Raw genomic sequence first — 142,030 nt, forward strand, 5'->3', positions numbered from 1 at the left:
TCACCTGGTTCAGAAATAACACTGAGTTGTTACTCTGCATGAGTGTGTGGATGTTTCAGAGCAGCAGTTGGTTCCTTTGGGCAGGAGCCATGGGGAGGAGCAGTTTGTCCCCAGCACAGTGTGCTGACAGCTGCTTCCCAAACAGCTCTGGCTGGAGCAGGGTTCTGTTTGAGCCTCTCCCAGCTTTTGATCAAGTTCTCAGTGGATGTTTGAGGTCCTGTCACGAGAGGAATATTGCTGCTGGGCTGAATTTTTTGAGGGAGTCCTTAGGGAAAAGGTGCTTGTGTTTGATTGTGGAAGGCAGAGGACAGAGCACCCCTGGTGTCCCTGCTCCCAGGGCAGTGTCTGTTGTGCCTGTGGCTTGTAACCTGCCTGGGAACCTGTGGGGCTTCGTGGTGTGTTGGGGCAGCTGAAAGCTCCCGTGGGAGCAGCTGCTCCCAAGATGCCTGTGACTAAAGGTCTGTTCAGTGCACTCAGTTCCCTGTCCCCTCTCTCTCCCTGAAGACATCCCGTGGGATTGATGCAGACAAAGTGAACCTGGTTGTCAACCTGGATGTCCCTGCAGACTGGGAGACCTACATGCACCGCGTGGGCCGAGCTGGGCGCTTTGGTAGGAGCATTCCTGGGGAGTTCTGGAGCATGCCCTGCCCCCCTGGCACAGGGGAGGTCATGGCACTGCCCCTTGTGTGTCACAGGGACCTTGGGCCTGTCCGTGACCTACTGCTGCCGTGGAGAGGAGGAGAACACCATGAGGAACATTGCTCAGAGGTGCAACCTTCAGCTGCTCCCTCTGCCAGGTGTGCTCTGTCCTGTCAATGCAACTGGGGTTTTGTGGGTTGGTTTCTGTTTTGTCAAAGCTTCAGGCAGGGAACTGACATGTGTCTTTTCTGCTGAAGCTGCCTGGATTTTGGGACAGGTTTGTCATGCTCTGCTCTAGTGACCAGTTGTGTAAGTGCTGCAGTTGTGCAAGTGCTGCAGTTGTGCAAAGCAGCAGAAAGTGACCTTAGTGCCCATGGGCAGGGAGAGGAGCTCAGCACCCAGCTGCTGCTCGATGGCAGCCACCAGGAGTCTGGTGTGAAGTCTTTCTTAGGCTGGAAGATACAGCAGGAAAAGGAAGGAATCTGTTAACCCTTGCTTTGCCAGAAGCTCTGCTAGAAATGAAGCATTTGCCACCTGGCACACATGCTAATTTTTCATCTGGTTAAGCAGGACTTGAAAAAGAGGTGACAAGTAATGCAGTGGTGTTTGTCTTGGTCAGTTTCTTGATGCCTTCCATGAAGAAAACATTCTGGCTATTTGAGCCCTTTCAGGAATGGAGGGGGTTGGTTTGTAGCCCTGACTGAACAGGCCTGAGCACCTTTGCTGTGCTTTGTGCAAAGCTTTGCTTGGGTACTGGTGGGGGTTCTGGAGAGAGGGATGTGCTTAACTGGGTGCCTGCTTGTTTCCCCTTGTGCAGAGCCCATTCCTCGTGGGATGATGGTTCAGTTTGAAGATGGAGAGGTGGAAGTCAAACCTGTTGTACCCACAGATGCTTCAGTCCCTTCTGACCCTGTGTGTGTTAGACCAGAAGAACCAGCACTGCAGCCTGCCCAAAAGAATCTTTCAGAGGCACCTCAGCCTCTTCCTAGCCTCCCAAGTGATGATTTTTCTGTGGAAAGGCCAAAAAAACCTCTGAAGGTAAAGCAGGTCAAGAAGTGCACAAGTTCTGCAAATACCGAGAAAGGCAGAAACCCTCAGACATCCCATTGCCCCCCAGCACAGAGGAGTCAAGTCAGAACTGTCTCCAGAACAGGTGGACAACCTGACACTCAGTCTCCAGAGGAGGAGGCCTTAAAAAAAAATCTTCCCAGAATTCCATGCTTGTCTTCTTTCAAAAACCACCGGAACAATCCCTGGAGCTTCTCAGAGTTGGTTGAAGACTACGAGTATTTCATCACAGAAGGCTTGGAGAGGGAGGTTGAGGTTGTCAGAAGCTGCTCAGGGCCAGGAGAGCAGGGCAGAAGTGGGGCTGTGGAGTGGGAGGAGGAGGGACATGACACAGGCAGGGTGGCAAACGGTGTCATGTCTGGTGACAGTGATGGGTCCTACAGCTCCAGGGCTTCCTCCAAGAGTAGGGAAAATAACTCTTGCTTGGAAGCATTTTCAGACACAGAGGAGACGGATGCTGTTCCTCCAGAGGGCCTGGGCCAGGGAGGCTTCTGTCCTACACCAGAGCAGCCCCAGGAGCTCCCACCAGTCCCAAAGCAAAATCAAGTGAAAAAGAAGGTTCTGAAACAAAACGCCAAACAAAAGAAAAAGCATAACCAGCAGTTCCCTGGTGCTGCCACGAGACAGCCTGCAGCTGGCTGCTCCTGCAGCTCTGGGGATGATGCTTCCTGTGAGGCCTGGAGTTACAAGAACTACTGGCAGTGGTACTACCAGGCATGGCAGGACTACTGCACTGCAGTGTCTCACTACAGGAGCAGCTACAGGCAGCTCAGCTGGCTGAACACCTACCATGCCAACTCTGTCTACCTGCGGGAGCTGCTGAAAGGTGGGGACTGAGGCAGTGACACTGCTGGGTGGTTCTGTGGGTGGGTCAGCTGGGAAAACAGCTGCTGCTCTAGGAGAGCACTGACAGATTTGTGTAGGATTGAAGGACATTTCTAAGGGGGCTGTGTCCAGGGACATATTTTATATGCATTCCAGTGATGGTGTCACCAATTGTTAATAAAAGGAAGTGAAAGACAGCTGGGTGGTCACTTGTAATCTGTACAATCCCAAGTGAACAAAGGAGGATAAAAGGCAGCCACTTCAGTGTGAGGTGTCTCAGGAGAAAATACAAAACATCCCTGGGTTTGTGCTTGATTTGCATTGTCTGTGTGACTTTGGGTGAAGATGAAGTCACTGTGACACCACCTGTAGTCTGTCCAGAGTTGGAAATCATTCTGTTTTCTGTAATTCTCATTAAACACCAGGCACTGATGATATACCAGTTAAGTGGCAGGGTGAAGACTGTATCTTTCTGCCTGTATTGCTAATTTAAATGCAGTTAATTAACATTGTATAAATAACACCTCTCTAGCTAGGTGTATGGCAAGCTGTGAAGTAGAGGCTGGTTTAATTATGTAACAAGTGTGCAGCAATCATAATTGATCTGTCCCTCTGGGTGCAGCAATATCAGACTTGCCACACTTACAGGGAAGCTTTAATTAGAAATGAAATTACCTGTTGGTACTAAAACTAATTGGTATTTCCTGTTTGGGTTGCACTGTGCTGCATGTAGGTGTCCAGGAGCAGAACAAGAGGAGAGCTCTGCCTGGCTCAGGGCACTGACCCTGCCTTGGCTGGGATAGTTTTGAAGCTTCATCTTCTAGCTCTAGTGTGGTTGGGATCATAGAGATGGATTTTTTTCAGCTAGTTTGTTTGATTTCTCAAGGTTCATCAGAGCAGGCACCATCTGGGGTTTTGTTTGTTTGCTTTACCCTGGAGCAGGGGGAGGCTGGATTTCCTTTGCACAAGCACTGCTCCCTGCCTGCTGGGAGCTGCACTTCCAAGGACACTTGCTGCTTTCACTTGGGAATCTGGGTGTCTGCAGGGATGCTGGGTTGCTCCCTTCAGACAACTTCCAAATTCATTCTGAGACCCACAACGTGTGTCCTCTCAGCTCTTGTGACTCCCTGGGCATTCCAGACTTTCTTGCAAATCCTGTGGGGTCCCTGGCAGCACTTGGGACCTCTTTGTGCATTGATAGGGCTGAACTTTACCCTGCAGAATTCAGACTCTTCACCGTGCAGGGAACTGCAGGACTGATTTGGCTCCTGAGAGGCACAAGGTGGCTCTGGCTGGGCAGGGTGCTGTCCTGCCAGGGGTTGTGGGTTCCCCACTTGTCCCTGTGGGAATCAGCCTAAATTTACTGCAGGGGAGGAAACTGCCCTGTGGGCTCCTCTGCTCGGTGCTGACTCAGTGGTGGTTAAGGTCACCCGGTGAGGGATTTTAACTTCTGCCTAATGATTTTTGGAAATTTTCAAGAACGCCTCCAAGTGGCAGGTGCTGGTTGGGCTGAGGTGAGACCAGCTCTGCTGGGTTTGTGGCCAAAACAAGCTGACCCCACCTGCAATGCAGGAGGCAAAGGGGAGTGCCAGGGTGAGACTGGCTTTCAGAAGAAAGGCACAAGATGTGCTCCTTCATGGCAATAAACATCTTGTTGGAGGAAGTAGTTTTTTCTTCCTGTCCTTTTTTTCCTTCTTTATTCCCTTTGGGAGGAGACTCGTCTGGATTCTGGCTGCACAGTGTGAACAGGCCCAGAGGATGTGATTTAGTTTCAAAGATGAATTTTGTTGCAATTCTGGGCATTCAAAAGGAGGACAGGGTAGGAGATGCTCTGCAGTGTCTGCATTACTGCTCTCCTCTAACATCTCTCATCTTGCTGTTTTCATTAAGGTTTTTTTAAGTAAGAATTCTCAATATTTAAATACAACTTGAGAGGCTTAGGCCAACACCCAAAGTTCTCCAAAAGAACCTCCTAGGATTTTATTTTTATTTAGAAGAAATCTACAGCATCATCTGGGTATTTGTGGCACATACTCTGTTTAATCCAGATTGGATACATCAGGTACAGCAGTGGCACAAGACTCAATACTGTAAATGATATACAAGTTTCAACATATGCACTACAATTCCAAAAGAAGACAACAGGAAACTTGGTTCTTCTAGAAAGTTGTTCTCCAATGAAGCTACCTGCAGCTGTATGCAGTACATCTTGTATCTGTCCTCTGGTGTCTGTAAGCAAAGCCCACTTAGAGTATGAAAATAGAAAATAATAAGGTCGAGAGCTTCTCGTAACATAGAACTCTGAAGGAAAACACGGTTGCTTTGGAATCCTGCACTGAGTTATCCAAAATAGACCATCACACACCTGTTGTGAGAGACTTCATTGGTCCCAGGAGCCCGGGGGAGCTCCCAGTCCTGGCTGCACCAGAGCAAGGGGAACCTGGGGGGCTGCTCCCCCCGACTGCTGGACTAGCATGAGCCCGAAGGAAAAGAAACACGTGCACACACAAACACACAAAGTAACAGAATATTGCCTGGGAGCTAAGAAGGAATTTTCACAAGCTCTTTGTCACCTGGTCTTTTGGCTGATCCACCTGGAGTTTTTCTGGCACAGTTCCTGGGTCTGAAGGTGAGTAGCAGTGCTGGCACCTTCTGCAGAGCTCTCTGGGGTTTTGTGGGTGTTCATCAATGGAGCTGCACTTATTGAAAGGGGGGGAGGGGTTAAATTCTCTACAGCTTGTGTAACTGGCAAAGAGGTGGAACGATTTGTTCCAGGTCACTTAGTGATTCACCAAGACACTCAGGGGTAGAACACAGGTTCCTGATGCTCCCTCTCCCAGCTCTGAGTAATTTGCTCTCTGCCTTCTTGCTTTGGGAGGGATGAAACAGTTATGGAGAGTTTTATGGTACCATTGAGTGGGAAAAACCTGAGCTCTCAAATCTGTATCTAGTGCACTTGCTTAAGGTGTTGAAGGATGGTAAATTATTGTTTGTTTGCTTGGTTTTTTTAAAAATCAAGATATATTTGATTGGTAAATTATGTGGAAAAGGAGTTTTATTCACCTAATTTTCAAAGCAGAACAAAGTCTTTGTTTCAAAGCTGCTGATGCTCACAGGCCATCTGTGGGTGCTGCCTTTGTAACTGCCATAGTCTGGCACAGAAAAAATATTACAGGATCCAAGGGATGTTTGCAGCCCATAAATTAGATGTGATTTTTAATGCACTGAATTTGCTCTATAATATGTGTAAGATACAACATGTTTTACAAGCTCTTTACTTAAAAAAGCAAAACATTTGAAGCAACTTTGCTTCTTGAGCTGGCATCGAGCTGATTCTCATGCTCACCCCTGGAGCTGCCCAAGCTAGAGGGACAAATGCTGCTTTGCAGCACTTGTGTTGTATCCCCTGCTTCAGATTCAACAAGCAGCTTTGATTCACACCTAGTATTTCTGGCTACTCTCCAGAAATGTGTGTTTTGAATTACCTGTTAACTTTAGTCCACACTAAAGCCTTGTGTGTTACTGAGCTGAAGTTTTCCCAGGTTCACTGCTAGCAAGGATAATTATTTGACAGACAGAAGTTGTCTCTGGCATAAGAATTTGCTGTAGGTTTTCTGCTCCTCGGGGCTGGCAGGCAGGCCTGGCAGTGTGGGAAGCAGAATCATTTCCTGTGGTGCAAGGGACTAGAACAGCAAGAGAGGAGAAGTCAAGGGAAGCATCATGGCTCAACAGCAGGGGAAAATCCTTGACACAGAGATCTATTAGCCTGGAATAAGGTCCCCAGGGACACGGTGGGAATCCTTTCCTTGGAGAATTTGGAATCTAACCTAGAGAAAACAATGCAGTCTGTTGCAGGGGAGGATATTGTGCTAGTGGAGGATGGATTGAATTTTTGGATTATTTGATTTTTATGCACCAAGATGTGTTCTCTCCAGCCCCTTCTTTATGGGTGCCCTTAAGATTTTTAAGGAAAAGAAAAAGAAAAAGGTGGATTTTAAAGTAGATGGAAGTCAAAGCCTCGGTGTGAAAGGCATTTCTCACCATTCCTTGCCAGCTGGGTGTGATTCCTTCTATTAGCAGCCCAGTGCCAGGTGAGAGGAGAGCACATCTATTAATAGGATCTGCTTAAAACCTGTGAAAATATTTTTCCCTCTGAAAAGGCTCCAGAAAGGAAACAAAATGTTCAGAAAAAGGTGTTGCTCCTTTGGGATTTTTAATATTGCTTTACAAAAGACTGAAAAAAATAATCCCCTTCCTTTTGCTTCTTTGTAAAAACAATCTGGTTTTATCTTTTTTTCTAAAGCTATAAAAAGTCACAAGGAATTAGTGGGAGGGGGGGAAGGCTTTTGGAATGAACTGCCCACATCCTACGGACACTCTGTTGGAGACTCTTGCTGATCAGGCTGGTTTGCACCCCCTGCCTTTCAGAGAGGTGTTGGCACTGGAACCCACCCGTGTTTCTGGGTATTTTTCCTCCTGGAGGCAGCCCACACCTGGAGAAGCCTCTTTCCATCAGGAATGACTGGGATTGCAGGGGTATGTGCTGGTTTTTCCTCAGTGTAGGTGTGTGGCAGTGGGGAGGGAGGGGGTGCTGGTAAGACAGGGCAGTGCTGGGGACCACTGGGCTGAGTGGTCCAAATCCTGTTCTGGCTGAGGAATTTTCAGGATTGACTTGCCCTTATCTCAGCAATGGTTTGTAAGTTGCTTTTTAAAGGTTATAAAGAGCCTTGCAGTTTAGTACTGTAGGAATAAGTGTCTATAGTGCAGTTCCTGTGTTCCTCTGTGCCAGTCATAGGATCATGGAATGGCTTGGGTTGGAAGGGACCTCAAAGATCATCTATTTCCAACCTTCCTGCACGGGCCGGGACACCTCCCACTAGCCCAGGTTGCTCAGGGCCCCCATCCAGCCTGGCCAACCAATCCTTCCCTCCTTCCCTGCATTCATCTGGTGCCATGTTGTGCCCCACCAGCCCCTGCCCTGATGTTTGTGCTGTTCCAGGGACCTCAGGCCCCCATCACGGGGATGGAGCTGGGTTGGGCAGCCCAGGCAGGTTTTGTGCATGCACAGAGTCAAGTGCTTTTGGAAGCATTACTCAATCTGCTTCAGATCAGTGAATAAAGGGAGCTAATGCCCCCGTGAAGAATATTTTCAGCCCTGTTGTTCTCGGCTCAGACTTGCTTAGTTTTGTCTTTGTCCACTGCCAGCCCGTGCTGAGGTGCTGGCTGGATGGGGCAGCACCTGCCAAGGTGAGGCAGGAGAGGCAAGGATCTGTTCTTGAGCAAGGATAGCAAGGATTCCTCTTCTGTGGAGAGAACAAAGGCTGTGGCTGCCCTGACAATCTGAGCTCAAGCACCCAGCCAGACACCCCAAGGACTGGCTTTTCTCTTTACTAGTTTTTGCCTCTTAAAAATGTATTTTGTTGGGTTTTTTTTTCCCAAGAAGCATTTTGACTGACAGCAACTGAACACCAATAGTGCTTTTAGCCACAGGCTGCCAGGATTGCTATTCACAGAGAACTGGGTGCAGAGAGATGAAGTGGTTTGTTTACCACTCCACAGTAAATCAGGAACAAGAAAGGCAGCACCCAGAACCCACGGAGAGTCCCTGACTCTTGGTCACCCTTTCCTTGTCAGCAGGGCAGCGTGTGGCCCTCCTGGGGGGCTGCAGGGTGCAAAGTGGTGGGGAGCAAGGCCTCTGGTCTAGGAGTGTGAGGGTGTTCAGATGGGGAGCAGATGATGACAAATAATGAAGTGAAAACAAAGAATTCACACATCAAGAAAAACTCAGTAATGGTAAGATCAACTGCAGTACAACCTCCTACAGGAAGCAGCAAAGGCAGAGCTTTTCAATAATTTAAAACAGGACTAAACATAGTTTTTGGGTAAGGGGTTGCAGCACTGGAGTAATTGACTATAAGCTGGTGCCACTACTGAAGGCTGAGCCCTAATATTCCTAGAGCCTTGGAGGTGTCTAAGGAAGCTGCTGAGTTAATGCCTCAGCCCTCTGAGTCCACGCTGTAACTAGCAGGTTAGGAGGCTAACAAAGCAGATTGCTAGCTAATACATTTCAGTCAGCATGTAGGTCTATTTATCTATCTGTACATGTATGTGTCTATTATTTTTATGTGTGTATATGTGTATATAAATAGTACATCAGGATAGACTGTGACAGATGTTAAAAAAAAAAAAAAGAAGTCATCCATTTGCTGAATCAGCCTCAAACATGCTTAGAGCAGCTCTGAACTCTGGTGTTGGTGAACTCCCTGTCCAGGAACAGGATTCCTGAGGTGTCCTTGTTCTCTACCAGCTGCTGGGGACTGGGAGCATCACCCTTCCAGGGTGTGTTCAGGGCCTCCAGGCTTTTGTGCAGGACTGCAGCAATTAGCCAGAGGATGACAAGTGAAGAGGTGGGTGACATTGCTCCTCACTTTGCCCTTCATGGAGCACACCTGGTCTGAAAAGGGGGCTTGAGAAAGGCAGAATGGAAGAAAAAAGTTAGTCTTCTTAGGGAGAAAAAAAAAATACATCAGTCATGTTTCAGGGCCACTTATTTCCTTAAATAATTCCTAGAAAGAGGTGCTAGGACTGACCACAGCTTGGTCAGAAGTATCAGCTTCTTGGTAGTACCACAGTGTTAGTTCAGGTTTTGGTTGACTAGAAGGGTGTGACTTTTCCCAAACTGGGGGTAGAACTGCAAAAAGAAACTGCTGTCTGTGCCAGACTTGATCAAATGTTTTCCAAACTGCAGAACTGCTCCCCCTTCCCAGGTGGATGCACGTTGGAGATCCTGGGCTGGGGCTGGAAAGGAACTTGCTAACCTGTTCTGCCCCTGAAATCAGTGCAACCCAGAAGCCATTGATGAGACAAGGACTGGGAAAAGGCCAAATACCCCTCTGTCCATGCAAGATATTTGGCTCTGGGGTTAGTTATTATCAAGTATAGATCCAGACGTTACTGGGCTACTATTTACAGTGGGTTGTATGTCCAGTGCTAGCAAAGAGATTTGTATCTAGAAAACAAAACTAAAAAAGCATGGGCATACGTTGGAGAAACCTCTGTTAGACTTTGAACACCTGATGCAGTCAAGTTCAGTGCTTTCTCATTCTTTGCCATTTGTGTGCACAGTATTAAAAAAAGAGTCCTACCTTTTTTGTTCTTTTTAAAAATACAGGACTGGTGGTCTAGTCACACTCTTACAGGTAAGTGATAACAAAAGTAGAAAGCAGATACCCAGGTGGGACTAAAACTCTACTATAGCCTGTCTTTTTTTTTTTTTTTCCACAAATATGTTTTCACAGACAATAATTAGCAGACAAACACACTGTTTGCAATTGCACTGTATTGACTTAAAAGGCGGATACAAAATTGTCTAAGTTAAGAATGCCATCCAGGGTGAAACAGTGTGTGTGTGTGTGTGTGTGCACATCTGTGTGCTGACACGTGCTTGTGTGTCCCAGCTGTGCCCCCAGGGCTGGCAGCAGGCTCTGCTGCCTGGCAGGCAGTGCTGCTGTGCCCTGGCTGCTGCGCACACACACACACAGGGCTGGGAAGGGGGATCTGTCACAGGTGGCTTCTTGTCTAAATCTTTTCCTATAAAAGAAAAACAAACAAACAAACAACAAAACAAACAAAGTGAAATTTTGGTTGGTCTAAAGGTTCTGCTCCATGAAGAAAAAAAATTCACAAAATCCATTGTTTTTCACCTGTTCAGTCATTTCCTCATGAATAAATATTATCCATTAAAAACCTTGCCACAGGTGCTGCGATACACAGTGTTACATCTCCGCTTCTGCAGGGACTCTCTTCTTGCCATGATGCTTCTTTCCCTCTGGCCTCCACGGGTGACTTTTTGCCCTCTACCCTGGCACAACACACTCTCCGTGCAGGTTTTTCCTTTAACCAGCCTCGTCCTTCCTTCCCCAACCCTTCCTCAGTCCACAGCTGGGATGTGAGCCCGAAGAAAAGCTGCCCCGTCGGGTCCGTCGCTGAGCGATGGCGAAACGTCAGGTTGGTCCATCCAGGCACAATTTGCAGCAAGAAAGGAGCATGGAGGTGTGGAGGGAGAGGGGGGCACTGGTCTGCCAGCCTCCTTCTGTGCATGAGACGTCTTACAAGGCAGAGACCTTGACGATGTTGCTCGTGGTGGTGGGAATGTTCGTGGAGTGGCCGGGGCTGGGGGGCGGGCGGCTCTCGCCCTCGGGGGTGAGCGCGGGGGGCGTGGGGATGCTGATGATGGCTGTTGTTATCTGGGCAGCTTTGCAGTTCGGTCTCAGCCCGTCATCTGATTTCATGTTGAGACTGGAACGACTAGAAAACAAGTTTAGTGTTTGGCTTCTTTTTTTTTTTTTTTTTTTTTTCCTTAAAAAGAAAGCAAAACAAGCAGCAGGGAGGAGCAGGAGCTGCGCGTGGTCAGTGTCTTCTTCCTCTCAGCTAAGGGCACTGAAATATTCAGAAGACTCCACCTCAGTGTTCCCCCCAGTTTCTGCAAGGCATCATTGATTTCTCCCCAGATTGCACGAATTAGGGAACAGCTTTTCACAGGGCAAATTGTTCTAACGTTTCCATTTCGTTTGTGCATAATTCTAGTTTAATTAAGGGAGCATCTTAATGTACCGTCCTGTGCAGTGAGTGCATCTTTCAGAGCACAGGTAGTTCTTCCTGAGAAAGAGACGTTGTCTTCCTTGCATTTCAAATGCATCTTTCAAATTCACTGTCCCTTGATCTTTTCTATTTTTTTCCACCTCTCTGCAGCAGTTTCAGGGCTCTGGCAGCTGGGAGCATTCCTAACAGATCTGCACCAACTGCATCCTATATTTAATTACAGAGGGAAAATGACAGGTTGGTTTCTGTGCATCTGCACAGCTACAGGACTCTGCTATTACCAGCCCAACGTGTTCATTTTAAACACAAGGCCTGTCTTTTGGAAACTTAAAGCTCCCAGTTGGAAACGTATTGCTGCTGTTCTCCTAGTGACTCACCCAGAGGATGTTTCTTGGTCGCTCAAGCTTCCCAAGGACACTTTATGAGGCAGAACCTGTTCTGCTCCCCCTTGCCTCAGCCAGGAGCTGAGAGGGGGGCAGTCTGAGGGACTGGGTGGTTCTGCCAGTGGTAACCAGTACACCCAGTTAGTTGTGTTCCACATGAAAAACAACTTAAAAGCTTTTTTTACTCCATTCTTACACAGTTTGGAAAGCGAGTGAAGTAACAAACTGTTGACGTTTAAAATATCACTGGCATCTGATGTAGCACCCACTGAAATAGGCAGAATAGTTGACATTCCCCTGAAGTACTGCTTCAGGTGCTGCTTTATACTCTTGTCATCTTGAAATTGCAATAGTCAAGAGACTGGTTTTGTGCTTATCTATTAATAATTCCTCCTCTGAAAGGCCCTTCTGACTTCCCTCTGGCCCACAGAGGTAGCTGCTGTGCTTTGTTTCATTTCTAGATCCCTTTGATAGGGACAGGGAGAAGAATGGGAAGTTCAGGAGCAGCCCAGTGCACAAGAAGCTTAGTGGGCTGAGGGGGATTTAGAGAATAATTGGATGTTTACAAGAAGTATATGGTGGAGAAATTATTTTTTCAGCAAGTTATGAGTAAAATGAAAGTTTTGAGATTTTGCAGTGAGACTCTGTCTGTGTCACTGATGCCTTTTGAGGTGAGAGCTACTCAGACATCATGGTAACATTCCTCCTCCTTTGTTTCCCAGTGGTGCTTGATGCTCACAGCTGCAATTTAGACTTTAGGACAATGAAAATCAGTGACGTGAGTGTCCCTGGTGGGCCGTGCCTGTGCAGCTCTCCAACAGCTCCTGCTCTCAGACACTGATTTGCTGCTTGCTTTTGCCTTCTCCCAGGAAGGGCTCTGAAGCCCTGGGCTCTCTGGGAGGTGAGCTGTGCCAGCTTTGGTGAGTGGCTCACAGCTGGGAACTGCTGGCTCCTGCCTGTGTGATTAGCACTTCAGAGGCAGGTTTCAGCTGGAATTCATTCTGCTCTGTCCAGATTGGCCAGAGAAGAGCTGCACTAGAAGGCAACTCTGACCTGGTTCTTCCTGGAGCAGCTAGGAGACACCCCTTGGGCTGTCCTTAGAAGGAAGGAAACCAAGATACTCCCAGCACTAGATCCCCCCTCCCTGGCTGGAGACCCGGCCTGCAGGAGCATCCAGTGGGACAGCACACTCCAGAGGCTGGCATGCAGCAGCTTGGCAGCAAGAGCCTACTCACTGTACCTTGTGGTGAGGGAGGGCTGCTCGCTGCAGGGGATGTGGATGGTGCTGAGCTCCTGCATGCTGCGCAGGCGGGTGGCGGGCACGCTGGAGTTGGGCAGGTGGGTGCTCTTCTTGCTGCGGCGGGAGCAGCAGGAGCTGGTCAGGCCGTGGTGGCTGGACAGGGAGGGGCTCCGAGAGGAAGGGTAGTTCTGCATCGAGCTCTCCATGCAGTTCTGCTCGAAGAGCTGCTCGTCTATGAACTCGTGGTTCTGGCAGGGGACAGAACAGGCGTTACTGGCAGCACCAGCAGCAGTTGGTTCCCAGCGGCACCTTTTGGCCAGGCTGGTGGGACGTGTCAGCTCCTTGTCTGTGTGAGGTGATCTCTGCCTGAGAATATTTGCACCAGGCAGATCTTCAAATGACTCTGCCCTTCCACTCACTGCAACCAAGAGAAGACTCTGCTCTCCTGCATCAGGAGGGGCACAGGGAGGCGGCTGCAGTGAGAGAGGCAGGACAGCCCCTCAGTGCTGCCCTGCTTCTGTACTCTGAGATGGTTCATACCTTGTGTTTGAACTTCCTTTCATTTGTGTGTCTGGATTCCAGAAGTGGCTTCAAAATGTCTGCAATACCACCTGATTATGAAACCCAAGAGGAGATCTGGGGACCTTTTTCTTTGTCACTGTCTGGACGTGCAGCTGAACTGCAGGGCGCTTGTGTCGGCCCTGGGGTGCAAAGCAAACCTGCAGTTCACTGGGTGCTGTTGGCTGAGTGGAAATCAAGGGGGCAGGTGAGAGCTGGAAGTGCAGAGGGAAAGGAAATTCAGCAAGCTGCATTTGTGAAGAGTTTCTGTGCTAAGGAATAAGAAATCCTGAAAGAAAGAGCTCTAGTGTGTGTGTATGAACTTCATACATGGCTAGAAACACACTTTATCCAGCCCCTATCAGCATCAGAAAGGATGGGAAACAAAAGCAGCCAGGGTGAAGGTAGCCACCAGTTGCCACTGGAACAACCAACAACCTCACAGGAAACAAGAGCACTGCACAGCCAGAAAGAGCCACGTGCACAAGCTCCCGCAGACAAGACCAGGAACAGGAAAGGAAGCAACAGGGTCCAGACACGGCACAGAGACCAGAGAGAGAACAGATTGAATTAAAAAGGAAATACCTTGATGGTGGAAGTTCGTACAGATAACAGGGGATCATCCACAAGATAGGACAATCCCTACGGGACAACATGGCAACAAAAGATAAAAACACAGTTGATTGTCCATCCTGGCATTCAGAAGATCAGTCCCAGCACTGCATCCCTTGCCTCAGCATTCCAGCTGGCTGGCTCAGGTTTGAATGGGCAACTGGACCTTCTCTTCACCAAACCTTGTCTGAATCAGACTCCTTTGTTCCTTCCTTCTCACACTTAAGCTTTTTGATGTTATGACCTTGGAAACGGAACAAATCTGGTAACTTTATTACTCTGAGCTTTTGAGAGCTAAAGGCAAAGGAAAACAAAGTTCCAGCTGCTGATTCAGAAGCAATAGTTGGAATTGCATGGCCACTGGCTCACCACTGGAGCTGGGGTCTGACCATGTTCTGTGGGAACACAGGAGAAAGGTTTGGGTTGAAGGACTGGATTGATGCACTCAGCACCAGGAGAAAACATGGCATGTGAACGTCCATCCTCCCCTGGGGAGTTGGAAGGAGCGAAAAAAAACTCCTTTGGTTTGAACAAACTCCATCTGTTGTGTTAATGTGACAAAGCAACCTCTGTTGTGGCAGCTACAGGTACTTGAGGGTCACTTTGTCATCTGACACCAGATCTGTGAGCCAAGCCCCCCAGCTGCAAGGCTGTGTGCTAGTGACAACCACAGATACCGTGTCAATAAATGTACTTTTAGACTCCTCCTGCCTGTCTTCAGGAAGGGTGAATTGCCCATTGAAACAAGTTTGTAACCACAGTACATTCCTCATTCCATTCCTGCAACTTGGTCACAGAATGACCCTTGAGTATTTAAAAATTCTTTCACTGAGATTTACATTTTTGGGAGAACTGTTGCACGGTGTTTAAATAGATTGTGTGAACTACAGAAGTTCCACACAAACTGATTGAACTATTTGGATTGATAATTTGAGACCAGAATCCAAACTTGCTCCATGATTCAATGCCACATCATGGTGATAAGTGGCTGAAAAACATGGGGGGAGACACATTAAATGTTGTGCAGATTCTCTCTCTAGGTTTTAATAAAAACTCAAAGTATCATCCTTGGTGCTGTTCTTTGCCATAAGGAAGGGGCAGGGTTTTCAGCCAGAAGAGTCACTGAGACTCACAGTCTGGGCAGGCTGGTGTGCTGGAGGCAGCCTGGCTCTGCTGCTGTGGGATAGCAGTGCAGCCACAACTGGGACAGGCTTTGACCACGTTCATTCCAGCAGCCCAAGGAGCCCTGGGGCAGCCCAGGCAGCTCCCAGAGGTGCCCACCTGCCCTGGGCAGCAGTCAAGATTTCTATGAGCCTTTACAAAGTCAGGGCCTGCCAAGACAGCCCCAGGCTGGGCTGCCAGCTCAGCTTTGCTCCAGTTTCCAATGCAAAGGTTTCTTCAGAAATACATGTTGTTGTAGTGAAACTTAAGCATCAAGTTCTGAACTGAAGAGTCAGATTGTGAAATACCTGCTTGTTATGGAACATCCCAAACTGCTAGAAACAAAGGCAAGATGAATCTTGTAAAATAAATGTGGCAGTCACTGATACAGGAAGAATCCATTTGGTGACCTCGACAGCTCCTTGTGGTAAAGCAGCTGGACTCAGCAGGTCACCACTTAACCAGTCATCTTCTCCCAGTGTTTTGCTGAGGCCTAAGTGCTGTTATTCCAGCATAAGCCAAACTAGGGAAGTGGGGGTGATTTATCTAAAAGAAAGCTCTTGCAAATCAGAAATCAAAAGTACATTTGAAGATGGATGCAGATAGAAAAAGGCATGAATATTTCAAGTGTTAAACCCTCTCCATTCTTTCCAGAATGATTCATATTTTAGATAACTGTGTTCCTTTACTGCAGAACCTTTTATGTAAACCTGGAAGTAAAACATGTGTCTCAAATAAGTATCTGAAGTGTTGCTAGAGGCTTCTGCATGCAGAACCACTTCATGAGAGAGAAAATTCTCACTCCAGCACCTGGCATGGCACGGACAGAAAAGCCACGTTTCAGAAACTGCTTGGCTGGCTTTGAGATAAATTGCCTGCTCTTGTCACCACAACTGGAGTGAGCAGGTGTGTGTGCAGCCTTCCTACATGTTCAGAGAGCTCATCTGCCCTGCGCCAAACAAAGGGCTAAAGGTCTTTTGTTTTCCTGGAGACCTGACCCCAGCTGGGACAGGCTGACAGCAGCTTCCTGCTCTAAGGCAGCAGAACTCTGCTTTCGCACTAACTAGCCCCAGCAGGGAGTGTGGGGGTGCCTGGCAGCACCAGCCCCTGCCCTGCCCTGCCCGGCCCGGGCACCGACCCCCGCCGGGCGGAGGTTTGTGCTGCTACTTACGGTTGTTTTTTCCAGGCAGTGCAGCAGGTGGTGATGTTGGCTTTCGATTAAGGAGGTGCCTTTAGTCGTGTGCTGTTCATCTTCAGTGGATCCCTACAGAACCAGAAAGGGGGAGAGAACAAAACAAAACCAGGTGTAAAGCCGTGACAAGAAGCGGAGCTCCCGGCACCGGCTCCCGCAGGGGCACAGACAACCTGGCCAGAGCTGGCAGCTCTCAGCTGTTCCTCATGACTCTCATTAGGTTACCTCGTTTTTTCCCTTAATGATTAGGCTTGTGAACTCAGGTGAGAAGCACAGATTTGATACAAAACCTGGCTCTTTCCAGCCATTTTGTAGCTGTGGAGGGAACATGAGAAACGCTATTGAAGGGTGATCTCCAGATACCTGAGCCAGAAGGTAAGAAAGAAAAGAAGTGTGCTGGCTTATTTTCCAAAAACAGGTTAAGAGTTTTAAGCTTGATATGACCTTTGGGTGCCAACAGATGCACCCTGCAGTTGTTTCCTGTTCTTTGCTCTTGTGGTGCATCAAGAGGGGGCTGCTCCTCTGGTCCCTGTGGATGGTTGTTGGTGGGGAGATGATAGCAGGTCCTAGGGACTGGGTTTGGTGCAAACTGAAGGTCTGTAACTCCTCCTGAGGCAAAGCCCTCTTGGAAAGGCAGGGACAGAAGGGAGGAACAGGCAGGCACTATTTCTGTGAAAATTCTTATACATGAATTATCCTGTTCAAGCACGTGGCAAATGAAGCAGCAGGGGCAGAGGGTCTATGTTCCTGTGACACGTGGCAGCAGTTCCCTAGGAGAAGGAAGGTCCTATCTTCAGTAGTTTCTTTTGGCTTGTGGCTTTCCCCCAGCAGGATGGCTTGCTGGGATGTGTGTGTTGGGAACACGGTGCCCAACAGCCCTGGGTGCATCATCCAGCACAAACCCAGAGCAAGGCAAGCTGCTTGCAGAGCCCCCACCATGCAGATACTTGGCTTGTAGTACAGCAAAACCTGTACAGCTGGGTTCTTAAGGATGTTCTCTTCCTACTACTTAAGCTTCTGGTCTTGAAATTCACTGTGATTTCATGACACATTAATCTGTGTGTGTCTTTGATGACAAGCCTTAAAATGGCAATTTGGTGTTGTGAAATGTTTCCCTGTGCTCCCTCAGGAAGAAGTGCCTGGTGTCTGCTGCAGTGCCTAGATCTCAGAGTTATAAATTGACGTGTGTGGCTTGAGTCTCCACTTGGCTGTGAAACAGCAGTTTCTAACTGCTCAAGAGAGAAAAGAGGTGGCTGGGAGCTGCAGCAGAGGGTCTTGGCAGAAGCACCAAGATACTGCCTGTTGCTCTCAAGGGGGTTAAATTCAACTATGCTTAAAGCCTTGCTTTTAAATACCCTCATGTGTCCCAGTGATTCACTGCAAATGTGTGCTCTGGATGCCTTTCCCAGGATGGTTCTGTGAGCCTTAAGTGAGGGATTAGCTCTGTCTCTGATGCCAGAACAGAGCTGAGCTGGTACGTTAAGGAAGCTGACTTAGTTTCCCATAGGAATCTATTAATTCTATGTACAGTATCTTAGGCAGGTTGTGCATTATTTTGTTGCTGTTGTTTTCAAGATGGAGCATTCCCAGAAGTATTTTTAGAAATGGTCTAAAAAAAAAAGAATCAGTTCCATTTTTCTTATTAACAATCCTCCTGGTGAGCTTACACATCCAGCAGGTCCTGGTCGTAGCCTGCTGAGATTACTGACTCTGCTGAAGTCTGTGTTGGAATAGTTCCCGTGGAGGTCCTTGCAAGCCCTAAAGCAAATATGATGATGCACTAAAACAGTGCAGCACTAAAACCACTCAAACTCCTGGAAAATGAGAGAGAAAGAGCATGTATAGCAAACAATATAATTTTTAGAAGGATTTGTTTGAGAACAGATCTAAGTGGAATCTGAAAGTAAAGATAGAGCTTCCAGACCTCTGGCAGAAGAACTCGGCCAGTGTTAATTTTGGCAGCAAAACTTAGTCTCTCCCTCTGCTTTCCATCCAGGGCTAGGCTGGCCACTGATGGGAATGAATCTGACTAGGATTCACCACCAGTGAGCAGGACTTGCACCTTGTCTTCAGCCAGCTCATTGTTTCCAGAAACAAAGAGTATGAAACCACTGAGAACACCCTAGTGTGGGAATGGAGAATGAGATCTGGAGGAGCTGCTGCCCTGGGACACTGGGAGTGCCAACATCACACAGTGTTGGGCACTTTGATAGTGCTGTTGAGGAATGGATACCTATAAAGGAGGAGAGTTTGTTTTTGGAGCTGGGATGCCATTTTTGCAAGGATTTGATGCCAGCTTCCATTCAGTTTGTTCTTGGAAGACATTCACTGAGCTGCTGGTTGCTTGGAGGGAGACTGAAACTCACTGCAGTGTCAGTCCTGAAATCCAAAATACTTCCACTTTACCTCTTGTACTTAGTGCCTCAGCAGGCAAAGCTGGAGGCTGGTGAATGGAGGTGAAGTGGCTCAGGGTTGGATTGTCCCTCCCCAGGAGAGCAGCTGCAATACTTTGCTGTGGCTAAGCAGCTTCTGCTTGTGAAAAGGCACAAGAGCCTCCCAGCCTGCTGTTCCCAGGATATACACCTCCCAGCATTTTAGCTAAAAGGGAATTTCAGCTGGCTGTACAAAGAGATTAACACTAAGAGGATACATAGGCTGCTGCCATGGCAGGAAGCTCACCATCCCCTCAGCACTTCTGACATAAAACCCACTAAAAATCTCTAAATGAGAAGAAAAAAGGTCTGAGTACTTCATGTCTAATGGCAAATTGAAACTGCCACAAATCCATGTGTTTCTGAAGCAAGAGTCTGTATCCTTGCTAGGAGCAGAACTCCTTCCTGCTGCTGTCCTTGGATAAATCCTCCTCTTTGATTCAGGCTCCAGGCTGGAGACAAGCTGTTCCCTTGAAAGATGGTGTCAGTGTATTCATGCTGGTGCTAATGCAAGAACCCTCTGGCACATGTTCTGAAATCCTGAACTGTCCTTATTTCTCAGTGTGTTAGTTTGGGTGCAAAGCCAGGGCCAGGATGGGTTCTGGGGCAGTGTTTTTCCTTCGGTAACCCCCCGGGGTGTCAGACTGCAGGGAGATAAAACAGTGTAGAGTGATCCCAGTGCTGGGTGACTGCTAATGGTGGAGGTGATGAGGGAGGGGATGATGTCTGGCTGTGGCTGTACAGTAATTGCAGTTGGGATTGCTGCTGGGTGACAAACTAACCCGAGGGCAAGCTGGCCACGTGAAGTCAACTAAAAGTTAATGTGAGTCCTGGGCAAGGTACCAAGGGGTGTACCTGACCAGTGGAGCTGTTTGACACTCATTTGACTAACAGACACGCACAGTAGGTAGTTAATATTTTGGTGCCTAATATAGTAACTACAGAAGTCACATTCCTTCATATTTTTGCAGCTTTAAAAAACTGGCTGCCTGGACTCTGCTGTCAGTCACTTTGTATAATCTAAGCAATAGTTTGTTCTCCTGCCAGAAAAGGAAAGGACATAAATGTTGCCTGGCCATGTTCATCTTTACAACAAAGGATGTTTTGCAGTTCTGTAATTAATTAATGCCACTACCTGTGGATGGAGAGACATGTCTCAGCTCTTGAGGCACATCCTGGGGTGGTGCAGATGTCAGACGTGGCTTGGGCAGGGTCCTTGTTTCACTAAATTTTATTCCTGTATGTCACAGGTGGATGGAAGTTTGTCCTTCCCTATTCCCAGTACTTTTGACCATTTCAGCAGCAAATTCCTTAGGGTGGGGGTATTTTCTTACAAAGTACCAACATAACTGTGCACAATGTTCAGTGCTTTTCATAGTGGGTTTTGTGGATCTTACTGGGCTGTGGGGGAGTCATGTTGGCATTTAGAGCTGTAAGCCCACCAAGAAGCAGGTTTCATCCAGAAAACTTTGGGAAGACCTGCCCCAGGTGCTACTATATGTCTAAATCTAGTTATTAATGGGTAAAAAAAAAAGAAGAATCTGGAACCTCTTTAGAATGTTTTTGTTTTCCTTTCTGTGCCTACAGTAGGTTCATAGCCAACAAAATTACTCTTCTTCCACTTCTTTTTGGGCAAGTTCCATAAAATTAATCCATTCAGCCAAATATTTCTTACAACCTCATGCGTTTTGGACCTAAGCATTGGTGTGTCAGCTGCTCTTCTGTGAGTGGTCTTGGCAGGGAGTCTTAGTTGACAAGAGAAGTGAGGAGATTCTTGTTGGGATGACAGGCTGGAAGATCAAGTGCAAAAGGAGTGTCCCTGCTAAGATCTTCTGGCATTTTTAAAAATTGGAAATCAAAAGCTGAAAAAAGGAAGTTTTAAATCTGCAGCCAGATTTTTGCATGTTCCTGGATAATGAAATAGTAGAATATCTGCTGAGCTCCAGCCCAGTCCTGCACCTTCCCTTTACAGGGCTAAGGGTCTGGACTAGGTGAGACAAGTTTTCCTGGTCTCTCATGTTCCTACTAAAGAAGCTTTTCACAAGCTGCTCATCAGCAACATATGGTTCAAGAAACAGATTTTCTGGGAGTCGTTGCCATATGCAGAGCAGGAGACCATGTTAGAGGAGTAGTCAGAAGGATCAAACCTATTTTGGAGGGGGAAACAAACTGTTCTGGGCATCCTACCTTCCAGATCCGTGCTTGGTGCGAGGGGCTTTTGTGGAGTCAGTTTAAAAGCTCTTCAGTTGTAAAGGGCCAGATTCCTCTCTCTGTGCACCGAGCAGCATCCTACTTGCAAAACAAGGTGCTGCACAACTTCCCTCTGTGTTGTACCCCCTGAACCTGGGTGGCAGTGGCTCAGGTCCCAGGGAGCAGCTTTCACCAGGAGCTGAAAAGGTTTTTCAGCTTGGATTTTACAAATACAGAAATCTGTGCAGGGAGAGCAGTAGATGTTTAAAGGATTAGGGCCCAAGCCAGGAACCATGAACAAGTGCCAGGCTGCTCTGGTGACTCCATTAAGCATTCTTCATCTTGCACTTTGCTCCCCATCTGCATGAAAGGCTGATTTATTTGAAATCAAATCCTTGAAATGTGCTAATACCTGCTCTGGTGTTGATCAGGCTTAATGTAATAACCTTTTCTTGCTTTCCCTGATTCTGCTGAGCAATCTGACGCACTTAGAACTTTCCTTCTCCTGAATAGCTGGAATTGGCCTCCAGAGGCCTTTCTGTTAAAAATAGCACCCCCCAAAACTGCCTGAAACAGGAGCTAGGGAATATTTTCCAGTCCTGCTGGGCATGATCAGACAGTCCATGGTGGAGGGAGACTCTTGAAAATAACAAACTGCATGTTGAAAGAGAGTGGGTATTTATAGTCCGAGCAGAGCCTGGGTGCTATAAATCAGCTCAGCTCCATCACACAGAGCTTTGAGGGGACCTGGTCATTGCTGGAAGGTCACATCAGCTCAAGGAAGCTTTTTCCTGCCCTTCAGTCCTGCAGCTGTGTCCCAGCTGTCCCTCCACGGGGCACACCCAGTACCTGGGGTAACATCATTCCAGGGAGGCTACTGGGCTGGAGAGCGAGGACTCGAGTGGCAATAGGGAGAGAAAGGGAGGGAGCCCGGGGAGAGGAGTGGGAGCAGGGAGCTGCTTCAACTCTGAGGAAGGAGATGTGGTCTCTGCACTCACCGTCAGCTCCAGGGCTTCGTTCAGGAGGCCGTTGCGCTTGCTGTGCAGGTAGGCATTGGAGCTGCCCGTCTTGGCCACGCGGATCCTGGCCAGCCTGGCTTTCTGTGGAGAGGGCAGAGGAGCTGGAGTTACACCCGGGCACACCAAGTGGTCAGTCCTGTGCTGGCAAGACCAGCAGGAGGGAATAGTGGGTTCTCCTTCTACCTGAAAAAGCCTGTGGGTGCAATACAAGGAGTGTGGAGAACACCCAGCAGAGGTCTGTGCAGGGTGGGATGGGTGTGTCTGAGGAACATCATCTGCCAAGGAGCACCAAGAGCCTTTCCAGGGATAAGGAATGGGGTCCTGTAGATCTGTTTATCATTTTTAAAGTTAATGTTGATTTTTGGGAGCAAGATGCACAGCAACTAGAGACACTCCTCTCAGCCATGCCCCTGGTGCAGGAGCACAAAGGGCCACGAGTGGCCTGGCCTGTGTACGAGCTCTGCAGGTGTGCTGCTGTCATGGCTCACCTCCTCTCTAAGGGCTTGGCTGTTGGCTCCCTTTATCTTTCAGCTCTGTCCTTTGACATGTGTTGTCACTTGCTCTGCTTGTGCTGCAGCTGGGGTGGTGGGCAAGTGGCTGCTGATGGGCTTGCAGAGGGAGATCTGAGAGGCAGGCTGGGGAGCTTGCTCCACTTACCAGCCAAGTGGGATAGGTTCTTCATTTCATATTGGGAAATACTGACCAAAAAGTCTGTGTTCCTCCTCATCCTGCAGTAGGAAAAGGCACCAGTTTTGCTCCTCTGCAGCAGTGTGAGATTGACTCTGGTGATACAAGACTGTCCAAAATACACTTCTCTTGGCAAACTGGCAGAAGTCCCTCTGCACCAACAGGAGGTTCAACTCTTCTAACTCTTATTTATCCCTGACCTCCTTCACCTCCAGGTGGACAAGTTAAATGATAAAAACCAGTCCAGAATAAAGCAAGCAAGCAAGACCAGTAAGAGCCTCTTCATCATTAATGACACAGTTCCTAGTGTTTCAGTTTTTCTTTTCAATTGTTGCCTGCTCCTCTGTCAAGTGCTGATTTGCCTTTTTCTTTTCTACTGTTAATTTGTGACTCAAACACCATTAAAAGTAAATACATGAAATAGCTGCAGCTATTAAAAAATAATTACATTGTGCTGTATTTTAAAATGCTGCATAATCTTTTAAATAACATGGAACTCGTGATTTTCCTTTCTAATTAGAGGTTCTAATGGGTACACACTGTAGGAAGGGTAAAGCCAAGAGGCAGGTATCTGCAGTGGGGCCAGGAGTGTATTAACTCCAGGAGCTCTATTAATTCCAGCCACTGTGCACGTGTGACTGACTTTGGCCCCCAATATTTGAGAGATTTGTTAAACCTTAAGAGCTGCTGCCTAAGCAGACACTTTCTCAGGCAAAGACATGTGGAGAATACTAGTTTGCAGTTTAATTAGGTGATGCAGGCTATGACCAGTCTGAAAAATAGGTGGCCTTTTGATACCCCAAAATGGGGACACCCAAAATTGACCTTTTTTCTGTACCCCTCCTAGATTTCATTGTCCCATTTTGATGTTGAGACTCTGGGTTGATATGAGAGTGCAACCTCTGCTGGAACTTACCCTGTAGCAGGGCTGAGGTGTCCTACCTGCTCACCCTGTGAAAGGGGCACGAGTTCTACTTGCACAGTGTAGACTGAGGATACACCAAGAAAATGGAATTGGATCTTCAGGTTTTCTGAAGACTTTCCCAAAGTGCTGTGTTGCTCTGGGACCTGAATAAGACTGACCTGAGACTACAATCTGGGACCAGAAATGCAGGAATTCTGTGTGTCCCAACTTACCCACCTCACCTCTAGCAGGAAAGGTTTCATCCTCATCTTCAGCCAATTGTTGAAGTGGATTCAGTCTTGGTCTCTTGTAATGAACATTATTCCCTTTGCCTCCAGGCTAGCGAGGATCAAATATTAATAGCTGTACTCCACATGGGCTGGGCATGGCTTTTTTTCTGAGGTCTGTTCTCTTTTCTTCTTTGAAACAGGGCCACTAGCTATCTAAATAATGAAGGCCCCTTGGCTTTTGTAGTTTAGAACAGACTTTGTTATTTTAAAAAGTGTCAGTGGGACAGGACAAACGTTAATCCTACACAAAAGGCTGTCTAGGATAGTCACATTGCCTGACTCTGTGCCCCCATCATGATTACATTTGGTAGATATCTTGATTACCTCGTCTAGAAAAGTTAATTAAAATTGGTGCCTAAAATTGCTTTGGCCCTCCAGACAGTTTCCCACGTTGGACTGGAAACGGCTCTAAAACGACAGCTTGTGTCTTTATGTAAAAGCCTGTGTGTAAAAGTGCATTATTTAGCAAGTGGCCCCAGCTCTACGTGGCGTTTGGGTGCAGGTCCCGTGTCCGCCTGGGCTGCAGCGCTGGGGCCGTGCCTGGCAGTCAGCAGCTCTGCAGTGGTGTTCTGCAGGAGCTCTGCTCTGAACTGCCACGGGTTTTGCTGTCAGAAACCCAGACAGTTTGGCTGATGGTGTCTTCCACATTCTGCCAGTTTTCAACAGGTGTGGATCTGCTTTTGTCCTCCCCTGCCCTGCAGGGCTTGGTGCTTCTGGTCTGCGGGACAAGTGGAGGACCGTGTTTCTCTGGCCCTGTTGCACACGTTGTGGGGCAGGTTGCTGTCCCTGCACCTTATCCCACAACTGGGGCAGACTGCAGGTCATTAGGGCCAGGCCTGAGATCACTGTTACTGAATATAAGCCCTGCACAGAGAGGCTAAAAAAGGAAAAGCAAGCGGTACAGTGTGTCTGCCTGTGGAGTGGTGAGAGGGGTTGCTAGGAAACCACAGGATCTCAAAATGCATATGACCTAATCTGAAAGATAATTTATATGGTGAAAATAATAATACTAGTGACAGCCACTTACAGGTTAGAAGGATGGATCTGGTTATCTCGGAGCCCATGTGCTCTGGGACCAGGATGGCTGCAGGTCTTGGTCACTTCTGGCTCCTTCCTGCCATGTAAGAAACTGGGGGCTTGGAACCAGCAGGAAGGGCAGAGAAGCCCCATCCATGCCAGGTGCTGGGGGGTGGTGGAAGTGGCTGTTGGCATCCTGGGAATCTACATTTCCCAAAGGGACTGGCAAAGATGAAAGACTTGCCTATCTTCATCCTTTAGCTGCCGGGGAGATGTGCAGGGGGCAGGAGCTGCTGGCTTAGGGGAAAAAGCTCACCAGATGGCAGGCCCAGGAAGCAGCTAATTATTATTTATTGATGATTTTCATCTAGCTCTTATGGAGATAATGTTCATTCTTGATTTATGTGATATAATAAACTATTAAGTTACAACCTATGACATAATTTTATATTTGCCAGACATCTTCAGCTCTCCAGATCTTCCCTGCTTTGAGCAAGGAGATGACCAGAGCACATGGATGTCAGGCAGTACCTGTGCAGGTCCTGTGTCCACCCCTGCTCCCTCTTTGGGTGGGACCTCTTCTTAGCATTGTCCTTCACAGAACAGCTGAGGGTGGAAGGGACCTCCAGAGGTCCCCAACCTAAGCCCCGTTGCCCAGGGCTGTGTCCAGATGGCTTTTGGGTATCTCCAAGGATGGAAACTCCCCAGCCTCCCTGGGCAATGTGAGAAGATGTTTCCCGAGGTTTGGATGGAACCTCCTGAGTGTCCATCTGTGCCCATCACCTCTGGTCCCATCACTGGGCGTGGCTGAGGAGAGCCTGGCTCTGTCCTCTCTCCCTGCAGGTATTTCTACACATTAATAAGATCCCTCTGGGCCTTCTCTGCTTCAGGCTCAACAGTTCCAGCTCTCACAGCCTTTCCTCTCAGGAAGCTGCTCCAGCCCAGATCCTGGGTAACTTGAGCTGCTGCAGCCACACTAAGAGCCCTCCTGGCAGAAAGTGCAGCTACACCAGCTCATTAGCAGCACTTGATGGTTTTCCCCCTAAACAGTTAAGAGCTTGAATATGAGTAGAACGACTGCAAACTGCAGCAGCCAGTCCCTGGTGCAGGGGGTGGCACCTCTGGTCTCTTAAGGCTGAAATGAAGTTATTCTCAGAAATAATCAACAGAATATATTGGTCTAATTTTTATTTCCAAGGTGAACAATCTCAGCCACACAAAGTGCTGGATTTTCTTGCATTTGTCTGCACCTGTTGCTAGTTGGGGTCTGGACTTAAATTCTGAATGGAAAGAACGTGGTTGATTTTAGACTACAGAAAAGATAAGCAGGTTGTACATTTTAAACAGGAGTTTCTGTGGACTTAACAACAAGGCTTAGAGTGTGGAATGACAAAGTATTTTCTTGTAGTTATGTTCTCAGCTTCCTAAAATGGTCTAAATTTTTGTCTGTGATACCTTTGGCTAAATTTAGCATAAAATTCAGAAAGGAACTCAGCAAAGCCTTCAATTTGTACCTCTGAGTGGGAACTCTGTGCACAGATGTGACTTGGAAAGGGAATGGCTGTCACCTTCCTCTGGTGGAACACACTTGGCTCCCCAGCCTCCTGGGGTGGGTTTTCCTTGCCAAGCAGAAAAAGGAAAATTCTTCATTTTGAAAAAGCATTAAAAAAAAAATAATAATAATAGTGGGCAAGAAATTAATCCACTGTCTGGAGTGCTTTCCTCAATAGAAATGGGCAGCACTGCTCATCTGTCCTGCTCATGGCTCTGGGAAGCTGCTGTGCCACCCTTAACAAAGCCTGGAAACAGGCTGGACTGCCAAACTAGGACTCGGGGTTATTTCATGTGTTTGGAAGCTGAGTGAAATCGTGGCCATTCAAAAAGCAAACGGCCCATCTCATAAGCAGTAGCTGCTGTTCTGCTGGCCATGGTGCCATCTGGCTGGTGTGGGCAGGCAGCTGAGTGCAGCAGAGCTGGAAAAATTTTCTGCAGGTCATCTTTCTGTCACTGTGACCTTTTTTCCCCCTGAGAAGCAGAGTCTGCACATTTGTGCTTTTCTTCCTCTCAAATCTTTACGTTAAACACCTTTCAGCCAAGTTTAAGTATTCTGTCATTTTGCTTTGGGGGGGATGTTGTAGAGCTGCACATGGAAATCAGGTGGTGTAGAGCTCATTATATTCCTATGTCATTTGAAAGAACCCGTTACAGTCAGACCTTGATCTTATTCTGGGCCTTTTCATTACTTTCCAGAGATGAACGATTCCCCTCCCCTCCTTTTAGTCCTACCTTACCCTTGGCACCATCAAAGCATCAGAGCATCATTTCAAATGCTCTCTATTGTTTCATCTTTCCAACGCAGAGGAACATGATGTTCAATCTATTTATAGAACAATGCACAGAATATGGGGTTTAATGGATCTCAGCTTCTCTTCTCATCGTGGATACCCTGGCTGATTAAACACAGAACTTTGAAAAAAAGAGGCATAATATGCAAGAGTTGCTGAGAGGAATGCAGGGCAGTGGGAAGCCCTGGAGGGCTGAGGCCAGTCCCCTCCTGTTGCAAACTCCCTCTTCTACATTTTCATCTTGAACTTGAGCTCTGGCTTAAGCTTAGTGAAGCTTTTGCTCCTACTGGGCTTTTATTTTAGAATTTCATTCTTCCATTTAGAAAATTCCTTCTGGTTTCCAGCCTGTGTATGTTTGTTGCCAATTTTACTTGGGTGTCATTGTATTGACATTCTCTTTTTAAATAGACCATCCCTCCCTTCTTGTTTGCTGCATTCAACAGGAGAGAACAGACTAAACTTCTGACTTTGTAGAGTCTGACAAATCTCACTTTACTCCTTTGCTTTACATTTAAGAAATGAGATGGTGTTGTTTGTTTGTTTGTTTGTTTTTAAGCCATTTCATATTTTTGCCCTCTGTAGATGCCCTGTTTGTTTCTAAAGCCTTTTTGGTTCTCCACCTCTCCATCCAGCCAGTGAGGGTTATGGTCAGACCTTGATCTCTGGGTGATTTGACCTTATGGACAGTTTTTCCTTGACTGAAATGTATCTTACACAGTTACTGCCTCTTGGCTGAAACTCCAAGCTGCCTCTGTGCTGAGGTTCCCACGCTACTTGTCCAGGTGAGGGACAAAAGTGGCTCTTGTCACTTCCTGAGTCTCCTCAAAAAAGAAATCCTTACACACACTTTTTGTATTCTTGATGCTGTAACAGATTTCAGAGCTTGGGTCAAAATGGCTCCAGGGTGGAAGAGGAGCTGTATCAATTGTAGTGGGAATCTGGTGTAACTTGTTGAAGTATTTGGGGTGTAAATTAGGGTGTCAGAATTTGTCTAGGAATGTATTCCTTAAGAAACATTGCCTCAAGAAAAGAGCCTCATGTTTTTCTGCATCATCAACAGAGGTTGCTGCTCTCCGTTATTCTAACAGAAGGTTCTGTGTTTCACTGACAGCTGAGTGTGATGAGCTGCTCTGCCCGTGGTTCAGCTGCCTGTGTGCCCAGGCTGCACTTGTGCAGCCCCTTTCACACGGCTCACAGCCCCCGTTCATAGCTGTAAAGTATTCAGAGGATGGAGAAATTAACAGAACTTCGTCTAGTGTCACATGCTGACTTTCCAGACCTGCTCTGTGAACACCAGCTCGCGCTGTGGAGGCCTGTGCTTGGTGCAGAACAGGACGGGAACAGCCTCGTGGTGCTGCTCACACCGTCCCCGCAGCGCCGGGGCCGGGGGTTGGTTTCGGGAACTGCCCCTGGGGCCTCGGGGTCAAACCTTTCGCATCAGGCATCCAGGGAGAAGCTCCCTGGCGCTCCAGGGAGGGCTCTGGGCAGGGTCGGTGTGTCTCGGGGCCGTCCCGAGCCTGCGGGGTGTCTGTCCCGGGCAGGTGCGGGGGGAGCCAGCCCGGCGGGATGCGGGGCTGTCCCGGGGCTGTCCCGCTCCTGCCCCGCGGGCCCCGGAGAGTCCTGGCCCTGCTCCTCCCGGGCGGGCAGGACCGCGCTCCGGATCCCGGAGCTGGGGGGACGTGCGGGCTCCGGGTGCGGGCAGCGCTGCCCGGGGTGCGGGGCTGTGCCCGCAGGGAGCGGCTCCCGCCCGGGACGCGCTTTGTCCGCGGCTTGGATCCCGCAGGCTGGGATCTCCCCAGGCAGATCCTGATCCTGCAGATCAGCCGTCGGTTGGATGCGGGCTCTGGGTTCCCCCGCCTGCCCGTGAACCCCCTGGGCCGGGCTGTGCTGCTGGGCAGGCAGCAGGTCCCGCGGCTGCTGAGCCAGCAGGAGTGGCTGGGGCAGGACTCGGGTGAATTTAAAACCCCGGGTGTGAGCGCTGATACCTGGCTTCACTTCGTCACCTTTACGTGAAGAAGCTCTGCAAGAATCCACCGAGGCAGGAAAAGAGGTGAATTTATCCCAGTTTTGTGTGTGAAAAACACCTGAGTCCCAGAGAGGGCGGTGTGGAAGGGTGATGCTGCAGCATCCCTGCTGCCTGAGACAGTGAGACTGGCTGGAGTGGGGGGACAAGAGGCTGCGGGCTCTGGGGGACCCGCCCTCTGGGGGGTTAGAGCCTGATATGGTGCTAGAGTTGCCAGCAGTTACTGTTTGATGGGATTTTCGTGACCTTCAAACAACAAAGGCTTGTTCTGAGTCAGACTTTGCAGAGCAGAGCTGCTGGGTGGAGTGGGAGGAGTGATGAGATTCCAGGGCTCCTCAAGCTGGGCTGTGTGAGACACCTGGCAGTGTGTGAGCAGGGAAGTTATGGGGTGGCCCTTGAGGGACGTGCTGGTTGGCTCCATCCATCCCACACCTGTGGGCAGAGGACGGGGGACCTGGAGTGCCCCCCAGCACCACATGTGTCAGCAACAGATGTTGCTCTTTATCTGCTTATCACTGTCACAGTGCAAATTAGTGACTGCAATCAGCTTTACTACCACTTACACTTACTTTCAGTGATCTGTTTTCCTGACCCAGTGGGTATCTCCATACCCATTAGTCGAGCCATCACCACAGATTGCTGCAGGCACAGGGGAGCTCCAGCTGGATTCAGAAGGTGGGCTGGGACCTGTGAGGGAGCCAAGGGGCACCCAGCCCACCCCATGCTGCCTTGCTTATGCAGAGCAGTAAAACAACTAGTGTATAAAGGCAACAGCAAAGAATTTGGTCACTACAGCCCAGCTCCAAACAGGATAGGGCTTCCCATCAGTTTCTGGCTGAACACTTTCCATGCAGGTCTCCTTGACAAGGCGATTTCATCCTGCATTTATTTAGATGCCTGGGATGAAGTGGGCAACACCAGCCATGACAGATCCCACCAGCTGTGCTCCATAATGGACCATCTGGCCAGAGGCTGCCACGTGCAGCCAGCACTGCCAGCTGGTGGGGACAGGGTCACCCTGGTGCTCAGATCTCCAAGGTGAGGCCTCCAGGATGGGTCAGCCAGGTTGTTGTGCATTGCAGGCTGTGACCTGGTTATGACTGAGACATGATGGGGAAGGGTCTCAAGGCATGGAAGCAGCACAGAGTGGCTTCTGGATGTGTGTGGAAATAATTTCATCTGGGCCTTGGGCCACTGGTGACCAGAGGCTTCATAGCTGGATGGGCTGGTTTGGGGGGCTGAGCCTGCAAGCTCCAGCTCACTGAGCTCAGCTTCCTTTCAGAGAAGGCATCCAGGTGCCCTATGCAATTTGGGACCCTGGGAATTTGAACTAGCTGAACTGATAGAAAATGCTGTTTTGCTTTCCTAGATGATACAAAAGAAAAGAGGAAGGATTCCTGGTTGGTTTGTTTGCTTTTGTTTTTTTGTTTTGTTTTGTTTTTTCCTCCTAACCTGTTTGAGGGAAGGTGACAAACACCAAACAGAGGAGGAGGAGACAGAGGTACCTACCCCAGCTAAAATTAAGTATCTTTTTAAAAAAAAAAATTAAAAAGCTTTTTCCCTGACAAAAACTGTTAGACACCAGCAATAACAAAAACACATTCCACACACGTTCACTGTGGTTGAAAAAACCCATGTTTTTTAAACATCAGCCAGCTCTAGTTTTAACCTTATTATTTCTCTCTCCTCAAGTTCCCACCCCATCCCCTGCTGGGAACTGAGTCATGCTCTGGTGCTGAGCTCTCCTCACACAGCTCACAGCTTTTTCTGGGCATTCTGTTCCCCACTCTGAAGTTCACTAACCCACCTCCAAAATTTAGGGCATCAGCTGAAAACCAGCACATTTCAAAGCTGACTCCCCTGCTCTGTAGCAAAACAATTATTATAATGGCCTCGTTATTGACAGGCGTGTGGGCTGTCTCCCTCACGGGTACGATGATGACACAGTCTAGTATTAAGCAACCTTTTCATCACCATCTTCCCTCTTCCTCGGCTCTGCTGCCTCTGGGAGCCATGGCTGGGGCTGGAACAGTCTGTTTCTGACGTGCCTCTTATGGAACAATCAGAAAGACATTTGTGTCCTTACTCTTCCTTCCTTTTGGCTTAAGTCCCTCTCAAGCATCTCCATAGTTACCTCTCCATCAGTCTGCAGAGTCCTGGCTGCCTGTGTGTAACCATCTCAGCAGCAGCTCTCACTGCCTAGAACAACCTCCCTCCATCCACTTCCTGCCATCTCCTTCCATCTGAAAAGATCCAGCTGCTCCCTTGTCTCCTCATTCCTTTCTTATACTGGCTCTGTGATTGAATGTTGTAATTCATCCACCAATGTGTCCACTTCTCTGCTTCACCTAATTTATTCCATCTATTCCTTGATGGCCTGCATTAGTTTTCAGTTCTGTATTACAGTTTTATGTGAGAGTGGCTCTGCAAAATTATTTTGTTCTGGGTAATCCTTCCATTACCTAAAAGTGTATGTTTGGTTCTTTCCTGGAAACTTGCAGCCTAGAGGATTAAATGAGAAGTCTAATTCAAGGCTTTTGCAGTACATTTCTGGTTCTCATAGAGTCAAAGGCCACTGGATAATAAATGAAATGAATCAAACCGACTCAGAAGCTGCAGTCCTCAAAAGCATATTTACTGCAGACCTAAAACCAAATACTGTGATTACTGAAGTTTTATATTCATAGATGACAGCTTCAGTTTAGCCCCTGTGAAATGCACCACTAAACCCATGCTAATCCCTCTGAGCTTATCAGCTATTTCAGTATCTCAGCTCATTTAGCAAATCTAACCATTAAATGATAAGTGCACTTTAAACAGGGTGGTTGTTGTTTTGTTGTTTGTTCGGTGTTTTGCACAACATCTGAGCATTTAGATTCCTCCCTCTGTTGTGCAAATGTGAGGAGGCACATGGTGCAAGGGGACCCTTTCTGAACATGTTTTTTCCCCAAACTGAGAAGACCAAGAGCAACTCAGCTGGCTGAATTTTACCCCTGAGGGGCAGCTCTAGAGATCAGTTTGCTTTAGGCTGTTGTTGCTATTTCCAAACTTTTCAGCTGCCACTCTCCTTCCACGAGCCTCCTGAGGCTGTTCAAAACGGCTTTAAATAGGCCTTGGAGGACTCAGTGTCTTCTTCACACAGGCAGGGAGCCGGGACTAACCCCCCAGCCTGTGATGCTGCAGAGCCCTTGGCTCGGTGCTTGTTTCTGTCTTGCCATTTTTTCTTATCCAAAAGCTGCCAGTGCCCCTGGGCATTTGCCAGTCATTCTCCTACCTAAGCAGTCTCCCATTTCTGAGAGCTCCTGTGCAGTTCCTTGCCAGCTAGAGGTTCACAGCATTCCTGGAATCCTTGGGAGAGCAACTTGCACAGCTGGAATTGTGACTGCAGCCAGCCTGAAGGCCACATCTCTTCTGTTCTCTCCTGTACTACCTGGCAGCCTTCCAGCCACGCTTTTCTGCCCTGCTCTGGTGGGAATAACGTGGCTTGGGGCTGTGTTCACTCAGTCTCTGACTTCTAAACAATGAACTGTTTCACTTTTTCTACTGCTGCTAAAGGAGCAGCATTTCAGTAACAGTTAGTAGCTGCCTCTGCTTTCACTTTCTAGGGTTGAAAAGTGGGAGGTGTAGTCCTCAAACCAGCACCAAATACTGCTGCTCGACATTGCATTTATGCAGCAAACAGAACACAGCAAGAGAGAAACTCCAGCATTATCTGAATTACAAAGTCATTCCATTGTCAAGGCTTTTAAGTGTCAAATTCTTTTTTAAAACCAAAGGCTGTGACATTCACTAAAGAACAGCATCATTTCAAAGTCAGGAGGGTCTATTCTTAGCACATCAGTCAAAAGGAGGAAAAAAACCCAAGAGTCTTTGGGGGGAAAAAAACCCACCCTAAACAATTTTACCAAAATGAACCTTGTCAGAAATGATCCATTTCTCTTCCATTCAGACTGACCTGGTCCTTGCAACAAGCCAGAGGACAAAATTTGATGACACAGCACCATAGATTAGGATTGCTGGATCTCCTTGCAATTAATTTGTCTTGCAGTGCCATTTTGGCAAAGAATAATTCATCTTCAAGGTGATTAAATCACTGATAGTTTGGTTTGGGAATTTTTTTTCCTTTTGAAGGAACATTTCTCCTCAGTTAGTTGAAGAATAGATGCTGATGAGTAACAGCCGCCTCCCGGGATCTTATTCATGCTATTTGAATACCTCTTCCTGCTAGACCAGTGCCTCCTCAACAGCTAAGAAGAGACAAAGTTAAGACTGAGCACATCAGAACCCAGAGGGACACCAGGGCTGTGCTGCCTTGTCCTGTTTTCTGGAATGCAGCCCCTCAGAACCCCCCTCGGGGAGGAGAAACCAGGTCTGCTCACACCCCGACTGCCAACTCTGAATATCCCATCTGTGGCTTTCCTGAAGAAGCTGAGCAAATGTCTTTGTGTTTAAATTGGATGGGGACAGAGTTTCAACTATTACTAAAACTTCCCAATTCTGAAGAAGTGATTCAATTCACTGTAGGATGGTGCTGGGACAAACGTGCTATCAAAGCAGGCTCTTAACGTCCTGACCATCTCCAGAGAGACTGTCATTAATGTGCTTCTGTCTCTTTCTTCTCCTTGGTATTCATGCAGTGATGATCATGTGAAAATTACTCACACTTCTGACTCGAGAAAACTTTCTTAGCCCAGAAATTCATCCAATATCAAGGGAATTAGAAATTCAAATCGGGGAAATTATACACTGTGTGTGTCAATACAGCAAACCTCACACAAGCTGCAATCAGCCACCCTGGCACCAAAGGTGCTGGTGCATGTTCTTGTCACCAAGTGGATCATAGTCCAACAAATAAAGGAAAAGGTGGATAAGAACAAAAACTTTGGGTTTGCTGCCTCATCTGAGAGCACAGACCCAGAATCAGTTCTGGAGCTTCTTTTTCTGTGGACCCTGGTTATGCCCAGATCTTGTTTGCTTGTTTGCCTTGCCTGGTGACCTGCAGCCCAGGCTCTGGCCCTCACTGTGGTTTTGGGCCATTTCAGGAGAACAAGGGCTTTTTCTCTAAGTCTTTGGTTATTTCTGTGGGGTTTTGTACCCTGTCCCATAAAAACCCTGCACTAGCCCTGCATGGACACCTGGCACCTCCCTCCTGCAAGTTCTTTCCAGACGCCTCCAGCCTGGGGGCAGCCTCACATGAGGCAACCCCCTCTGCAAGTCATCTGAATTCATTAAAGGAATTTAATGATCCGTCCTGCTTTCCTGCTGCCTGGCTGCTGACTGAAGGGTGGGTGGTGCCCAGTGCACTGCCATTATGGTATCTTTAGCTTTTTTAGTCTATATTAAGTTGTATGACTTGTCAGATAAACAGCTCTCCCTCAAAAACACCTGCTGAAATGATTGCAGCTGGGAGTTGCACATGTACAATGCTAAACCTGATGCAGGGGTGTGTACAGCCCAGCAGTGAGTTACAGAGACTGCAGCTCATTCTGACATGATTCTGTCTCTCTGCTACTCTCCTTATGTGTTTTGACTGCCAAATTTTGTGGTTTTGTAGGTCTTGTAATCTCAGCTCTCTGCTGTCAGCTCCCTGAGACGCAAGAAGCAGGCACAGCTCAGATGCTTGCCTGAAGCAGAAATAGCACATCTTTCTACTACTCTTCTCCATCAGGCCTCTTGAGTCTTGAATTTCTGGCAGACAATGTTCTACAGGGGGAAAAAAAAACCCAGACCCTTAGCCTGCAGTTGTTGTGAAAACCTGGTTCTGGTTTTGGTGTAGTTGAGCAGACTGAAATAGAGATGTAATAAATCTGTTACACTTCAACAGTGAATCAGTGCACTTGTCATGGTAGGAACTGTCCAGAGTTTGGAATGATCAGTAATCCCCTGGCTTTTTCAGAGGCTTGAGTGTATCCCCAGTGTTTTGTGTCTGGTACAGCTGGGAGGGGGTGTGTGTACCCACCGGCGAGGGGATGTTTCAGGAGGGATGTGGCAAAGGGAGGACAGCAGCCAGAAAGATCAAGAGATCCTGTTAATGACTCAAGGCTTTATGTGTATATATGTCCTTCTGCCTGGTGTGCAGCAGAGGTGAGCAGCACCAGCCCCAGGGCAGTGGGCAGCCTGGGCCATGCGGGTGGTTTTAGAGCTGCTGGTGGGTGGAGAGGGGTGGGCAGGTGCCTTCTGCAGTGCTCAGGATTGTCCCTGGTGTCCCAGCAGCTCCCTGGCAGTGCTGAGCTGGGTGAGGAGGTGGCTGTGGCCCCACTTACCTTCTGAGCCCTCCGCTTGTCAGCCCGCTGGTTCTGGTGGTAGATGCGGCTGAAGTTGGAAACAATGACTGGAACGGGCAGAGCAATGACCAGCACCCCGCTCAGGGAGCAAATGGAGCCAAATATCTTCCCAGCAATTGTCTTGGGCACCATGTCACCATAACTAGAGGGGGGAAAAAAACACAGAAGGGAAGCCCCTCCTTCAGACAAGTGCAATGGCTCAAAAAGCCTTTTCCCGTTCCCCCAGTGCCCAGGTCAGCAACGCCCAGAGGTGGCAGGACAGGGTCCTGGGGTGCTGTCACCCCAGAGGGGACAGCTGACACCATGCTTGAGCAGAGAATTAAGCTAAAGCAAGGAAAGGTACTTCTGTTGCAGAGAGAGGAGCCTGTGCAGGCACCTGTGGAGCGTGTGCAGCTCCCGGCCCTGCTCCCTCCCTGCAGAGGAGCTCAAACCCACCTGCAGCTGAACGGCTGCTCAGCAGCAGCTTCGTGTCTTTTCGTTCCCTTGTATCCAGCTGCAAACAAGGACTGATTTATTCTTCCCCATCCAACCCCAGCAGTTTCAATGCCATCTTTTCAGTCAGAAATTTGGGGTATATTCCAACCAGAGGTGAATTCCCAGGAACATGAGACCAGCTGAAAAAGGTTTGCTTGTGTGTGACACAATCTCTGTGTTGCACCCCAAGTGATTGGACCTCTCAATTCTGACCAACCGTTGCCCGTGATTCCCCATCCCACAGCTCAGCTACTGTCCCAGGGCACTGCCTGGGCTGTTCTCTTTGCCCTCTAGAAGTGACTTCTGTGCTTTTTGCTGCAAAGGGCTGATGGGCAAACAAAAACCCATCCAGGAAGCTGGATGTGCATTGTGGGGTGTTGAGGTTGTGCAACAAAAAGCTCCCTGCAGTAGGTAGAAACAGGATTAGCTCAGCCACTGACTGAGTTTACAAGCCTCGTTTCAGTGAGCCATTTATTACATGCTTGTGTGCAAATGTATATTAATATCAATATTCACTGAAGTAACTTTCATCCGGAGGAAAGAGAAAAGCAGGCGGCCAAATAACAGATTTAAAACCAAATCTCTGATCTGGCAATGGCTTTGTGCAAAGCACTGGGGCAGGGGAGTTCCCAAAGCACCTCTGGGACTCGGGAGGACACCTTGGACTCTGTGAAATCCCACCACAAACAGGTTTATGTGACCTGGCTACACCCTGGGGTAGAAGAGAGGTCCTAGGCACTGCAGCCTGCTGAAGTTTTCACCGGACAGGGAAAGGATGCTAAAATCAACACCTGGGCCTAAGGAAGACATCCCATGTTTCAGGGTGCTTGCAATGTGGAGAGTCCCTGAGCTGCTCTCAGAGGGTGTTTGGGATTTCTGTTCTCTTCCTTGGCAAGTTCTGGTGTTTGATGCAGCAAATACTGAAAAGCAAAACTGTTTACCCTTGAGGCTTTATTTTTACCACTGATGTCTGCATGTGATATCATATAATGTCTGCTGGGCTATCACACTTGCTTAGTCTCATGCTCAGTGACAGCTTTTCTTCAGCATTTTCAGGCTTTTGGGTTTGTTTTGGTGTAAATGCTTCAGGCTTCACTAGCTAAGGCTTAATTATCCTGAGCAGAATCCTCCTTCTGCCTTCACCTGCATTAAAACCCCCCAGAATATCTCAAATCAATAAAATACTATTTATGCTTGTTAGCTTCTTAGCCTCTGCTTTATGCAGAGGTAGTTTAAAACCTCTCACTAAGTGACAAGGTCTTCTGCCTCATTTAACACTGTTCTAAAAAATATAAAATCTTTCTTTCTTTTCTCCCGCTGCGTCTTAATAAAATAAGGCTGAAGATTAATCATATGCCTCAAACGTGATCTCAGTGACCTGGAGCACTGAGAGAAAGCCCTTCAGTGTGTTGTGGGAAGTACAGTAATAAGTGTCTGGCTCAGTCTGTCTTGGAGAGTTTTATTCTTGCACACAGGCTGAGAGAGTTACCTCATTACTTGAGACTTCAGAGAAGGTGCTTTAAAACACCCTCAGGGAGGATCAAAGTGTCTTGGAGCATGGAGGGTTTTGCAGGGCAATTGTAGAGACCTTAATTTGCAGAACTGTTATGAGAGATACTGTGACGAGACGTTTTGCCCTGGCTGGATCAGCCTGCACATGAGCAAGACCAAAGCCTCGTACCCGTGGCTTCTGGGTCCGCCAGTTGCCCGTGGGCACAGCGCCCTGGAGCCGTCCCCCTGGCACATCGTGCCCTTGCAGCCCTGTTCTCTGCCTTTGCTGGGCTGACCCGTGGTGTGAGTGGTGCTGATGTGTGGAAGTGTCCTACCTGTTGCATCAGAGCTAAAACCCAGCTGGGATCTAGAGCTGCTGGCACTGAAGGAGAGGCCTCCCTGGGCCTTTGTCCGTGAGGGGGTTTGGAACGAGCCTGCAAAGCTGCAGCCGTTCTGCTCTGCTGTTGGCACCTGCAGCTGCTGCAAGTTTAATTGCTGGAGTGACTGTGTTTCTCTGGAGGTACTAATGACCACATGGCATATTTATAACAGACACAATGCCAAATAATCTCAAATATTGGATTTCAGTTAGTGCTAATTGGGCATTTGAAACCCAAAACTCTTTTCCCCAGACTGGAATGAAAGAACTCAACTTTCCCATTAATGTTTAGTAAAAGGCAACTTGTCACCTAAAAAATTTCTTCTACAGAAAGTGCATTTTAAGTAATTTATCAGTAATCTCATTAGAGCAGCAAGAAGATAGAAGAGTTAGGTAATGATTAACATTCAGAGGGTCTAATGGGATCTTTGAGCCTGTAATAAAACAACAGGAGGCTATGAATTCCTTAGACTTTGAATGTGACCTCTAGTAAAATCCTTCCAGCTTTCTGAACCTCAGCTCCCCATTTCTGAAATGGCAATTGGTAGCTTTTCCTTTGCCTCTTGGGGTAAGGAGGTGCTGGGCTCCTCAGAGCAGGGGCTGTCACAGCTGCTAAATGCACCCAACACCCAGCAGGGACCCCAGCAATGCTGGGCCACCAGCACGACTAGTGCCAAGTGGTTGTGTGGAAACCTGGAGTCAGTGCAGCCTGTGGTGTCCAGTTCAATTAAATCCTTGAACAGACAAACCATGAAAAAAAAAAAAAATCAAAATAGAAAACTACTTTAAAGTGGTTACTCTTCAGACTGGAGAAGACTGAGTGCAGGATTTCAATGTTGTTCTTTTTTTTTTTTAATTTGTATTGTGATTTCTGTGTTCTTTAAATGCAAATGGGGTCATAAGTCACTCACCCTAATTAGCAGCTATTAGCCTTGACAGCATAATGTGCTGTTGTTTTTCTGTCTGTCAGGACAGAAATTGTGATCAAGTAGAGGTCGCTGCTTCTGAGGTCTGGTTCTAGTAGCAGAAGTGTCTGGACACTGCTTAGCTCCCAGCTGGAGACAGCAATAAATAAGGTGCTGAACAGCTCATCAAGTGACTTGCTCTAAAAATAGACTCTGAGCAGCATCTCTGAGGATCCTGTCTCCCTGTGCAGCACTCACAGCCCTAGGAACAGGGAATTGCAGCCAAAAAGCTGGAAGGTCCTGTGGTACAGGACAAGGGAAGGTGCTCAGCAGTAACACCTCTCTGGGGACAGGGAAGCAGCTTTTCAGAGGACACTTCTTTTCCAGCAGCCTTTTTAAGTGCCAGCTTTCCAGCCAGTGTAAGGCAGGCACCTGGGGAGGGGCTCGTGGTCCGTAAATTGCCATCATTGCACAGCTCTTGTCTCCATGGGCTTCTCTAGATGCAGGGGAGGTAAGAGTGCAACTGAAAAATGGTAAACCCGTGGCCCAGCACCTTCCCTCTCAGCAGCAGCTGATCTGTCCTTGGACAGAGCATCAGGCCATGCCTAGTGGTGCAAAACCTTGTGGTTTTCACACACAGCCTATGAAAGCTGAAATATCTCATGCAGGGTGGGAGCAGAAGCAGTGCTGCTCCACATGGTTCAGCATTTCTGGCTCAAACTGGCCCTGGCAGCTCTTTGAGAACTTCTTTATCTCTCTAACCTTTTGCACAGCACAGTCAAAAGAAGATTTCACTCCAGCCTGTAAGCTTCTGCTTTTTGGGACAATAAGGACAGAATAATAACATGATGTAGCCTACAATAGAATATGATTTTGAAAGCCTTTTGCATGAAAGAGAGAGAATTAGGCATGGAATTAGCATGTAGCTTTCCAGGTGCAAGAGATCCTCTTTTGTACTGTAAGGAAATCACTATGCAAAGGTCTCATTTGCACAGAGGAGAAAAAAAGGTCTCAAATTCAGCTGGAATGTTTCAGTTGCATTGCCAGACTGTGTGTGTTGCATCTGACAGCTCAGAGGAGCTCCTGTCCCTCCATGTAATAGGTGCAAGTCCAATGTAATCATGCTAATGCTGCTTTGAACCTCAGTGAAATAATGAGTGTGTCACTTCCAATGAAACGATGAAAACAAAAGCGAGTGTTACTCATTCTGTCTTGGTTTTGCACATGACTAAGGAACAGGGAATTAACAGCTATGCTAAGGGGGCTGGGGACGCTCAGAGCTTTTGGTTTGGGTGTAATTCATGGTTCCTCTGCCCCAGGAGCTGTTTATCCACCCTGCTGGAATTACCCCAGGAAAAGCCACAGCTCCCTGGGGCAGCACGAGCTGCTGCTCCCCGGTGCCTTTTCCTGCCCTCTTGGGCTTTATCCTGCCGAGTGTTTGTACCCCCAGGCATGCAAAGATGCTGTTGCCTTTTCCAGCAGAGATGTTCTGCAAACACAGGCCCAGTAACCCCTCTCCAAAAGGACAGTCTGGTATGTTCATCTCAAATTTTTAAATATCCTGATGCTGTGAAGAGCAGGATGCTGATGAGTGCCTTGAGGAGCCTGACACATGAGGAGGCTTGTGGTGCCTCCTGGAAGAGTGTGTCACCAGAGCCATGGTGGCTTTAGAGCAGGAGGCCTTGAGCAGCAAACCAGCTGTGTCCAGGAGAGCACTAGCCTATTTCATGCTAGGATTCTTTTACATTAATATACCTATTTTCTGCCTTGTTTTGAGCTGGGCAGCTCCCCAGCTGTGCATTCAACTTCTGCAATATTCAGCGTGGTTTTACTCTACCCTTTTCTTTTTCCCTGGCTTATTTTTTTGGTTAATGTGTTCATGGCTGTGCTCACCCTCCCCAGATATTCTGCTGAAATTGCCTCCATCAGCCAAGCTGCAGGGATGAGAGCTGGAGATGCATATCAGGGCCAGCAGCTCCTTATCTTCAGTACTTGGATTAGTTTTGATTTTTTTTGTAAAGCTCTGGTCAGCAGATACTTAGTGGGGATTTTCTGGTAATGTTGCCTTTTGATTTTATTTTGCTTCACATATTACTGAGTTTTGTGTGATAAAAGGACTGAGAGATGTATCTGAAGCATGGTTTGATGCTGTTAGGCCCTTTTCTCATGCTGACAGAAGTGAATACGCAATGAAATGGGAAGGTAGGATGTATAACAGAGGGATTTCTGTACAGTGCAGGAATTATCTCACTGGAGCTCACTGGTTCATGTGGGGAATTTGCTAGAGCCCTGACAGGGCTGGTCAGGTGCTTTTAACACCGAGACCATGTGGTTATATCACCCGGGGTGAGAAGGTATCACTGAGGAGGTGCAACTCCTGCTGCTTCTCTACAAGTGAGAACTGGAAGGAGAGGCAGATTATTCCCTAAGGATTTGCACAGGAGGGGTCTGTGCTCCCGGGGAGCCCCTCCCAACCCTCACCAAGGCCAGGTTAAGGGATTAGATGGACTTGAGGTCACTTGTTCATTCCTGTACTTGTACAAGGAAGGTGGCCTGGCTGAAGGTCTCTGGGAGCAACTGGTATCATCAATATTCCTGCACCAAGAGCAGCACTGCCCAAAGAAATGGGAATGTTTGTGTAGACTTGGGAATAACCTGAGTAGGTTATTTAATACACTGAGGGGTGAGAATACTTAATATGTGCACACACTGGTTCCATTTATGCTCCCTAGCTTGGATCAGCTTCCCAGCCTGTAGGCAGTTAAAACAGATGGTCTGAATTTGGGTAACATTCAGACCTTGAGTTGAAGCTAAAAATGGAATTTCATTGGGAAGGAAAGTAGGTCAGAAAGCTAAAGCCCCTAGTCCTAAAATGATGAAAGGCTTCTAATCAAGTGTTTTCTATTACCATTCATTAAAAGGAGCACCAAAAAAGATATTATTAGAGGCCTTTGGAAAAGGGATTGCAATGGGAGTGAGGGCACCCCCTTTCCTGCAGGGACACCCCCTTTCCTGCAGGGACACCCCCTTTCCTGCAGGGACACCCCTGTGTCTGCAAACCTGCTTTCTCTGAGCGGTGGGGCCACCATGAGTGTCCCTTCCTGAAGCCCTGGGGGCTGGAGGGGATGCCAGCAGGATGGGAGAGTTTTTCCTCACGGGAACATAAGCAACTTTAACTTCTGCTTCAGTCCCAGGAGTGCTGAGAGGAGCCTCTTTCCACATCCTCTGTTAATACCCCTCCCACTATTAATCCTTCCCCGCTGCCACCCCCCTGGCTCGGGTCTGACATTTCGTCACCTCTGCAAATTGTGGTTCTCCCCATATCTGAGACCTTCAGCTGGTGCTTTCTCTGCTCTTCATCATTTCCAAATCTGTGCCAACTGCTGGAAACCTTCCTGCAGCACAGCCAACGGGAATTACTCAAAGTAAATGGGAAACCTGTTCAGACAGAGGCCCCAGCTCTGCACGTTGTTTCAGCCCTTGCTTAATATTGAGCACAAAATTGATTCCTGTTCACTGAGAAGATAATGTGCTTGCTCAAATATTTTCTGAAATGGTACTAAGATGAATGTTTGTGCTTTACATTTGACAAACCCAAGCTAACACACTGTCATCACTGCTCTCTCTTTGCCCCCAAACCCCTGCTAGAAATCCCATTTCTCAGGATGGAGCTTTGCTTGTGTCTCAGCTCTGCCAGCGGATGAGTTTGGAGGCAGTGTCAGAGCTCCTGTTTGCTGCCCCTGCATGGCAGATGTGAACCTGCTGCCCTGGTCCTTGGCTGTCACTGTGACAGCAGCAGGTATCAGAAGTGTAGGGACTGAAACTGGGAACATCCAGTTGGTTTGTGTATCTCAGAAATAACATGCAGGGTAATTCTCTGCTGCTTTACAGAAACAGCCCTTTACTGTCACATGCATCTCACTGAAGAAAAATAGATGTCATAAAAAAAGAAACATCTCAGGTTTCTCCATGATCACTTAATAAAGCATTAGCTAGTTTTTCACCAAAAAAAAAAAAAAGACAATTTAAACTGATGATTTACGAGTTATTCTGAGAAAGGGAGGAATTTACTTCAATGTAGAATCAATACAAGAAAAGCTGAATTTCACTTTGCAGAAAATACCTCCAGTCTTATCCCCACACCTCACTGTCTTTTATTCCCAATGTCTACTCGTTCAGCTTTTCAGGAGAAGCTCTTTTCCTTTTAGTTCTTGCAAAGCTGATCTATCTAGCAAAACCTGTTCTCAGTTTTCTCTTGCTTCATGCATCACTCAGCAGCCAGGCTGTCATCTCAGGTCTGGATCCTCAAGTCTGTCTCAGTCATGATAGATGTGGCAGAAAAAGCTTTATTAGATATATTTTTTAAAAATTTCTTTTTATTGGTTAGCCTGCTCAACGTTTTTGCTTAGACAGATCTTTCTCCAATTGACAGAATTACTTCTGATTTGAAACTTATTGAGAAGACTTAGCAGGAAACACCAAAGTTGTTGCTGAACATCCTTCTGAGTAGAAAACGACTGTAAAGAGGAAGCTTCTCAATGGACTCCAGGAGCAGGGGGTAGGGGTGGTATTTTCATGCCATTTTCTGGAGTTCTCCACACTAGAGAATTTCAAGTGAAGAGCAACTGCTTCATGTTGATGCCCCTCAACCCCCCCCCAGCAACACTGATCCCTGGAGGGCTTTGTGATCAGTTTGGTTTGAGTTGTTAAGGTGTCCCTGGAACGTCAGTCACTCTCATCTGTCTGTAGGAGCAGAGGGTGCAGCTCATCCAGAGCACACCCTGCTGGGGCTGGACAGCTGCTCTGCAGCCCCCAGCTCAGCCAGCCCCTCACCCTGGCTTTCCTCCTGCTCACCCACACTCATGATTTTAACCTCCCTGTGTTCTGCAGCAAATCAAGCACCAACAATACTCAGGAAATACTAGGAAAAAGTCCTGAGTCGTGTTGTGCCTCTGCCCATCACTGGATCCAGGCGTCTGGCGTGTGAGCAGCTGAGCTGCTCAGTATCACACACTCTTAAAAAAGTGTTGGTTTTAATGGAAAAGAAAATGTCCCAGATTAAGACATTATTTATTTCTGGCTGCATACGCTGAAGGCCTTTTAAATGATTTCATTCATTATTAATTCAAGAAGAATCCTCATATTACTTGGAGTGAAAGCTTTACACAATTACCTGCTAGTAGAATCAATTTTTTTAGCACCTTAGAGCTCTCTGTAAAATAAATCTTTTCAGAAAACACAGGCTGGAGAGGGCAGTCAGTGCATTAAGCAATTAGACTTTTCACCTAATAGCAGGGTTGAAGGCTCCCTGCCCTGTCTGAAATTCTTAACTGTGGTGTCAGCTTAAAGGAAATGCTGGGGTTTTGCTTTCATTTTATCCTCATCTGTTTCTTTTCTGTCTTTTTAAGCAGCTTGAGGGTCCATGCTGAGCCATGTCACATTCAAAATTATACACATACTGTGCATTTTAATGAGCTGCTAACACTGATTATACAAAAAGCCATCTCAGAAATATTTACTGAGTAAAAAAAAAAAAAAGCCTATGGGAATTAATTAGCTTTTTAAAAATTGGCTTTTTGAAAGCCTTCAGATTCTGGAAAAGCTGAACTTGGAATTGGACGCAGTTTCAAAAGAGCTGAAGAAGTTTGCAGGGGAAAAAGTAGCAAGTTGTAGTGGAGTATTGCACATCCCAGGCAGCATCCCTTCCCACCACAGCTGCTTGGACACCTCCTCACTGCCCCTCCTGGCTGTCCAACCTCACCTGGAGTGCAGGAGGTCAGGCTCTAGGATCCATCTTTATCTGTATTTTAGATTACCTTGGCCGTTTGTTCCTCTAATCATGTGTTAATATTAATAACACATAGATAATTTTTCTGAGTAAGAAATCAAATTCACCTACATGCTGCCAGATCTACGCCTCCAGGGAAGTGTTCTGACTCTGGAGCTGGTTGAATAATTCTGTTCTATTTCAGACTCCTCTTTCTTCAAAGACAGCCTGAAGGAGCATGCTCACCAGTATCAGTTTCTCTGGAAATGTTTGGGATTTTTGCTAGGGGAAAAAACCAAACAGGAAACTTTTAAGTGAAAGCTACAAAAGCCAATTGAAAACATGGGCTTGTTTGTGCATAGTTCAATTTCCTTTGTCTGGATTTGATTACAAATGCTGCAGATTGAACACGATCTTTCTTCTAAATTGAAAGAAAAAGAAGAATAGCCCAGCGTGAAACTCCTTGTTATTTTCTTCACCAGTGGAGTGTTTTATCATTCTGAGCAAAAATTAACTGGAGTTGTTGAAGTTTGCCAGTGATTGAGAGTGTCACCTGAAATGGTACTAGTCAAAACTTGTTTTCTCCATTTTCACTCCTCCAGAATTTGGGAAGGCAGTTTGCCAAAGTGCTTCCCGGGAGCCTGGCAGGGCTCTGCCTGTCCCACCACTGTCCTGGGACAGGGACTGGGATTGTCTCCTGTAGTGTCTGCTCAGCTGTCCATGCATCACGCCAGGAATCTCTCCTCCTCTCCCTGTGGTGTGGGGCAGGCAGGTTCTGATGGTACCACTCGTGACAGTGTCTTGTGTGCTTCATGTAAGGCCTGAACCATCTGATCTGGTTGAGCTTCAGCCTTCAGAGTCGTGTTCTAATGGGTTTGCTGCAAGATTCCATGATGTGCACAATATTCTCCTCTAGTTACACTTGGAAAGTTGATTTTGAACTTGTGACCTTGGAAATGTGTCTCTCTCAAACAACAGAGCAGACAGGTTGAGATGGAAATTAACTTGCTAATAAGAATAACTAGTACACCAAAGGGACAATCACCAAAATCACACCCTGCTTGTTTCCTTAAGTGTGTTTAAGTATTGCATGAATAGCAACAGGTTATAAGAATAAATCATTGGTGCTCTGCACCTTGGGATGTAGCTGGAAGATGGTTCTTGTCTCTCTGGGTCCTTCTCCTTATGTACACTCCTAAGTATTTCAGGAAAAACAAAAGATTGGGTTGCCTGGTCCATTTTCTGTCATCACTTCTACTACTCAGTGAAATTACAATTTTGCGGTTTCTACCAGTAAATCTTTTGTCTAGTCCTAAATCCTCTGTCTAGCCCTTCCCATCCCTTGCAGAGTTGGTGAATTCACAGCTTCCCTGTCAGCAGGTTCTATTTTCTAATTTCTGTCTTGGAAGGTTTTTCTCCATTGGTTGCACAATCTGAGATGCAAAGCATCACCTGTCACTTCGTACCCTCATCTGCTGTGAAGAAGCCTCCTTCCTTTCCAGCCGAGTACAGGTAGTTACAGCACATTGTGTTTTCCCCTCTCTTTATTTTCCCTAAGACGTTACAGGGAGATGCCTGGAGAGAACTGAGCATTTCTGAATTTGTTACTTGTGATATCTTTTTCCTCCCAAAAGCTGAGCTTTTCCCTGTAGATACGACACTTGGAACACTGAGTCTGAGTTGATGCCTTCATACAAACACTTGACTAGGAATTCATTTTCTTGCAATTACTGATTCACCCTCCTTCCTCCAGGTACAGCCACTGCAGTAACATTGGGGGAATTTGTCTGTGGGAGTGACACGCAGCAGGCTCATTTCCCAAGGTGATTTTGGAACAAACAAGCAAACAAAACTAAGCCAAAACAAAACGTAAACCCCCCAAACTAAACAAGCAGGACCCCAGATCTGCAGCGTGTGTTTTTATACTTGTCTTTCCCACAGAAACAGGAGAGATGTCAGGACTCAACTGTCTCTCAGAGTTCTGCAGAGCCGTGCAGGATGCCATTTGGACCTGTCACTTTTCATATTGTGACTGGCAAGGAAGCTGCTGAACCTTTCCCTGCAGCTTGGCACGACAGCTGTAAGAGCCACACGCAGGGAGTCAGTTACAAACAGTTCTTACCAGCTTGGCCGGGGAATCAGGTGGGGAAAACAACACAGTGCAGGTTTGTGCCTTTGGATGGGTTTTTTTGGTAGATCTTTCATTAATGGGAGACCAACCAGATTTTTAACTCATCCTGGTTTAAGAAAATCTGTGTCTGACCTTTAAGCCAACTGGACTCAGCACACGGATTTCCTTTGGCTTCTGCACATTTTAAGCTACATTTTGCTCCTTTTGTATTCACAGGGCAGTTAAACCCCTGTAAATATAAACCAGCAGCAGTGAGATTTCAGCCCTCTTCTATCCAGTGCTGGATCAAAAATATCTTCTAAAAATATCTCACAGTTGCACATTTCTTAGGGGTATAAACCTTTGTTTTCTATTGAGGGAGACAGGCTGGAGGGATGGAAGGCATCCCCAGACTGCTGAGCTGCTCCAGTTCAGGAGAGCTGTACCACAGCTAATGTGTTTTTAGAGTTACTTCAAATCCAGCAAAGCAAACTGAGAAGCTACACAATTAAAGTAGGGCTGGACAAGTGTGGCTGAGTATGGAGATGTGGGTATGATAAGCCTAATTAGTAAATCTGGGTGTAAATCTGGGTGTCATGTGAACGAAGCCGTGTTTCGGTTTCGCCGTGTGCTGCTGTGGACCTTTCACCACAGCAAAAATGAATTCATTCACTGAACCCACAGCACTTTGTTTTCATCCTGTAGAGGTATCCAGGGAGCAGTTCTCCTTCCAGAGCTGCCCCATTCGGGACAGCCTGTGGGTTGGCTCCTGCCTGCCCCGTACTCATCCCTTGCACTGCCAGGACCCCAGCGGTGCAGCCCGGCTGCGGGAGGTTGTGTTGGCAGGGAACTTCTGTTGCTGTTTTTCTTTTTAAAATGAAATAATTTCACTGTTAAATGGGTGGGTTTAGATTTCAGTGAAACCAGAATTTTCCCACTAAAAAAAAGCCTGATTCCCACAGTTACACTTAGAAATTGTCCCTCCCACAGTAACATTGTCCCCTGAAAACTTCCCTGCCCTTCGGTGCGGGTGTGAAAGGTTTCATGTTACCTCAGGAAAGTGATGTTAGAACCCTAAATGACTTCACAGAGCTCACATACATCCTGATAGGGATGAGGCTGCTTGGTTCAGAACCTCCTTGTTTGGATTTATGTTCATGAGCTGGTCAGGTTTTGCAATATTAATTTTATTTATTTGGTAAAATTGTTGTGCTTTGAACAGGAAAACTCCTGGTCCTCATCTTCTCTCTGTGCTGCCCCCATCACATCTGTAATACCAGAACAGCCAAAGTTCCTTACCTCCCTAATGAAACAGGCTGCTTAAGCACTAAGCCCTGGTAATCCAGTTTGTGTTTTCGTAACAGTAAATATAATAGGAAGATGTGCACAGCTTGTGCTTGATGTAAGCAGTGAGATCACTGCAGTGCTCCAAAATCCTTTTATTTTAAGATTTATTTAGTTGATAAACTTCACATGTTTGTCCTCCATTTATCATTTCTAGCATGGGCTTTAACCCCAAGCCACCTCCCCATACCTCCTACACACCAGTTCAAGCCTCCGTTTGCCTGGAGATTTGCTGGCACAGGAGGCACAGAGATGTCCCCTGCAGAGTGCTGAAGCAATGGGCAGGTGCTCTCAGGGATGTGACTTTTGGCTCTTTCTGTGGCCTTGGGCAGCCTAAGCAAGCCCTTTTCTCCCCAGTTACCCTTGCCTAAAAGAGAGAGTTATTCTTTCCTTCCCCCTAATCCCTAGTGTTTTCATTTGGCCTTTATATCAGGGACTTTGCTCTTTGCACTGATGTCCAGTATGTATTTTCATAATCATTATTTACAGTTTGATTAAGTGTTCTTATTATTCAGTAGATGACATTAATAATATCAACATGCCATTTTATACACTATTTAAGATAAGAATTTCCAATTGGACATCAATGAGAACATCTTCCTAAAAATCAATGACCCAAATGTCCGTTCTCATGTAGGGAGCATCTTTACTTCTCAGTGCTGACATGAGATGCTGAGGTGATCTGTCTGTCCATGGCCTGTGCAGAGCTCTGTGGTGCTCTGCTCAGCTGTTGGGAGGGGATGACTCCTGTCTGCACCAGGATGGTTTAGGTGTAAAACACAAGTCTGGAGGTGGAAGGCTCCATCTCCCCTGAACAGACCCCTCCTGAGGGTGTCTGTGTCCTGCCTCTGCAGCCCTTACCCAAGGCACTGCATCACTTAGAAAGGGTTGCTCCTTCTCAAGGTGACTGAGCAATTCCCTGCTGGAGTGGGTCTGTTCAGAATGTACCATTATCTGTTAGCCAGAGCTGGGTCAGGGAGAGAGCCTGGATTCTATTCCTGGTCTCGTGGTGACTTACCCTGCTGGAAACTGCACCGCAGGTTGTCCTGGCAAGGTGAGAGCCAGTGCACCCAGTGCTGGGTGCCAGGGAAAACACAGGTCTGAGTGCTGATCTCCTTGGTCTGTAATAAAGCTGTGTGCATTGCACATGATATGGAACATTTGCACTTTTAAATTGCAGAGGAATTTAGGGCTCTGTTTGGTGAGTTTAAAATGTTGTGTTGATCTTGGAAGTTTTTATGCATATATATACATGGATATATCTCCTGTATCTAATGTAGCCTGGGGTATAATCAGTGAAAAATTGCAGGGTAACCCACCACCTGAAAGCATTCTAGTGGGAAAATAGGCAGCACCTGCAGGAATTCAGATTAAAGATGTTAAAAATATATCCTTTCATCAGTGCTTTCTTCCTCATTAAATGTGGGGTTTGCTCTTAAGTATTCACCAAATAAAAAGGGAGAAATAGGTAAAAGTTAACACTATACAGTTAAGCTCCCTTGGATTTCCCCAGAAGTTTCACCTTAGCTTAATTTAATATCCCCTCAATTCTCCCAAGCCATCTGTTTGGCTGAGATGCAGAACAAGTGTGAGCAGTTGGAGGTATTTATCACACCAGCCTCAGAGTGACAAGAGCTCCCAGGAAGCAGGTTTGCTCACTGACCCTGCAGGGCAGCTCCCTCTTCAAGAAGTCCTTCACCAGGCAGCAGAGCTGTTTGTAGCTGTCCTGAGAGACTCTCTTGAAATAATTCACCAAAGCAGGTAAAGCCTGTGCTAAATGATGAGCTGATACCAGTCTCCTGGAGTTGGTGAGCTGGGCTGGGCAGTGTGGGATCAAGTTCTGCACCAGTGCTTGGCTGGGTAGGGGTCTGGGGGCTGCTGGTTGGAGCCCATTGCTGGGCTGAGCAGGAGAGCAGGGCAAGGGGAGGTTCCTCAGCCCCTGCTGCTGCCCTGCTGGCACCTGAGCTCTGTCCTGGTGCCAGGGCAGCCTGCTGGGGTCTGCCTCACACCTCGGGGGCAGCGCTGGGTCCAGACAGGAGGCAGGAGCTTTGTCACAGGGTCCTGTGCTCCTGCAGGGCCCCGAGTGTCTGTTCAGGTTCATGGTCTTGGACTAAGGCTTAGATGAGAGGAGAACATTGAGAAGACACGGAAGGTGTCCCCGTTCTCCAGCCAATCTCTGTTGCTGGGAGCTGAGCTGTTCTGTCCCCAGCTGGGGGATGGAAGCCAGAGCCCTGGGTGTGCAGCCAAGCTCACTGCACCTGAGGTGGCTGCAGTGGAAGAAGTGAGCAGCTGGTGGGGACATCTCCCTTAGACCCAAGATTTTCTCCCCAAGACCTGGGGCTGTTTGGTGGTCCCTGTTCTGCAGGGGCATTCTCAGAGCACAAGGCCTGGGTATCTGGTGCTATTGGGGCATCCAAGTGGGACCCAAACTCTTCTGCAGCTCTTCCCATGTGAAAGCAAAGAACAAGGATTTATTTAAATAAAGGAGCTGTAAAATCTGTTCTTTCAGCTGCTGCACTGCAGCTTGGTTACATGTAAGGGAATCTTTGATTTCTGGAGTTGTGAAAAGTTATACCCAAGTCCTTGTTTCTTAATTGATTACACTCCAGTTCTTGTTTTAAAGAACTTGATTGCTCTTCAAATCCATCTGTGAAGAGATGTGCTAGCTGTATACCAACAAGTGATTTTTGAAGTGCAAAAGCAGAAAGAATTGTAATTCATTTGCAACTGTAATATGTGCACATCTTGGGGCTGAAAGTATTTTATATTGCTATTTTGGACTTACTTGAAAAGAGCTTGATGCTTGTGTCATTTTATGTAAATCGGCTCCGTCTGTCACTGCCTATTGTACCTAAAGGGCTTTAGGCATTTTATTTAGAAATGCACAAGGCTGTTTCTACTGAAATAACCAGTGTACCCACGTCCATGGCATAATGTGTTCTATAATCATAGCACAATTAACCACAGATAGAAATTGGAGGAAGATTTTTACAGCTGTCCAAAGATATGATGGAATCGCTTATATTTTAAAAGCAGAACCCTTCTTCAGTCCTGAAGTATTTAACTGTGTGTAGAATATGAACTTGGGAGCAGCCATGAACAGGTGAAGGTGGCAGATGCCCCAGCACAACTGGGTGGCTCCCAGGACCTCTGTGATGCTGCTGCCCAGCAGGGACTGTCCTCTGAAGGACAGGACCCTGGGAGACAGGTTTCAAGGTATCAAACTCCCAAAGATCACACAGAGAACATGCAGACTGTGCAAAGGGGCAAAGCTAGGTATGGAAAAATCTTTTATCAATAGTATTTTTTTCTCTTTTCCTATTTCTAAGTCAGTAACTCTAACAGCATGTTATGGAAAATTATTTTCTTGTCTGGAGAGGCACAGCATTAGGTGTTGTAGGTGGTTACAGAGTGATTACAGGTGGCCTATTGCTCTGCCCCACCAGCAACACTGGATTCCCCATCAGTCCTAGGCCTCTTAGTCAATAGACACATGGACCTGGAAAAGAACACACTGCCAGAGATAATTACAGCTGCTAGATCTATATGTACAAGTCTAAATATTCTGGTGAGATCCATATGATAAAGTTAGAACTGTTACCCCCTGGGCTGTGCTTGGTTGTGAACTAGGGATATAAAACCTGGCAGAAGAACCTTTTTTCCTACTTCACTGTGGTTTTCAAATTGTTATTAATAAAACATAGTGCTGTCTATGTCTTGATGCAGAGAGACCTTAGTCTTAGTACATGCCCTTCCCATTTATTATTTATACAGGCATTTAACAGCTCTAACATGTTTTAACAGAAACACCAGGCAGTTTTTTGCTAACCAAAATTAGCAGCAAATAATATTTGATACTTCTAAAGTTTTCCAGAGGGGTTTTTTAATGCATATGTAATCTAATGTGAATAATACCCTGACTTTGTGGCTCATGGGAGAAATGACATTGCATGTGTTGTGTTTTGCTTCACTTCAATGGTTTTACCTCTTGCCTTTTATTTCCAAGCTAGATGTGCTGTTTGAATCAGGGTATTTTAAATATCTCTGTGTGTGTGTGTATATATATATGGGTGCTAATTTAATTTATATACGCAGCAGGGGTTGAGTAAGAGGTGAAGAGCTTAATTGTGCCTTCTTATTAACATCTGGGAAGAGTTCACTGCCTTTCCTTGCCTGTTCTCCTTTCCTGATGCTCCTGTGAATGTGGAGGCTTCTGCCTCCTCCCAGGCTGCTCCTGCAAGTGCTTGTGCAAGTTCAGAGTTTTAGCAGAAGCTTCCAAAGCCAGGAGATAACCAGCAGGACCCAGACTCTCCTGGGAACTTTCCCTGAGCACAGGTGTAGGCAGGGCAGCAGGGCTGAGTGGGGAAGGTCACACTGCCCCAGGAGGTTGTTTAAAACCAGTCAGAAAGGTGACCAGCTTCAACAAGTCAGACACAGAGATTTTGACTTACATCTCTGGTACCCTTGAAAACAATGACAAACCTCATGTTTAGTCCTGTAATAACTGAAAATAATCAGTAAGATCCCAGGTTCTGAGAATAAGGAGAAGAAGCTCTATCAAGAATTTAAAGAATAAAGCATTGATCCTGCACTACTGAAGTGAAGGGAATTTTATGGTTGACTTTGAGGGAAGCAAAACCAAGTCTTTGAACTAGATCATTCCTAATTTTCATAGCACTGTGAAAACTATCTCAAGCTCATGTGAAAATAAATTAGTATTATCTCCACTCCCAGGGAACTGAAGTTGGAGAGTGATGTGAACCTTTCTGAAAGTCAAATGGGAAACTGGGGAGGGAGCTGGGAACCCGACTGAAACTCCTCAAACTTCAGACTGGTGGAAGGACACACAGATGCTAGAGAGGGAAACTGACTTTTTGTTGCATTTTCCAAACATAAGAATTCATATGAGTCTGAACCTCCTTTTCCAACTTCTTTCTGATGGTGTAGGTTAAAAACTTGGAAGTAGGTTACCAAGGACTCGAGTGCTGAAGAGCAAACATTCCTCTGGTGACTGGCTGGTGGCCTAGTTCTTGGGCAGCAAAGTCAGAGGAGACAGAACGTTTTGAATCACACTAAACAAATGCTGGAGGCACTTTTAGGAGAGGTCCAGGGAGATATGCAAAGAAAAGGGACTGTTAGTTCTTTAGGAAGAGCTGGTTCTGAGCTGCTGAACAGGTCCCCTGGAGGAGAGGGGTGGAGGGCAGGGGGTCAGGACACAGGCAGACCCAGCTCCCCTGGGCCCCACAACTTGCTCCAGGTCTGGCACAAGGCAGGTTGCACCTGAAACATCCTCAAGTGCCTTTTCTCCATCACCTTCTCCCCTGGAACACGGGATCACTGCTGACCCTGACTTAGTGTGGTTCTTTAAGTTCATTATGTATTTTGATGAATATTTGATTAGACATTGCATTTAATTCTCAACTGAATTAAAAAAAAAAAAAGAAAAACCACAAACAAACAGTCAAAAAAACCCCTCTCAGCTGTTAAGTGCTGTCTCTGGTAACTAGAAACAGATTTCAGTGGTTTTAAGGTGCAAAGACTGCTCCTGAAATGCCCTTTCCTGGGTTGCTCAGCTCTGTTAGGTTAGGACCACAGAAGCCCACTTTGTATAGGAGAGGGAAGGGATGTAGCCCCTTGTATTTGAAGATTTTATGAAGTAATTTTGCTGGTTAAAAGCTAAATTTTGTGGTGTTTCTATTTTTTATTAAATATTAATTGCAGAAGATGGCTATGGGAATGACTGCTCAGATCATTTACTCCATACAGATGACCTTAATGTTGAATTAGTTCTCTCCTGCTCACACTGCCCTTCAACCCCATCTGGGCACTGACCTGCCTGGCAGGCTGTTCCACTCTCCATGAGAAAGGTGCCTGGCTCCTGCTCCTCTTGAATGTTTATGAATGTTCCTTTGCTGGGGATGCTGCAGGACAGGGAGCTGGTGATTCTGGTGCTAGGAAGCTTCTCTGTCAGTTCTTTCTGTACAAACAGCCTGGTCATTCTTGCAGGGGTTTTGAGAGGCAGGTGTGTGCTTCACAGGGACAACAGGGGCAACAGTCTCTCCTGAAGTTGAAAAGCAAACCCACCTCTTGTGCTCTTCTAGTGGAACATAAGCATGGTTTGAGAATTCTTTTTTTTTTTTTTTCCCAACCATTTTAATTCATTTCTTTAATGCTGATAAGCAGCTTCGTGCAGCGTGAAATTTTCTACCATGACTCTGAGTTGCCTGAGAATTGAGGTATAAAAATGAACCATCAGCCAACAGGAAAATGTGTGTTCATGTGCTGAAAGTCTTAAAAGTATTAGGTTCATTTGCAAAATTCTCTTTTTGACTAAGAGATGTGATTCTGCTTCTGTTCATGCACGATGTCACAAGCACTCCTTTGGTTAAAGATTGTGATGTTAATTCAAATGGAAAGTGAAGGGGGGAAAGGCAAGTGTGAAACAATCTGTTTCAGTGGCTTGTCTGGAGCACACCAGAGAGCAGAGGCTTGCACCAAAGGGGAGGGTTTGGCTTTGCACTTTACATGACTTGAGTTGCTTTGGCACACCAGGCTCCTGGTTCTGGTGCTCTGCTGCTGAAATATGTGGCCTTTGGTGAAAAAAAACAAAACAACCCCAAACTTAACAACCCCAAACTGTTACTTCCAAGGACCAAGAGATGTAGTGACAGGAAGCTTGGACATGCTCTGGTTGCTGGAGGGTGTGATGGCCTCCTGGGCAAGGCTGGTGTTCTTGGTGCCTGCTCTGGGTTTGTGGGCATCTGCCCATCACTGAGGAGTGTGCAGGTCCTGCTGGGCCCAGCAGATCCTTGTCTGGAGAGCAGAAGACCCCCGTGGTGCTTCTGTTGGCTCTGGTGGGTGTCACTGCAGAGCAGAGGAGGGGGTGGGAGAAAGGGGAAGGCTTGGGAGCTGTTCTTGGGAAGGCTGGGTTTCCCCTCTGGGGTGACAGTCACCCCCTTCCCTGCTGCTTGGGGTAACTCCAGCTGAGGCCCTATTGCTGTGTCGCTTCCGTTTGGGGATTTAACACGTGGATAAAGTCCCTTAAGCTGCTCCTGAGGATTTGGAGATTTTTGTAAAGCTCAAATGCACAAAGCAGCCTCTGAGCTGAGGCTGCTGGATGGATCAATGAAACTGCATTTAACTTCTTAAGCAAAATCTGCCATGTTCCTTCTCTTGCATCCTCTCCTGGAATTTCTATTTAATATTTAATAATACTCATGTTGCTCTCACTGTTGTTTCCAAACAACAATCTCCTTAAAGCAGGCAAAAATCCTTAAGAAAAAAAAGCAATGAGCTGTTTAAGTGTGTTTCCTAGGCCTCTCCCTATCTCTGCCCTCCAGCTATAGTGAGTCTATTATAATTCAAATCTAAACATAAACCAGCCAAAATTCTTCAGCTGGAAAGTTAGACATTTCTATGCTAATAAGCCTAACAGAAGGGCTGTGGAAGCAGCCGATGCAAAGTGACCCAGTAATTCTCTCATCTCCATGATTTACAGCCCTGGTAACTTTTGATCCAAAATATCATCTGGTTCTCAAGTGCTGTAGGAGTTTCCCTGCCCCCAGGCTGCTGTTCTTGCTTTGAACAAAACCACAGGAGTGCTCCAGGCCTGGCTGGGCTGTCCCCCCATGCCCAGCCAGGGGGTTTATCTGTTCAGCGCCCAGGAGATCTGAATGTTACTGATCTGGTTGGACACAGTCTAGGCCAACAGCTCCCCTGCTGTAACATTTGGAGACCTCAACATCTTGGCTTTTGGGGTTTTTTTAATCAGTGCAGTGGCGTCGAGCACGGAGCACGAACAAACTGGACCCAGTCATTTCCTGCTGCCTGCTCTTTGCTGGGGAAACAATACATGGGCTAATAGCAGAACACCTGCATCTTAGAGCAGGTGTCACAAATCATGCTGTAAAGATGCCTGGTGCCTTGCCCCCCAGCTCCTGTGCTCCCCCTGGCTGTGCTGCTCAGGCCCCAGCAGCCCAGCTGGGGGAACTGCCCCGAGGGGTGGGTACCCAGCTCTGCCCACCCCCAGGGGCTGGGATTTACCTCAGTTGTGCACAAAACCTGTACTGAGCCGGTGCAGGGTAGGGCTGTACCCCAAAATTAAGAGACCTAAAAATGCAGCTTGCTTGAGAGAGTAAATACATCCTGAGCAACTTCCCTGGGGAGCTGTCCTGGCACAGGACCAGAAACAGCATCTTGGGATGGGCAGGGTGTCAGGGAAGGGCAGTGTGAGAGCAGCTCCAGCTGCTTTGTGTTCTCCAGGTAATGGGAAATCTTCACTTTCTTACGTGCAGATCCTAACCAGCTTACAAAATTATATCAACGACTTTATGAATGGATATGAAAAGTAAATTTGATTATTCCTCAGCCATGCGTTGCTGTCTATAATTGCATAGATTTGGACTTTAATTAGTCAGATTACTTCCTCAGTTCAGAGTTGAACAAGACAATAACAATAAAATGCTAAATGTCCCCTTATCAAATCCAAACCACAGCTCTGGGTCCTAGGATTCCAGACTCTTGAGGTTGGAATTAGACCCTGGATTTAACATTGCAATTAGGTCACATTTAATTCATGTGTTTGTGTTCTGGATTTGTTCTGTTCTTGTGGCCTTGGTGTATTTGTACACAAGCTGGTTTTGTACAGCAGGAAGAAGTACCCTTGGCTGAAATGTGTATGTGCAGTTTGTGCCCTTAGTGAGGGTTCTGCTCCTGTTACAATCTGCTCAGGCATAAGGGTTTGAACCGCAGGTGCTTCATAAACAAACACTAAAGACCAATGAACACATTCTACAAATCACAGTCTAAAATTAAATTTCCAGTGTCTAGAGAAAAAAGGCTGCAGGAAGCTAAAAAAAGATCTGAATCTAATGCTGAACATGACTATACTAGCAAGTCATCCTTCAATAATCTTCATAATTTAAGAACCAATACCTGGAAAAAAGGCTCAGCAGGCTCTGCTCTGCCCTCAGCCTGCAGCCTGATGCCCCGTGTGTGTGTCAGCCCCTCCACTGCTCCTGCTGTTCAGTTCTGCTTCACAGCTGAGTAATATTCCTTGTGCAAAGTAATGCTGGGCTGCTTGACTGAGTACTTCCAACCATCTAAATCTTGGGGTAATTATTTTAATAAACATGAATTGTGGGACTCCTGCCTAGATGTGTAATAGGAATCTAATCTATAATACAGATGGAAAGCAGTGCAGCTGCACCGTGTGCACTGTGTTAATTAAGTATACACTAAACATATGGCAACACACCTCCAGACCAACAGGCACAGCTCTCTCCTGGATGCAATTAGTTCTTGTGCATGCATAAAGAATCAGTCATACACCAAAAAATGCCTGTCATAACCTCTGACTGATAAAATTACAACTGCTCAACTACTTCACTTCCATTGCAGCAATGTTTATCTACTCATTGTAGCACTGGTCAAGTTTGGTTGGCAAAATAAAATTAAAAAAACACCTTTCTCCTGTTTCTGACTTCTTTGGTTCCCACAGTGGAGCTTTGCCTCTGAGGAACCAGAGGAGAGGTTCAGAAAAATAAACCCCAGAGGGAACTGTATTGCATTGCCCTGCAACTTGTGCAGTTATTTGTGCAGGTTTAAAATAGACTAAAAATATGGTGTAAAATATTACTTTCTGTTCTAGTCTCACCTTTGAAGTGAATTTGCTTCAAGACACGAGGTTCACAACAAAGTTTTGACCCACTCAGTAAATAATATAGTCAAATAAAAACAGGTACAAGGGCACATAATTGTCCATCACTGACTGTTACTTGTGAGAGCAGCCTGGGATGTCCTGGTTCTGGTGTGATGGACACTGTGCAAAACCACAAGTGATGAAGAGCTGCCTCTGTTGATGTATGTGACAAATCACCCCTGACTGGGATGACACCTGGATTTCACCCATAACAAAGCTCTAAATGCTGCCTCCAGGAGTTTACAATCACAGATCCAGGCACAAGACAAGAGGTGAATATGAGGTAAGAAGCAAGGAGCAGCACTCTCAGTGCCAGCTTTGGTCAGGAGGTGGCTTAAGGGTGGGTTGAGGCAGGATCCAGCAACGACTCTTCTCCCTGTTGCCAATGAAGCTCTGCTGGCCCTCCTGCCTGGGCAGCAGCTCTGGGCTCTGTTCTCCCTTCTTGCTAATCACTATTGAAAAGCTTCAAACCTCAGTTAAACATGGTCTTTGTTTAAATGGGTTGATTTGGAGACTGGGGGAGCTTCTCTTGTGTTGGGTTTTTTTTAGTTATTTTTGCTATTTTTCAGACACATCAGCCTGACTGACTTATATTTGCACAAATTTGGGGGAATTTTTTTCCTTTCCAAGCAAATTAGCCCTGTTTGTCTCTTTATTGATTTGAACAAGGCAAACAACCCCTCCCCACACCATTTTCTCAATGTTCATTGGCCCTGGAAAGTGTCGCTGGTTTGCTCCCCAGTTTCTCAGTGGTACCTCCCAGCAGGGGCAGCTGCAGAATCTGACTGTCCAACCAGGGAGACTTTGAGAAGAGTAAAGTTTATCAAAGATCAGTCACTCTGAGCAGTTTTCACGTGGAGATATGGAATGAGATTCAGGTCAATTACTTAAGATACAAAGAGGTTTGGCCCTGCCTTGTTCTTCTTCCAGTGAAGATAGATATCACCTCTCAGAGCAGACACTTAACACCAGCTTTTCTTATTCCCAGCCTGATGTCGCAGCCTATAATTACTTTTCACACCTTGGCTATATTTAACTGCCCTTTGTCTCATCCCTTAATCTGCTAACGAGCAGCAAATGTGTTTTAGAGTCAGATCTGAATGGAAGGCCAAGACCTAATGGCTCACCTTCTGTGGAAGCTGTTTAGAGGGCACAAGTCTTAAATAACTTTCAAATATCTGCAATTCATCTGCTTTTTACAGTCTGGATGAAAGTAAAGGTTACATCTTAATGCAGAAAGTTGTAAATGAACAAAAAGCTGAATGCACAAAATCTTTAATTTCCTTTTGGTGCTTGTGAAATAATTTAGTATAAGTGAAAGGTGCCAGTTTTACAGCCTGGAAGCACCTTCCACGTCACCATCCAGAGCAACTTCTCTACAGTGAGTGTGGTTTTACATTATGCTGTCTGGGTCTAGCAGAATCAGCCCCTGCCTGCTTATCTATCTCAACCATAAATTTTGACTTCATAGGTCAGAACTTTGTTGTCTGGACAGAAATGAAGAACAGTGATCTTTTTTGGCTTTTTTAGCTCACTGTTACAGCACTCTCTGCTTCCTTCTTGCTGTGTCTGGAATATGAAATGTGGACCTCATCTGAAGCCAGCACGAGCAGGGGGGCAACCTCTGTGTGTTGTGTTCATCTTCACACCAACTGTTGGTCACAAACTCACCCAGTGTGATGCTCAGCATCTCTGTGTCAGCCTGATTCCTGTTTGTTGGTTCAGGTATTTATCTGTCCATCATTGCCCCTAATTGTTTGCATAAGAATGGAGATTAAAACTTCTGCAATAATAGCTGGAGCTGAAATTGGATTCTTAGCCTCCCAGGCCGTGGGATGATTACAGTTGTCAGAGCATGTTCCCAGGAGCTCTCCTGGTGAGGGGCTGCGGTGGCTGGTGTGGGCTGTGCCCAGCCCTGCTTTCCCCCCAGATTAAAGGAAGATTGTTCTTTCATTTTCATATTCTGCATCTCTCATTTGCCCAAGTAGATAAACTGAAGCCATTCGTCCTAAGTCTCTTTCCCAAAGAGCTCCCACTGGTTATCAACCTTTTTTTATTTTCCATTGTTAATCCTCCCTCCTTCCTTCAGTGGTCTGTTCATTTACTAATCCCATCTGTCTTGTATGTAGATGTCAAGAGATGGAAATCTAATCTCAGTGGGGTTTTCATTCTCTGTCTAATGTATTTATATAGATTCAGAGGATAGAAGGGGTTTTGTAGAGGCTCTTAGTGAGGCAGGATGCCCAAATGACCATCACTACCTGACCTGGCCAAGTGAATCCAGACTCTCCCACGGGTTTGGCATGGCTCCACTCAGATGCAGGCCAGCTTCTTAGAGTTATAAATTGCACTCTTATCCTTCCCGATAATTTTGCTGAGACAGAATTGGTCTGTTAAGGGGTTTGGAGCCTTTCCCAACCAACAAACTTCTTTAAACAGGATACAGGCAGAGCCAGAGCTGGAGCTCTTCTATGGAGATGGAGGCAGAGCAGGGTCTCTGCCATCCCATACCCATCACCCAGCAGGAGGGCTGGTGCTGGTGTATACAGCATTTAGGATTCTAGTTCCCAGTGAAAAATCCATGGGCTTGCAGCTCTCAAATCATTTAGTAGCTGCTGGGAACTGTGGGCTGGATCCTTAGAGAAGGAAGGACAGATTGTCACCCCAGCTCTGCTCGTCCCTCTCTTGTGCTTCAGCTTCCATGACCCTGGAAGATGTGTTGACAGCCCTGATCCCAAGAAGGGAGGTGGGTGCTCTGGCAGCTCCTTCAGGTCAGAAAACTTTTCTAGGTAGTTGGAACTTCCATCCAAAAGGAGCTTACTGTAACTCGGGTGTCTTGCATCGCCCTGGCCAAGCTACATCCTGCCTCTCCGTGTTTGATGAGGAAGGTGCAGGGTTTCTACAGGTTTAGTCACAGGTGCAGTTAGTGAGGGCAGCTGATGCCCATGCTGAGGTTGTGCAGCTCCTTGTGTAGCATTTGCTTAGTTTAGCTTGTTTGTTTCATTCTTTAAGAACTGCAAATGGGGTCCTGAAATGTGCTTATTGGCAACGCCTGGCACAGCTGGGGTGTTGTCTCTCGGGAGGACATCAGCTCTGGCTGCAGGTGCTGCTTCCCCAGCATTGCTCCAGCAGCAGGGTCCAGAGCTGGAGGGATGCAGCACTTTCCAAGCAGCTGTTGTGCAAGCCTGGAGGAGCTGCCACAGGCACGTCCCAGAGCAGAGGCTTGGAGAGGTGAGGAGGATTGACAAGTTTAACGTCACAGGCGTTTCCAAATGCATCTGTTGTGAGAGGCATTAGTCATAAGTATAAACTGCAGGGAGATTTGCATTTTATTCTCTTGATCCTGTTTCAGTCCTGAGCAGCCCCTTCTGCCCACCCCATTCTGACATATTGATGGGGTTTTGCTGCATTTTTAGTTATGAAAGGTTCTGGAGAACAGTGAGCTTGTTGGAATGGATTGATGCATGTGCCCACCAGGTCTGGATGTGCACAGGTCTTGGTGCCCCAACCTACGGGGACGTGCCCCCTCAGGCTGCTGGTGCCAGCCCTGCTGGCAGGGTGCAGGATGAATCCTCACCAGTCAGTCTGGTCACCAGGGGTTTTGCACCCATGCAAATCCACACTTCTTCCTTTGTGGGTTTTCCTTTCTCCCCTCTAGGTTTCCTGAGGTTCTGTGCTCCAGGCTGAGCCCAGCAGCCCTTGGAGCAGGGGAGGTCACAGGAGGGTTTCCCTCTGCAGGGCTGCTTGTACCTCTGGACCCAGTGGGACTTACATGCCACTGGCCTGGAGTTATCTGGTGCTTGTCACAACTGGGTCTCATTGCATTTTATGACCTTTAATTAAGCTTCATAAAATCCTAATAATGCAGGAATTATTAATCCTATTTTAAATTAACTGGCCAAAGAGAGGTGAAACATCTTCCCAGACTGTGGATACCTGATTTGAACCCTGATGTCCTGCTGGCTCCAGCCGTGCTGGAACCCAGCAGGAAAATTTCCTTCATAGAGGACTTGGGGTGAAGTCTTTCAGGTTCCTGTGCTAAATTCCCCCCATTGCAAGTGGATGGAGCTCCTCTGGCCCTGAGCAAACCCTGTGTGTCTCGTGCTAGAACCAAACCTTGGTTCTTTCTTTTGAAACAGATGTTCTCAGTAAAAGCAGAAGTGAGAATTCCCTCTCCTGGTTGCTGTGCCAAAACCTGACACGACTCCTTAATTCCTCTTGCACAAATGCAGAAGGCAGCCCCGTTTTATCAGTCTTAGCCTGGGATTTCTTGGCATTAACTGACTTGCAATTTTCTTTGGAAGGAAAGTTTGTAAGTGGTTATTTAAAGCTCTGTTGCAGCTCCCTGGCGAGGTGTACCATATCTCTGTCCTTCCCAGGAAGGAAGTAATTCTGAGGAGAATGTGTGTTCTGGCTACGTTTCACTGAGTCTGTAGCCAGGGAGGAGTGTGGGATTACTGGTGGATGTTGCAAACGCAGTATTTTGAGTCTGTTTGTAATCTTCTCATGTCTATGATCTCTGCAATTTGGTTCTGCCAGGAAGGGCACACACAAAGGCAGCGCTACTTGTGACCACAGGGGTGGCTGGAGACAAACTGCTTCTCAGCCAGGAGCTAATCTGCAGATTGCACATAAAAATAATCTCGTGTACCATTCTTCTTTTAATTAAGAAAATCTCCAATCTTCTAAGTGGAACTCTGCACTTAATACATCCTTCTTGAGAAGTGGTGGATGTGGGGAAGTGTCCTTTGCTCAGGGGCAGAGGAAAGCTGGCAGCTCAGTGTGACACATTATTTTCAAGAGGTAGTTTTGCAAGGACTGGAGATCCCCCCCTCACTCGACAGCCCATTCTAACATCTTTGTTGCAAAGGGCTGCATTAATTGAGGCCCGAGGTGTGTTCTGATCCTTCTTGCAAGGGGCACTGACTGGAAGGTGAGGTTGGTGCCCGTGTTTCTTGCAGTTTATGTGCGGCTCTAATGACCTGTCGTGTGGCCCTGAGCGAGTCCCTGCCTTCCCCTCTGCCAGTGGGTAGAGCAGCACTGGCTGCCTTGGTCAGGTGGAGCTGGTCACCCTTCAGGCCCTTGGTGGGTGCTGTACTGGTTTCTTTGCTGTCTTTAAATTCTTCCTGTGGTTTGGGCTTCTGCCTGGGTCCTGTCTGCAGTGACCTGCACTGTTGGCTTCTCTGGGCTTTGCAGTTACCTCTCATCACGTGTCCTTCCCTAGGAAGGCATGAGGAGCTGTTGAGTGTCCTAAACAAGTGGTGTGTATCCTTCTCTTGCTGGTTATCAGTTGGTGCTGAAAGGCTAAAACCTGACAGAGACAACAGCTGTATAATATCATATGTCCTCTGTGCAATGGTTTGGTTTCATGCTTATTATAATCCACAGGAGTCTATGGAATTAATCATAAAGCCAGCGCCCCCGCCAGCTGCCTGAAAGCTCTTTTCAGACATTAGTCACATTAGTCTCATAGTTCCTGTCTGAGGTGAGAAAATGCTGGCTGTTCCCAGCACCATAGGGCAGGGAAAGCTGCTGGCTGGAGAGGAGCTCCTGACACCCAGTGGGTGCCCAGTGGGAGGGCTGGGAGCCCAGTCCCTGCTCCCTGCCCAGAGCTCCAGCTGCAGCAGCACGGGCCAGGCCCCCGAGCCCACCCTGCCATAGGGACAGGTTTCCATTTGCCTTGGAGTGGGGGTCACCAGCCAGCTCTGGGGCTGTGGGGGCTGCTGAAAGCTCAGCTGCTTCCAGCTCCTTCCCTGGCAAGCACTGCCACACGATGAAGAGAGGAACAGGAGTCCCCAGCACTGCTGCTCCGTGCAGGAGTTTGCTATGAGCTGTGAAATCCTCTCTTGGCTTTTCTTCAATCCCCTCCTGCCTACATTTGTTGCCTGTGTGATGAGGACAGACCCTGTGCTCTGTCACACCAACACAGAATGCGCAAAACAAATCTCACTGGGCTCCAGACCATCTCACAGGTCCCTCAAAGCCCCACTAAGCGCCACAGCCTCTGGCAACGCTCCCAGTTCAGAGAAAAACATCCCCACAGTTTTACCATGAGTTCAGTTTTTCCTGCCTTTTCTGCACTGAACAGGATTTGTGTGCTTAGGGTGACTCTCTGGCTCTCAATGTGCACAGCAGGCAGTGACAAATACTTCTGTGGGGTCATGTCACCTTGAGAAACAGGCTTTGGTGCAGGGAGCTGCTCAGCAGCGTCGTTCTCCCGGGGAGCTGAGCTCTGGGCATTCATACCAGGGCCCGCCCAGATCTGTATCTGCTGAAGGCTGTTTATAAGATTAAAGGGATATTATGAGTAACAAGTTCTATTTAGCTCTTTGATGCTATTTCTGTGCCAAAACATTTGAAGTGGAGCAAATCGAGTCATAAAAGGCTCCAGAAACCAAATAGGGTTTTGTAGCTGTTGCAACGAGTTAATGACATGAGCTGGTGTGGGCTGGGCCAGGCAGAGCTGGGGAACTGGGCACTGGGGCATTGGAATGGGCTTGTCAGCTCATGGAGGGGATGCATGAGGCAGGGCAGGTCAAGGGTCTGAGGACACTGCTGGTGATTTCTGTCCTCTGTGGAGGGCAGGGGAATGTTTGCAGCATGGAAAACCCTGGCTGCATCCGTGTGCTTCCCCTTCCCGTGTCTCCATTTCACACCTTGTGCCATGGCAGAGACAACCTGGAGTCTGTCCCACTCCCCTGGGCAGGACCCGTGCTCCAGAGTTTGGGGAAAACCAGTGATCCCATTATTTATTTCCCTGTGGTGATCCCTGTACACTTGACTCATGAGATTTGATTACATTTACATTAGCAAGTTAATAATTTATCACATTATCCAGACTCTTTAAATCCAGATGTACAGGACATTATCAGTGAAGATATTCTTCATCTGGACTTGTGTCTGGACATCGATCTGTTTCAAACATTTGCACTTTTCTTCCTGCTTTGGGCACCCTCGGGAGACTTTTTGTTGCCTCTCATGTACCTGCAGTGTGGGTAGCTAGAGCTGGGGGGATGTTTTCCCTTTCATTTTTAAGTTAAGCTTATATAAATGTAAGCATGCATATGGTAATATGCAAACAAATATGTGCATGTATGTTACTTAGGTTTTTTAAACACCCACAAATTTCAAATTTAAGCCACAAAACTGCACAGAGTGGAAATGGGAGACTCCAAGTTAATTTATGTCAATGAATTTTGATCACAGTGAACTCGAGGACTCACAAAACAGGAGTTTTATAATCAGAAATACTGTTTTGAAATTTTTTTAGAAGCTGCTGGATCATTCTGATAACCTTGGATTTTATTTGAGAAAGGAAGATTAACACCCTGATCACAAGGAGTAATTGTTACAATATTTCACATTGCACTGCAGCTTATTGCTAAAATCCTCTTTTTGACACTGGTGAATATTCTGCTATTTTATCATGTGCTGACTGGCATAGGAAACATGCAGTTCTGTCAGGAGTGAAAAATAACAGTGGTTTTAATTTAAAATAAATAAATAAGAGCAGGCAATACTCAGGCTACCTGGGCTTTGCTGTAGTGAGGTTTTCACTCAGCTTTTTGAGCACAGGGGTGAAAGACCTGTCAGCAGGTTATTAACCAGGGCTTCAGAAAAACCTTCTTACTTTCCACATAAGCTGTATAACCTTCATCATGATTAAGACTTATCTAGTACTTGATAAAAAATGTCCCAAATTCTACAGTAAAAGGAGAAAACTGTGTTGAAGTTAAGGAAGTTGCTGACAAAGTGGGTCACTAATCGTGTTCTGAGGCCCTTGTACAGAGGGAGTTGGGGATAAATTGTCAGTGAGAAGTTTGGAATTTCCCAGGTTTTGTCATATGGATCAGATTTTAACCTCAGCGATTTTGTTTGTGAAATGTTCAGTTGGGTTTAGTTGCCTGATTTTCTTCTCCAAGTCTGAACTGGTAGTGGAAGTTTTAGAGGCAACTTTGTTTTGTTGAAATAGACTTTTATCTATCTTTTCCCATTGTATTATGAATCCAAAAAGAAGGTGATTGAACTGAAATCTTCTGTCCTACTCTGCTGTTGGGCACAGGGCAAGTTTCTAAGCAGAAGAACCCCTGTGCCGTCTGCAAGTCCATCTCTAAGGGCTGCAATGAGCAGGGCTGACAAGGACCTGGCATCCACAAGCAGTCCCTCTTTGCCTGCCTGCCCAGCTCTCTCCCCAGTTTCATCCTGTGTATCTGCACTGGTTTCCTACAAAGGCAGAACTGGAACAACCCTCTCTTCCTAACCTCCCACCTCTGTGAACATCAACACTCCATGAATGGAGAAACCACACGGAGTGTCCAGAGGAACCTGGAACGTTTCTCTGTCTTCATGCAGCTCCTGTCCACAGATGCAGACAGCCCAGGTCTTTGGTTTGACACGCATGCAAAAATGTATCTAGCTTTGTCTCTCTTGACAGAATTGATTAAAAATAGCCTTTCTTTCTCAGCCATAATACTGCTTTTTTTTTTTTCATGTTGCCTTGATAAGGACACAGTGAGTTTGCAAGGAAGAAGTTGTACAAGAAAATAAATGAGGCTTCTCTTTTTTTCCCCCTCAATAGACCTGCTTCACATCAATGCTTAAGTGCCCATCAATTTAACAGCTGTTTTCTTTGAACCATTATTTTACTCTTCAACACTTTAATTAAGTCCCCCCTGGATAGTGATTCTCGTTTCTAGAGAACTCTGAGGTCACGGAGAAATTCTGATGCTTCGAAGTGTGCTGTGGATGCTTGAGCTTCTGGTTACTGGTTACTGTCCCTCCCACCTCACCCCTGTTTGTGACTCTTTCTGCATGAGCTCTGAGGGCACCTGAGCACTCTGAGCAGTGTGTTCGTGCTGTTTGTGTTGCTGCAGCTCCAATTATCTCCAGACTCTTCTCTGCCAAGCGGGGCTGTCAGCAGCTCCCTAGTCCTGCAGAGGTTACTGCTGCAGGAAATGGCTCTGATACCTGGAGTGTGTCTCAAAAATTGTACTGACAAGAGATGTCTTTCAATTATAACTCTCAGTCTTTATTATAACAGTTCATGTTCTTAATTACAAGCTGCTCAGCCCAGCGTTGCAGTGGGAATGGCAGTGCCTGCCCCTTGTGGTGTCAGACCTGGGAAGAAAGGCCACCAGGCTCCCCCTGCCACGCTGGCCTCGCTGCAGGGACGTGTGGCTTTATTTACATGTGCTCTTGTGACCCACAGGGTGGTAGGACCCATAAGAACATGGTGGGTTTGTGTAAAGGAAGGGGATGAGAAGTGCCATGATCTGTGTGTGTGTTTTTCACGTAGAGCACGAGCAAGGTCTGTCAGGAAACACCCGTTGCCTCCTCCCTTGAGGAGAAAAGCAATAACAAGCTCCCTGCTTCTTCCATTCCAACAACTGGTGATTTTCTGTTCAGCTCTTTCCCAAGATGTTATAAATCCCACCTTCTGCTTTTTCAAATAAAATCCCATTTTTACCTCTAAGGAAAGCCATTTGAAACGCACTTAGCAACCGCCAGAGTCTATTTTTAGCTTCTATCAGGGTGTAATGTACAAAATGTAATAATCTCAGGCTTGAAGCTTTTTTTCCTTCTTCCCAGAGATGTGAAATTGCTGCAGCTGAATAGAAAAGAGGGAAACTGTACCTCAGCTCTGCCCAGAGCTCATTCTCTGTGTCTGTGTATCTCCAGTTTTTCATGTTCACCTTTAGCAGTTTGGTTATTTATGGGCAAACCTGGCCACTGGGGAGGTGCTGAACAAGGTACATGGAGTGGAGGTTTTTAGATTCCTCTCTGAGCTTGTTGTCAAGGATATTTTCAGGACAGGGAACCAAAGAGTCTAGAAAGAGAATGAATAAACACCTCCTTGACTTCAAGAAAGGTGGGGGAACAGAGGGACTGGTGAATGAAGAGTGACTTGAACCTCTCCTCAGACAGTGGACCTGGAAAACTGGGCAATTATCAACCTTGGCCCTAAGATACACTCTTCATGTTCCACAAATACCCCGTGTTCCCTCAGCTCCTGGGAACAGGGCTGGAGATGTCAGGTCTGCAGAAGCTCTAGGGGTGTGTAGGAAGATGTGTCTTACATTAATCTGTCTGTGCTCTCTGAAGCTAAGTAGGAAGGATGATCTTACAGATCTTACAGCTGGAGAACTGGGTTGGGACACCAGTGTTTCCAAATTACTGCTGTGTGAGACCTTGGCTAAGTCATTAAAGTCATTAACCTTCATGTGATTTAGTTCATCACTTTCAGCTTGTGTTTCTCTCTTCTTTTCCAACTGTCAGACAAGGCTGTAATAAAGACAAAGTTTATCCATCACAACGTTCATGAGCTTCAGGGCACCAGCCTGGGGGTGAGCTCCTGAGGCTCCTGAGCAGCACAGAAGCTCTGCTGGGAAGCATCCAGCCTTCCTCTGCACCCTTCCATGTTGCCTTACCAAAAGGAGTCCTTCAGGACTGGGGTGCTAAGTTTTAATGCTGTTGTTTGGTAGGACCTGAGAGGCCTTGTCCTGCTTGATGCTGTTTGTTTGTGATGGCACAGCTGAGCCACCAGGCATGAAGGAGCTGCCCCCAGCTTTGGTCCACACGTGCTGACATGTATGGAGGTGAAGCCAGTGCAGGTCCCAGGGCTGCAAACAAGACAAATACTAGAAAGAGGGGAAGCCTGCTAAGGTCAGATAGCCCTTTCCCTGGAGCAGGGGCTGATGGTTCTGTGCTGTGTTTCCTGTCACTTTGTTCATTCTGGTTTTGAGTGCAGAAGCAATGGGGCTCCCGTTGCTGCCTCTGGAGATCAAGTGACCTCCTGTGCCAGATCAGAAATAGGCTTTAAATAATTCATTGAATAAAGTCTAGGATTTTTGTAAATGTCTGTCTGATTCTCCTTACTCTCTATTATTCCTGGCTGCCCTACCAGCCCACAGAGCACAGTCACATCCCTCCTGCCATCTCATCTGCCTTTCCTCCTTTCACTCACACATCACCCCATGTCTTTCAGCATCAGCTGAATTTTGCCTTGTTCTCTTGTGTGAGCAAATTATTTTCCCTAATAAGATGACTTTGATTTCCCCATTCGAGGGTGCTCTGCTCTGATCTGTGAGGGGACACAGATATTAACCTCCTGCAAGTGGAACTTGCCTCCCACCAGAAGCCAGCTACAGCAGCTTGCACGGTGCTGTAAACACCCAGAATCCAGCCCTGCTCTCATTTGTCTCCCTGCAATCACGCTGAGCACAATTCAGCCCGGAGAGCTTAGAGACATGCGCTTTTAATCCTGTGCATTTTGTAAGACTAATAACCTGCCTGGAGGCTTGAGGGCACACAGCCTGACTGGACAGGATAATGCAGGGTAGCAAAGCACCAGGCTGAGTTCTGAAACAGAATTCTGGATGGGAGAAAAATCTAGGGAACTTGTTAATATTCCTTAATTCCAAGCACTCTTGCAATCATGTCCTCATTACCAAAAGGGATGAATTTGTTTATGCTGTTCAGCTTCAGTCTGGAACAGAACATAAGACACATTTCCTTGCAAAGATATATTCCTGTTTTATTTGATGATCTGAAATTAAATCAGAAGGAATGTTATTTAATCAGTGAGAAAAGAAAGAAAGAAAGAAGGAATAAAGAGGCATCAAATAAATTAAGGGTTGTCGCTGTGTGAGATGTGAGGTCCCTGGGAAGGCAGGAGCCCTTTGGAAATCATCAAGCTCATATTCTCCTCCCTGGTGGCACAGGTTGAACACCTGAGACTGAATTCCTCAATGGCCTTGCACGTACCCTCCCTGCCTGGGGGAGATGCAAATCTAGAACTCTTCCTTTTTCTCAGCTGCTACAAACTTGAAGTGATTTATTTCCCTCACAGCTGTATTAACTGTCTCACTTGTGGTGAAGTTAGGCCAGATTTATACCAGGTTAAGCAGGAGTAAAATTTATCTTCCTTTAAGCACCCACCAAAGGTTGTGTGAGCTCCAGCTGTCTCCACTGGATGCAGTAGCTGCTCTGGGATGCTGTGGTGAATTTGCAAGTAAATTAGCTCACAAGCTATTTTACCTTTTCTCTTTGTTGTAGAGAAAAAAACAAAGAGGTGCATGTGTTGATAAACAGTGAAGTCCTGGTGGTGGTACCTGCCAGAATGTTTCTTGTTCTGTGGCTGCATTAGACTTGATTTTTCTTCTGACAATGACTTTTTTTGATAATAGAACCTTACTAGTTTGTGTGGATTACAACATTCCTGGTGGGTGTGTGTATACAGGAGAAAAAGAAGCTGGAATCAAACTCAGAGCCCTTTAAGTAACAAAACAAAAACAGCAACACAAAAGTAAAATTGCGTTGTAGCTCATTTAAGCCTCACTGCAATTTCCATTGTGCAAGCATTTAAATGTTGTAGTTACTGTGGCACATCTCATTTTACTTTATTCCCTGGTGGATATTTCCCTCAGAATTTGGTACAGATGCTGAACAATAAAGCCTATTGTAAATGGCTTTCCAACTGCTAGGTAATTACAGCAGATTTTATGCCAAATGTAAAGAATGTACTGCTATTTTTTAATAAAAGGAACATCTTTTCTTATCTGATGTGTTTATACTGTCTCATTTGTCTTGCTTCCCAGCTGAAGGATGGCTTCCAGTTGGTCACGCCCAGGTGGAGCTGCTGGCATCCCTGCCTTTCCATGTTCTCCTCCAGAATCTGCCTGTCACAGTCATCAGCTGGAAGTTCAGACCCTTTGTGTATTTAGTAAGTAACTTTAAATATTTAACAGGACTGCACAGAGCACGTGTCTGCGCTTGTTACCAAGTGGGAACATTTGTTTTCAGCAGCCTTCAAGGATTAACTCCAGGCTTTGTCACATTTGTCAGTGTTTACTAACATGACCAATGACATTATAATCTCTTGCACATCAGGCACAGTAAGCATGAAGCTCCTCATCCCTGCTTAGAGGGGGGTGTCTGTGGTTTCTCTGTACACAAGCGACTTGTCCTGCAGGCAGTGTTGGTGGTTGTGCTGCTGGGCTGGGAGGGATTTGTTTCATGGGCATGAGACCAGTCGCTGCTGCTGGTTCCTGTTGGGTGGGTGGTGGAGCAGCCTGTTTCCTCATGCCACCCTCAGGATAGAGGTTCTCCCTCATTTGTATCCCTGCTGTTGGCATTTATGGAGAGCACATTCCCTGGGCTGGGAGAGGATGTGGAGTATCAACAGGCTGATGTGTTTGAGGGCAGTGGGAGATGATAGCCCCAGAAACTCTGTTCCCAAGCCATGGGAAGCAGCATTGCTGCTCTGCTCGGGGTTTTATTCAGTAAAGTCAGAGCTATGTGCTCATGCCTGGGCTCTTGGAAAGCATTTCTGTGTCTGCTGGGCTGGAGCAGGACTGCAGACCCATCTGCCTCCATCGGGCAGGGCTGGAGCTGGGAGTTCATCCCCCTGCCCGGCCCTCCTGTGGCAAACGGGAAGGGTTTGAAATCATCTGCACCTGGGATCTGCTGCGAGCGTGCGACTGAAATGTATTTTAAAAATGTGTCAGTCATTAAAATCTAAAAATTGATCTGGGCCCGCACAGGGAGCAAGTGGAGAGGGTGACTCAGAGAAACCAGCTTCACGGAGGCAGTGTCTGAGAGAGGGAAGGTGCTGCACTTCAGGGTGTTCCAACCCCTGCATTGGTGGGAAAACAGGATAGAAAATCAATGCCAGAATGTGGGAATCTGCATTTCTTAACTGCACGGGAATCAAGAAAACCTAATTTAAGGTGTTTTCTAAGAGAAGGTGTAAGTGTGAAACTAAATATTCAGCATTTCTGTGAAGGAGGGAAATAGTCATGGAGAGGCCATCGAGTTGATTGTATAAAATGCTGTTCACAGTTCTCTCAGGGGGGTAGAAAACAAATTAAAACAAATTAGCCTAGCCAGTAAACCAGAATTTGGTGTTTAATTCTGTGCAATTACTTTGACATCTAATGTGATAATGGAGAAAGATTATATGCATATGAAAAAGTAAAGGCAGTCAAGGGTAAAATCTGTAGCACGTTCATGTAGCTCCCTGTGCAGAAGTGTTAAAACCTGAAGCTGTAGCACTGGAAAATGGACTTTGATCCAAGTCTCTTAAGTTCCATCAGAGCTGGTCACTGAGAGATCTTGGGGGAGCTTGAGAAGCCCTGGGCAAAGCACCTGGCCAGGGGCTTCCTGGCAAGAAGTGAGTGGGGAAGGGGGGTGTTTAGTGACTGGTCACTACTCTTAGAAGGAGACTGGTAACCTGTGCAGGGGAAGTGCAGGGCAGCAGCCCTTGGTGCCAGAATCTGTCTCTATGGAAGTGGCAGCCGTTTTAAAGTGAACCTGTTTAGCACCTTCTCTATTTCCCATTAACTTTCCTATGGCTGATTGGTGGGAACGCAGTAAACAATGAGGTGTGAACATCACAGTGAGATTAGTGCAGGAGCTCCAAGCTCCTCTGCTCCCCAGGCAGGGGCACCACCCGATTGCTCATCCCAGAGGTTCTCCCTGGATGTCCCTCCCACAGGGTGGGAATGCCAAGCCCATCAGCATCCACCGAAGGGACAAGCAGCCAGAGGCCTGACCTGCTCTCTGCCCGGTGCTGGCAGAGGTGGCTGATGAGATTAAATAGAATTAGAAGAGATGAGATGGGATGGGGCAAGGGCAAGCACTCCTGCACTCCCACCAGGTGACACTGTTCAAAGCAAATATCCAGGTGGCTCAGGAGGCAACAGAAACCCCATCCAGACACTTTCTGACTTCCAGTAACGCTGCTGAGTAGTTGAAATGTGCAATTTAACATACGGCTAATAAATGACTAATTAAAACAAATAGGAAACAGTCAACTAATCAAATCTCCTTGTTGCCATATGGCAAAAATCCCTGGCAGCCTCTGAGAGGAGTCACCCAGCCCGGGGTGTCAACAGGGACCCAGTGACTCAGCAGGGGATTGGGGTGAAGCAGGGAATTCAGGATGATTATTCATCTCGTTGTCAAGCACAAAAATCTCCTTTTCTCTATCACTTTGGTTGCTGTGAGGCTTTACCACCTCCCATCCTCTTCCCTCCCGTGACCAGCAGGATGGGTTTGGCATGTGCCCAGACCTGCTGCTTTCCATGGCTCCTGCTCCTGGGGTCCATTCCCAGCCCCTGCTCCCAGCACCCACTTGCCAGCAGGAGAAGGGCAAGGGAGGGGATGAAGCACTAGACACTGCAGGGGCAGCTGAGATGTTCTCCTTGACTGCACCATCTTTCAAGGTGCATCCAGGCTCTTGAGAGGAGGGTGTGAGAGAAGCCTGTGAAGGGCTGTTGTGTGAGCCCCGGGAGCACCCATTGGGAAGTGGAAGGATACTTGGAGTCCCAGCAGGCAGGGCAGGTCCTCTGGGGCCAGGAGAACCAGGTGTCCCACCAGAGTCACAGCCTTACAGGTGACAGGAGCATTACTGGGGAAGGGCTTGACAGCAATTCCCAGACAGGAATTTCCTGCTGGCTGTTTTGGTTGGGAAGTGCTGTGCTAATGCATGTGGCAGGAGAGCAGCCAGGTTGAGGATCATTTGCAAGCAGCAAAAAGGCCTCTGAATGATTCAGCAGGAATTAGCTCTGCTCCACAGGCCATCTCCTCACTGGGTGGGAGTGAGGAAGACATCAGCTCTGGAGCTCAGGGGGTATTTAAGTCTCTCTGGCCCATCACATCTTTGACATTTCTGTCTGGACTTGACAGTCAGCTTAGTTATCCTGGTGACACTGTGGTATAGATTTGTAGCATAAAGAGCAGCATGAAAGGACATCATGTAGTGCTTTACATATGGTAAGTGATGATAGTCAGCCTGCCCTATAGGGAGAGAGGGTTGGTTAATTAAGCTACATCTTAGTCAATTATATGGATCAAGAACAAAACAGGATGTTTCCCCTGTCTCTTCTATTAAGTTCATCTGTGTAGCTGCAGCAGCTGGATGACTCACAACCACCACTCAGGTACCAGAGTCATGTAGGTTGCAGAGCAGAGGAGCACCCTGAACCCCCACAGCCAAACCCCTGGCTTAGCACTCTAGTCTGTGGATCATTTTCTGCACGTTTGTACCCCAGAAATTTAATCTGAAACCATTTGCAACAGGTGAGCTTTAAGCTGCCATGGTAAGAGACAATACAGACAGGAAATCCTCTCATGAACCATGAAAGCTGTGTGTCCCTTTCTGAATTCATGTGTTCCTAGAGTAGGTATATTTTATCCTCTCTTGAATAGCACTTCCTAGTTCTTAAATGCAATAATCATTTATAAAGAGGCCATAACTCGATTTTTTCACACCTTCTACCCTTGTCTTTGTTCAGATTTAAGTCAGGTCACGGGGGATATGAATGTGATATAAAACTCAGTGTTAACAGATCATGGCCATGAGATGCAGGAAAGGTCATTTTTTATGAGGATGTGAGGACAAAGGTGCCCAAAACATGGATGGTGGGAAAGAACTCATTACAGAGTTTTATTTGACTTCTTTTTGCAGATGGCTAGTAGGATACAAAGCTTGATATTCTTCCTAAAGTGACAGAATTATAGCAAAATGTAGCAGAAGTGACTTAACTGCCACAGGGAAACGCTGGGCTGAATCCATCAAGACCCTCAGTGATCCAGCCATCATCAGCAAAGCACTTTAGGTACCTGCTTTACTGTAAGCACCACTTAAATCAATGCTGATTTGCTTTGCTGTGTCAGGAACAGAGTTCAGAGTAGTTCAGGAGTCAGTTTCTATGTCCCTATTTTTCATCTGCACAGTGGGTCCCTTCTGCTTGTAAATCCTCCTCTTCAACTGCAAGACTTTGGGAGCAGGGAATATCTCTTAGCAACTCTTGGCAGCATCCCCAGCAGAGAAAGGGTAAACCATGTCAGCTAATCAATAATGACAGTAAAAAGAGGTGACTGAACTTGATGGAAACCAGCCCTGTTTTTCTTAGTCGTGGGCCTGTTCTGGTGCAGCACACCTACATGTACCTGGTGTTTTGCCTTTTGCCACCAAACAGCCCAGCACCAGGGTGACCAAAGTGCTCCCTTCTCACCTCAAAAGCTGTTGATGAATCCCTGATCTCCTCTGGCCCATCTTGTGTGGATTTACTGGTGCACGCTGCCTTGGGTTTCTCCCACTGGGCATTTAGGTGTCCAGAGGCTGGCAAGACTTGTGAAGTGAGTGACTTTGTCTTGTGTGCAGCCAGAAATACCACTGCTGGTCTGGGAGGGATGGCTTATGTAGGGAAGGGGCATTTCGCCCCCCACTGACTGGTTACACAGGCTGTATGAAAACACTGTGCAATCCTGTGCAGAGATATAAAGATAGATCAACATCACACACGGAGTTACCTCCAATCAATGTGAGACTGTGGAAAGGTAATATAGTCACATTAAATAACTCTTATCCCCCAGGAATGGACTTTCTGTGACTGGACCTAGTAATTTTATTTCAATCAGTTTTAAGGCATCACAGAATCCTCAGCTGAGGTCTAAATGCCTCTCACCTCGTCCTGCCCCAGAGGGCTGACAGTTGGGTCTGTCTGGGAAATGTCCACACCAGCTCAATGCTGGTTTTGCTCCTTGGGTTTGTAGCTAAGACTAGAAGATTTGTAACCAGTGTTTAAACCACTTGGCTTGTTGTTCTCCCCCTTGGCAGAAGTTGTCTTAGAAGGAGCTTGGGGGAGTGTACAGGGCCAGCACGTTCATTTTGTGTTTCAGCTTATGATAAAGGTAGTTGAGAGTGAAAAAAAAATGCTGGTGAATGTGAAAACTTGTGGCCACAGGACTCCAGACTCATCTAGTGTTCTTTTGCAAGCATCGCTGTGCTCTGAGGCTTGAAGGGAAGATTTGAAGAATGACAATGAGGTCATTTTTTCAGATATTCATGGACTGCTCTTCAATGTTTGATGAGCAGCGTGGGGCCCTTGATGGAAAATGACTACAGAGTTTGACAAGTTTTTTTAGATTGCTTTAATTTTTATTTATTCCAGATTCATGAGGTGCTTGGAGAGCTGATTTTGGCTTTCTGAAAACCTGTCCCCACAAAAGCCAGCCCGTGTGACACAAATCTGTCCTTGCCTTGCTCTTCCTGGCACACAGTGGTGTCCCCTGAGCCAGCACCCGGGGTCCCCACCAGTGCTGCAAAGGTCCTGCAAAGGGGATCAGATGCCTTCAGCATCTCCAGGGAGAGCTCATCTCATGCCTTGCCCATCATTCAGTAAAAATACCCTTGCATAAAGTATTTAGGAAATGCCAGTGAAGAGCTGGGCCCTCAGACACCAGGGGATGGGCTGGGGAGTGCTCGGTGTGTTTGTCCCAGGCCCACAGGGATGGCCGTGGCCCAGCTTGTTTGCTCCCCAGCCAGGAGCACAGCTCCTGCCCTTTCCTCCCTGCTGCCCTGGGGCAAAATGACCTCTTGGACATCCTAAGACAACGCCTGCTTGGCTCTGCTGGGCAAACAAGTGTCTGTGACCAAAGCAGGGCTCAGCTCCTTTGGTAGCACCACCTGGGGGCAGTGGGTGAGATGTCTTCTGCTCTGGGCCAAGACAACTTGTCATCCAGGTGAGTGTAGGGCTGGGACACCCTCTAGGAAACCCTCGTTTCCCAGAGAGACCCAGCTTGTGGTATTCTTCCTCCTTCATCCCAGGCTGTTTCCTCCCCTCCCAGTGCCAGGGTGTTTGTGCTGGTGCTCCTGGGGAGCAGAGCAGTGTGTTTCTGGGAGCCGTGAGGGTCCCACAGGACACCAACCTCCACCCTGGGCTGCCCCGGGGGGTCTCACCCCCCCAGCCTGTGGTGCCAAAGTGCAGGAATCCCTCTTGCTGCAGAGCTGGGGAAACTCCACTGGCTGTTGTTTGAGGTTCTCCAGGTGCCTTTCATTATACCTGCATTTTATTCCAGTTGGCAAACACCAGTTTGGCACAGAGTGGTATTCATTCCAGAGTCTTAACCTGATCCCTGCTGGGTTCAAAATTGACAAAACTCTACCTGACTATTAGCAAGGTACACAATTCAGCAGCTCAATATAGAACTGACAAAGGCTCTCCCTGAAATAGCACCAGCGTGGGGATAAAATCAATGCCATTTCTTACACGGTTCCTTGACAAGCGTTTGCTAGAAGAGCCTTATCTGCCCCTGCCAGGGCTCCTCATACCTCCTGGCCCCTCTTAGGAAGCTTGGAGCCCTCAGTGCCTAACGCAGGGAACAACTGGCTCCCTGGGCTGAGCCCTGCCTGGAAAAGAGGCTTTTCCCTCCTCCTGGGCTTGAACGTGTTCTCCCACCTGAGGTCGCAGTTTTGGGACGTGCAGCTGGTGCAGCTTGGGTTAGTGTTTTTTTCTTAAATGATATTGTTTCCTTGTGTACTTTTTAGTGAAGGTATTTGCTTCTCTCTGGTAAGGCACAGTATCCTTTTGACATTTCAGAAGAGGTGGGTAGGATGAATTATTCATTTTAAAACTGTGTGACATTATGATGGAGCTTCAGCAAAGTACACTTAAACATTACAAAATAGGATGAATCAGTTTAAACTCATCTGAGCTTATCATATATCAGATAAAATGACTGATACAAAGGCTAAAAAGGAAGAAAAAAGCTCTTCTCAAACCATTTCTAAATCAGACTCCAAAGCCACACCAAATATGAAAGAGGGTTTATTTTCAGATCTTTTAATGCCAAGAGGTTTAGGGGAAAATGGATGAAAATACAGGGTTAAGCCCCTCTTTGCTAAAAAGTGCTGAGACTTTGGAACTGTGCTGGTGCACATCCCCAAAAGCTGCAAAGGGAAAGGTGGGGACTTATCACTGGGATTGCTGGATCACTGAGGACATGGGTTCCTCAGGAGAACTCATGTACAGAAGATGAGTAGAAGGAGACTAGCAGAAGACTGCTGCTTCTGCAAAGTCTTTCTCTACAGCCATCAAATAAGGTGGAACCTCTAGCCTGTAAAATGGATGTTTCTGAGTATAAAACATTGGGAATAGGGTGTTTAGACTCAGATTTTATTACAGCCCTTGTTATTTTAATGAAAAATCTGTGTCTGAAAGAGTCACATTCCTGAAGAAAATTCTCTGTAAATAGTCCTGTAAGCAGAATTTCCACTTATCTTGATGCTTTAAATATTTCTCTTCTGCTCATCACTGTTGTGCCTCCTTCCTGGGCATCAGGATGCCACAAGGCTGCTGTTACTCACTCCCAGCTGGAGCTGGAAAAACAGGAGTTTCCTTGTCCCAGCTCCTGCTGGGAGCTGGCTGGCTGTGTGGTCTGTAGCACAGCTCCTCCCTGCTTCAGAAAGGTCGGGCTGGGATTCAGCTGAGCCTTCCTGCAGTTTTTCCTTTTGATTTCCCATCCAAATTGGGGTACCAAGGCTCTTCTCCAGCTGCTCCCTCACCTCTGCTGCCAGTGCTGGATGAGCACCAGGAGCTGGGATGCCCAGGAGCCGCCCAGAGCCCTCCAGAGGCAGCGCTCCCACACACTTTCCTTCCTTTCTCTGGGCTTCCTTAGGGTCTGTCCAAATATTCCTGCCATGCTCAGGTTTTACGACCCAAACCACTGAGATGTCTCCAGCCCAGAAGCCCGGGCAGTGGTGGCTCTGGGGCTGCAGCCAGTGCCCAGGCACAGCCTCTCTGTTCCCTACACAGTCAACACCACTTTCTGCTTTACCAAAGCCCCCTGAAAGTCTCCCTTAAAGCTCTGTCATCACAAGATGTAAAACCAAGGCTCTGACCCCCTGTGATTGTCCCGTGAGAGGGGCCACAAACACGGGCACTGCTGGGAGCAGCAGCTCCAGGAACCTCTCCAGCTCAGCACCCTGTCATCCCAGCCTTTCTGGCAAAAAGAGCCCCTGAGCAGACAGTGAGGAGAAACCCACCACCAAGGGCACCTCCCTGCTATTTCAAAAGAATTATAACCTTTTCTAAATTCCCATTGTATTATTTTGACCATCAGTTCCTGGTTTTGATATAGGTCTTTGTTCTTCCTGAAAGGGAAGCTGAACTCTTCCTCCCCATGCTGTGTTGTGGCATTTAATCCCTCTGGTTAATTATGAGAGGATGTATCCATTGATCTGTTTGCTGAATTCTTCACTTGAATTTGAAACCTTCCAGCCCCCACCCCTCTAGTGTCTTTAAGGCCAATGGGAATTACATGTTCCTCATCTGCTGCTCTTCACCATCCCTTACAGAGGCTCTTTTTAAGAATATAGAAATATTGCAGTCCAATCAGACTTAAAACTTCTCTAATTGCTTTCTGCCAAGCTAAATTTCCCTGCAATTTCAGTTGGATGCAGTGTTATTCATTAGGTGAGGTCCTAATCTGCTGTACTGTGTTGCTGTGCAACAACTGCTGCAATTAATCCCCTGGGTCAGGAAACTGATACAGTCCTCCTGTATATTTGTAATTTGTAAAGCAGTAATGGTTCTTTTTCAAGGTATATTACTTAATATTTAATAACAGTCATAGTAATGGACTCTGCATTTTCTACAATGAAACACTTGGAAGAGTGGATTGTAAACTCTGTGTTCAGCTAGTGAAGTGTGGCAATTTTTGAGAGAGTTTGTACTTCAGGATATGAATAGAAAAGTGGGGTGATATGATTCCTGTGCAATTATGCATTGTGTCCACATACTGCAGCTGCTGAAAGCATTTATCATAATTAATGTAACCACGCTGATTATCAAGGGATGTTTGTATAATGATTGATTTGTCACTTGCTGTAAAGCTGTGCAGGACATGAGAGCACCAATTACACTGATTTACTGTAACAGTGGATGCTTCCAAGTGAGGGGGGACCTGGGTCTGCTGCTCATTCCTGGCTCTCTAGGTCCCTCAGAGTTATTTCTATGTGATAAGATAGAATTAGGAGAATTACTGCTAATAATAGGCTTGAATGAAGGGGCCAAGCTGCCAGGGGTGCTTCACATCTTGCAAGAAAACAAGAATCTTTCACGCCTCTCGTCAGAGTGAAGAGAAACAGCAAATTGCCCCGGGTGTGGGGCAGGGGCTGGAGCCCCAGGCAGCTCCCACCACCACCTGCCCTCATTGCCTTTCCTGTTTTTAGCTGAATTTCCAGGTTTTCCCAAGCCAGGTTCTTTTCGGCCATTCAACGTTTCTCCCATGTCAGAGGGAAGGATGGCTTTGCAGGGCGTTGCCATGGAAACCCCTGCTGGCTGCGGGATGGGGCGGGGAGCGGAGCGGGACGGGAGCCCCCCGGGTCTCTGCGCTGCCGGGACCCGGGTGTTTTTCTGCCTTTCTTTGCAGAGTTCAGAACTTTGTGGCCGGGCAGGGCAGCTCGGCAGGCGGCCTGGCAGGCCCTGGGGGAGACAGCACAGACGTTACCCCCGGTCACTCCCTACGCCCCGTCCAGAGCGACTATTCGAATTGCCCATGGAAATCGCCTCCCGCCCTGCTCGGCCCCTTCTCCCTTGCTCGGGCCGCCCGCACCAGCCCGCACAGCCCCTTCCTCCCGTTGTCGTGGCAACGGCTGATCCCGGCGCCAGGAGCAGAGATGTCCTGGGGGGACGCTTTGTTCCCCGACCCTTGCTAAAAGGAACTGGGGGGGGGGGAAGGAAAAAGAGGAAGAATTGACATAAGTTGTCATGGGGACCTGCAGGAGCGTGTTTTTCATTCTGAGAGTGCACATTTCACGTGGCTGACTCCAGACCTGGTGCTCAGCTCCTCCATCTGACAGCCTGAGCCAGGGCCTTCTGGAGGCAGCGGGAGCCTTTGTTTTCCTCAGCAATCTCTGGCTCGAGTGCTGCCATAAAAGCTTTTTGGATCAAAGCAGCCCTGGTGCAGAAATTCAGACAGGTATAAAGAGCATCTGTTGTGTTGAGTCATTTGGGTCTGTGCCATGCTTCAGACCACTTGTGGCTGAGCTCTCAGCTCTCTGCTGTGTACATACCTGCTTAAGCTAAGCTTAATGTCTGCCTCCCTGATTTTAAGCAGAGGGAAAAACATTACCTGCATTTCTGCTTCTCCAGCACCACGGGCATCACAGAGGTTGTGGGAGTGTGAGTGCTGAGAACAAGGCAGAGGGCTTAAGGAGGGCTCTGAGGTGATGAACTCAGCATTCACTGCTTCTGCAGCCTTTGCAGGACACAGATCAAAAGCCACAAAAGACATTGCCAGGCTCCCTGAGGGTGTCCCAGCCCAAGGCTGTTTGTGCAGCACTAACCTGTGGAGCCAAACCAGTCTTTTCCTTCAGAGTCTGGCTGTCCAGTTCTGTCACCCAAAGCTGCCAAGGCCTGGGTGGCTCTGAAATACAGTTACCCACAAGAAGAAACTCTCTTGGAACCTGACTTTGCAAACAAATTCTTTGTTCTTGTTACAAATAACCAGCTGACTGTTCGGAGAAGTATTGCAAGAAGTTGAGAACTGAGTTGGCACCTCATGAGTTTTCCCTGTATTTTCTGGTCACCCATTATCCTGCTTTGATCCCTTCTGGTGTTACATTTCCCTCATCACTAGGATTGCCTCTCTGCTGGGAACCTGAAATTGTGTGCTCAGCTATAGGGTTCAATTTGCTTTTTATGCCTCCTGCAAATCTTATTAAGTCCTGTTGAATTAAATGGGAGAAGCATGCAGCTAAGTCTGTGGTTTTCAAAATGCATTAGACTTCTTTTCGAGGATGCAAAGTGTAAATGGATTTTGTTCTTTGGGAATGTAGCAGCGTGTTTACAGTTTTGGTTAGATAAAAGGATGCTGAGATGGCCTTTAACATTGATTCGGTGTTATGTCTTTCTTGGCTTTAATAGAGACTTAGAGGTTCTTTTAGCATTTTGATTTACAGAATAAATCAGAAAATGAGTTTTATTTTATTTAGCCATCAGTAATGTGCTTTTCTTTCTGTTTTTCCTCAATGTGGTTAGCCCTGAAAATAGTAACCTGGGTAATCTCATTAGGTCAGGCTTTCTTCATGCACGGATCCCAGTGTAGGGGGGTTTGAAATGCTGCAAAACAGACTCCTTGCAATGTTTGGTATTCTTAGTGTGAAACCAACTCAAACCAAACAGTTTAGTGAGCCATGAAAAGTATACATTAAACCTTAGCCTTTTTGAACCTGACAGGAACACTGAGTAATGTAGACTGAGTACCAGGAGAGTCTGAGCTCCCTGTGAGTTGGTCCCATCACTGCAGTACAGACCTGGGCAGCCCACTCCATCTTCCCGTGCTGCAGCATCCTCAGCTGTAAAAGCAGAGGCTGATGGTGTTTATTCATCTTGTAGAGGCAGTTATATGGTTGTATATGCTACAGGAGCTTGTAAACAAACTGAAATGTTGCAAAGTTGTCATAAAAGTGCTGTGCTTAACCACACAGTGATTTGTCCAGGAGTGTTGACAACAAAAGTGGCAAAAAAACAACCAACCACCACCCCTCTCTTGGGTGAGTTGGCAATATCTGTATGTTATTGATCCTCTGAGGTGACTATAGAGTCATGGGGTTGCTCCTGCAGGAAAGAGGGGCCAGAGAAACAGGCCTGGACTTTTGACTTTTTCAAGCTCCTTCATTATTGAAATCTAAATTTAATTCCAGTTATGATTACTTTGAGCATGATGCCAAGTCCTATATTACTTGACCTACTTCAAAGCTGTATGGAGAAATGTATCTACCAGATTGACCTTCCTTTTGTCATTTCACATCTCAGGTGCCACTGTAGGAAACCTGGCATTCATTTTCTAACAGAGAGAGAGAGATCAGGGCAGACATGGAAATTTGCAGGTAGCAGGATGTGTATTCTTACTGATCAGCAGAAGGACATGATGTGCTTGAGAGCTGGTGACCCTCCTGTTCGTGCTCAACCTGTCTGTCCACTCATCTGGTGCAGAGGGCTGTGATAAACTGTTGCTTCTATGCTGGTGTAGCTTTATAGCAAGTGGATGGCATAAAGCTGGAGTAATGCAGTGCTTATCAGGCCTGGTGCTTTCTAGCAAATGTGTGACTGTAAGAAGGAGGGGCAAGAAATGGGGATTTCAGTAGGAAAGAAATCAAAACAGTGTCTTAACCAGGAGAGGGTGAAATACTGGGGCCATTCCTCGTGTAGCTGGGTTCCCTGCAGACCTGTTGTTTGCTGCTGATGCTGTGGACAGAGCCAGGGTGAATGTGCTTCAAGTGAAAGAAAAGCTAGAGAGGAGGATACTGTCTGCAGAAAGAGCAAATTTCCTGAAGTTTTATCATTTTTTCCGTGGTATTGATAGAATAGTGCCATTTGTCACAGCAAAGGACATACTGACCTGGTGTTTGTAATGTATTCTCAGAAGCCAAGCCTCAAATAATTTTTTCTGTGTCTGAAGAAGCTGGCTCAGCTGCTGAGTCCAATCAGAGAGAAAAACGTGAAATGCAAAGCAGCTCTTAGCTTCTCAAGCCAGGAAAATATCCATGTTTTATTCATAGAAGAGCAGCAGACAACATCCTCCTGTTCCCTGGATACAACTGTGGGTCTATAAATAGCTGTGCAGTGACACAGCACAGGGCTTGGACCCCAGCTCCTCACACCAGCAGGTCTGAGGGTCCAGCAAGCAGGGCAGGGCTGTGGCCTTGGCTCTGCAGGACCCACCCCCTGGGGCTGCTCTTCTTACCCCTGCAGGACAACAAGGTCCTGAGCCCCTGACACTCCTGCCCTGCCTGCTGGTCCCAGCTCCTGCCCCGGGGTTGGGGTCTGGGCCATGCTGGAGGTGAAATTCATCTGAAGGATTTTGTGTGCACCCAAAGCAGGTGTGTGTGTGTTTAGGTGAAAGCTTGAGGGAGTGGATAGACCTGGGACAGTCTGACAGAAAATCAGCCTGTACCTGACAACCTGGTGATGTTCTGCCTGATGTGTGCTCAGAAAGAGTCCTCTCTGCAGAAAACACTGGCTAGATCCTAATTTCATGTACACTTAGGTGAGTATGGCAGTAATAATTTACTGCAGACAGGGATGAAGGCCTGGGAGACTTGCCTGGAGTTCCTCACATGTGCCTCAATCATATTTCAGCATTGCTTTAGCAGCTCAACAGGCACCACTGGCACAGCAAATTCATCACACATCCAGATGATTTATCTGCCCCTGTTGATATATGTCCTTGTTCTCCTTATTTTCCAACACATTTATCATTCTCACATGGTCATTTCTTTCCACTCTGCAATTTGTACTGGCTTCCAGTTTTTTTGGCTGCTTCTGGGAATTTCTTAGGAACTTTATCTGAAACAGAAGAGCATTCCTACTTGGTCCTCCCACCATACCCAGCAGAGGCTTCAGCTGCAGAGCTGTACAGGCCAATGAACAGATTTCATGAAGCACTAATAATGTGCTGTTTGATTTCAGCACAAAGATAGCTCTGTTTTTTATTTATACTCTTGGGACTTTTAATGAGCTTTTTCCCTGACTTTAGTATTTATTGGACCAGAATAACGTAAGATTTAGGATTCCCTGGTAATTCAGTTAGCCAGGAGCCAAGCTACAAGGTAGAGCTGTGCTTCCTGCAGCTCCAAACACCAGCAGCTCTTCAGAAAGTTGTCTGTGCTGGCAGCAGGTACCAACCCCCCCAGCAGGACCTCACAGTGGAGCAGAACCTGGGGCTCACCAGCCTGGGGTGAGCAGAGCTGGGGGTGCAGCAAGTTTGACTGTTGGACTGGATGATCTTGAAGGTCTTTTCCAACCTTAACAATTCTATAAGGATTGTGTCTGTCAGGGAGACTGTGCTACCCCTTCCACTGTGGGGATTCTGTACCCAGAGGCTGAAGCTCTTGGCAAGGAACAGGGCGAGGTGTGAGCTCTGCGTGCACTGCAGCCCGGCCCTGCCTCTCCTCTGGCTGCTGAGATGCCACCCAGTACTAGAAAGTTGTACAAGTTATTTTTAAAGTGTGGAGGAAGTTATGTAAGGTGGATCATGCTAAGGGTTTATTTTATTTCTAATGACTATATTTAAAAATTCATGCAGTAGCACAGAGGGACTCTTAATTACTAAATTTAAACATTCAGGTGACACTTTAAAAGAAAAATAACAAAAAAGACTTTTTTCTTTACTCATGTCCTCCTTTTCCTTGCACAGCAAAGGTAGGAGCAGGCTGCAAGGTTGTCCTGCAGTGAGACAGCTCCAGCTTGGGCACAATCTGCAAAATCACAGCCCCATTTCACAGTATCTTATACCTCACTGGCAATGCAAGCACCTTCTGCTTTCTCTGTCTAGCTCCTGAAAGAGGAGAGAGCTTGCCCAGAGCTGTGGGGCAGGGTGCAGCAGAGCTGGAGCTCACACCAGCGGGACAACCTGCCCAGAAAGGGGCTCTGCTGCAGGCAGGGGGATCTCAGCACCCTCCGAAATGAAGGGTGTGCTGAAGCCTGGTGTTGGTGCAGCAGGGAGTGCTGAACCGGCGCGTGTTCTCAGGAGCAGAGCACCTGCAGCTTTCATAAGTGCATGTTTCACTCGGAAGGAACAGTTCTCCTACCTCCCAAAATCAGATTTTAGTGAAGAAAGGCACCTGAAAGTATGATCTGGTTTTAGTTTAACAGGATGGTCTGACCTAAGTGTTAGGGCTTTGATTTTCTTGTGGAAAGGAAAAGAATATAGAATTTCAAACCAGTCTGAACTCATATCTATGGTTCAAATTAAATGTATGTTGGAGTCCTGGTTAAATAGGAGTGGATTATGTAAAAACATAAATGTCTTGTGGATTTTTGAGGCATACCCATCTTTCTGCATGCCTTCCAGAGACAGGATTACAAGCCTCTTAATGAGGATCTGCTGTAAATCCTCTGGCCATTTTGAAATGTTTAGGAGGAAACATTTTTCTTTCCTTTCATGCCAAAAGTGACACCAGAGAAACACATTTATACAGAAATAAACACATCATCAGCTCAGCTTTTGTGTTTTGTATCTAATGCTGCAAAGCATCTCTGAGAATCCACGAGGCACAAAGCAAGTTCTTTGTATTCCACCAGCCTATTGTTTATCTTATTGACTTGCAGCGAGAAGAGAGCAGAGAAAAGAAAGAGAAAGTGCATGTTAATTAGTCATGAGAACTCCATTCGTGCTGGAGGTCAAACCTCTGCTCTGGGACTGGGTCTATCCTTTGCTCAGGGATGGGCTCATGACATCTCCCCCCTGTCCTGGGGAGCAGGGCAGCCTGGCACAGCCACTGATGGGATCTCCTTTCCCTTTGCTTTGGAACACGAGCAGAACTGGTTCCTTTTCCTGGCTCACTCTCCATTGTGTGCCTCAGTTTCCTCCCCTGCACAGGGAGGGGGTGGTGGCACTGATCTCCCTGGCACAGCTCTTTGAATTCAGTGGATGACGTGTGAGGATAAACTGTTCTTTCAGGAAAAGCAGCCTAAATACACCCAGGATATTAGTTTTTCCTTTCTCCAGCTCGTGCCTTTGTGTTGTTCAAGAGACAGCCCTGAAGGGAGCACAGAGATTTTACAAGTCTTAGAGCTTGTATTGCCTAAAGGGGACAAAAAAAAAAAGCTTCTCCCATCTAGTTTTATTGCATATAACCAATCAGGCACAATTGATTGCTCTAAAGTATTCCCAAACCTCACGCTTCCCTGAATGGGAGACTTCAGACACGTAATTGAAGTAATTCAAATCCTCCTAAGAAACAACCTTATTGTCTCCTGCTGTGGATGGCTTTGTCATGATGAAGATGGAGCTGGTTATCTTTCTGCCAGTGGACTCTAACGAAAGAGGTGGCTCTGTACTTAAATGGGCCAAGAACTGACTTTCAACCCTCACAGCCCTATTCAGATGAATTCCTGCACTGGCAACAGAAAGTGTTCCAGTTAGAAGCATGCAAGGTTTGGTGGGGTTCTCTGAAGGCAGTCGTGAGCCCCCAGCAACACCAGCATGGTTTCCCCTCCACCTGCCTAATGAATGACAGTGACAGGATTTGGAAGAGATCCTATCAGGTATTGTTACTCTTTTTTCTTGGAGCTGATACTCTCAGCTCTTCCACCCTTCCTGCTTTGCCTCTCTAGTTGCCAGTTGCACTGAGCCATCTGATTTCCCTCCCAAGCTCAGGAAAGGGCCCCAAGTAGCTCCTGTTCCAAGGGCTGAGCCAGCCCAGCTGCTGCTCTTACAGATCTCCTTGGTGGGCACCTCCAGCACAGTTCTCTCTTCTCTGCATGGCTCAGGTAACCCTGAGGCTCTGCTCTTGAGCCTGTAGCTTTAGGGACAATTCCAGCATGTCCCAGGCTCTGGGGAAGGGAACCGAGTCAGGGTTCCCTGTCAGGTGATGGAGCTGGTGGAGCACAGGGGAACATTTTGGCATTTCTCAGCATTGTGCCCAGTGTTCCCCATCTCCTCTGGGTCTGCAGAGCTGAGCCCCAGGAGTCCCCAGGGTGTGAGGGTCTCTCTGGAGCACGAGGCTGGGCAGGCACTGGGACCAGTGGCCTCAAAGAACTGGTGTGTGACAAATCTCTTAATGATTTGTGAGGTGCTGGTGGTTCACAGCACTGTGACTTTGCTGCTGTCTGTGGAAAGGAGATCAGGGCATTGCTCCACAGCACACAAACAGGTCTTTTAATTACCCCAAATGCATGCAAATCTTCCTAAAATTTGGATTAAATTCAAGTTATGGAAATCCTCAGGAATTGTTTCCAGCCCATATGTCTGCCCTGTTTAAACGGTGTGGAAACTGGGAGATGAGTCCCCATGTGTCTAGTCTGACACATCTTATAAAATGATGAAGCTGAAGTATAAAGAAACCCAGTTTCTTCCACCTTTCTTTTTTTTTTTTGCATAAAGTGCTCGTTGTTACTTTAGTTCTGAAAGGTGCTTGATGGATGGTACCAGGTAGGTTTCTCCATTATTCTTTCTAATCTGCTTGATACACAATTTAAGGGATCGGAAGACAAGAACAAGGAGGCTGAGGAAATTCAAATCAAAATTCATTTATGCAGCAATTCCAGCATCCATTAAAAATAACCCATTAAATATTGTCTTCTGCTAAATTTAGAAAATGCTCAGGTGTGTCTGCTCTTGTGCTGCACAGAAAGTTTTAATACAGATTTAATCATACTGAGTGTTAGGGGAAAGAGCTAATTAGATCGACAAATTTAGAAGGCAGTGGTGTATTACATGGGAAGAAATGGGTGATTAGATATTATTCACTGTAAAAGTGACTGGCCCTGGGGAATATCTTTAAGGATATTATATGACATAATCCTAGTTTAAAAATTAAGAAAGTAGAAGTTCACATCATCCTCAAACTTCTCCTCATTTCAAAAGGACTTTTCCCTATGGCAGTTTCCAGGGGCTGGGTGGAGAGATGGAGAGATGGAGAGATCACTGCTCAATGTGTCCTCACCTGTGCAGCCCACAGGGCAACCCTGTGGGACACCCCCCTGCAGGCTGCTGTGATGCTTTGCCATCACAAACCTGTGTGGTTACTGCAAATAACAACCTTTCTTTATCCTCTTAAATTGTATTTTTACAGTATTAATAAAATTGTTGACTGGCCATACACAAACGGGCTCGTTTGCAGCCCTTTCAGTGTCAGACTTCCCCTAAGAAAGCAGCTTTAGAAGCCAAAAAGGGGATATTTTCTGTAAGTAAGTCAGTCTGATTCTTAATGTGATGCAGTGAGGAAAGTCTCAGTATTAATGACTTTGCTGAGCTTTAATCACCACAGAAGATGAATGTAGCATGTTGGGAGTTAAGGCCCATGGAAAGCAGGAGGAAGCTGTGGGTTTGTAGTAGCTGTTCTTCCTGCTGTATTTTCCAGCTCTGCTCACCTCAGTTTGTGTTTCTGTCTGCATAACATGATCCCAACAAAGCTGGGAGCTGTGGTCCCCCTGCAGTGCCCTGTCCCCCCACAGAGCCACCATCCCCATGTGTCCTTCAGCCCCAGACTGGCGGGCCAGGGTGTCTCTCTTTGCTCCATCCCACTAGTCCCAGACTCAGCACCTTGTTCCACCTCCTGAGGTCATTTTATATTGTTCATAGGAAGGTACAAAATGTGTCAGGATATCTGCTTACTCTACAGGCCCAGTACAGAAGTGATTGATATAATATGTCATTGCTAAATTGCTCAAATAAAAAATGATTAATTTAAGCTCCCTTAGACCTGTCCTTCCTCTTTCCAGCACCGTCCTGCTGCGGATCCCAGGCCAGGGGTTTGCAGAAAGCTTTTCAACCCTACTTACCAACAGAGGGAAAGGTCAGTTTAGTTAGAAACACTAGGACTGGTTTAAAAATGGCCCTAATGGTACTAGAAGCATGTGGTGTTAGGTTAGTTTGCTGCCATTGTCACCCAGCACAGGCTTAGGTGCAGCAGGGCAGTGAGTCTGGGCTTTGCACCCTCTGCTCCCTGCGTCAGAAAAATAAATCATGAGCTTGTTTTGTCCTAAAGCATCCATTGTTTTTTCTCTCTTCTAAAGCAAATTTCTGTCTCATCCTCCTGAAGGGGTTCATTTAATAGTCTGTGAAATGAAATGTCAACAAGAATTAGAACAAATGGCGTTGCAGTGCCCAGGAGACAACAAGTTTCTGCTGGAAACGTTTCCAGCCAGGCCACCGAGGGCGAGGCCTCAGGTGCTGCGGCTCCTCGGGTGCCAGAGCCGTGTGGGATTGTTGGTATTATTAGCTGTAAAATCTGTTGTTCATGGGACGTTCAGAAATGACACGAAAACATAGATGTGAGGTATCCAAAGAAGTGTTTCTGACTAAATTGTTCACTGGACTCATTATGATGGTAATACATTTAAAATGTGACTTTTCAGAGCTGTTAAAAGCCGTCCCTCCCTCGAGCTGCTGTGCCTCTGATGAGTGAATGCCAAAATTTGTGGTGTGCAGGGAATGCTTTTCAGATCTTTTGAAAGTAATTCCAGTGAAACCAAGGTCACTGGATAATGAGGAAGTCTGTGTCGTGCCGGATGAGCCCCCAGCTCCAGCAGCAGGGCAGGCTGCCGGGCCCTCCCGATCCGGCCCATTTGCATTCCCTGCAGAGGCTGCAGACCTGGTATTGTGATGCTGCTCGGTGCATAAAGCCCAATTAATGGAAGGTTAGGATGCAATTAAAAATTGTCAAGTGTCCTTTATTTCAAAGTGACGTTTGTGCTGCAGTCTGAGTTCCCTGGAACACACCACAGAATCGTTTCTGGAGACTAAGGCAACTACTGGTTGTGGATCTGTGTGTTTGTTTTGACCTCTGCAGAAATTTGTGGGTTTTAAAAAGGAAGGGAACCATCACACCAGTCTCAGCTGACCTTTTGTAGCCCCTGACTGGGTTTGTGCCTCTGCTGTTCAAAGGGTGTTGCACGTGGGAGTACCAAACAGAGCCCTGACGCAGAGAGAAATTACCAGGATCAAAACTTCCCTCCCCCTCATCAGCAGAATTTCCTTCTGGGGTGATGCTGCAGTGATTAGCAAGAAAACTATGGGCGGAAAAGTGCTGGATTGAGTCTCTGAACAAATGCCAGAAAATCTCAGTGTCCCCCCTTGCCTGTCTGCAGGAGGTGACCCATTCTTGTCACCTTCTGTGGCAGTTGGGGTCCAAAGAAACAGCCTGATGTGCTCAAAGCTGCCTGCAGGCTGGTGGGGTGGTGGTCAGAGGGGCTGCAGGGTTTCCCCTGCCTCATGGTACAGGTTGGGCAGGATTTCAGTCGTTTGCTGACTTGGATTTGACATCTGTAAACTAGAGATGTCAGTGTTTATTTAGGAAGGCAGCGAACTTTTGTAAATATTTGTAGCATATTCTGACAGTCTTGGTAAAGCTGCAGAAATGTTGTTACAACTCATTGCTCCTCAGTTACTTCTTTTGTTGTCAGCCGGGGGACCACACGGGGAGGTTCCTTTGCTGCACTAAGAAACCTGTTGCTGTTACATCTGGTGCAAAAGTCAGCAGGAGCATGCAACAGAGTTGCCTGAACACACTCAGCAGAGCTGCAGACAGCACATGTGTTAACATCTGTAATTAACCTGATTGACCCTTCCAAGCACTGGCTGGAGGGGATGAAAGAAAAGTACTAGAGAAGATGGATTGAAATGTGAATGAGATACCAAAGTAAACCTCATTTCCCCACCCCATGTGTCAACAGTGAGCTGGGAAAACATTCGTCTCTGAAATTATCTCAGGTCTCCAGCACCCCCAGAGAGAGCTGCCTGCTCCCAGAGGGGCTGCAGCCTCAGCAGTGCAGGAGAGCTCTGGGACCCTGGGCTCTCAGGTCACCACTGGCCACTTCCCTCTCTCCAAAACCCCTCTGAAATTATGTAGAAGTTTGAACACTGAGAAAGGAAAACAGTTTGGAAATGATGGGCTGTGAAGAATAGGGACCTGTGCCTCTGCAGTGCCCTTCCTCAGGGCTGCCTTTTGTGCTGTGGGTTATGTTTCCTGCCTCTCAGAACTGGTTTGTTTGATTGTTGGTTTTTTTGCAAGAGGGATGTTATTTTCCACCATATCTGAATGGCAACATTTAAAAATCACTTTGCATCAATGCCCAATCATTCGGGCCTTCAGTCTTTTATTTTATGGTTATGTTTTTTCATATATAGCGGTATGATTGCTTTTCACGTCTTACACATAATCCTCAAGAATCTTTTCCGTACTCACTCAATCTGATTTACTCCTGCTGGGTGTGTGGAGGGTTCTGGCTAAGGATCCACTCACTCTGTTCCCAGGATTCAAAAGTGCAGCTGGCAGATGGTAGGATGCCTGTTGAGCCCACTCTGTGCACTGGGCTGTGGCCTGTGACTTCTGCTCTCTAGATTTCTTTTGTTAACCATTTTTCTATAGGAAGGTCATGAAATTTACCCGCTGCTCTCGTGCTGTGGAAGTGCTGGTGGTGTGGGCTCCAGCTACTGCGTGATGCATCTTGCACCTTGTTGTTCTAAGTGAACAGTCACCTTGTGGTATTTTACCAACCAGTGACAGGGCTGGGCAAAGGAAAAATATGCAGTGAATAGTGATCAGGCAGAGTGATTGTTTTTAAATTCTGAGGCTGGGCTCTGCCCACTGCCCCAGTCAATGATCTGTGGCATTTGTTGTTGTTCCCTCTGTCAGCAGGGAAGCTGGCCTGCTCGGAAGATGCTCAAGCATCTTACAGGAAAACTCTGTCCAATCAATACGAGATTTGGGGTTGGATTTTTTTCCTCCTGTACTTACAGGTGGCATGAACAAAGCTGCACAAATGTGCCCTACTTATCCCTATTTTAAAATGAGCATTCCCTGTCCTCGTGCCACGGGGAGCACTTCGTGCTGTGCGGGCAGGGGGCTGGCAGCTAAGGGGGAGGCAGAGGCTCTATTTTGTGGAAGATCCCATTGCTTAAGAAAACCAAGACATTCTTCCGAAATGGACAAAAATGCAACTAAAAACACTTTAAATCACTATTATATATTTGGGGATGTGGTTGTGATCCTTCTGTGTGGACAAGATGCTGTGACAAGACGTCGGGTGGGTGGGTTCAGGGCCTTGTGCCACAGCAGCTCTTCAGACACAGACACAGCCCTGCAGGTTTCCATGGGATCTGCCTTGGGTTTATCACTTCTACAGCTACTGACTAGAAGTGACATTAGTCTTTTGCCCCAAGGTTAATATTACAATGCTATTTTTATTTTATTGATTTCACCTGGTCTTTGGCAGAATGGGACAGAAAATTGCATTTCAAAGAGCAGTGGGAAAAAAGACCTTGGATGGGAAGCTGGCTCCTAGGGTTGCATTTTGTTATGCTGGGAATTTGGGCTGTGTTTTGTAGGCCAGGTTTTGCTAAAAATCGAATTTTAGTGTAGAGCAGCTGATGCAGGAGTACTTTAAAATGGATTATGTAGTAAAAGCTCAAAACCTTATATGATATTGTAACCTGAATGGACCAATTTTGCTGCTGTGTAACGTTTTCCATACAGTGTGGCAGCACTTGTCACCAAATACATATATTCCACTTTAGCAAGTTGCTGGGTACAACCCTGCAGGCTGCCCCAGGGCCTCAGACAGTCTCACTTCCCAACTCCACGTGCTCTGTGGTACAGATGAACTGGTTTTCCTTCTGGCAAAGTGTACAGCCACAGTCTATTAAACCTGATAAAGTATAGGTAAAGTTTCGTATGAGGAAGGGCTGGTACAGTGACAGAAACACCTGCAGGCCCAGGATGGGTGAGGCAGGGGTGGGACAGACTTTGCTAATTCCCTGCCTGGGAGAGGAGCAGCCCCTGGGAGCTGAGCTGAGTGACAGCCCTTTGGCAGAGCCTGCTGGGGGGTGTGTGTGTTTCTTTACGTTCCTGCTTATGTTTCTTGGCTGGATGATTCTGCAGATTAGTTATTTATAGGATTTTAGTATTAAATAATAAATCAGTGTCTGGGAAAGAAACAACTTCTGTTTGCCTTTTGCTAAATCATCTTCAGTCTTTCCCTATAAGGCAGGAAAACATAGGCCCGTGGAACATCTCTCGTTCTATCATTTAAAATTCTGTGTGTTTTTTTTTCACCATTCTCTCCTTTTATCTGAGAGGCAATTGAGTTCTTTGATATCTTATTTAGATTGCATTGCACATTGGCAAGTAACCCACCGGAGCTGCTTACTGACCCTGCATGGCCACTGCCAGGCCTCCTTCCCCCCCAGCCTCCCAGTGCAGTGGGGACAGTGCCTGTCTTGGAGCAGAACTGCACCTGGAGTGATTCCAGTGTGGCTTGAGAGGAGGAATCAAAGTCTCACTTGACTTAGAGAATCCTGGCATGCAGATTCATCCAGCTAATTGACCAATGGTCACCAGGTCCCTCCCAAACACCTGCTGAAGGTGCATGAGCTGTGCTTATTTCCTACCAAATTCCACAAATCCTTATCTGACTTGCTTCAGTCACCCAATAGTTTTCATCCTAAGTCTTTCACACTGCAGATAAAGCATTTGCTGCCCACAGATGTGCAAGTAAAAACCCTTTCTCTCCCTTGTGATGATTTAACTGGTGGATTTAATTTATTGTATAATCAAGTGCTAAAGGTGGTAGATGTGCTGCCTGCCCACTCTGTTTTGATATTGCCAGGGAAGCAGTTATTAATGGCTCCACACAAATTCTATCCAGCAGTACTTGAGTACTGAGCCCTGAGTACAGTGGATCTAGCACCACGTGCTGGAAATCGCTGCTTTTCTGGGGATGTCCAAGGGAAGCAGTGGTGAACATGAGAGATGGGACATGGCTCTGAGGAGGACCTGGCACCAGGAGGCATCTCTTGCCATACTGGCTTCCCCACGGAGCCATGCACAACATGTCACCCAAATGACACCCCAACCTTTCCCAGAGCACAGAGCTCGTTTCAGCTGCCAGTGACACTCGTTTGTCACTGGGGTGACTCACTGACTGTAATGAAGTTACTCCCCATCACATTGTGATCAGAGTGGGCAGAGCCATTAAAAATTCTCTACACAGACACGAGGGGCTGCCCGGGCTGCCAGGGAAGCAGCCTGGAGGGACACAGCCTGGCCTGGGCAGGCGGGAGCAGCAGCAAAGGAGCCCCAGGCACAGCTCACGAGGCTGCAGCCGACACCTTCTTTGTTTCTGACAAACAAGGAATCATAAAAGCTGCTCAAATTAGTTTTCAGTTCACAGTACATTGGGTGCCAGACCTTCATGCTGCAATCATGTGAGCACATGCTGACACGTACGAGCGAGCTGCGTGTGTCTGTATCTGCCCTGGGACCTGCAATTGAGGGCAGGCACGTGCAGGTTTATATAAAGACTGAACCCCGTTTTCTCCTCGAAATCCTTATCTCACCCCCAGTTGGAAGCTATTTTTTTACTACAAAGTTTAGATGTTTTCCTTCCCTTTTCCTCTCGAAACATTTTTCAGCTCTGTTGGGATGATAACAAGGGATGGACAGTGTCTGAGAGTGGCACAGCCTGAGGAGATTAATAGTTTCAATGATACTTCTGTATCTGCTGAAAATCTTTTGCTGGCTAAGAAAAAAAATGGCAAAAAATAAATGTGAGTTACTACATGGAAGACAACTAAGATTTAAAGATTTTTCTTTCAACATCTGTAGATCTATTCTCTCAAGTCTCATTTTCTCCTTTCTCTTCCAAGCCAACAGAATTGAAAACTATGTTAAGAAGCATGTGGGCAGGTGATGGACCATTCCTTACAGACTCCTTCCTTTCTGGGTAATAAATTGCCCACAAGACAGTGTGGATGTGAGATTTCCTTTGGACTCTTTGGCAGGACTTCTAAATTGGGGTCTGATATGACACGTCTTCCCAGTCCACAGACTGGTTGGGGTTTCTGATGGAAATCCACAGACGTATGCCACTTCAGGAGCATTTGTTCATAGAGTCAGAGAATAATTTTGGTCAGAAAGGACCTCTGGAGGTTACCTAGTCCAGCTCTGTGGTGTCTTACATGGAGGTTAAACAGTCCTGAGTTAATGCCAAAGGAAAGTTGTTAGGACACAGGTGCTTTAATGAGTCCTGTTGGTCTGCATTCTTGTTTGCATCAGCATTTGTAAAGGGAGGTCAAAACTGGAAAAGAGTCTCTACCATCTGTTGCTTCTCTGATCCATCCGGCCATCTACACCTTCAGGAAGGACTCTGGTGATGCCCATGGCTTTGCTCTTGAGCTGCAGAAATGGCTCCTGTGAATAAACTGATGGAGATGTTCACCTAGGGTTTCTCTCTTCGGAAAGCTTTCCCTAGGCTGGAAACCAAGCTGGTTCAATAGAGCTCGTTAGGTAATGAGCTTATTCACTAAGCTCATTAGAGGTGGAATTCATCCTGCTCAGCCCTCTGTAGCCCAAAATCTTTGTGCTTACTACTTGGTTTGACCCTTAACAAGAGAGATGATTTTTACCTAATTTCGTCTGTTTTGCACAGTTTCATTCAGCAGCTGCCTTGCTGAGAGAACGTTCCCATGATTTAATCTGCCTTTGCTATTCCTCTCTAACAGAAAAATATCAAAAAGGTCTGAAGTCTCTTGCATCCAGCCTGCCAAGGCTAGAATATCATGCCAACTCATTTCATGAGCTGAGGCAGTGTCTGACTCAGTAGGACTCATCCTATTACGGGATGGATGCTCCCGGATTGATGAACAGACGGTTGGGCAGATGTAAGTGGGCAGGAAAACGAAAGAGGCACCAAGTAAAAGTTGTGATTGCCTCCTGTGAGCTGGCTGTGATTGCCCATCTGCACACAATCTCCAGGTCTTGCAGGAGGTTTTCAAGCACACACATGCATGGCAGAAGCTAAGGATTTCATATTTTGGTTAATTATGCTGAGATCAGAGAGTGAGCTTGGTAGGAAAGACATCTCACAGGTGCAAAGCTGGGTGAGGGATGGAGCTTAAATCTTCCTGAACCAACAGCACAACTAAAACATGTGACAGTGAAGGATGTGTGTTGGCAATAATGCTTCATTGATTCATGTTCAAAGTGGTACATTTAAGTCCTGTTTCTACTATTTCAGACAGTGATTACTAGAAAAAGGCTCTCATGCAGTGGAGTAACGGAGGTGTCAGAGTTTGTTAAACTGACAACAGCCCACTCTTGTCTTCCCTCTGAAGAGGCAGAAATAAGAAATTGGAGCTTTTCTCAGTTTAGTGTTGATGACAAAAGGCCAAGAAACTATGTAAAACCTCAAAAGACACTAAAACAGGATTATAATTGAGAATGAGTTCTGAAATCAATTGAAGGGAAAGAAGTTGTTTCTGTGTTAGCAGGTTAGCTCACCAGGAGCTGAGCTGGTGCAGAGGGGATGCAGAGCATCCCTACTGTGCACATCTCAGAGAGGGTTAATTTTAGACCAGTCCTAGCCTGGTCCATGGACTGAATGCCCATTGGCAGGGAGAGCACAGTCAGTGTGTTCCTGGAGTGCTGCACTTCACCCGGGAGGAGCACCTGCCGGCACTGGGAGCCAACCTGGGTGATTGAGTTTGCTTTCAAAGAGTGTTCCTGATCCAAACTGAGACTCTGAAGTAGATGGACTCCAGGAGAAAGCAGCTCAGAGCAGCTTTCTCTTGGTTTAGCTTTCCTTTTGAAGCTAGTGAATTCTGCCAAGCATTAGGTTGCAAGAATAGCTGCCTTGCATTATCCTTTTCAATTGAAAAATAAAGTGCTATTTTTGTTCTTGTCATAGTAACTGTGATTAATATTTAAGAAGGATGGCTCCTTTATGTTCCAGGTCATACAAATATAGAGAAAAGTGTGCACTGTTGGTGATGTGTTGTCTCCAAATTACACCTGAACAGTGTGTTCAGAGTATACAGACATGAAGGTGAGGCTTGTGGCAACTGGGTAATAAAATAAGCAGAATTGAACTAGTAGTAAGAAGTGTCTTCCTTAGTACTGAGAAGAAAAAAAGGAGCTGTGTGGTTGAGGGGTGAAATCTTGTTATCAAGGCTGTGCATTTAAATACTAAAGGGTGAAAGTGACTCAAGATTTTATCATCTGCTGTTTTCCCACCTGATGTGAAACCCTGTATCTACAGGCAAGATGAGAAAAACAGCAGCAGTTTGTGTCTTTCAGATGGCAAAGGGGAGTCACATGCACAGAAAGAATAAAGTACTAATTATCTTGAAAAATAATTACCTGTAATAAGCAGCTAAGGGCACTTCACAAGGTTGTTTTGCTGGGCCAGGCTGTGGGTGCTGGGGCCCTAGCTCTGTCGTGCCACTCACCAAACTCCCTGTGTGCAGGTGAGGAACAGTGAACACTTCCCTCTGGACATGTCAGGCTGGGTCTGGAATTCCCTGGCCCTGTCAGGAGACCCCAGCTTGGCTGCACCCCCCTCCCTGCAGCTCGTGCTGCAGCCCGTGTGCCAGGGCCCCCAGCCCGGCCGAGCAGGGCTGCTCTGTTCAGACACAGACTTTCTCAAGGGCTTTCTGGGGAATGCACATCAGCCAAATTTTGTTAGGTCCTGAAGGCAAAAAGCTGAAGCTGGTCTGTGTGTGAATGCTGCTGCAGATGGCAGCCCCAGCCGAGCAGGAGGCCTCCCCGGGCGCCCGCTCCGCTGCACCCGGGCTGGGAAAACACTCAGAACATGCCTGTTCTGATGGTGCTGTTGTGGCAGATGCTTTTATCGGTGAGAGATAATTCATACACAAAGTGCCACTCTCCATCGGGAATGACAGCAGTGACAATGCCAGCACAGCCCTCATCCCCAGATCCAAAACCCTCGCGGCCCCATGCAGGAAGTAAGAGAAAGTCCAAACAATGTCGGGCCAGGACAGAGGAGTCAAATAATGAAAGAGCCAGATGCTCCGGCCTCATTTCTGAGGCTGCAAACCAAAACAAAGAGCCAGTGAAGACTTACACCTTTTAAAGGAGAAATGAATTGTTTCCTCCTCTGGCAGGCAGTGATTTTGTCCTGCCACGTGCCTTCTGGTAATATCCCAGCAGGTTTTAATGTTGGAACAATGGCGTTCTGTTAGATATTGATTTTAAAATAACTCTTCCACAGATACTTGTAACTTTAAGAGGTGAATTACAGCCCTTGAGTGTGCTCTAATGTGGCAGTGGTAAATAGTTAAGCAGGCACAATCTGTTTCTGTGGGCACTGCCTGTGCAGGGGAAGGCAGAGCTCGGCTGAACGCGGCCGGTCCCCCTGCTCCGCAGGAAAACAGCACTGAAGGAAAACACAAGTAGATTCATGGTGGATGTGGTGGAGTTTGACAGAAAAAAATGTCCAGTGCTGGATGTCCAAGCAGCAAGTGCGAGGGCAATGGGTTTGGGGCTTATTGTGGCTCTTTTCTTCTTCAGCTTTTACTGACCCGCGGTGCTCCCCGTGGGTGGGGCTGCCAGCGCCTTGGGGGAGCCTTGAGAGGCAGCCGGGGCTGACCCGGGGGCCTTCGGACTGCCAGGGTCACCAGAAAAGCACAACATCAGCTGCTAGCTTCAGGTACTGCCATTTCTGAGGCTTGTGCTGCGTTACAAATACAGAAACCTGCTGTGTCCTCTGGTAAGGTGCTGTGGCAACTCTGTCCCCTCTGCATGGACTGGAATGAAGGGTGGGAAGGCATGGCCTGTGTTAAATGCAAATAGTGCATGGACAGCTTCCACTGCCCCCACCCTGAGCTGCCCAGTAATTACCATCAGTAAGGGCTGATGTTGCTGGTAATCATCAGTACCAGCGAAGATGATCACTGAGACCATCATCACTGAGCTGCTGATAGCACCCTAAGCATCTCAGGGCTCTATCAGAGGGGCCCTGGTACCTGAGAGGGGGAGTCCAGCTCCAAGTGGGATGCGTGGCAGGGAGGAATGCTGGTTGAGGCTAAGAAAAGGCTTCTCTGTTTATCTTACATTCTTATTGTAGTTTTTTTCTTTTTTTTTTTCAAAGAGGTGATTGCATGACAGTGCCTGGGACTCTCCTCTACAGCCTAGAAATCAGCTGGGTTTGGTCACAGCTACTCCCACATTGTTGCTTCAGCCACCCACAGTGCAGGGATCTTTAACAAATTGCAATAGAAACATCTCACATTGTTTTCCTCATATTTAAGTGGGGCAGGAGCTTCATTTCCTATTTTAGGTGCCCCTTGCTAAATCTGTGCCAAGTAGGAAGGTCCAGGCCAGGCTGTGATGAGCAGCTGGTGCTGTCTGGAAGGTCTGGGGTGGTTGTTGGCAGCATCCAGCAGAGGATTAACCTCCAGCCTGCGGGGCTGCAGAGACACTGGTCACTCAGAAACCCCCCCCCCTGCTCCTCTCTGCTCCACAGTTCACACTGAAAACTGATTCTGCCTCTATGGGCTGTAATCGGTACGAGACGTAATTAGTTTTGGCTAATTTGTTGTAGGGCCTTTAACTTCCCTTCCCCTTTTCCTGCTCTCTGACTGACAGTGGCTACTTTGTCCCTTATTTTCAGCTGATCTCTGTAAACTAATTACTTTTACTGGGTCAGTGCTGTTATGAAATTATCATTTTATGAGGCTAAAAATAGCTGAGATCCAGTCAGCAAGCTAATCACTTCCCTTCATCTCCAATGAAAATACAATGTTATCTTTAATCTGTATTTCTCAGGCACTTACTGTGATGCAGGCTAGCAAGAAGCAGGGGGGGATGAAAGAGAAGCTTAGAAAAAATGTGTAAATCAGTTGCTATAGATGCATCTCTGCCAAGGTTTTTATTGGTAAATTTAGCAATCACGTTATAGTTTTAGCCAGTACCATTGCTTGGCCTTATTCAAAGTATTTCACTCTCAGACAAGGAGTTTTCCTTAAAGGAAAGTTATTTTGTCATGCGTGTTAAAAATGGTGTGTTTGCACATACCTGCCATCATTACCCATATCCAAAGCCACAAAAAGCCTAAGAATTGATACATTAATTTTTTTAAGAGAAGGAAAAATTCAGTGAATTCTGCTTGCTGTGAGAATGAATGAAGGTATTTTAATACTTCTGGGGTTCTGGTGAATACAAATAGCTGGAAAATGAGATGCTTGCCTGAGAATTACATCAAGATAGTGAAAGGAAAAGGTTACATCTGAAGTTTCTGATGCAAAGACATTTTGCACACAATATCTGTAAATCCATTAGGAGAAGAAAATTGATACACATTTTGCCTAAGATGAAGCTGGAGTCAAGGAATGGGAGCTCAAGAAAATGGCTTCTTTGTGTAGCTCCATCAAGTCATTGTTTGATGGGACTTCCTATATATTAAATTCAAGCAGTTCTTTGGCCTGTGGGTATCAGAGCTGTTGACTGTGGGAAATGGTGAGCGATGACATTTCAGTGCCTCCCTTTACAAAGGGATATCCCACCTCTCATCCACCTTCCCTTCGATGATGTGATATATGCAAAGTAGTGGTTCTACTAAAGCCATTTTCTGACTCAGTTTAATGGCAGTTACTGAAGCACTGACACGCACAAGATGATTTCTGGGCCACACGACAGTCTTTCCGGAGGAGCTGGGAATGGCAGAGCTCCAGGGATGATTTATTATTTTCCTTACTTTGCAAACCCATCCTCGTTTGCATGAAGGAGGGTGAATGAAGGTTACTATCAGCTGGAGTGGTTTCAGTGCTCTGCACTGGAGCAGTGATCAGCGAGGTGTCTGTTGGCACAGGGGCTGCAGCGTTTGCCCCGAGCCTGGTCAGGAGGTTGTGCTAGTCCAGCTGTCAGTGGTTTGGCAGCAGGTAGTTCACTTGCTATTTCACTGCTCAAATTTAATCTCCTTTCTTGTCCATGACTGAACACTAATGAAAAAGAAAGCCCAAGAAATGAGCAAACCAGGAAGATATTTCTTTCCGAGGGCTTCATCAGGTGTTTGGTGTCTTGTGCTCTCTCTGACCCACATTTTGCAGGACTGCAGGGAACCAGCTTGAACACAGACCCAGACAGAGCCCTACCCCCAAACCCCTGCTCCCCAAGCACTCAGCTAAGAAACACGTAAGAAATTTCAGATCTTGCTCCAGATGAGGCTCTTGACATAACCAGGCCAGCACATCTGTTTGATCGACTTCCTGGCATTAACCTGGTTCCTTAAATGTGTTCTTAGGCTCGGAGCATGTTGCCCAAGTGCACTGATGTGTATTGTTCACACTCATTGATCAGTGCAGCTGAATCTGAAAAGAGATGGTGATCTTGAAACCATTAAGTTCTTGCAAATTGTAAGGGAGTCAGTCAGACAGATAGATTCCCCTAGGACCACCCCGGGGGCACTGAGCTGAGGGAGCTCAGACTTCATTAGGGATATAAAATCACCCAGCATGTCCCTAAGCTCAAACCAGAACTGAATCCATCAACCACCCCTTGTCTGCGCTGCCACTGGTTTCTTGACACAAATGGCCCAGAGATCTCGGTGTCAATTCCCTCCAGGACACACCACAGGCTTATCACCCCTCTCTGCCACAGGCTGTTTCCCACTGTGGCAGGGACAGGGGTGCTGACACCCCAGCTGAGGTGCCAGGGGCCAGGTTTGATGCTCTGCAGAGCCCCTGGGACAATCCCCACGCCTGCCATGGTGCAGGCAGACGTGGCACTTTGGTTTTCACAACTAGGATTTGCTGCAGACACTGCCCCAGAGTCTGAAACATACTCCTGTTGTCAGGTGAAATGAAAACAGCTACAGAAAACATAGGAAAATAAGTGGTGGGGGCTAAAGTGGTTTGGGGTTTTGTAGTGTGGGATGTGTGCTGCTGGCAGAGAAACAGGAGGCTGCCCCATCCAAACCCAAATACTAGTTAGCGAGGACTAAAATCGACATGCTGGTAACAAGGTAACAAAATTTATGATAATTAAATGGTCTCTATATAGATGTAAAACTGGTAGCTATTAAGTATCAAGTCAGCTAAAACCAAGACAGGGACATGAAGGGTGGGAACCAGCACCGTGCTCCTCTGACACCTTGGGCAGCGCTTGTGTCACGAGATGGAGGGTCCTGGGGGTCAAAACCTTCCGCAGAACAAGGAGAGGTGCTGGCACAGCTCCTGTGTCTTGTGTTGGTGGTTTGGACAAAGGCAAGAGAGAGGAAGGGTAGTTGTTGGCCTCTTGAGAAAAATGTTTCTGCATAAATTGGAGAGCTGATTTTGAATTAATTTTGAATAGTTGTTTCAGTAATTCAGATTGATTTAAGATGCACCCAAGAATAATGCTTTCATTATAAAACCTCCTGAGCAAAATTTAAATCGTGCTAAATTAAAAACAGCCTCTGCTAAACCAGGGCTGATGAGCAGAGGGATGGGAGGTGCAGGGTCGGTATAATTTAATTCCTTTGCTTTGTTTCCCATTCCTGAAAAGCTGTTGTACCTCTCTCCTCGGGCTGTTAGCTGCCCACGGAGCTCGCGAGTCCTGCTCCTCCCCAAACAGATTTGCACAGTAACCTCACAACCAGCACTTACTCTATTTCATGCAGTGCTTCACCTTCAAGAGGAAATGCATTTTTATTGCTTTTCATTTATGGGTCAATCTGGAAATGTAATTGTATCCTAAAGATATTTAGGAATCTGGAATAACAGCAGCTGATGTACGGTATAGTAGGAGAGTTAATGGTTCCTAATGCCAGCTTTGATGTTTGTGGTAAGCAAACTCTCCCTTTTGTATAAATTTAGCTAATTTTTTAATGTCTTAATAACATGGGAAAAGTGATCCTGCGTCCTCCAAATCACTTTTATAAAACACTCTGCCACAAGCAGTGGTGGATTCCAGTGTCAGGGAAATGTTCACTTACCTGGATTTAAGTGCTTCAGTGTTCAAAAAAACCCTACATATATATGTGTATAGATTTGAGTTAAAAAACATGGTGCTTTATAATTTCTTGTTTTAAAAACTGGCTGAACTTTTAAAGGCAAACAGCTGAAAATATTTAAGATATTGCTAAAAGCTCTGAGCATTGCTGGAATGGAAGCAGAGAACTGGCAGCACCAGCTGGGTGAGGCTGGAGGTGTCAGGGAGAGACACGACAGACTTTGGCTGCATTTTTTGCAACATCTGTGTGATAGGAATTGTCAGTACTCCCATTAGTGGCAAGATCCTTCCAAATGTGTTGAAAAGGCTATTGAAGAGAGATGTGTGCATGAAATGGCCATTTGTCACAACTGAAAGGTTTTATGGTGAAATGAGGAGGGCAGGGGACGTGAACCACCCACCTCCCCATGTGGGGCGAGTCAGGAAGGTGAACGTGACCTGGAGCCAAACGTTTTGTTTCTGGAGTTCCTGTATTTCTGTGCCATGATGCCAAGCTGTGGGTGAGAGCTGGTGCAGGAGCCCAGGGCTGGAGCTGGCACCACGGGAGCCTTGGCCCACCAGTGCTGTCCCCACAGCCGGGACCCCGCTGCTGTCTTGACCCGCTCCACAAAGGGCCTCTCTGAGGGGTCAGGCCAGGGCTCTGCAGAGCTGCTCTGGCAGGAATTAGGGTTTTATGGCTCTCAGTAGCAACTTCTCTTCCTAGCACAGGTGTTGGGCCAGCCCACGGGGAGTGTTTGGCCTCAGGGGCTTGGATGAGGGAGGCGCTGGGAACCTGCTGGACGTGGCTGTGGGCAGACAGGTCTTGTCAGAGCACAGGGGCTCTTGGGTCTGCCATCATTGAGGCTTCTGAGTTTCTTGTAACTCTGTGATATGACACTAAACTTCTTTGGTGGACTATTTGCTGGAGAACCTATTTTATTTAAAACCCTGCAACAACAATCCCCAATGACTAACACTAGAAGCTTAAGCTTAAAAGCTCTGGCAGCATTTATACGTCCTTTCCAATGAATTCTTACAGAGCCGTGTTTTAATGTCCAATTGTTTGAAATCCTTGTCAACTCGTTAAGGGCACTTATTCATCTTAGAATTCCTGTGATTACAACAGATGGAGAACACTTTAAAGTCCTCAGGAGCATTCTGGTTTGTCGGTCCATGTGTTCAGAAAGGAAGGGAAAGAGCCCAAGAGCAAGTCACTGCTCTGCTCCGAGGGAACAGACTCCCTGGCACCGCAGCCCATGTGGCACGTGTCTCACACGGAGGGTTTGTTCCCAAGCAACACAGAGTGATGCCTTGACCCCAGCTTCCCTGTCACGAAGCTCTAACAATGAAGGTGTGAATGTGCATGAGCGTGTGTCACGAGAAGATAGTGGCCATAGTTATGAAACAGAAATCAGACAATGCAAATGTACTTCCAGGCATTTCTCCTTCGTGGAGAGGATGCATGAACAAGCCACCCAGGACAGCTGGAAAGACTCTCTGAAGCTGCTCAGGTGCAATGGTGGGGATAGGATAATAGGAACTGACCAGTATGGACCAGTTAGCATATGGAATCTGAACCACAGGCTGGGGGAGTGCTGAGATCCAAAGCCCAGCTTCGATTTCTAAGCAAAGAAATGATTTCCAGGGTACAGACCTCAGCTTTTGCCACACAAACTTGCAAACTTTTCTTAGATGTTAAAAAGGAGGAAAGAGAGACCTTTCGGTGACTATGACAAATATGTTCTGCGTTTTCACCTTATGATGAAAGTCAGACTTGCAGCTGTCACACGCTCAGATCCTGCGCCTTTCTGACAGCTGAATTATGATTTTAATAATTTAAAAATGCTACTGAGAGCCTGGTCATGTATAATAGGCACAGAGAAGTGTTTAAGATCAAAAGCAGTTCAGAGGAAGAGTGGTCACCGTATTACAGGAATGAGTATTGTCTGCATCTGAATATTAAACTGTGAACTCTCCAGTGGGAACAGTCTTTGCAAAGTGACTATAAACTCAGTGTATTGTTCTGCTGTGGCGTTACGAGATCACATTGAGCCGTAACTTTGTGCCTGCCTGGAGCAGCCTGTGATGCCTCCTGCCTTTTACATAACCTGTCAGGGTGAGGCCTTGGCCATTCTGCTGGCAAAGCTTTCTGTTCAGACCAGCAGAAGATCACATCTATAACCACAGTGAAACATTTGTAATATATGGGGGAAAAGTACCCTCCAGGCTACATTTCCATTGCTTTGATCTCATTATCTTTGTACCTGTCCATGGGAATGCTTGAAATTCTACAGCATGCTCATACTATTTCTTAAACTCACAATTAAACACAGTTAAGTAGGAAAAAAAAAAAAAAAGATTATGTCCTGGAGATCACCAAGTATTTTCAGGAGTACAACAGCCCACAACATCCACTTGAATTCAGCAAATCTGTAACTCCTGGCATGGCAAGTGAAGAAACAATGACCGACCTCGCGAGAACAGACACCATCTACATCAGCAACCTCGTGTGAAATCAATGGCTCAAATGAGTGTCTGAAAAGAGAAGCTGCAGTCACCAGCTCCCCTGCACTCCTGTTAACTTATCTCTCCTGCAGGAGGAGTTCGAAACAGGACCTGCTGTTCCACAGCCTTGCTCCTCCTGCACTCATCCACCGTGGTGCCAAGCATTTGTCAAGTGGGTGTAAGTACTTTTTCTGTTCTATACAACTACACATGAGCATAAATTGCAGAGTTGTAAGGCAAAGAAAAATCAAGCCTTTAAACAGTTCCAACCCCTTTTCAAACATGCACCCAGGAAAATGCTTAGGGGTGACTAAAGTCAAACTCCCAGCACACACCTGCTGCTCAGTAAAAGAAAAAGTACTACTCACCCCAGTGTTGTCATGGTTACAATAGTGTACCAAAAGGAAGCAGGAATACTGGTGAATTTGCTTGCCGAGGACCCTTTCTCTGCATAAAACATCACAGTTGCAAAGATGATGATTGCCATAGTGAGGGAAAAGAGGAGAAAGCCAAGCTCGGAGGCACAGCTCTTCAAAGTGTAGCCCAAGATTCTTAAGCCTTGGGAATGGCGAGAGAACTTGAAAATCCTGAAAACCCTAAAAACCCTCAGTGTCACAAAGGCTCCGCTGACATCCTCGTTGTTGGTCATCACCAAGCCAATGTAGTAGGGCATGATGGCCACCACGTCAATGATGCTCATCACGCTTCTGATGAATCTGTAGCGACTTGGGGCCGCGAAGAGTCTCAACAGATACTCGACTGTGAAAATCATCACGCAAGCCGTGTCCAAGCAAAAGAAAGCCACAGCGTATCTTTCCCCGCAGGAAAGCTCCCTGTTCCCAGGCACCGTGCCGCACGGGACAGTTTCCACAACATTAGTGATCACAGAGACAGCAATAAAGAAACCGGTGACGTAGTAAAAGACTAAGGCTAAGGTGCTGGTGTGGGGGTTCTCGAAGGCTCGCCACATGGTCTGCCGGAAGCTCAGGGACGGCATGGACCCCTCCTGGTTGTTCTCCGAGTCGTTGTCGTCCATCAGCCGCTCCGCGTTCTCCCGCTTCCGGTCCTTGTACTCTTCGTAGCAGCAGTCCCCAATGATCTCAGGGAGGATGCCGTAGAAGGCAAGCTCTTCGTCATAAGCAGAGATGCACTCGTACCTGGGGTAGTGCAGCTTGCCAGTCCTATAAAAATTTAAGATGCACCTGAAGACCTCAGGGTCCCGGTCAAAGAAGTACTCCTTGGTGTCTTCGTTGAAGAAGAATTCCTTCTCAGTGCTGCCCAGGAGCGTGTCCGGGTACCTCTCCAGTGTAGTCCTCCAGGTCTGGAAACGCCTGCCGCTCACATTGAGAATGATCAGCTCATCCTGCCTCTTGTTCTTCTCCGTTGGAGCCAGTGGCATGGGACAGTTGGCCACTGGCATCCATCCTATGGCAGCTGCCCTGGCAAAGGGCAACCATGCTGCTACTCCTGCTGCCATGATGACCCCAGGCCTTGTTACTGGAGAAGACAGTTAAGCTGCTCCTGCGACCCGCTGCAAGTCAGATCAGTTCCATCTAAAACACAGAACAAAACAAACACAGCACAGAGTCAAGCGGGGTGTCTCGCCCTGTTGTGTTGAGGAGTCAGATACCAAAACAGACACAAGGATTTAAACCAACTGGCTCTGCCTCGTCTCCCACGTGAAGAATGATGTTAAACAGGCACAGGATAATCAGCTCAGCAGGGTTATGGCATTATTATAGATTGAAATTTTGAATAGCAAATGATTCCTCATTAAAATAATTTTTAAAGTAGCATAAACACACTAATTTTTATTTGCTTCCTTACAAACAAAACGAATCCATAAATCCCCAGGTGTAAGGCATGTCAGTTTAGCTACAGCTGTCAAGAAGGACCTGGGAACTTCAGTGAAACCACCGTGCAGTTCAGCCAGGGAATGGAATCCCATGAAAAGCCATGACTGGACTGAGCTGGGTTTCCAGTCTTACAGACATTCAGTGTGTAATGAATCCTGCACTAAGGACATTTTCAGTTGAAAGAAACAGAAAATCTTCTCTGGTTTTCATTAGTTTTCTTCCACCTATAATCAAAGTCTTGGCCTCAGTAGAAGTTTTTTGCTGGTCTCTTTCCTTAAGAAATGGGTTTTACTCTTGTGAAATATTGCCTCCTCCCACTGGGCCAGAGGAAAATTGTGACTCTTGGGGAAACACTGCTCAGAATACCTGAGCAACCAGTAGCTTGAATCCCAGGCACGAGGGCCAATGGATTAAGCTGTCAGCTGAGTACCAGGAACATCAGAATGAAGGAAACCTCCAGAGACAGACAACTCACATCCTGCAGGAAGGTGCCTTGGTTATTTCCTGGCTAACAGATATAGCCAAAGAACTAAAGGATTATAGACTGAAATATGTCCACTGCACTCTTGATTTTTAGATGAAAAATGTCCTAAGTTGTGCAGATGCTGAGCCACTGGAAGCCAGCATTCTCTCTGAGTTGGAGTAGTTGCTGTGGTTTGGACCTAGCCAGGAACTGTCTTTTTCTTCTTGGTCTTTGGTCAGAGTTCTTACAATACTTAATTTCTGGTTTAACTTGTATTTGCTTTCTCTTCCATAATGTTTTTCTACCTTTACCATAAAGCTATCTGGAGAAAGGTGCCATTATTCTATAAGGTGCATTAGGGGCCCTATCAAAAGTCAATTTATCAATGGAAATTCCATTGGTTCCACTGACTCAGGCCCTCAAAGCCTAACTATATCATCTACATGGCATCTTTCTAGGCAGTTTTACTCCGAAGTTTTTTAATTATAAGAAAACTGCCATTCCAGCCAGTAAGGCTGCATCATTATCGATTCCAACAGGCCATCAAAATACTGAATAAAAAATGATGGAATCAATCTGTGGTGAAAACTATTAAACTACTCACAGAAATGCTCTTCCTCGTCAGGGCACATTAACATTCCTCGCTTTAATGTGGAGTATCTATCTGTGCAATTTTACTATCTAGAGGATGACTGAGATCCCTTGTGCAAGCATCTAACTGCTGCTGGAAGAGGTTTTGTAATTACGAGACACACAACAGTCCATAGTGATGCTTATCCCAAGGAGACGCTTCCCTTCTATACATGGCACTGGAGGAAACATCCCACAATATTTTCCTATAAAGGATTCTTCAATATTCCTATGCACTGTTTTTCCTCTCCCTCTAAACAGGGGATTTGTGGTGTTAATAGGCTGGGCTGGCAGCCCTGGGGAGCAGGCTCTGAGCTGTGTGTGGGGAGCAGGCAGAGCAGAGTGAGGAAAACTTGCCCTGTAGGCTGTGGGAGCAGCCCGGGTGGCAGCAGAGCTGCCCCTGTCCTTCTGCAGCAGTGGTGGATCTTTCCACTTTTATGAAAGACTGCTCTAGGACTGCAAAACAGGAGGCAGCAAAATGACAACCCTTTCTTTCATCCATTAGCCACCAAGTACAGACAAGTAACCAAGAGACCGAGCTCGCACATCCTGCTCCTGCCCTCCCTGCTGCCCAACTGTCCTCTCTGTGCCTGCAACCAGCCACACCACCATGGTCACTCTGCCAGTGACGTTTGGTGACCTGACCAGCTACTGTACCCTGGATCCTCATCTCCCCTGATTTCTCAGGGGAACCTTGTTAGAAATCTCTTCTGTACTTTTATAACTTTGGTGGTAAATTCCAGGTTACCTACATTAGCTGCTGAGGCACTATAAATACTTCATGTATAATTGTTCTAATAAAGCACTGGTAACTCATAAGTGACTTACACATTTTCAGATCAACTTTTAAAGATAAAATGGGTCCTTCCATGCTGGCAGTATATGTGGGGAAGCTATAAATATCTTAGCTATGACAGGAGAGTGAAGCAGAAGTGAGGGGTATTCTTCTGTGCAAGTTTAGTTCTCGTTTCTCTGTGGCAGAGATGCAGCTGGTTAAGAAAATCTAGTGCACAGCTGAATGTTCAAAGTTACATTAAATCTGTCCCATTTGATCTTCAAAATATGCAAAAAGAGAGTATTTTTCAGCTGTGAATTGTATGTCTGTGAGGAAGGACTGAAAGGGAGAAGAGGTTTTCTTTGTCTTGTCCATGAGTCCTTGGAAATTCACCCCACCCCAAAAAGAAACAGAAAACTAAGAAGGGTAGGACTGGGTTTGTACTTCAGAGCTGCACAAATTCAGCTGAGTACAAAAAAAAATACAAACTGACTAGTTTAGTTACAAAATATGGGAAGAATCTTCCTTATCTACATACCTGGGTTTTGGTAGCCAGTAGGTTTCCAGTCTTTTTAGGTTGGAAAGCCATTGGCTGGGCTCAAAATATCCTGTACAGTTGACAGAATTTATCCAGCTTGCACAGCAAACAGACGTGTTAATTCTAACAAGCATATATTTAGCTATAGACATATTTCTAATTTTAATTACAGTAATTTCTGCATGTAATTTGAAAGAAAGCAGTTAAAAAAAGGTCGGTACCCTGCTGATGACACCAACTAAAATAATTTGGCTCCTTCTGACTTAGAAAAGTCAGCACCTGTAGACAGAAGAATCTGTTTTCTTGAGAGAATTACGAGGTCAGTGAAACGGCGCAAGGAAATTGGATCAGGAAGCCTGTGGCCTGAGCCCCTGCCCCCTCCCAGGGCTCCAGACCCCAGCCAGTCCCCCCGGGGCCACCGCTGGCTCCCGCAGGGTGTCTGCCCTGTGACCACCCGTGGGCACGGGGACTTCAAGCTCAGGCTCAAACAAAAACCTGCCAGGCAAGGCTGGGTCAGCAGAGCTCTGGGGGAAAAGTTTAGAGAAGGCAGGAATTCCTGTTCACCTCAAGGGTCAAGAAATAAACAAGGGGTTCTCAGCACATCAGCTCCCACCAGCAGTGCCTCACTTAATCAGTGTCTCTTTGTCGTCTCATGAAAGCAGAAACAAAACATACAGAGTTTCCCTTTCTAGAAGCAGACATGGATGACTTAAAATACGACTGATAAACACACTGTGAGTTCTTGAGGAGCCACTGCTCGTGGGAGCAAAGAGCCTTGAGATCCTTCGGTCTCTCCTGTCCTTGTTGGGTCAGGCTCAGACAGCAAAGATGTATTTGCTTTAAAGCAGAACATGCCAGCCAGAGCTTCATGTCCTCCATCAGTCACATATTCCTTCTCCTCCACAATCACATCAGATAATAAAACTTTCTGCAAAGCATTCACTCCCTCAGCCCGTCGGAGAGATTTAGGAGCAAAAGCAACAGGCTCAGGATAAATCATGCAAACTTCTGCCCTCCCAGTCAGCCCAGAGAGCCCCATCTTGGTGGCGATGCCTTACCTGGAAGGAAAGACACTCTCAGTGCCCCAAGGTGTAGGGCTCAATCTGGGGAGCTGGAAGCAAGGGGGAGCAGTGACTCCTCAGGATAAGAGGTGAACTGTGCTGCCTGCCTCTTGACTCCCTCTCTAGATGCAGTCAGAAGCAATCAGTAAATGTGATCATCATTGTGAAAGTATATATAGAGAGATGACTAAACAGCTTCTCCCTCACTGCTGCCGAGCCGGAGTCTCCCTGCCTCTCTCGCCTGAGCTGGCTTCGTTTTGCCCCCTCCCCTTCCAGCACCGCTCGCAGCTTTTGCTCTCGCTGGCTGAGCCGGCTGGAAGCGGGTCCCGGGGACACAGCCGGGAGATGGACCCAGCTGTCAAGTGGGGCTGGAGGAAGGCGGTGTGAGCTACCAGAGACAAGCACAGGGAGTCATTAAATGCACACCAAAGCCTACCCTGCATGCTAATGTGCCAGCAGCGGCGGGTGGGGGGAAGGGGGAAAAGTATGGGATGAACTTCAGTATTCCCTCCTGGATCTCACTCTGCGTCTCTGACACTTGGGCAGGTGGGAACAGCACAGGAGAGGTCCCTCCTGCTGGACAAGAACAGGAGCAGTTCCTCCAGCATCACCCACCTACAACCAACATCTTAGCCAGGGCAGAAGGCTGCATTCAGGAATACAAAGAAACAATTCAGTCTTAAACCGATCTTTCCCTCCCTTCCCACCACCTGTCCCCTTCCTCCCTTGCCCTGCTGCTCTCCCTGGCCCTGCTCCTTGGCAGCTCTTACCAGTCTCCACACCACCTCAGCATCCCTCTTTGATCCACGGTCAGAAGTTGGACTCCGCACGCTCAGGGACCTGGTATCCTTGCTCATTTATCTGTTTGCCAGCGAATCTCCATTAAATAAATAACTAAGCCCAGATCAGAGCAGGGCAGTGGTGCCCTGCCGTGCCGGGCAGCTCCCTGCGATAGTTAATGACTTCCATAAAGTCAGATGAACACAGACCCGGAGCGGAGGGGCTGAGCTGCCTCGCCATGGCCGCGCTCCCGCCGCGCTGCCGCGCTCTGACCCACCGCCGGGGGCTCGGGGGCCGGACCGGGCTGCGCGGCCGCCGCGGAAGGAGGAGAAGGGGCTGTGGGCGAGCCGGGGTCCCCGCTGCTGCCCCTCGCCGCCCGGGCCGCCCCCCCCCCTGCCCGCAGCTGAGCCCCCCCGCTCCTCCCCCCGGGGCCGGGGCCCCCCGCGCCCCCCGCCCGCCCCTCACCTCCGCGGGCCGCTCCGCTCCGCTCGCCCTGCCCGCCCGGCGCGGCCCCAGCCCAGCGGCCCCGCTGCCATGCGGCTGCCGGAGCGCGGAGCGCCGCGGGGGCGGGCGCGGGGCTGCGCGGGGCGGCGCGGAGCCGAGTGCGCGGGCGCGGCGATCAGCACCGCCGGTGCGGACAGCTCCGCGGGAGGGGCGGGGCCGGTCGGGGCTGAGCGGGGGTCCCCGCCCGGGGCCGCCCCCCCCCCCCGCCCCCCCCGAGCTGCCGCGGGTGTCCCCGGGACGGGCTGTCCCCGGGGGGCGGCAGCTGCGGGGACCCCCGCCCGGGCTCTGGGATGGCAAAGCCACCGAGGGCTCCTCCAGGCGTGGCACTGCTGGCCGGAGAGAAGGGAGGGGGGTCTGGCGGGGGGATCCGGGGGAGGGGTCCTGGTGGGGGGGTCTGGTGTCCCTCGACTGCTCAAAAAGAGGGGAAACGGGATTCGGCAAAGCCAGGGGCCGTTTTCCAGAGGCGTTGGTGTGACTGGATTGGAACGTGCCTTTCTTCTGGGAGCTCTCAAAGCAAGGCCTTATTTTCTAAAAAATGAAAAGAAATACAGAAAAAGAAAAAAAACACCAGAAACTCCCCCCTCCCCCCTAATCCTCAAACATTTTGACACTCGGATTGTCTGTTTTGGAAAACATAAACTGGAAACTCTGATACCAGAACCCTGATCAGGCCAGTTCAGTGTTTCAACATTGCCTAATCCCTGACAGTTCAAAGCAATTCTTTAAAAATTGTACTAATTTATGAATGTCAGATCCTGGGTAATCCTCCCCCAGAACAGTTCCCCTAATAATACTTGTAAGCTGCATCACAGTGTCTGCAAGCTGGTTAACAAGGTTGTGCAAAAGCAGCATATTATGATCTTCAGAATGTGGCCACTAGAAGTTGTGTGCTGGACACGGCAATAGGTGTGTGCAAAGTGGGTCCTAAAACTTCCAAGAGAAACTTCCAGGGCTGTGGGAATTCAAGCAAACCAAAGCATGCAGAGTCCATCTTCATTCCACCTCTTCAGAACTGCTTTCCTCTTCAAAAGACTTCCTGTATCTCCACTTGCTCTTTGCCTCTTGCAGATGCTCAGAAGAATGCAAAGCCAGAAATGTCACTTGGCTTCTACTGGTATAGGAGGCTTGTCTGTGGTTTCCAATGTCACCACTTCATAAACCTCCCTGCCTCTGCCCCCGCTCCGGCCTCTCTCTGCTGCCTCTGCCCGGCCTGGGACTCTGAACAGCTTTTCCCCCATGACTCGGCCCCTTTTAGCTTCCCATCTCTATTAAAAAGCTAATTTGGGAACTCTTTTTCTATGCTCCCAATTTCGTATTTTTAAATAGAGTATGAAAGTCAAAAGCAAGTGAGCTGCAGATAGTCTGGTGTGAAAATATTCCTTCTCTCTCTTTCTTTATTGCTTTGTTTCCTTCTCTCTTTTGCTCTCTCTGTCTTTCCCTCTCTCTCCTTTGCTCTTTCTGCCTCTCCCTCTCTTTGTAGCAATATCTCCTTAGGTTCTACTGCACATTATAGGTTTTCTCAAAACTTTTTGAACAACTGTTTCTCATCCTGTCTTTGGAAAGTAGAACCTGCCAGTGTTTGAACAAGCCATACACGCAGGGAAACAAGTGGAGTAAACCATGCATGGTTAAATATCAATATTAAATATAGTTCACTCAATTTTTCTTGCTCTGCCATTTTCTTCTGTATGCCTCCACAGTGTATTTTATTTATTGTGCTTGTTCTTTAGGCTGGGCACTATCCTGCAGTAATTCTGCAATTAAATATCCCCATGACTCGGAGGCTGTGCTGATAAGCATTCTGTAACAACATAAACCGAGCTGGGTTGCTTGAAATTACAGCTTGCCATAACACTGTAGCTTTGTAGCCTGATTATGTCCTATAGATTGTGCCAGCAGTTTCCTTGCTTTGGATCCAAGCTTGTGAAAATGCCTGCCTAGATTAAAGAAAGATCATTAATATGATTGTGTGAAAGAGTCAGCCTCTCTAACCTTAAAATTCTACCCGTGGTCTAGATTGAAACAGCCTGGGAAACACAGCTGCTAGAGGATCTCTCTGCTTCTTTTGAAAGGTCTCTCAGACCCTGGCTAAGTCTCTTCAGCTCTGTGCTCTGTTTCCATCTAAAACAGGAGTATAATAATATTTACTGATACAAAGTCTATTGTCAGACTGCATAAATATTTATGAGTGGCTATATGGTTCCTGAAGGAAATCAGTTGTATAACAGTGCAAAGAGGGCTCCAGTTACTTGTCATTGCTGGAAAATGTTCTGTCTACTGGAGGGGCAGAACTGGTCTTCACTGGGACTAATCCAACATTTATTTTATCAGCACACTTCTGGTGAAAAATCTATTTTCACACAGAAAAACTGCCAAGAATTGGATTTGGATCGAAATTTTGCAGGCTTCTTGTAAGGAAAGCAAGGCTATTAGATCTGGGAAGTGTCCATAATAAATGGTCTTTCATAACACAGTTCTGCTTTAGTTTTTTTGCTAAACCAGTATCTGAAACACCTTTCAGAGATTTGTAAAAAATGAAAGCCTGGATCCTCGCAGCGTCTCTCGGGAGTTGTTAAGGGGATCTTGTCACTGGCTTACAAAAAAAAAAAGAAAAAAAAAGAAAAAAAAAAAAAAGGAAAAAGTGACTGAAGTGAGTGCTGCTCAAGCACTTTTTGAGCAAGGTCCCTCAGAGGGAGATGTTCAGGGTTGGGGTCTCTATTTAGGATGGCTGGTGGTTGCTTGAGTTCCTCTCTGCTGGCTTCACGGCGCGGTTCCTGAGGCACCCGTCCCTCAGAGACATCTTGTGTGAGGGACTCGTAGCCCTGGCTGGGTCTGTGGTCCCTCACTGCCCGTTGGGACTTGGAAACCAGGGGTTTGGTCCAAGGCCATTTCTCATTTGCAGCAGGTTCTGTTTTCCCCTCTCTGCATTCGGAGCTTTTCCAGCCCCAGTGAAGGCTCACAGGCTGCGCTCTGCCGCCGCGTCCCGAAAGGGAAGAGGGGAGAGCCACGGAGGGTGTCCAGTGCCTCTGCCAGCCAACCTGGATGAATCAGGGAAAGGTCCCCCATGAGAGTGGTGGCAGAGCCCCTGGAAGGACAGTGGTGACATCCAGCCAGGGCGGGGATTTTCTGGCTGCTGCTCTGTCTGTCCCTGGAGCGTGTCTGAGCTCGCTCCTCCAGTCTTGTTTCACACTGTGGGTGAAGTAAGAGCTCTGGTTGCAATGCTGCTCCCTGCAGCAGCTCATCAGGGTTTGTGCTTAATTGGCCATATTCCACGTTATCAACATCCACACACATAAGAAATGAGAGCCTCTTGTCAACGCTCCTGATTGCGGATGAGTCCAGGCGTGTTGCAGGAGGCAGGTAGGGAAGGGCAGAGCAAAGCCAGGGCGAGCAGAGGATGCAGGGCTGCTCAGGGGCAGGCAGAGAGATGTGTCAGCTGCCAGGGAGCAGGGCTGCTAGATCAATTAGCTGAGAAGTGAATTAGTGTGCCTGGGTATTCTGTGTCTGCTTCTGAGACAGCCCTGTGTCTGATTTGCCTTTATTTATGCCTCAAAGACAGCGGTGCCAGACAAGTCCAGTTTTTCCATCCTGAATTTGCAGCCTCTTTCCCCCGGTCCTGCTGGGCCATGGGTGCAGCTTGTCCTGTGCCTCCTGCTTGTCTGGACAGTGTTAGTTACCCAGGACAAGGGAGCTAGAGCAGAGTGGTGCCAATGAGAGGAGAATTAGATCAATTGGCTTGGAGACAGAAGCTGTGTAGAAGTATTGGAGTTCTTTGCTGCTTTGCTGTGCTCTTCAGCCCTAATGCTTTAGTGTCCTACAGTCCAGGCAGGACTTTACACATTGTTCTTTATCCCACTGCTCTGCAGCAAGTTCACTTTGCAATGATCTGCCTCCAGCCAGTGGGAATTCTTGCAATTATGAGTCAACCAAGGCTAAAAAGCTCTGAACTGCGCAGAGAGCGAGCCAGCTGCTCTCCTTTGATCTCACCTTTGGGTTAACCAGCCACTGCCAAAGCAATCGTCATTATCTCCTGGAATTTGAGAGACCAATTAAAGAAAAACAGAACAAAACAAACAAACAAACAAAACCCAAACCACTCTGAAATAAAAGGTTAATGTTGAATTCTCAGGGCTATCTTGCCAGAGCTAGACTGATGCTGAAGGTTTTGCTGCTGGAGTCAACAATACAATGAATTGCAATTGCAGGTTTTTGGTGGCTCATAACCAGTAAATAAGATCTGTGGAACCATACATTAACTGCAAATTTAAGGAGTTGTTCTTTCATTTTGAGAGTACATTTTAAATCAAGTCAACAGCCATAAAGCAATATACAACCTGCTTAGCTATATTCTGGGGAATGAATCCTGTACTATCATGATTCCTTTTTATTATTAGATATGGGAGCAGGGAGGAGAACTCTGGGACAGAAATTGTCTTTCTTCAGCTGATTGGTGTGTAGGGTCTGTGGCTGCTTCAAAAGCCATGGGCTTTCCTCCTCCCACCCATGCCCTGGGTTACTTGGGTTTGGGCACACTGGAGCAGAACCCAGATGTTCCCAGGTGAGAATTACACAGAGCAGTACAGCTGTGAGGGGGTGGCCAGTCAGAGCCAGGAGCCTCCCCTTTTTTGGTTTGTTTTTTCTTTCAAGTTCACCTGCCTCCTATTAGCCTCGTATTGTTGCAGCATCAATCAGTGTGGCCTGGGTTGGAAGGAGATGATAAAAGGCTGGGGGCTGCTCTCTGGAGGTTCTGAGGGTGCTTGTCCTGGTGTCCAAGGAAGGAGCTTCTTCATCATCATGGCAGAGGCTCCTCTGGACCTGGGCAGCAAGCACAAGCATGAGGATTTAAGTGAGCAATGGTGCCTGTGCGACACATGAGGTGGAGCAGACCTGTGCTGGGCTCAGCCCTGCCAGGATCCCCACCTGCTGCCCCCAGGCACAGCTCCCCCCTCTCTGGCACACCAAGTGCTGCTGGTCATGGACCTGCATCTGCAAGGTGAGTCCTGAATTGTGAATCTGTGTGAAAATGTGCATGGCTCTGCTGCCCTGCCTGGGGAGCTCTGGGTGGCTTTTGAATAGGACACAGTGAATGTTAAAGTGTTTTGGTAAAAGAAAGTGCAGAAGCTGTTTGGCTGAAGGGACCTGGGCACCCTGTGGCTTCTGTGACCCTCCCTTCCCCCCCAGTGCTGCCCAGCCAGAGGTTTGTGTCCCGAAAGGCAGTGGGAGCAGCCTGGGGTGTGGTGGGATGCACGTTGCTGGTGGTGGCTCTGCAAGGGCACAGGGGAGAGGGGAGGGCTCCAGGAAGGAGTCTCAGTGAGGGCCTGAGTGCTGCTTTGTCTTGTGTCCACTTGTATGTTCTGGCTCTGGGTGGGAGTTGCTGAGGTCCCAGATACAAACCTTGTCTCCTTGGGCTGTTCCCTTTCTGGAAGGACCCTGTGTTTGTTTTCCATTTGGGGTTGGATGAAGCACAGTGAGGAAAACATGGCAGATCTGGGATAGCACCACAGCTACCCTGGTGATCGGGGGGGGAAGGAGGTGTGTGCTCTCCCCATGGCACTCAGGGTCTGGAGCAGGAAGGGATCCCCTCTCTGCTGGGGCTGCCGGGTCCCTTCAAACCCCTCGGCACACGGAGAGGTCATGGCTGCTGGTGGCAGGATTTAGTCTTTTGTCTTGGAATAGATTTAAAGTCACTTTACCTGCAGACAAGTTCTGCAACTAAAATTCAAACTTAATCTAATTTTTTTAAAAGATTGATTCCAGTAAGATGGTTATTCCCACCTTGCTGCAGCCTTCCAGCTAAAGGGAAGCTTTGCTGGCTGCGTGTGCGTCTCATTAAGGGCTAACCTGGAATTCAGATCTTAATCCTCAGTACAGCCCTTTGCTACAGAATGAGGCTTTGGTTAATGCAGTGACTTGCTCTTGCTCCCAGCAGAAGTAATAGCTGGCAGCTTGACAGTAAATTCAGGGAGTAGTTTTGGATAGTCCAGTGTTAAATGAAGTTATTCATGCATGGAAAATCTCTCCCATAAGCTTCTCAAGAAGCTCAGAAGGGATGTTCATGCAAAGGTCTCTCTGAGCAGGAGGGTATCTTCTCTTAGATCACACACATGAGGCAGATCTTGCTTCTCAACTGGCTGGAAGAGCAGCTCATTAAAGGGGTGTTTGGAATATCCAGGCACTTTGCTGGGACGCAGATGATCTTTGTTTGTAACACCCTCAGTTTCTGGAAGAAAGGCAGACCTTGTTTTTATTTTGGTTTTCTAGTTTGTTACCAGTTACTATCTGGCAACATACTGGGTAGCCTGCAGGGATGGCCCCTGAGTTGGGTGTTGGTGGTCACTTCCAGCTGGAAAATGGGGCAGGAGCCAGATGGGTGCTTCCCTGGCATGAGCTGCAGGACAGTGATGAACTGCCCAGAGAGTGTGTGGATGTTGGGAACATGATCCCACTTGCTCTGCAGTGTGAAAAGGTAGTGACTGTTGGGCTTTTTGTGTCTACTAGGAAAATGTGTGATATTCCCAAATATGCAGATTCCATTGGTGTTGAAAACCATTTAACTTCTATTTCAGGCAGGGTGAGGTTAATCAAGGTGTGCTGGCACAGCCTTTTAAATAGGACTGGTTTTGCTGAGAACAAAATTCAGGGTCAAACAGATTAGTAACCTGATTTTGTACTAGGTGACAAGCTGGCAAATTAAAAAACAATAATTTGATTTTTCAAAATCACTGTGCACGTCTCACGGGCCACTGTGAGTGTGCAGACACTGTTGGGTTTCTCAGAACACCCAGCTGAGAGAAGCAGCTCTGTATTCCTGCTGAAGGCAGAAGTGGAAGCACCTAAAATTCCTCTTTCTCAGTATTCAAAATGTTGAAGAACCTTTCCATGTTATTTTAATTTGTTGCAAAGATCTACCACCTGAGACCATCTTCCTCTGCATGGAGAAGTTAGCTGAGGAACAGGGGTAAACAGCTCTGGGTTGGAAGTGGCACAGCTAACCAAGAATTTGGACCTGGTGCTTTCTTTGTTATTATAAACACCAGCAGAAAGAAAGAGAACAGCATTAGTCAGTGTTTTGCAAGCTAATATATGGTAAAGCCCCATGTAACTGTGCCCTCTCCCCTGCCGTGGTCCTGGCTGTGCTGAGGTGAGCAGCACTGGGCTGTGCTCTCCACCCCTTCCAGATCAGCCCCTCAGATGTGAAGCTTAAGGAAGAGCAAGGCAAATAGTAATGAAAGTGTCTGCATTTTCTGTGACCTCCTTTCCACCTTAGCTTTGATCCAGGCTGCTGATCCGAAGAATAGATTCTGATTTCCATTTGATAAGGCTTATATTTTTTGGCAAAGGGAGGCTCAAAAATAATCCTTTTCTGAGCAGATAAATCATCTAAAGCTCTCTGGCATGCCAGCAAAGGAGCTGGGAAATCTGCTACCTGAGCTCCCATCAGTGCTTGTTTTGAGTCCCTGCTGGGAAGCTGGTCCCATGGGAATGGCAGGGGGTGAGTTGTTCCAGGCCAGGGAGAAAGGGCTAATCCTGGGGTGTGGACACACGCCCTGGGGTTGGGCAGAGCTTTGGGGGTGAAGTGTGAGTGCCCAGGAGCCCTGAGCCCTGCAGGTGCTGAGCCTTCTGTTCATTCAGAATATCTAAGCACATATTTAAATCGAAGATCCTGAAGGCCCAGCAAGCCAAGGCTCTGCTAATGTGCAGAAAGGTGAAGGCACACTAAGTGCTGTGCTGGGCTGTGGCCAGGGGCTGGCTGTGGGATCCCAGCCCTGTTGAAATGTGGCTTTTACAGCCAGCTGATAACAAAGGTTGTCACAGGGCATTCAGACCTGCTGAACACCGAGCTGTTCTGCTGTAGGGCTCTTCAGGCAACCATTTGGAAACAGCTAGAACCCTTCCTGCACCTAAGGACAGCAGTGAGGAGAAGAGAATGGCTGTTTATTTACTAATGAAGCAGGTACCAATAGATGTATGAATAGATGTTCAGTTATAACTCCTGGCTCTGGGAGCCCAGGCGGGCCCGGCGCCTCGCACGCCATCCAGGGGCTTTTCTTGGCTCCAGCCCCAGGGACCCTGGGGAGAACCAGGTCTGAAAACACAGGCTCTGCTGGCAGGAAAAACAAACATTTACAATTCTGAGCAACACAATGAAATGACAAACAAAACAGTACTTCAGGTTTTAATTAGCACAGGAAAGATGTCAAAGCAATGAAAACCAATGTGTGTCTCACTTACATGAGCCCCTGATAAGGACTCCTCCAGGGACTGGGCAGCCCTGGGGGCAAACCCTTCTAACGTTTCCCTTTGCAAACAGACACGTATTTAATGTCACAATTAATCAGGAGAGCCACTTATGTGCAACTTGGAGAGCAGGTAAAGAATACAAACCAAGTAAGAACATGGAGCCATTTTTTTCTGCACTGAGTTAAATTCCAGGAGTTTTCAAAAACACTATAATAATAATCCAGCAAGTATTATTAATAATAAATCATTATAGTTAGCACCTCATGACTTCTAATCATGGCCTCGATTCCTGAACTAAAGTGGGGATGGGTAATTCTCAGTTGACCTTCAAGCAGATAAGATGCACAGCTGAACAAGCATTGCCAACAGGCTGGGGATAATTTCACATAATCCCGAGGATGCAGCGCTGGCCTTCCCGGGCAGATGATGACATTCAGGGCACGAGCTGTTGCTAAGCCTTTGCAAAACATGTATTCTTTGGCCACAAGCTACTTCTGGTCTTTGTCATTAGCAGAGACATTTATGTCAGAAAACGTTGTTCCTTTTAAATTTTCCTGTGATAAAAGGCACTCATTAGATGTCCAGTGTGAGCTCCAAATGAGCCCTGACCTGGGTCTGCGCTGGAGGAGATGCTGCTCCCTCCAGTTGGTCCATTCCATTTTCAACAGCCCCAGCCCTCCCGTCAGGGATTATCTCTGATGTCTGGGGCACAAAGACCAAAGTCAAATTAATTTCCCACCATGACACACTATTGGCTCAAACTGTTTCCCTCCCACCTTCTTAGCATCACTATTTTGTCTACTTAAGTGGCAGAAAACCAGTGCAGGCTCAACGGGCCCTGGGTGGCTGGTGACATGGCTGTTTGTTATTTTGCTCTATTTTGAAATTCTTAATTTCCTTCAAACACAGGCTAACAACAGTTACTCTGCAGAGTTATGAAAATGACAGAAATTATTCCTAAACCCAAAATGCAACCAGTTGACTGGATGTCATTTGCACGGGAAGATTAAACCTTAGACTGGGGGAAAAAAAAAAGGCATACTAGGAGTTGTTCAGAAAACATTGAGATCAGATTAACCTGGGCTGTGACACTGCTATGGTCAGATGAGAGCAGGATCTCTTCCAGGAAGCTCAGCTCTTCCCTTCCTGATCAGAGCCAGAATTACCTGGGAACAATTTTTGCTTTTCCTCTCCCAGCTCTTCATTCTTCCTCCCTCTCACTGTTGGGAGCCCCGAAGTCCTTTATCCCAACTGACCAGTGGGCTTTGCGTGATGGCTCAAGCTCTGGATCTTGAAAGAGGTTTAGGATCTGCTCCTGCTGTAGAGATTAGCTCAGATTTATCGTGCCAGCTTTAGCCTCCAACTCCCATGTCTCTGTCAGATCCCATTTGCTCTTGGCTCTGGCTGGCTGGTGGCGAGAGGCTCTTTGCTGTGGTGACTCACGGCAGGAGCCTGAGTCTCTGGTTTTGATTCTTTGAATTATCCTCTGGAGGTGCCTGCCTGTCCCCAGGGGCTGCAGAGGAGGCTCAGAAATTACAGCTGTAATGAGGATGAATTTTTGGAACCTCAGGGATGGCCACTGTGGAGTGAATCCAGATGTGGCTCCAAATGAGCTACTTCCCAGTGTGAGGGTGTGTGTGGGGAGGATGGAGAGGAGACCTAACCTCCCTTTGCATTCAGCTGCTCATTTTTAGTAGAGGTTCAAGTTTCTTGATCAAGAAGGGTGCTGGCAGCTGATGATGTCCAGTAAGTTTCTCTTCTCTCTTCCTCCACCTCTCTTCTTTTCTTTTTGTATATCAATAATAAATGTCCTTGTGGAAAAGATTTTGAGGAGGTAACCATGCCTGTGTGAGCACTTCAGGATATGTATAAAAAGGCTTTTTGTGTGTCACAAAGTGCAAGTGCTTTGGTTAATGGTGCTTGTCAGAGCAACATCTGAGGGAAAGGAGCGTGGTGTGGTGAGGACCCTGTAACACTTTCCAGATCCTACTGGGAAATAAAAAACTAGTGCAGGATTCCCCAAAGAGTGCCAGTTTGTCTGTCCCAGCTCTGTCCAGTGCAGTCCCATTTATTCCCCTGAGGGACAGTCAGGTCAGAGTTCAGGGGCACAGGTTGCTGTGCCTACCCCTGCAGCCACATGGGAACCTGCCCTGATTTATCCCCTTCCCTCATTTCCTGCATCCCAGGAGAGCAGGGACAACTCGCCAAAGGCTGCACTTCTGTGAAGGACAGTGCGTGGTAACTGCACAGAAGCTGAGTGTGTTCAATTCTGAGATAATTATAAATCTATTTAGGAAATCAAAGAAGCCACAATGTATTTTTAAACCAGAGTATTTGCTACTCAAGAGATAAAAACAGACAAACATAGCAATAAAGTAAATATTTGGCCTTCTCATCTGGGCAGTGTTCAGCCTCATGTAAAAACAGTGCATTTAACCTTTACATGATTTAAAGATAACATTCTCTTATTAGATGTTGATAATTAGTCATCAAATGCAGAACAGAGCATGTAGGAAAATGGACCCACAATTATTTCACTCCAGTGGACTGAGCTCTCCTTTCAGGAGCTAATCACCCAAGCAGCTTTGTAACGTGGCCAACATAGCAGCAGTTCCTCAGCAGTCTAACAGCGTTGCATCACTGCAAAGCCTCTCTGTAGGGAAGGGAAAATTGTCATTTTCCATCTCCCCTTCCCCTGGGGGGGCTGTGCCCAGCCCCTGCACCCGCAGCTCTGCCGCAGCCCCCGGTGCTGCCGCGGCCAGGAGGTGCCTCGTCCCAGCTGTGGTCAGTCTTCATTTGCAGTATAAATACTGGCTGGGAGGTCGGTGTTTGCAGCTGTGACAAGGGGAAGGAAGCAGTGTGAAGGCAGGAAATGAAACGGGGGGGTGCAAGCACCACTGCAGCACTCTGCAAAATGCCACTTGCCAGGATTCCAGGGGGGAAGAGCAGAGGAAAAGAGCGTGAGAGGTTTGTGTTTCTGAGGCTTGTGTTGGTTTGTTTTAATTACCAAAGCAAGGTGTCAAGCAAAGGGCTGGTGACAGCCGTAACCTTCTTGTCCATGAGGCAGCGAGTGGCTGAGAACCCTGTGGCCTGGAGAGGGTCTTGGGGCTGCTCCAGCACAAGCCCCCGTGCAGCCGGCAGCGCCCGCCGGGCTCTGGGGAGCAGGGGCACAGATAATGACTTCCTGACCTTGTTATTGTATTATTATTGTGACCTCTGGGCAATTTCCCCCTTCACATCTGTTTTATCTGAAGGGTTTTCTAAATGAGAAATGTGAAATCCATGGATTTGTGAAATCCCTTTGTAGTTAATATTAAAAAAAAAAATAAAAAACCCTCAGCAATTGTTTTGGGCAGGATGCCAGGGAGCAGCGCAGCCAGCAGAGGAATGAAGTGAAAGGCAAGGGACACAGAGCTGTCCCCTTACCAGGGCAGAGCTTGGCACAGGCTGCTGGTCCTCATCTTCAGTTTCCAGCCCATCTCCAGTTGATGCTGCCATAAGCATCCAGCAGAGCCCTGAGCTTCTATCCTGGGGAGCTGCATCTCCCAGAGCATGGCATAGGGAAAAATTCTGCACTATGTGGACACATGCTGACTGACATCTCCAGGACCCTTTATTAGCTTCTGTGGTTTGGCTTGAATTCATTTCAGTTTGGTACAACACTGGTCTTCAGAGGCCTGAAGGAGCAGCAAGTCAGCTCAGCCCCTGCCAGCACAGTGTGCTGCAGCAGCTGGGCAGGGCAGGACTGATCCCTGAGAGGTTGCTGAGCAGAAGTGTGTTCTGTCTTGGAATGTCTGCTCCTGACACACCAGCATTCCTAGCACACTGGGTTACTGGGGCATGGTGGCCATGGGGTGTGTGATGGCCCTTAACTCATCTGGTTTAGGGTTAAACAACCTGGGGGAGGTGGTGTTCCCCGAGTCCATCCCCAGCCTGGGGTCTGCACAGAGCCCTGCACACTGCAGACCTCAGGTCCCAGGGAAGAGCCTGTGCTCTCAGCTGCTGCACAGGGAGCAGAACACAGGGCTGCTGTTCCAGCCTTGGCTCAGGTCTGAGGGCAGGGGAGCTGCACTGAGCCAAGGGGGGACAGAGCTTCCAGTGTTGGAGCCTGGCTCCCCCTGGGACCCAGCCTGCTGCCCCCCCCAGCTCTGAGCTCACCATCAAACCTGGGCTAGAACCAGGACTGAAAAGGCAATTTGCTGCTTGTTCCAATGGAATTAAAGCTCCATTGTGAGTGGTGTGTGGTACAGCCACAGCTGTGCACCAGGTTCACTTCGAACATGACAGTGAATAAAATGAAATATGAGTTTTATTGATCTTGTCTGCACCACATTGTTATTCACACAGAGTGAAATTCACCCTGAGGCACAGGACAAACAGAGTTGGGCGAAGCATTTCAGCTGAATGTTTTATTTGTTGAAAAAAAATGCAGGTTCGAATCAGCTGAAAGTACTTGTGAATTCATGTTGCATTTGTCAAAGTGTTTCAGCATGTAAAAAAAAACCAAACATTTTTCTGGAAAGTCAAAACATTTACTACTGATGTTTATCAAATGCAACATCGACATTTTTAATTCAATACTAACCCCTGAAAAATAAACCAGTATTTTGATTAGATTTCACATCAGCAAAACACAGAACTTGGAAACAGACTTTGAGGGTTTTATTTTTCAGGTTGATAAAAAATATTTTGCCCACTCCCTTGGTGCAGCCCGTGAGGAATTGTTAGCCCAGGTGTGCTGAGCTGGGCCACTGTTGGTACCACTTGATCTCAGGTGCAAGCCTGGCTGAGGCTCCAGTGCCCTTTCAGCAAGTGCTGACTTGAGTGTAGACTCCCTCTCTGGGCTTGGTTTTTGCTTGTTTTCCCTTGGTTTTCTGGTCTCTTCCTGGAGGTTTTGATACAAGGAGTGAATCTGGGGGCACTGGGCTGCTGCTGCACAAACTGGGACTTTGCTGAGCACACTGAGACTGGGCAGAAATACATGAGCAGAACGAAAGAAACAGGTTAGAAGTGATCTGAGCCTCAGTGTGTGTGAGAGCTGAGTCAGGTTTAAAACAATTTCTATAATAATTTAATGTACATTATTAAATAATATAGATCTCAATGCAGCTGGTGGTTACACCTGCCTGCAGCAGCACAGTCTCGTACCTTTTATTTTTAATAGCTTCTCTTCCCTCTGCTCGTTAATCTTGCATCGTGGCATTGCCAGGGGCTGGCTGGGCTGCCCGAGGATCATCCCTGGGAGTTGAGGGGAAGGAAAAGCTCCATGGACACCAACCCCAGGCTCCATCCCCAGGGAGCCCTGGGCTGGAGCACAGGAAGCAGAGGAGATGGGAGGGACCCAGGTGGCCTCTGCAGGAGTGTCCTGTGCTGGGTCCTGCTCATCAACCATATGTGACCTCCATGTCAAAACATCATTTAACCATTATTGCCCCTTTTCAAGATGTCTTGTATTGTCCTGATCTCACTTGTCAGCCCAGAAACTGGCACAGTCTGACTGTGTTCCCTCAGATTTGTGGAAGACTGCAGCAAGAGGGAACAGCCTTTCACCTCCTGCTCAGCAGGTCCTGCTTGAGCAAGCCAAGGGAATCCAGCACATGGATGGGGTGAATCCAGCACATGGATAGGTTAAATTCCTCCTGGTCTGGCCTCCCCAGCAGCCAGACTTGCTCATGACCATGGTAGATGCTTCAAAAAATAATGAATCCCAAACCACTGGATTGCACATGAAGATACGATGCTACAGAAATGGATACTTTTCAGATGAAGAATATAGGATTTCTGGATGAAGTGCAGAGCACAGCTTTGAGAGGTCTCTTCCCACACCAAACCATCTATTCTTATTCCTCTTGGGGAGAAGCCAGTGGCTTCTAGTGTAGGGCTGGAACATGAAGGCTCTGCTATTTAGACTTTAATAACAGCTACAGCCAAACAGAAAAGGAGGGGAGTGTTTGAAGGGTGTCCTGACTTAGGAATCTTTTCTAAGTACTGGTGAAAAGCCTGGTGAGGTGCCTCTGCTTTGCTATACATGTGATTATTTAGGTTTTAATCTATCAAAGGGACGCAGTTCTGAGGTTCTGGCCAGCTAATTCTCTGCCCTGGAATTTACACATCATAATAAACATTTAAGCCTTTGGGGAAATGAGTTTAGCTCCTCCAGTTGCTGAATAATTGAGGGTGACCCTTGTCAAAGCATGATGTGTGCTGTGTATCACTGGATTACCTGTCTGCTTGGCACTGCTTTGCAGGCTTTTTTTGAGCTCTTATTATACGTTGTTTTTCATTTAGATGCAATTTCTTTTGTAATGAGGCAGAACTTATTTTCCAGCCCCTACAGGTGGCTTTGTCAGCTCTCCAAATTGTGCGTGAAGGGGCAGGTTCCAAATTGATCTCTCAATTAAGTCTTTGTTGGTATTGGATAAATGAGGGTTCACCTGGTTTGGACACAGCCTTGTCTGGTTGTGGGCCAAGGCTTTCCTGTGAAGGATCAAACATTAAAACCCAGAGTCCATCTCTTGGGTGTTGCTTTGTCCCCTCAATTGCACAGGCTGAGCAGATGGGCTGCTCTGTGGCTGAGGCTGTGAATGTGAGAACACAAAAGCAAAGGGTCAGGTGTAAATCTAGAGCAAACGATGTCACAAAGTGACACACCAGTTATCACTTCTTAAGCAGCTTCTCAGAGTGGTGAAGTTTGGGGATGCAGCTCAGGGGTTGCTAGATGCTGCTGGGGGTGGTGATGGGAGCCCATGGGAGCTGCATGTCCCTCTGGAGCATTCCTTCTTTCCCCTGTGCAGGAGCAGTGCCATGAATCTTCCTTGGTGCCTGAGCTCAGCTGTGTTGGCTGGGGCGTCTCTTGCTGTAGGTCCTGTCACTGACCCTGTTTTGCAGCAGTTTATGATGTCCCTGAGCTTCCAAGGGCTGGTGGCCACAGGGAGCCCCATGTCTCTGCATCTGAGTGTGCACAAACAGCCCAATCCAGGGCCAGCTGCTCCCAGCATGGCAGGACGTTCTTAGGAGACAAGCTTTGCTGACCTGGTGGCTCTCTTCATCTCTGAGTAAAAGGGGAGAAACAATCTTTGCAGCAAAGATGAGCCACCAGTTTGCACCAAAGCATGATCTGTTTTAAGCAGGTAATTAACTCAGGCTTATTGACCACAGCCCAAATGCCTAATGGAAGAAGTCTGGAAACTGCTCGAAAAACTTTCCTGCTAAATCAAAAGCTAGCTCTTGCAGAGAGGAAGGAGAGGTTAATTTACAAAGATGGTCAGAAAGTTTAGTAGCAATTTAACTTTTTTGAAATATGTATGTGTGGCTATAGTCTGACATTATGGAGAAAATTGCAAGTCCTGGAATAGACCTGCTGTCTAATTTTCCTCCTGTCATGTGTATGGTTGGGTTTTATGTGCAACAATTCACTTGATTTACAGTAAAAATTAATGGGAGGTGACAGTCTGAGTGTGTCACTTTGGCACTGCCCATGGATTCCTGCTTCCACAACCTGCTCGTCCTCCCTGCAGAGCCCGGGGGGTCCCGCGGGGAGGTGGGATGCAGGGGAGCTGCTCCCCTCTGGCACTGCCCTGCCTCTGTTCCCTGGGCCTGCTCTGCTCAGCCCTCTGTGGTGACGTTGACCTTTCCTGGCTTCTTTAGCCACTCTCCAGATCTTTAAGCAACAGGGACAAAATCTTTAAGCTCTGCAGACAGGTCACCTCTTCTAACCTGATGGAAGATCTCACCTGCCGATGCAAACACATGCCCACAGAGATTAAATCTCTGCAATCAATCATGTGGAAAGCATGGGAATGGGCTGGGTGAGCTCCTTACTTTCTTAAAGACAAGTTCCTCCTTTCCTTTGGTGCTCCACAGCCAGCAACAGTTCCTTAGTTGGTCATACCTTTCCTCTGTAATAAAAATCTCCAGTTGTAATTTCACTGCTTTAAGGCAGCGCTTCCCACTGTTCTTGGGTTATGCTGCCAGTGCTTTGTTCCAAAGGACAATTCCATGTGTCCCAGATGTGTGTGGCTGCTGCCAGTGCCCAGGCACAAACCCGTGGGCTCACAGAGGTTTGATGTTTAACATCAAACTGTTTGAATTAGCTTGTTATGTGGTAAGGCCGATGGAATGGCATGGCCATCAATAATGTTGTGAGCTTTCCTAGGGAGCTGTAACATCTTTGGTACACATGAATTCATTAATAACTGTAATTATTATGAAGTTAATATAAAACATGATGTCTCACTCTGCCAATTCGAGGGCAATAGGTGTGAAAAGCAGCTCTTTTCCTGCTTGCCATTCACTTGCTCTCGCTCGGGGACGAAGCAGCAGGACGGGCAGCTGTGCTGGGCAGGGTTTGCCTTTCCTGGCACTGGGCTCCCCCGGCCCTTCCCAGCTGTATGCTGGGGGCTCTGTGCTGTGATCCCAGCCATTCCTGCAGCCCTTTGGGACCCCCAGGCACAGAGCAGGGTCTCACTGGCTCCTGGTAAAAGCAATCCCATTGTCTGAGCAGGTGCGTTTGCAGTGGGTGTTCATGGCTCTCCTGGCATCCACCAGAGCTGTGTCCATCTTCCTTTCTGCCTCCAGCTTTGCCCTTTAAAGCTCCTGGCAGGAAGATCCAGCCTGGCTCTCGGAGCCCAGCCTGGCCGTGCCCACGGGCGCTGCTGCTGCTTCTCCCTCCTGCAGTTTATTCCCCCTTTAAAATATTAAATGCAGCTGGTTTACTTTGTAAGGCAGCAGATGAAAACCCGTTCTGCCCAGGTTTTCTTGTGATCCTCTGCCAGTGGCATCATTGCAGTGATGCAGGATCAGAGCCCAGGAAGCCCTCAGAGGGTCCATCTCCCTTAAAGGAGGCCCCTTAATACTCCTTGTCAGATGTGTCCCCACAACCGGCTGCTTGGAGCTTTCCCAGCAGAATGAGCTGAAGTGAACCTGATAATGAGAAGAGCCTTGATGTTCACCTGCTCCCACCAGAGGAAAAAAATAGAGACTTTCTTAATCAAAGGAATTGTTGGTTCCATTCAGCTCAGGGAGGCTCCAGCTCCACGGGTCACACACTCACTGCTCTGCTCCTCTTTTTGTTCAAAATGTTGAGCTCAAACATTTGATTCATCAAATCTTTTTAGTGCGAAGCTAAAAATAGCACCCTGCAATCCTCAATCATATATAATTAGTCCTGCATTTATTTTTCAACAGATGTTCTTTCCCTGTTGCTGTTGAATAGAAGAGTGTTGAATGGTGTCTCTGTCTGCACGAGCAGGTGGGGAGTGGGGGGAACCTGCAGGATCTCAGCTTTCCCACGGGAATGCTCTGTGAAGGCACTGCACTGATTCCCCCAGCACCTTTGCTCCAGCCTCCACAGAAACCTTTTCTTTCCCATGGACAAGGGCTGAATTCCCCAGAGAGTTCTCACTTGGAAGCTTTGGTGGCTTAAAGAGAGTAGAATAAGGAAATCCATTTCTCCTGCCTGGAGGCACCAAGGGAGTTAAGATTGCCACAAGATGATGGATCAGGAAAATTTCCCCTCAGAGATCAGATTTATAGGGATTATAGAAAAGTTGCAGTATATTTATCAAAAGAAAAAAAAAGTAAATTTCTCCTCCCATCATCAAAAGTGATTGTAAATTACTACATCTATTTTCTTTGAAAAGAATAATAACCATAAATCAGATTTCCAGAATCTATATCCCTGAGGGCTCTGAAAATGTGGTATTAATCTCAGCTACAAGAACAGCACACATCTGTGTTAATTATTGTGCATCTTATTTGCCCTTTGTATCTGGACTGATCTGCACAAAAATCTGTTAGATGAGACAAAAAGCTGCGAGGTGAGATGGGGAGTTTGAGGAGATTCAGGTTCGGATCATCCGGGCAGACGAGCCTGTGGAGCAGCAGGAAGGGTTTAGGAAAGTCCTAAAAGCCCTTTAGACTGGAAGTCAGTGCTTGCTGTGCCTGGCAGGGAGGAAACGGGAGCTCCACAAAACTCATCATTTTCTCTTCTCTTTCTGTGGTGGATTTTCCTGACGGAATTAGAGGCTGCCAGCAAAGGCTGTCAGAGCAGAAGGGCAGAGCAGAGCCACCTCTGCTCCTGGGCTTGTCATTTGCCTGCAGCGTAACGACGCAGTTAGTTGTGACGCTTCCTGTGCTTTCAAGGACACTGCCAAGGTTTTCCGGCTTCTGTTTCATCTCTCCTTTGTTAGGTGTTAAATTATCCCTAGTTTTCATATTGTAAGTTTACATTAGGGTGGTGGCTGCAAGGAATTGAAGCATCTGTGTGTGTTTAAACCTTTGCAGCAGCCTCAGCTGCCCCTTGGCAGTGCTGGTCCCTGTTGGCACTGGAGCTGGGGCAGGGGAACCCCAGGCTGCCAGCCAGCCCCTGGGGTTCTGCTCTCTGGGATGGTCTGGGAACAAGCATTGCATCTCCCTCCTTATGTTTGTCTGACCAGGCCTGGGACCCAGCAGGGTTTGCAGTTCAGTGCAGAGCTGTTTTTCCAGAGCTCTGAGAAGCAGGTTTCTTTCCAAAACCCTGCAGCTGGTTCCTAATTCCAGTGCCATTATACTACAGTGAGGTGTGTTTATTGCATTTTATCTTTTCTGTGCAGCTCTGTTATAATGAAGAGTTGGATTTCAGTAAAAGCAGGCAGATGTTTTACGCAGAAGCCCTGCCACCAAGGCCTGAAATGTTCCAAGCTGATTGCTTAGTAATGGTTCTGGCAAAAATGATAGAGGGCTGAACACACGACACGCCAGCGTGAGCCCAACTTGATTCCACTGCCCATGGATGTTTTAACCTCATTTATCCTCCAGGTACTTACAGAACCATTTTACATTTGTGCACTTAAAGGATTAAATAAAATAAATTGAGATGATTATTCCTGCCCAGCAAAGCTAATGTTCAAAGGCACGGGCTTTCGTTGGAGCTGGAATTGTGTTTGTGCTGTTTGCATACTCTGCAAGCTTTCCAAAAAGGGGCTGATGAATCATTCCAGCTCTGCTGCTAATGAGAAACCTCTTAGCAATGTGCTCCTCTTATTCCCCTGTCAAGCAGTGGCTGCTACACTGATGCTCTTCTTCAGTGTCAAACAGGGATGTGAACCACATGGCACATACAACCCTCATGCATGGTCTGCAAAAGGCTCCAGGACTCTTCCAGTGGTCAATGTATCCAATGTAGAAGGAACCTGGCTGTGGTACCTGCTGCTCCTTCCAGCTGCATGTTTACATTAATAGTTCCAGAGCAAGGGTTTGTGGTCATGGAACAATTAATGTTAGAGGCCAAGTCTCTAAAGTTTAAACTTGCCTCAGTTCTGAATGTTTGAAATCAGGAAGGTGATGGTTCACTCCGTGTTTCCCTGGTTCCTCAGTCTGTGCCACTCAGCTTATTGCTCCATAAGGGAAATAATTAGTTGAATTAATTTTGTCTGAGCTGTGCACCTGGCAGGTAAAACCCTGTGGGTGTGTAGGGCTGTGCTGGGGCTGGATGGGCAGCCCCTGGGGCTGCACTTGGAAGCAGCTGGTGCTGCCTCCAGGAGCTCTGGGTCAGGGGCAGCCCCTCCAGCTGCTCCCAGGGTGGACACAGGGTTTGGGGGGACACAACAGAGCTTGGAGCCTCTGTGAGGGCTGCTCAGGGCAGAGCAATGAAACCTGCTGGTGGCAGCCCAGCCCCTCAGTGTGTCTGGATGATTCTGACCAATTCTGAATGGGCTGGAGAGAGGAGAGATGTGCTTGTCAAACCCTTCCAGTCCTGCTTTCCCTTTGGCTCTCTCGGATGCTTAAGATGTGCAGCATGAGACCTCTCCTGGGTGTAGCTAATGCATCTCCATCCCTTTGCTCTACTAATGACATTATTTTCCTCTGGCTGTGAAGTACTCAGGGCTTATATTGTGACAAGCTCCAAGCACTCGGTGTCAGTCTGACGTGCTGGGTGGCTGCTCTCAAAAGGCTGGTTTGAAGCCACTTGGGGTGGGAAGGAGAAAGGTCAACAGAACTTTTTTAAAGGCAAGGAAGCCCGTTGCCCCTGCCAGCACCTGCAGACCCCCTTCCCTGCAAAAGACCTTTCTTGGGAGCACCAAAGCACTGGGACTCTCTGGGATGTGCCCACAGGGCTGTCATCCATCCAAGGGCTCATCCCAAGCTCCCTGAGGAGGGTCCAGTCCCATTCCTGCAGGGAATCCTCCCCAGCTCAGCACACACTCCCAAGGGATCCTTCTCCTCTCATTCTCTCAGCAGGAGCCTTTCTCACCTCCCTCAGCACCTCGGAGCAAATATTCAACCTGTAACTGCTCTGACTTCTTAGGAAAAAAATTCCATTAGAATTATGATGAATTTACAGAAATGCTTTTTGCTCTTTATTTTTTAATATCTATTTTAATACTAATATTTTATTAGTATTTTTTTAGCTGCCTTTCTGAACACTGTGAAAGAAAAGGTAGTTTTCCTCTGTGAAGTACCATGGTACATTTAGCCAGGGGCACTATCTCTCCAGCAGCAGTAAAGATACATGAACATTTATTTGTCTGTTCTCTGGACATCCCTGGATTAGCCATTGCTGGAGGAAGGATGGTAAACTAGTGGGAGAAAAGCAAGTCCTCAGCCCTTCCTGTGCCAGTCCATGTGTGTCACTGAAGGGGACAGCAAAGGTATTTTCAAAACTACCAAGTTGTTATTTTGGGTGCAGTTCTTAAGTGAACTGTTTGGAGCTCTGCTCTGTGAGTAATGCCAAACAGGAACGGCAAGTTAGGAGCCGTGTGTGCTGCAGAGGGTGTGAGAGACAATTGTCACAGCAACTGCTCAGTTTTGTCTGTATTTGGTTATTCTATTAGAGCTAAAGGCAAGGAAAGAACAACTGTTGGTTGCTGTGAGGTTTGACAGCAGCGGGGCAGGGGGGGCTGGCCCAGCACAGCCTGCCTGCTGCAGGGAGGACAACTGACAGAATGTCTCTTTCCTGCCTGCTTTAAATTGCCAATAAAATCTTGCAGTTGTTAAATTACTTCTAACAGCAGAGAAGTAATTTTAAGTGAAAATCCCTACCCTGCCAGTCTTAATTTATGTGTACATCTCAGGGTGCTGTTGACATGACTGGAAACCGATGGAGGAGTGTAGGGAGAAGCACTCATGTTTAATATTCAGCCTTATAACAAGGAAAAAAAACACTTAAGGTCTGTGTATTTATGACTTTCATCCTCTTCCTATTCCCCAGTGATTGTTTGTCTTCTCCAAACAAGGTTTCTCTGGCAAGTGGTAGCAAGAGGCTCGAGTCTCAAATACGATTACGGATCTTGAGTCAGTGTTTGTTTAGAAATGGACGTTCAAGGAGGAAGAACTTTTCTGCTTGGCCATCTCCAGGATAATAATGGAGGGGCATTTCTCTTTATTTGCTGGGCTGCTCATACCAGCTGTCAGGCTCCTGCTGCTGTGCTGGGATGAGGGTGTGGGGCTGCTGGCATGAGGGGTGGCTGGAGAAGCTCTTCCCTCTCCTCTGGAGCAGATTCCAGCTCCTCATGGGCTCAGGGCAGCCAGAGCTTTCTGTTGGTTCCCAAAGTCTCCATGAGATTGGTATTAATATAATGATTGACAAGATCCTTGAATATAATTACATGTATTAAAAACATTCTGAGTTCTGCCCAACAGCAATTTAGGAGAGAAACTTGATTTATTAATTTAACTGTGATTTCTTGTCTGTTATTAAAACGAATCAGAAAGACTGAAAACCTGCTAATTAAAACTCACAACACTTCTGAGCAATGAGGAGCAGCAAAAAGCTACAGATTGCAAAGCAAATACTGATAGAGCCTTCTAAAAAGAAAAACGGGGAGAAGATATCATAGCCCATTGAAAGCAAGACTCTCCTTGAGCTCACCAGGCTCTGCCAGCCTCACCTGCAGCTGGTTTGGGAGCAGGGGGCTGAGGGACCCCAAGGTGGGCTTCTCCTTCAAGGCTTCTTCACAGTACTTTAAAACTTTTATTTGTGGTTTTATTTCCATTCCTAAAAGACAAGCCATGCACCCTTTAAGTGTTTGATAGTAAGGGTTGGTAGGAAGTTGTTAAGCAGGTTTGAAGGCAGAGGGTGCTTGTCAGCTGGGGCATGGGTGATGCCAGGAGCTCCTCATCCCCCAAGGGGCTTGGAGCAGACTTGGGGAGCCTGCAGAGAACTGACCCCAAGTTATGGCCAGAGTGTCTGGAAACAGGTCTCACTCTCCCTTCCAAGGGATGGAAGAGCTGCCTTGCCTTTGGGAAGCTATAAAATAGGAGGAAAATCTCTGGCTTTTGCTGGGAGAGGGGGAGGTGGTTTAAGCTCCAGAGGAGGTGATATATGGGTCTGGTTGGATCTCGGCCTCTAGAGAGACTATCAAGCTTAATTCATTCAGCTATAGTGTGCCTATAAAGCTTAATGCTTCTATCTGTAACGTGCTTGTTCAGGAAAAGCATATTTCTCTCTTTTGGAAAGTGAGTAGAAAGGGACTTTGCATTGCGTGTGGGAGAAGGGAGGCTGGGAGGCTGCTGGGCAGCGGGCAGGGGCTGCCTCATCCTCCCGTTCCAGAGGCTCTCCCCGTCCCCAGCGAGTGCCCAGCTCTGCTGCAGGAACAGTCACAGCTCCAGTGCTGGGTAGTGCCCTCCTGAGGGGGGACGTTAGTGGCCAGAACTGCAGCTTTTCTGGAGAGCAGGGCAGGGCTGCTGGGGAAGGCAGAGGATGAGGCAGCAGCCGTGAGGGGCTGCAGGCTGGGGAGCACCCCTGCCCCAAAAGGGAGCACCCCTGCCCCAAAAGGGAGCTGCTGTGCTGGCTGGCCAAGCTGCAGCTCAGCCCAGTGGCAGTGGGGAGGTTGCTTTGCTGTGGTGAGGACTCTGCTGTAACCTGCTGGGCTGCACATCCCACCAGCCTGTCCCTGGTAGGTGTCCTGCAATGGCTGGGGCTTCTGGGGCAGCTGGAGCAACCACCCTAAAAGTGTTTGCTATTTTTATGCTTTACATCCATAATGACTCCCTGCTGGAAGTGTTTCCCTTCCCATCTGATGCTCTCCCAGCCAGAGTGCAGGAGGCTTCACATGCTTCGCAGCTTTTTGAGTAAACACCAGTTAGATGTGAGAGAAGGATGCTGAAAGCTTCTTCCTCTGACAGCACATGGATATGCTCTGCACCCCCTCCCCTGCACCTCCTCCCAAACTGCCACCTCTGTGGGTTAAACCTGGTGCAGTGTAAACAGAAAATGAAAAGCAGAAGCTGGGCTCTGCTTGGCTGGAGCTTGTGTCACCCTGGGGAATGAGCCCCCTGCCTTGTATCCTCCCCAGGTCAGGAAAGAGGAGCCCCAGGTCTTTGCAAGGAGCAGCACTGGCCTAACAAGGAGTTTATCTTTCCTCACCAAATACCCATTACTTTAAGCAACTAATGTCAGATCAAGATCAAGTAACACTCTGGTCTGAACTTCATGCCTTTCCCTGTACTAATTACTGTTCAGCTCAGTGCATTATAGAGGCCTTTGACTTTACTTTGAAACAGGCATTACTGACTTGGGCCAAAGACAGTGACTAAAATGAAAAATCTTTGATCTAACTCAATATCACAACTTCTTTATATATATATATATATATATATTAACATAATCTCTGTAGTGAAATTAATCTGTGGTGTGGCTGCAGTGGGTTGAAGATTATATGTATTAGCATTCAAGATGATGACTTTTTTCCAAGCAGTTGCAATTTCTTACTGTTTAAGCAGCTCCTATTTTAGGAGTCTATCTATCTTGCCTTACAAAATACCTTCAGGAAAAGTTCAGGAGATCTCTGCAGAGAAGCAGTGTGCAGTGCTCTGGACAAAGCCAGGGGTCGGGGTGTCAGTGCTGGTGGGTCCCAGTGTTCCCCAGGCTCTAGGCTGGGGCGGGTCACTGGAGAGCAGAGGTGTAAGGACAAGGACAGGATTTTCTGACCATTTTGTCCTTTATTCCAGCCTTGGACACCGACTTGGACCCTGCAGGGCAATTCCAAAGCTCCCAGCTGGTGATGGAGATGCAGCAGCTTCTCTGCTCGGTGACAGCTCCGGCTTGTCCAGGTAAGGGCGGCTCCTCTGTCGGGGATTTGGGGCCCAGAGGGAATTAATGCAGCACAAACCCCTTGTGTGAAGTTGTTGTCAAGGTGGGCAGAGGAGCTCTGGGGCAAACGGGCTCAGGAGTGCTCAGGGAGTGTTTGCATTGACCGGCTGCCTTAAGGCAAGTTCACCTTGTGAGTGGCTGCAAAGTATCTTGGAAAGTGAGGACGGCCAAACAAACGCGTGCTGGCCCGGCTGGGCGTGTGTTCTGGCTGTGGGGGTGTGTTCTGGCTGTGGGGCCGTGCCCGGACAGTGAACCAGCCCCGCTGAGTTACTGACCTCGCCTGCTGGTGCTGAAAACGGCCTTTTTGGGTCGGGTTTACTCCTGGAGTGGTGTGTGCCTCTCACTTGCTGCAGGGTAATGACCAAAACCGCCTAAAGAACATCTGGGGCTTTCTAGAGCCTTGGTGTGATGTTGGCAGCTGCCTCCTGGCCTGTTTGATTTGGTGGTGCAGATGCCAAAGTGACCTCAGCTGCGGGTGCTGTGTGTCTGGCTGATCCTGTGTGGCACGGGGGGGCTCTGAGGTGGGCAGGGGGATCTTGTCATCACTTGTGTCTCCTTCAAAATGGGTTCCAGCTGGAATTGCATCCATGTTGCCGGTGATTTTAAGATGAAAACTGTGACAGGGCTCCTGTTCTGCACTGTGCTGCTTTGCCTCTGTGGTGTCACCCTAGTCAGAAGTGTTCAGCTGGTTGCAGGGGCCTGGAGATCTTGTTTTGCAATGAGAAACTGCATTAACAGGAGCGAAAATATCTGCTTCACACACAACATCAGAGTGTTTCGTTGTTGGCTTTTTGTTTGCATCTTTAGCTGACAAAATAAGCAAAATCTGTATTCAAAAAGGCAGTGCTTTCCAACAGAGTCATTAGAAGCAACTGTAACTGACAACTGATGCTATTAGCAGGAATATATAACTCTCTTATTTAAAGTATTTTCATCCTAAAAATAAAATGTCCATTCTATAAGTCTATTAGTAGATGGTTCGTTAAGCTAGAAACAACTGTATAATTAGGAAACAACAGCAATTCATTAGTCTTGATGGGATTCCTAAGCGAGGATTCTTTGGAGAATTAATTACAATTTACTAATCAGGGAAAAAAAATCCAGCCCATCTCTCAGAGAGGTTTCTCCAATCCATGAGCTGTGAAGCACCAACCAACAGAAGCACCCCCGGGTCATTCCCGAGCCCAGGACAAGGCTGGGCAGCTGACAAGTGAGTGTCTCTGTTTGGTAAGCAGGGAACTGCCAAGGGAAAGCAGCACAGCCCATCATCTGGCAGCTGGGGATGCTCAGTGGGAAGGGGCTGGATTGGGGCAGCCTGAGCTGCCCTGGGGGCTCCAATCCCAAATCCCATCCCTATGGTTGGTCCTGCTCCCTAGGAAGGTCCAGACCTTAATCCAGCAAAAGTGCAACTGAGAATGTCTGAATTTGAGAGTCCTTAACAAGATCCATTGTTTCTCACCAGGGGTTTTCACCCATGCTTTTTTTTTTCCACTTAGCCATTTTCTTATTAATTAAGCAGCAGCTCTGATTGAATCACCAGTAACACCTGCCACAACGCAGGGAGTACCAGGGAACAGAGGTGTGATTTTTAATGCAAATAGCTTCAGTTCAGGCATATTTGATCAAATTTAACTGACGATTAAATAATAAATGAATGAAGTGAAAGGGTCAGTAATATAACAAATGACACTGTCAGTGTCACATGTAAGTGAGCCAGGGTGTGAAAACTGAGATGGGAATTGCAAGGGTAAACCAAGGCTGGCTATTAAAAGTCAGGAGCAAGGATTTTTAGAAGATAGCAGAAGACAAGCAGTATTATTTCTATACTGTGCCAGTAAAATATGCAAAAAAAGAGCATTAATTCTCACTGTGGTAGCAGAGCAGTTCTTGCTGTGTCATAACTAGCAGGAGTGATGATGTAAATGGGGGCACCAGGAGTTTTGCTTTTTTCAGTGTGGTCTGGGGCTCCCTGTGATGGAGACAACACAAGTGAACCTGGTCCTGAGTTGGTGACATCTCCAAATGGCATCATCTAGCACCTGCACCGTCCCCAGTGTCTGTCTGTGGAGCCAGCCTCAGCTTTCACTCTTGGAGAAACTACCAGGTGGCCACGTGTGGAGGGAAGGTCAAAAGAGAGACCTTTTGGGGCCAAAGTGAATTCCTCCTGCTGTCAGTGGTGGGACATTCCCGAGGAGTGTGGCAGGATCCCCGGGCTGGGCAGGAGCTGCCTGTGTCCTGGGGCAGGCTGGGTGCTGGGGCTCTCACCAGTGTCTCCTTGGGTGCTTTTGGTCACCTCAGCAGTGACACGAGGACCGTGGTGACCCCCTGGGCTGGCCCTGTTGGTGTCAGGAGGGGAATGAGCTGTGTCTGAGCACAGGGCACTGGAAGTCACCAGGGTGGCCTGGGGGCTGGTTTATCCCCGAGCACACTGCAGCTCCAGCAGCCTCTCAGGACCTGGAGCAGCAGCCCCAGCTCCCTGCTTCCCACACCTGATTGAAGCTGAATTTCTATGCATTGTGACCTGATCTCTGAGGTGGCCCCTGCTGGGGTAGATCTGCCCTCCCACTGGTGTCTGATGGGACCTGTGAGAGGTTTTGGAAGAGTGTGTTGAGCCCCACGGTGACATCCTTGAGTAGAAGGACAAACCCCCTTGGCTCCAGCTCCCTGTCTTGGGCACTTCAGGCAGTGCAGATGATGTGGATGGTGTGGGCAGCTCCTCCTCCTTCCCCTTTCCCACCCAGGGCAGCAGAGCTGCACCTTGGGGAGCTTTTGGAGCAGTTCTGTTCTAGAGATGGAGAAAAACTCCAGCGTCTTTTGTGAAATCCCAGAACACTCGGAATGCTCTCTCCCTCTGGCAGCGTATCCCTTTATCTCCTGGAGTGGGGCTTTCTTTTTTTTCTACTTGTTTCCTGATATTTTGGGTTTTTTTCACCTTTCTGCTGTGGCACTGAGCTGAAAAGATTAATAAAGTACAGTTCAGCACTAGAGAGAATATTTGACAGTGGTAGACTTAAGGGGCTCAGTCTGTTTATCTTATCAAGAAGAAGCTTGTAACTTAATTTCAGTGGAAAAGCACCTTCACAGGGAGGGAGCTCCAGGTACTGAAAGAGTTTTTCTTCAGAGAAAGGAACAAAAAAACCCAATAGCTCTCAGCTGAAGCCAGAAAAATACAATTAACAAGGTAGAAAATCTGAAAATTGAGGATTCCTGAATACTCTGCTCTCATCACATTTTAGCCCCAGAGGTGAACAAGGTTGTTTCCTTCCTTCCTGTACTTGCAGAGGTGGGTTTGGGGAGCAAGGGTTGGGGTGGGATGAGCAGATGTGGACAGATGTGCAACAGCAGCTTTCTCTAAGTGACCGAAAAGGTTGTAAATGTCCCTCCCCCGTGGTCTGGTGTGAAGCCATTTAGTTATTGAGATACTGACCAGAAGGGGTTGGACTGTGCCTGCAGCTCCTGGCTGGCTGGGAGCAGCGGGTGCAGTGGGGGGAGCTCAGGTGTGCAAGGGCTAAAGTCTGGCCCTCTGACCCAGACAACATGTTCAATGCTGTGGAGTTATTTGTCAGTGATGGTGTATAATTTTTTGTAACAACCAACCTACAGTAACAGGGTTTTGCAAAGTATTTATCAGTTGGAGCTGGAGCAGGATGTTGCCATGGAGATGGGAAGAGCTGGGTGATATTTCCTCTTCTGCAAATATTGTTGCACAACACAAATGGGGGGGAAAGGAACCATGTCACCTTTGAGGAAGTACATTTAGTCTTAGGTTGTGTCACAGAGATAAAAATAGTTCCCTTGGCCTGTGGGGGTTCAGGGGTACCCATCAGATGTGAACCCAGGGCTGGGCTCCAGACCAGGCTTGAGCTTGGAGGGGACATGGGAGGTTGTGGCCCTGGTTTGTTACTGAGTCAGGAATAAAAGTGATGGATTTTCCTGTGACTGAAGGGCTATGTAAATCCAAGGTCACCAGAGCCACTTCTGTGGCTGCTGCTTATCATTTAATGAAGATAAAAAAGAGCAATTAAGTTTAGTCTGACAATTTGGCACATTAGCATTAATCTTCAATGAAATCAGAAGGTGTTTGTGTTTTGTGGAGGCTCAGCTTGTGTATCACTTTATTACCAGCAAGCAGAAGCCATAATTACTCTTCTATTTGACAGAATTTGTGGATGATTTTATTGACAGCTCCCCATGTTATTTATTCATACAAGTAATTTACTTAAGGGAAACTTTAACATTTGGTATTTATCCAGCTTCCCTAATTCCCATCCCTTCCCACCCAGCACATGGCAGGGCTTTGGGTGATCTCCCCTCAAAAGGTTTGGTGTCAATGCAGAAATCACACAACCTGCCTGAACAGTCCTTGTACGAAGAACATGAACATTAACTCATTCAAAAACTTTCACCCCAGGACCAGAACCAGTTCTCAGGGCTGGGTCCCGCGCTGCCTGGGCTGCACATGGACGTGCTGGGGGTGTTTATCTCCATGGTGGGGAATTCCAAGGGGCTGGGGGCTGCTGGCAGTGCAGCCCCCCTGGCTGGGCATCAGTGGGGCTGGGACACGTGCCAGGATGGGTCTGCCCTTGGCTTATTCCTCGGTTCAGTTCTTAAGTGCCAGCAGCATCCTCAAGTGAACTGCACTTGCTGTCTGTTTGGCAATGCAAAGAGCATTTAGTGGGTTTATCATACAAAAAGGATACATTTGAAATACATTAGGAAGTGCTCGTGACTTCCAGCTAGGTTACCCTGGCGGGTTGCACAGATTGCATTTGGCATTCAGGACTGCTCCCAGCACTTAACGGCTTAGCTTGAATGGCTTTTATTTCTTTTTATTAAAAAATATTCTGCAAGACCATAGAGTTTCTTACGGGGCTGGGGTGGGGGTACACAAAACATTTTTGAGCTCACAGCAACACTGCATGTTAAATACTCAGGAGCCACCCATGGGAGCAGGGAGCAGCTCCTGCAGCACCCACGACTCCTGGATTGTGTCTTTGGTTTTGTGCACAGTGCTTTACAGAGAAGCCTGAAACAGGATGAACTGCTCCCCTGGCAGCTGAGGCAGCCAGGGCTTGTCCCTGCTCAGCCCCTTGCTGTGCTCACCCCAGCCCCAGCCTCCTGCTTGCTTTCCTTTCAAAGATCTGCTCTGGAATTTAAACTGAATTAAATGGAACTTAAAATTTAAGGTGTGATAAAGGTGATGAGGCAGAGGCTGGAGCAGGTTGGTAGCCTGATGGTGCCTGATCCGTTGCCTCTGGAATGCCCCTGGCTCCGTGTCCTGCTGGGCTCACCAGCCTGGGCTCTCAGCCTTTCCTTTCCCTGCTGGATTTTGCATTGGAAAAGAACACGTTTCCTTTTCTTCAACCCCCCTGTGCTGGCTGTGACCAGGAGCTGCCGAGGAGCAGTGCTGGGCAGGGGGTGGGAGGATGAGCAGAGGTTATTGTTTTAGCACTAATGGTGTTTCCTGCAAATTCCAGGGTGCAGCCTTGTCCCTGCTGTGTGATCTGTGCAGATGATCCTGACTGTTTGCATGTCTGTGCTGTCAGGTCAGGCCTGCTGGAAATGTCCTTCCCAAGCTGGGGGAGCACAGCTGCGTGGTTCTGCCCTGTCCCTGGCAGGGAAATTGAGCTCGTTTCTGGAAAGAAAAGCTGTTTGGTGTTTTGGTTTGGGTTTTTGGTTTGGGTTTTTTTTGTGGTTGGTTTTTTGTTGTTGTTTCTCAGTAGCCAAAGTGCAACACTTTATTTCCAGAGATTTCAGTGTGCCCAAAACCTGAATGGACCATTCCATCACCCCACGATCCCCAGGCCATGACTTGTCCTCCACTGATGATTCTAGCTGGGGTAGGGACCTGGTGCCTGGGGACTTTTCCTGCCCAGAGCAGGGGCCAGGCTGAGGTGCAGCACAGCCCCATGGCCAACAGCCACTCTGCTGTGAAGCACCCACTGGAGGGGCCGTTTGGCT

At 47.3% G+C, this 142,030-nt stretch overlaps 2 protein-coding genes across 5 annotated transcripts in view; one reads left to right on the forward strand and one right to left on the reverse strand.

Moving 5' to 3' along the window:
• Positions 1–2,729, forward strand: part of DDX20 (DEAD-box helicase 20) — a 5,503-nt gene extending 2,774 nt beyond the window's left edge. Inside the window, exons 9-11 of the mRNA XM_051638972.1 lie at positions 505–610; positions 696–797; positions 1,457–2,729. Of these exons, the coding sequence (XP_051494932.1) occupies positions 505–610; positions 696–797; positions 1,457–2,544 (1,296 nt within the window). The 3' untranslated portion in view covers positions 2,545–2,729. The remainder of the gene's footprint in view (positions 1–504; positions 611–695; positions 798–1,456) is intronic.
• Positions 2,730–9,941: 7,212 nt separating this feature from the next.
• Positions 9,942–111,735, reverse strand: KCND3 (potassium voltage-gated channel subfamily D member 3). Of its 4 annotated transcripts, none has more exons than XM_051638794.1 (8): positions 111,718–111,735; positions 105,518–106,702; positions 35,450–35,612; positions 21,900–22,001; positions 16,259–16,351; positions 13,900–13,956; positions 12,757–13,004; positions 9,942–10,839 (listed from the first exon to the last, which is right to left on the reverse strand). In XM_051638794.1, exons 2-8 carry the CDS (start codon positions 106,624–106,626, stop codon positions 10,641–10,643), a joined length of 1,971 nt encoding a protein of 656 aa, XP_051494754.1. In that variant the 5' UTR covers positions 106,627–106,702; positions 111,718–111,735; the 3' UTR covers positions 9,942–10,640. The 4 variants fall into 4 exon arrangements, with proteins under 4 accessions (XP_051494754.1, XP_051494755.1, XP_051494753.1 ...); XM_051638795.1 differs by lacking the exon at positions 111,718–111,735 and adding an exon at positions 111,243–111,327; XM_051638793.1 differs by lacking the exon at positions 111,718–111,735 and adding an exon at positions 110,470–110,579.
• Between the last annotated feature and the right edge of the window lie 30,295 nt (positions 111,736–142,030).

The sequence above is a fragment of the Apus apus genome, chromosome 23 (genome assembly GCF_020740795.1).
Source record: "Apus apus isolate bApuApu2 chromosome 23, bApuApu2.pri.cur, whole genome shotgun sequence".
NCBI classification, from domain to species: Eukaryota; Metazoa; Chordata; class Aves; order Apodiformes; family Apodidae; genus Apus; species Apus apus.

Bases quoted from the DNA above. Each gene is read 5' to 3' on its own strand.
- KCND3 (XM_051638794.1), bottom strand. From the start codon at position 106,626: ATGGCAGCAGGAGTAGCAGCATGGTTGCCCTTTGCCAGGGCAGCTGCC. The intron at 35,613-105,517 runs GTGAGTAGTACT...TCCCCCCTCTAG, and splicing joins GTAACCATGACAACACTGGG to TTATGGTGACATGGTGCCCA. The intron at 16,352-21,899 runs GTGAGTGCAGAG...CTGGTTCTGTAG, and splicing joins ACGAAGCCCTGGAGCTGACG to GGATCCACTGAAGATGAACA.